The following is a 125592-nucleotide window of genomic DNA, read 5'->3' on the forward strand; positions in this document are numbered from 1 at the left end:
CAGGTTTGCTTACAGCCCACCTGTGCCACGAGGGGTTTCCACCTCTTGGCTTCTTCCGCTCGCTTTGACACAGAGCCAGTCTTCACGGTGGGCTTGGTCTCAAAGACACCTGGTTCTCAGGAGCACGTGTGAAACCATTGTTTCAGAAAGTGCTCTAGAATGCCGTCTCGATGAGATGAAAACCAAGAAGGTTTTGAAACCGGAGCGGCAGGAGTAAAAGAAAAAGTCTTTCCCCGCTATTGCTAAACATTGCAGATCACGAAGAAAAAAGAAGCTTGAAGCACCATGTAAACGTCTACTGGATTAATTTGAGGACATGCCAAGAGGTTGCACAGAAGGCTTACAACTGCTTATCTACAGATAACTGCTTCTACAGATCGGATTTGGTCTCCAAGCAACAGTATTTTTATTTTTTTATCAACAATGGAACAATATAGCAGGATTTGGCCATCAGAAATTCCCCTGAGTCTTTCAAAATTCGTAACAGGTTGGCTGTGTCTATTGGCAAACCCCCAAAAGGGACTGGGAGAATGAAGACACGTTATGACTCTCTGTAGATCCTGTGTTATCTTTCCAGGAATGCCCAATGTTTCCCTGTCGTTTTTATTCTGGTTTTTTCAAGTGTATTTATTTTGAGAGAGAGAGAGCACGCTCAGGGCAGAGAGAAAGGGGGGGGGAGAGAGAGAATCTCAAGCAGGCTGCACACTGTCCGTGCGGAGCCCGACGCGGGGCTCGAACTCACGAACCGTGAGATCATAACCTGAGCTGAGATCAAGAGTCGGACGCTTTACCGACCGAGCCACCCAGGCGCCCCTCCCTGTAGTTTAAACTCAAAAATCCAGCCCCAGTAATGGTAGATACATGTCATTATACATTTGTCCAAACCATAGAGTGCACAACACTCAGAGTGAACCCTCATGTACACTGTGTCACGGCATGTTGACGGGGGGAGGGGGGGAGGCTGTGCATGTGTGGCAGGAAGGGAACAGATGGGAAACGTCTGCGCTGTCCTCTCAGTTTTGCTGTGGACCTAAAACCTCCCTGAAAAAAATTAAGTCTGTAAAACACTGTCCAGCCCCGGGGCACCTGGGTGGCTCAGTCGGTTAAACGTCTGACTTCAGCTCAGGTCACGATCTCGCGGTGTGTGAGTTCCAGCGCCACCTCTGGCTCTTGCTGTCAGTGCAGAACCCGCTTCGGATCCTCTGTCCCCCGCTGTCTCTCTGCCCCCCGCTGTCTCTCTGCCCCTCCCCCGCGCGCGCGCGCTCGCTCTCTCTCGCTCTCTCTCTCTCTCTCAACTAAATAACCATTAAAAAATAATAATAACTAACTCACCTGGAGAAGGGCTAGAGTAAGTGCACAATTACCTGTTCAACTCTGAATTTAAGACTCAGAACTCAAGTCGGCCTGCAGCTGCCACAATGAATTTGATTTTCCAGTCTTCACCCTATCGGTCCAGTTAGCTGATCACAACAATTATAATAGCGTGAACCTTTAACAGCTTTAGTGACACATAACTTCACACGGTAGAATTATCCCACGTGAAATGGACAGTGCCGTGATTTTTAGTAAATCGCTGTGCCACGATGCCCACAAACCAGTTTACGCACGTTCCCATCGTTTCCAAAGCATCCCTGCCACCCATATGCAGTCACCCACCCCCAGCCCCTGGCAACCACTCATCTACTTTCTGCCTCAATAGATTTGCCTTTTCTGGACATTTCGCAGAAATGGAATTGTACAATTGTGTCTTTGTATCTGCCTTCTTTTTTTAAAAAAATATTTTTTTAATGTTTATTTTTGAGAGAGAGAGATAGAGCGTGAGCAGGGGAGGGGCAGAGAGAGGAAGAGGGAGACACAGAATCTGAAGCAGGCTCCCGGCTCCGAGCCGTCGGCATAGAGCCTGACGCGGGGCTCGAACTTACAAGCTGTGACATCATGACCTGAGCCAAAGTTGGATGCTTAACCGACTGAGCTACCCTGGCGCCCCTGTATCTGCCTTCTTTGACCGAGCATAATGATTTTAAGGTTCACCCAGGGCAATGTAATATTTTGCTGCAAGGAATTTTATATCTAATCAATGTTCTTTTTTTTTTTTATTTGGAAGGTTCCCCCCCCCCCGTTTATTTATTATTTATTTTGAGAGAGACAGAGATAGTGCGACTGGGGAAGGGCAGACAGAGGGAGACAGAAAATCCCAAGCAGGCTCCGCACTGTCAGCATAGAGACCAACGCGGGTCTTAGACTCGCGAACCGCGAGATCATGACCTGAGCCAAAATCAAGAGTCAGACGCTCTACAGACTGAGCTATCCGGGTGCCCCCAGTTTATTTTATTTTTTAAAGAGCTTTGCTTTTAAAATGGAAGTCCGTCTTCTTTTTTTTTTAATGTTTTTATTTATTTTTTGAGACAGAGAGAGACAGAGCATGAGCAGGGGAGGGGCAGAGAGAGAGGGAGACCCGGAATCCGAAGCAGGCTCCGGGCTCTGAGCCGTCAGCACAGAGCCCGACGCGGGGCTCGAACTCACAGCCCGTGAGATCATGACCTGAGCTGAAGTCGGGCGCTTAAGTGACTGAGCCACCCAGGTGCCCCGAAATCCGTCTTCTATGGCTATACATTTTATACACCAGCAAAGTGGCGGATCTGGATAATTCTTAGTGTTTCCGGATCCAGCTTTTTGCAGCCTCTCACGACTTAAGGGAACGGGATGCTGGCCAAGTGCGCCTCACCTGGCTTTATTGAAGCCTAGATTGGCTGGGAGGGAAGCTACCGAACATACTTGGAACCTCCTTCAGTCTAAGCAGTTCCAGAGAAAGCATGAATTGCCCTGGTGTTGTCCTGTGGGGAGGGCCAACAGCCAGCCAGTCTAGAAGTCACAGTCAGGAGGACAGTAGAGAGGGCCACCTTGCAATAATGACAGGAGGTATGATTCATCACACACCAGTGTGAGTGTGTGTCTGCAAATGAATCCGGGAGCCACCGAGAGGCACAGAGAGGTGATGTAACTTGCCCAAGGTCAGACAACTGCTTGGGATCCGAACCACGGCAGGTGGCGACGTAGGTCATACGCTCCAAGACTGTACTGTGCTGTTTCTGCATAGCGAAGCCAGGGGGAGGGGTCGAGGCCAGAGGGACCGAAGCCACCACGAAGGACCAGCAGAGGATCAAGGCTCCGAGTGGCAATTTTGAGGACTACTGGGGAGGCAGAGAGGGTCAGGAGAGGCTAAAGGGTCTGTAGCTAAAGCAAGAAGACAATGCCACAGCGAACAGTGCCGTAATTGACTGATTTCTCTTCCAGGAGATTTCAAGAGCCAGGGCCTGGGAGGGAGAGAGGAATGGGGAGGCTGGGCTGAGGTCACGGTCGGCACCTGGGTTTCTCTGGTGGCTAGGGATTGTGTTGATTGGGCCACAGCTTCTCAAACCGGAGTGTGCACTTCAATCACCCGGAGGTCTTTAGTGCAGATTCCCACCCAGTGGGACCTGAGAGGGTGCATTTCTAACAAGCTCCCAGGTGGTGCCCGTGCTGCTGGTCCGTGTACCACACTCCGAGTGGCAAGGGACGAGGCCGATAGGGGCACCAGAGATTTAATATGGCAGCTTATGGCTTCCAAGGCAGTGCTCCGGGGGGAGTCCCCTCCAGGGTCCAAATAGGGAAGAGCCTTGAACAACATGATGATTTGCGGGTGTGGAAATGGAGGGGGACATCCGGAAGAACATGGACAGATTCATGTTTGGGGGAGAATGCCGGAGCCTGCCTCTGGATTTTATGGCCATTCCATTCATATGTGGTTCACACATGCACACGGAGCCAACGTTTCTTGAACGGACTTTAGTGAGCAGTTACTATGTGCAAAGCACGGTTTTCCCAAACTATGTATACAGTCCATACAGATACATCCAAAAATCAACGGTGGCTGTCTCTGGGTCATGAAATTTGGAGCAAAAGGACTCGTGTGACTTTCTCCTTTTGGCAGTTCTGTGTGGTGTGAATAATTAAATATGCCTGCTTTACATACCGAGGGTCAGAATATGCCCTCTGACCTCCGTCAAAAACACCAGGCTTCTCCTGCTTCTGTGCCTTCGGACAAATGCCTCTGTCCACGGTGTTGTTGCTTACTTGGCAAATTCCTCCTCTGGCTTCTGGTCCAGTTCCCATGCTGCCTCCTCCAGGAAGCCCGCTTGGTGAAGTCCCAGGCTGCATCCGCACTGTTTTACGAGAGCCCTTAACTACGGTCCTTTACAAAATTTGGGTATTTCTTTCCAGCTATTCCTTCTGCTGGACAGTGAGCGACGTGAAAACAGAAATTTGTTTTCTTCTTTTCTGTATTTCCAGCTCCCAGTTTAGGGCCTGGCATATAGTAATCACTAATCTATGGTTTTTAAATTAATCATTGCATTGGAGCGCCGGGGTGGCTCCGTCGGTTAAGCGTCCGACCTCGGCTCAGGTCATGATCTCACGGTTGGTGAGTTCGAGCCCCACGTGGGGCTCTGTGCTGACAGCTCGGAGCCTGGAGCCCGCTTCGGATTCTGTGTCTCCCTCTCTCTCTGCCCTTGCTCCACTCACGCTCTGTCTGTCTCTCTCTCGCTCGCTCTCAAAAATAAAAATAAACATTAAGTAGCCCGGCTCAAGTTAAACCAGAAGTAGCTGTTGTAAAGCTGTTGTCACAATTTGTTCGGGCCCTTGCCTTGTCACCGACCTACATTCCTCATCTGTAAGTAATTTACGTTCACCTGGCATTTTGTTTAAAGAAGGGAGCTGAGTCCTGTCCAGGCAGAAGGCCCCAGCCCTCTGCTGGAGAGATCTGTCTCAGGAAATCTCCCCCCACCGAGGGACTAGCTCTCATGCTTTTGAGTTAAGCCACGGGGTAGAGCACCGGCAGGAAGCCCTGTCCCCTGGGCTTTCTCTCTGCACAAAAAGCAGCTTAGGAAGAAAGAAAACACGCGTGTTTGCAGAGGAGGGACCCGCTGAAAGAAAGACGGAGCCGGACAAGCTGGAGCGCACGTGTGGTGATTTAAGTTTAAATTAATTACAATGAAATAAAACAAAATGTTCGGTTCCCGTGTGGCCCTAGCCACACTTCCAGTGCTCAGTGGCCATAGGTGGCTAGAGGCGACCATATCGGACAGCCCAGGTAAAGGACATTCGCGTCGTCGCGGAGACCCGTGTTGTGCAGCGTGTGGCTGACGGTGCTACGGAGTGGTGTTCCCTTCTCTTCACAGACTATGCCCTGGAGCCTTCTTTCTGGAAGCAGGAAGAAGGAATGGGGGACTTGATAAAGAGAGAGGGCCCCTTTTTAAATGTCACTTTTCTGAGAACACAGTTTATACCTTGTGTATGTGTGTGCATGTGCATGCAAAAATTGAAAGTTTTTGTTTCTGGGTTCCCCATAAATACCAAGAAGATACTGGAGACGCTGGTGAGTCAGACGTCAGTGAGAACAAGAATCTAGAGAAGGTCATCCATTTGGAAGCAACTGGTCAGACATACCTGAGTTACTCCAGATCTTAAAGGCCTTAAAATGGCTCAGTTTGGGGCACCTGGGTGGCTCGGTCAGTTAAGCATCTGACTTCGGTTCAGGTCGTGATCTCACAGTTCGTGAGTTCGAGCCTGAGCTCCAGCCCCGCTTTGGGTGAACGTGAGCCCCACTTTGGGTGAGCCCTGCTTCTCCCCACCCCCACCCCCGCCCCTCACTCACTTGTGTCCTTTCTCTCTTCCTAAAACGAAACGAAACAAAAGATGCTTCGGTTTCCCCCAAGTGATCCCCTTTTGGAAAGCCCTACACGGAAACCATCTAGAAAGGCCGCTGACTACAAAGAATCCCCAGTGGACCCCACTTCCCCCTGCCAACAGTCAGCTACATTGTTTTTAAATTACCAGGGATTTCATCGGTAAGTCTACAAAGCACTGCTGTTTTTGGTTTCTTTGCTTATACCTAGCTATCTTCCAAGAATGGATTTAACACAAATATAAATTGTTACATACTTTTTGCACTCATCAACTGCCACAAATTTATCAGTCATTTACAGGTATTTCAACCTCTTATGAGTTGAGTCACATGTACTGATGATGCTTATGCGTTGTGTCAAATGCACTGATTATAAGTGTATTTTAAATGCATCAATTGGAACATGTTGAACCATAGAGATAAGGTTAAATTTAAAAACAAGCGAAGAAACTGGGGAAAAGAAGGCAGAGCAAACTGCTCGACACCCGTGCTGTGGCCACACATTTGGTTCTGAGCTTTCAAGCAGCCAAGACACAAGGAGAAACCGGCAGTTACGTGAGCCAGTGTCCATAAAGCATAAACTAATTCTTTTTTTCAACGTTTTTTTTTTTTTTATTTATTTTTGGGACAGAGAGAGACAGAGCATGAACGGGGGAGGGGCAGAGAGAGAGGGAGACACAGAATCGTAAACAGGCTCCAGGCTCCGAGCCATCAGCCCAGAGCCTGACGCGGGGCTCGAACTCACGGACCGCGAGATCGTGACCTGGCTGAAGTCGGATGCTTAACCGACTGCGCCATCCAGGCGCCCCAAGCATAAACTAATTCTTAGGGAAGGTTCCGTTCGCCCTCCGTCCTAGCACCAGGAACAGTATGAAAGTGAGCAAGGACCTCATCAGTGACCCTGTGACAAAGAGACAAGTTTGACATATTTGTTCTTCTCGGAAGGCCAATGGAAACGTGCAATGCCAAGAGTTCCAAACAGCAACTCTTGGACAGGGATTGGGATCAAAATATTTTTGTCCAGTTAAGATGCTTTCCAATGTATTGTTTAATCCAAGGCTAGATTGGAGGGCTGTGATTCATGCCATAAGTGGGAAAATGAAAAGGCTGTTTGAGTCAACTGGGGAGATTTTTCAAACTACATCTGACTCCTTTCTGGTGCCATCCTTCCTCAAGATTTGATAAGGGGGCGCCTGGGTGGTTCAGTCAGTTAAGCATCCGACTTCGACTCAGGTCATGATCTCACAGTTGGCGAGTTCGAGCCCCACGTCGCGCTCTGTGCTGACAGCTCAGAGCCTCGAGCCTGCTTCGGATTCTGTGTCTCCCTCTCTCTCTGCCCCTCCCCTGTCAAAATATATACTTTTTTTTTTTAAAGGAAGAAAATGTGAGGCACCTGAGTGGCTCAGTCGGTTAAATATCCAACTCCTGATCTCGGCTCAGGTCACGATCTCACGGTTCATGAGTTCGAGCCCCATGTTGGGCTCTGTCCTGGGAATGCAGATCCTGCTTGGAATTATCTCTCTCCTCTCTCTTTCAAAAATAAATAAACATTAAATTTTTTTTTATTTTTTTAAGTTTATTTGTTTTGAGAGAGACAGAGAGAGTGTACAAGCAGGAGAGGGACAGCGAGAGAGAGGGAGACAGAGGATCCAAAGCAGGCTCTGTTCTGACAGCAGAAAGTCTGATGCAGGGGCTCGAACTCATGAACCAAGAGATCATGACCTGAGCTGCAGCCAGACCCTCAACCGACTGAGCTATCCAGGCTCCCCAGCAAATAAACATTTTTAAAGTGAAAAAAAAAAAATTCAAAGACACCTACCAATAAAAATAGCCCTGATTTCTAGTGCAAAATAGTTTTCACTTAAGAAAAAAGATGATTCTCAATTTGATTTTCTGTTTTAGCTGCATAGCTAAGAAATTCCCTGGGATTAGGATGGTGTGTTTTCTTTTTCTTCCTCTGGGGCTTTGTAAGGACACATGAGAACTACATCTTTTGGCTGGGAGGTTATCTCTATTAATATGTGGGATCACTAGAGGTTATTCACAGAGGAGGTAGGAAGCTATGGACTTCATCCTTTCATTCAAAAGGCCTTTTGCTACTTGCAATAAAAATTCCTTTCATGAAAGACGGGTGGAACAATACTCCATCACATTGAACTCCCTATTTCCATTGCAAAGACAATAACCTACGTTTGAGGAAAGAGAGAGTACTTGTGCCTCTAAAGTTCACCCGAAGTCGCTTGAAATTCCTTATTTTTACTACCTTGAAGAGGGATGGGAAGGAAAAAAAGCAGGAGAAATGTAAACACATTGGCATGTTGGCACGCCGTTGCGTTTCATACTTTTGAAAAAGACCTTTAAAAAGACCTATGTTGTGCCCTCGTAATTGATACGGTTCAAGGGACCTGTGACTTCTGCACAACGTCGAACAACTAGCCTCAGGAGGATTTCACATGGTGCCCCGGGGCTAAGATTTCTAATTTTTTAAAAGTATTTTCATGGTAAAAGGAAGGGTATACAGGAAATCACGTAAAGCAGATACATGCCTAAGTGAAGTCTTCTAGGTTGAGCACCCTTGTAACTGTCACCAGGTCAAGAAAGGGTTTTGCTGGCTACCCCAAAGCCCCATCTCCATGCCCGTTCCTGGCCCCTTCCCTCCCTCTCCCCGTAAGTCACCATCACTTTTGATTCTCTAGGAATCACTTCCTTGCAGTTTTTAATCGTTTTATTAGCCAATTACATGTACCTGGATATGACATATAGTCTTGCCCATATTTTAAAATTAAATGTCTCTTTTGGGGGCGCCTGGGCGGCTCAACTGGCGAAGCGTCCAACTTCGGCTCAGGTCATGGTTTCCCAGTTTGTGAGGTCGAGCCCCGCATCAGGCTGTGCGCTGACAGTGCAGAGCCTGCTTGGGATTCTCTCCCCGCCCCCTGCCCCTCCCCCATGCTCGCTCGCTCTCTCTCAAGATAAACTTAAAAATAAATACGTAAAATAAAATTTGACGTCTCTTTCAACTGTAGGTCCCTTGCCCAACTTGCCCAATCCTTTCTTTTGCTTGCAATTTATCTTCCGAAGAGCCCGGACTGTTTGAAGAGTGGCATTTCGCGGCGTGGAGTTTGCTGATCGGGTACTTGCGGTTTCCACCTTTCAGGATGACTTCCGGTGATCCTCCCGTCCTGTGAATCACACACCCGTGTAGTCCACTCCAGCCTGGTATCAGGGTTGGTCTGTGTGACCAACAGAATACAGCCAAACTGATGGCAGGTGGCTTCTGAGGCTTTACCATAAAAGACGTGCTGCTTCTGGTTTTGTCTCTTGGATTACTCAGCGAGAAACGCCAGCCACTACCTCACCGGGACATCGAAGCAGCCTGGGGGAGGCCCGTGTTGGCCTTCCGCCGACAGCGCCGTGGTCGGGCCACCCTGGAAACCGCTACTCTAGCCCCAGTCAAGCCTTCCGATAACTTCAGCCCCCACTGACAGCTTGTCTGTGACCTCATGTGTGAGCCTGAGCCAGAAGCCCCCTGGTAAACCATTGGATTCCTAATCCGCAGAAACTCTGAGGATGATAAGTGTGCATTGTTGCCTTAAGCCGCCAAGCTCTGGGGTCCTTTGTTATGCGGCGGTAGATAACTAACACAACACTCTTGACACAGTTCGGTATGTTTCCTTGTCCTCCGTGTTTCCTGCAGTTCAGCAGTGGGATCCTGAGACTCGTCAGACTTAGGTCAGCTCTGTCTGGCAGGACCACGGGATGGTGATGATTCCCGACCTAGACAGCTCATCATGTCTGGTTGTCTCCCTTTTGATGCTGTTGCCAGCCACTGACGTTTAGTACCTTATATATTTATCGGCGGTTGCAAAATGGTTCTTTTCTAATTTTACCCTTTCTTTTACAGTTACTCGTTGGAATACTCTTGTAGGGAGGGACTTCCTCTCATTTAGTACTTGTCACCCACTGTTACGGTTCGTAGACGAAAGTGGGATAAATCTTTGATTCGCTTCCTTGATCTATTAGTTTTTCCAGACAACAAATTGGTTTCCTGTGCTCATCACCGTTCTAAATACTGTTATAAATTCGTGTATTTAAACATTGGATGGACTGCAGTTATGATCGTCGTCACCTTCTCAGAGCATACGGTCACTGCATACTATATACTCTCCTCCACCCCATTAGCCCTCATTTGGTCTTTCTCAAATATGGTAATCACTAACTACATGTGCTAGTTAAACACTAGAAATGTGAGCCTAAGGAATTGTATTGTAATTTTAAATAACCCTTTGCCTTTGTGCACTTGACCCGTAGCCAGCACAACCGATAAACTGAATGTTGCAATTCGAATTTTAGTTGCCCTCTGTGGCTAGTAGCTACCATATCGGACAGCACAGATGTGGGGGGGGGGAGGGGGGGAGAGAGAGAGATGAACGAATCTGCGAGGGGGGCAAAATAAAAATTAAAGACAAATGAGTTCGTCCCAAAGAACTCCCAGGGGAGTCTGAGCTGGCGCATTAGAAGGCTCGTATAAGCCGGTGCTCAACTCTCTGAAACAATTGACCACCCGCCCCGGGTGGCCCGATCCCACCCCCAGGTACTCTGATTTCATTGGTCCAGGGGGGTTCCAGTTTGCAGCCCAGCCTAAGCGTATAAATAAGTGTGTGAGCCATTCACTCTTTCAACAACCTATAGGGGTCTTACGGTGTGTCAGACACTCTTCTGGTCACTCCTGACTTGATCCCAAACCTGCTTCCACAGCTCAGGGCAGCGAGGCCAGGAATCTGTATACAAAGAACTCAACGCTGTTGCGGAAGAGGATGGGAAACCATTTCAAGCTTCCAGGGTGGTAGTGGCAGGATTTAGGCTGCATTTTAAGAAAAATTCCGCCTGTAGTGATATTGTGATCTGTAATAAGAAATATACATCTTTGGGAGCACCTGGGGGGGCTCAGTCGGTTAAGCGTCCGACTCTTGATCTCGGCTCAGGTCACGATCTTAAGATTCCCGGAGCTCCTAAAACCCTTGGAATTGCCTCAACGTGGAGAGCCTTAGAGGTGTGTTTTGTTGTGTTAACGAGGTACTTTGGGAGAGCACCTAAGGATAGAGGCAACCAGGTGATTCTAGGGCTGGAACTTTCGGTCCCACCCCCTGAGCTCCGAGGAGGGCAGGAGGTTGAATCAATCACCAACAGCCAGCGATTCACTCAATGATGTGGTGGAGCCTCCATAAAAACCCAGGAGGACGGGGGGTGGTGAGTGTGTCTTTGACATTGGGCCATCCCTGAGTTACAAAGGTAAGAGTTACCGACGGAATCTAGGGACGGATCCAGCGGCTGGGGACTTGGTTCACTGGGGGCATAAGGAAATGCAGACGAAGAAGAAAAAGGCAGAATTTTCAACCCCCCGGGTTATTGTTATCTGTAACAGCCAAAATGAAATTACAAGGGTGCTGGTTCAGGCCGCGATGCTGGACCCAGCTTAGATTTCAGTGGGCCTGAGCTTTGGCCCTTAGCCTCGAAGCCACCTAGAAAAGGGGAAACTTCTGCAGGGACAACAACACAAAGCCCCTCTAAGACCTCTGGTCACCAGGAAGGTAGTCGACACGGGGGAAGGGCGAAACCAAGAAACTATCGAAACTGGGGTGCGCGGTGTGAAGCTATCATTTTGGGGACGGGCGGCCTCATTTTTGTGGATCAGTTTCCTAAGCAACCTTTGCTGAAATGGATTATGAAAGCGACTAATCAGGACTGTCTTTGCTTTTGAATGCCGCCGAGGGGAAGTGCGTGTTTGAGTTGATCCAGACCTAAATAGGAGGTTGTTCCTGAAGGAACAGGCAGCCTAGTGGACCGGACAAAAGCCACCGGAGGATCTGTTAACCCTGAGAAGGGGGACTGCCCCCCCCCCCCCCCCCCCCCGTGAATGACTCTGTAGAACACTCCAGGTAAAGCTGCCCAGAAATTTCTATGCAAGCCAGGTGGGACTGGTGACTGCTGTGGTTAAGGGGGAGGGGGGGGGGCTCCCTTCACAGGGGCACCTCATTTAACCTTATTACTGAAAAACGGACAAAACTCAGGGAGCCTTGTCACTTTTGCCGTCCCTGCTTGACCTCCTGTGTCTTACAAATGCTGATAAAAACCTGAGGTTAACGAGAGGATAGGAGTAGGCTGAGGGGAGTCTAGGAAGTCTTGCCCCCCAAGTGGAAACTTGTAAACGGTTACTACGAGATGGTGACTAAGAGACATGTGCTCAGAGGGAAACGAAGACCGAGGAGAGTCCCAGGAAACACCCCCCACCCCCGGCAGGGTCGCCATCTTGAGGTGGCTATTCAGAAATGGATGGGGCACCTGGGTGGCTCAGTCGGTTGGGCCCCTGACTTCGGCTTAGGTCATGATCTCACGGTTGGCCAGTTCCAGCCCTACATTCGGCTCGCTGCTGTCCGTGCAGAGCCCACTTCGGATCCTCCCTCTCTCCCTCTCTCTTTCTCAAAAATAAACAAAAAAATGGGATGCACAAAATGGGTACAGATGAGGTTAAAAGTTTGAATAGGGCAAAGGAACTCCCTGATGGTCCCCAACATTAAACGGCCCCAAATAAGTTCGCTCTGGGTACCCCAGTTGGAAGGAATTAAAGAATTCAGAATCCCCAGGAGGCGGGGGAACCACTTTTTTCCCACATCCCACATTGTCACGTGCAAAGAGGCACGTAATAAATAAAACCGGTCCTTGGTAACCATCGATTTCTAAGGTAATGGCTTTGCTCGCCGTAATCATCTGGGGAGCTATGAAAAGATATCCCCATTCTAGGGCACCTGGGTGGCTCAGCTGGTTAAGCCTCCGACTCTTGATTTCGGCTCCGGTCATGATGTTGCCATTGGTGAGTTCAAGCCCCGTATTGGGCTCCGCACTGACAAGTGTGGAGCCTGCCTTGGGATTCTCTCTGTCCCTCCCCTGCTCACACTCTGTCTCTCATTCTCTCAAAATAAACATTAAAAGTTTTGTTTTTTTTTTTTTAATCCCTCCATTCTGATTTCTTTGGTATGACCTGGGCATCAGAATTCTTTAACTCGACCCAGGGGGTTCTAATAAGTGGCCAGGGGTGAACTGCATTGCTGTAGGGCAGCAGCTCCACCTTACATGTGCTTGCAAATCCCCAGGGGCTTTGGTGAACCTGCAAATTGACTCTGTAAATCTGGGTTGGGACAAGATGCTGCATTAAAAAAAAGAAAATTGGCCGATGGTAGTGTAAATTGGTACAGCTTCTTAGAACAATCGACTATCAAACGAAATACAGCATACCTATATGCTCTGACCGGAATTCTCCAATTAGGTAGTCTTTTTTTTTTTTTTTTTTTTTTTTAATTTTTAAACGTTTATTTTTGAGAGAGACCGAGTGTGAGCAGGGCAGGGGCAGAGAGAAAAGGAGAGACACAGAATCCAAAGCAGGCTCCAGGCTCCGCGCTGTCCGCACAGAGCCCGACGCGGGGCTCGAACTCACAAGCCATGAGATCATGACCTGAGCTGAAGTCGGACGCTTAAGCGACTGAGCCCCCCCAGGCACCCCGTCCAATTAGGTAGTCTCTTATGAACATGTGCACCTATGAGCAAGATGACCCGTGTATGCAAAAATTCCTCACATTGGAGCTCGTGCACTGGCCTAAATGCCCATCGGTAGGGGACCGGGGAGATAAAAGCTAGGGCCTCCGCAAAATGCCATAGAGGACTCCATAGCTCAAGATCCAGTGAGGCCGGCCACATAGGCTAGTGGGATAATCCATAAAACACGCTGTCACATGGAAATAAGGTAGAAATGATAGGAATGTTTACAGACCTATTGCTGTAAATACAGACCATCTAGGGGAGGATATGTGACCCGCTGGGAACCAGGGTTGCCTTCGGGGAGAAGTGGGAGGTGGGGATTGAGCAAAAAACCCAGACTTGATTTAGTCAAACTTCCATGAACAAGCTTGTTTTGATTGATGGGTGGGGACAGAACAATTCAGTGAAGCATTTTTTTTTTTTAATGTTTATTTATTTTGAGAGAGCTGGAGAGAGGAAGGGGCAGAGAGAGAATCCCAAGCAGGCTCTGTGCTGACAGCACAGAGTTTGGGCTTGATCTCCCAAACCATGAGATCATAACCTGAGCCTAAAGCAACAGTCGGATGCTTAACTGAGCCACCTCGGCGCCCCTCAGCTAATCATTTTCAAGGCAAAAAAATGGGAATTTGGAGAGTCTTAATGAAGTCCTGTGGAGAAAGGTTGTTCTTCATAGTAAGCTGCTTCCTGGAGTCCAAAACCTGGGGAGATTTCCTTCTGCTGTTTTCCAGGAGCACCGGACTCAGGTAGAGTTCAATATCCTTGTTGGAGAGAAGGAACGAGGTGTATTTTTTCATGGCAAATCTTTTTGTACCTTTTTTTTTTTTTTTTTGAGAGTGTGCAGGTGCATTGGGGGAGAAGGGCAGAGGAGGAGAGAGCATCCCAAGCAGGCTCCACACTCAGTGCAGGGCTCGACACGCGACTTGACCCTACAGTCCCCGCAGCATGAGTTGAGCCGAAATCAAGAGTTGGATGCTCAACCGACTGAGCCCCCCGGGTGCCCCCTTTTGTACTTTGGAGTTAGGCCCCAAAATAAACTTAAATAGAAAGTTTGAAAATTTTACACGGATGAAAACAAGACCATGAATTTCAGAAACCCCTTTTCTTGCTACGGTTTAGAGTTCTTCCAAAATGGTTCTGGATGTAGAAGGAAGTCTTAGGCCGTGCTTATAGAAACTTGGGTGGAAATGCCGAGAGCTTAGAAATGTTCCCAGGGTTTTGATAACTCAGTTCTGAGTTTCACCCATACAGATAAGCAGGTCAAGCCGGCCTACCCCACCACAGAAATGGCCTCTATCTCTCTCGGGGATCAGTTTCGCAGGCAGGCATTGTATTCCGTTCCCACAAATGTGCTGTTTCCGAACCTCCGCTTGGACAAATGAGAACAGATCCTGAAATGGGAGATGTGCTCTAGCCCACATGTATGCAAAAAAGAAGCAGAGGGACATTCATTTTCTGCTGAAAGGGATTTTGTGAAGCACTGTGTTTCTATGACACTGAGCCCTTGTTAACAGCCGACTGAGGATGATGTGATCGAGTTTGGGAATTTTCTCCACTCCTGGGGTCTGCTCTTTTTTTTTCTTTTGTTTAAGTTTATTAAGTTTTTGAGAGCACAGGAGGGAAGGTCCAAGACTGAATCCTAAGCAGGCTCCACGCTGTCAGCATGGAGCCCAACGTGGGGTTCGAACTCACCAACCGGGAGATCATGACCTGAGCCGAGGTCAAGAGTCAGACGTCGAACTGATGAAGCCACCCAGGTGCCCCTCTGCTCTTTTCCTAGTACACGTTTTTGGCCTCCGCCAGGAGCCTTCTTGGACTCTTCTGTCATCAGCTGTGTCAGAGTTTGGCCTCTTGCTCTACAGGTGTTTCAGACAGTGCTTACGCATCCAAAAACGCGGGCCTTAGCAGGACCCGGGTTGTGCAGCGCATTTGTTCAGTTGATCTGCCTCTTAGCCCCAGAAACCTGATTGTGATTGCCACAGTTGACCCGTTCAATTCCCTTAATAGCTAAAAGGCTTCTTTTGCTAACGATAAAATGACAACAGAAAAGTTAGTCAAAATTAAATCCTCTCTAAGGAAGTGAACTATATATAGCTTCCTAAATAGTTAAGTGTAGCACATGGAGATTTCTCAGGACAAGGCTGGAGACCGACTGCTTGTGACCTCGACTCCCAAGTTCCCTACACGTGGACACGGCTGATGCTAACACAGTAAGGCCCGAGAGAGACCCGGCAGTGCCCTAGGCCAGCCGTCGGCATGTAGCGTGCAGGCCTTCAGCGGCAGGAGTGGAGATCCACCCCGGTTGGGGACTAGTGCCTGTGCTTGGAAATCAGTATCGAGTGCAAGAGGAAACTGAGGCAGCCTGTGGTTGGGAGACACAACTTTCCTCTAATGGTATGCTTAGGCTCCCACACTTCCCAGCAGCTTTGCCAAAACTTGTCCTGAATTATTTTTTTTAACTTAGTTTGAGAGCAAGAGTGCACACGTGAGGCGGGCAGAGGCAGAGAGAGGGGGAGAAAACCCCAAGCAGGCTCTGAACTGTCAGCGCAGAGCCTGACTCAGGGCTTGAACTCACAAGCCGTGAGACCGTGACCTGAGCTGAAACCAAGAGCCGGACAGTTAACCGACTGAGCCACCCAGGCGTCCCCAGATTTTCTGCTTCTGTTTGCTAACTTGATTGCTGGCCTTGGGCCTTCTTGTCTCCTGGCCCCAGGCTGCTGGACGTTTCCTGCCAGCCTTATGAGGAAGGTTACTTTGTTATATTCAGGTGCTCTGTGTTTCCCAGTTCTAGTAAGTCTGAGTCTTGGGTGATTTCTGTTAGTGGAGGATACAGCCTTTGAGGATTGTGTTTTTAAGATTTAGATTCTGATGTCTCCAGCTGTTAGAGCACAGATTTAAGAAATTCCAGCAAGTTGCATTTTTCCTTTGACGGTATAGAATTCTCTGTTGACTTGGGCATGTGGCATCCTGGGCTTTGTCTTTCTAAGTTCGGCTGACTTTTTGAGGGTTAGAGCCATAGGGTTGTTGGTGCAGGAGAGCAACTCCTAGATTGAAAAGGACCCAGAACGTTGCCCTTGGCACAGAAGTCGCCGATAGTTCAGGTGTCTCTCATTCAAATAGACCCACTGACTCTTCCCACTCAACTTCTCGACCCCCATTGTTGGGCTGCACAAATACAGGTCCTGTGCTTTCAGGTACATTGCAGATTATTTTGTTGGAATGGAATTTTGCCACATCGCATATTGAATAATATTAGCGGAAAACAGTTTGAGCTCGAGACTCCCGTTTATTTTGAAGAGGAATCCTCTCTACATAGGAAATGGTAACCGTATTCTCTCCAGGGAGGGATATTGAGTGACGGGAGGACCCAGGCTTAAGTGGGAGGTGGCCTTCTCCCTTGATGCTTCGGAATCTTTCCGATTTCTTTGTACTGAGGAAGTACTATGCTTTTTCTAAGTTTCAAAACAACGAAAAGTGGGGGCGCCTGGGTGGCTCAGTCGGTTGAGCGTCCGACTTCGGCTCAGGTCACGATCTCCCGGCTCGTAAGTTCGAGCCCCGCATCGGGCTCTGTGTTGACAGCTCACAGCCTGGAGCCTGCTTCAGATTCTAGGTCTCCCTCTCTCTCTCTGCCCTGTCCCACTGTCTCTCATGCTCTCTCTGTCTCTCAAAAATGAATAAACATTAAAAAAATTTTTAAAAAAAACAAAAAATGAATTAACTCCTAAAAAGTGACTAGACGATGAAAATGGGATTCTCCTTGGACTATGTGGATACCTTAGCGTTACCTGGTTCATTGAATTCTGTCTGACCTGCTGCTGTCAAAGCTGTATGGTGATAGTCCTGACTGCTTGTCCCCTCCAGTGCCATTCTTTTTTGCAATCACGTAGACTCTGGTTGTCATTTTGCCTTCGTTCATGTGCTCCTGGGAAGAGGAATTAACTGGACCTCCTTTGCTTCCAGTGACGGTCAGCTTTCAGTTAAAGATAGGCCTTTTTTTAATTTATTATTTCTTTGATTTTTTTTTTAAGCTTATTGATTTCTTTTGAGAGAGACAGAGACAGCGTGAGCAGGGGAGTGGCAGAGAGGGAGAGAGAATCCCAAGCAGGCTCTGTGCTCAATCCCATGAACGGGCAAGATCACCACCTGAACCGAGATCAAGAGTTGGAAGCTTAAACGACCGAGCCGCTCAGGCGCCCTAAAGGTAGTCTTTAAAACATTCACGTACATGTATAGGCACAGAAGTACCTCAAAGAGAAAGTGTGTAACATTACAATGTTCTTCCCACTTAAAAACATGAGGGATATTTTACTTTAAGAGCGGGGAGCTGCTAACAGAGGTACAACATTTCTAAACCAACATACGGAAAATATTACAGACCAAGACATGAATGAGTCCTGAATTAGATCCAGGAGATGTCCTGGTTATAATTATAAACACTTAATGAAATCACAGACCCAGAAACGTGGCAATACGAAACCCTCAGCTCTTAGCCAGAGGTGAGCAAAGTCTTTTTTTTTTTTTTAATTCGAAAGCCAATGATTTATAATACTTCAAGTTGAACCTAGCCTTCTCGTTACATTTATTCATGAAAATGATAAATGGGCCATTTCCCGATGAATGAACAGATTTCCTACCATTCGTTGGAAAATATACTACAAAAGGGGGAAAATGTCACTCAGCGAAACCTCTGTTTCTTTACTTTCTGGACAACTGAAACTGACATGAAAAATGAGTGTCTTGTGAATGTTGAAGTTAGACCTCCCATCAGGACTCCCAAGGGTAGGATCTCAGGGATAGCAAAGCATAGAGGCACTAAATTACTATGTCGGACTTTCTTTTAGTTTTTAAATTTTATTTAAGTCCAAGTTAGTTAACATACGGTGTAAAAATGATTTCAGGAGTAGAATTTAGTGATTGCTCGCTTACATGTAACACCCAGTGTTCATCCCAACAAGTGCCCTCCTTAATGACTGTCACCCATTTAGCCCATCCCCCCACCCAACACCCTTCCAGCAACCCTCAGTTTTTTCTCTGTATTTAAGTCTCTTATGGTTTGCCTCCCTCTCTTTCTATCTTACTTTTCCATCCCTTTGCCTATGTTCGTCTGTTTCTTAAATTCCACATGGGAGTGAAATCCTGTATTTGTCTTTCTCTAATTGTGCTTAGCATAATACGCTCCAGTTCCACACTCGAGTAGAATGTATGTGTGTGTGTGTGTGTGTGTGTGTGTGTGTGTGTACACACACACACCACATCTTTATCCACTTGTCAGTCAGTGGACATTTGGGCTCTTTTCTGTAATTTGGCTATTGTTAATAGGGCTGCTATAAACACTGGGGTGTATGTGCCCCATCGATCAGCATTTTTGTATCCTTTGGATAAATGCCTAGTAGTGCAATTCTTGGGTCACAGGGTAGTTCTCTTCTTAATTTTTTGAGGAACTTCCACCCTGTTGTCCAGAGCAGCTGTACCAGTTTGGCATTCCCACCAACAGTGCAAGAGGGTTCCCATTTCTCCACATCCTCACCAACATCTGTTGTTTCCTGAGTTGTTAATTTGAGCCATTCTGACAGGTGTGAGGTGGTATCTCATTGAGGGTTTTGATTTGTATTTCCCTGACGATGAGTGATGTTGAGCATCTTTTCATGTGTCTCTTAGCCCTCTGGATGGCTTCCTTGGAAAAGTGTCTGTTCATGTCTTTTGTCCATTTCTTCACTGGATTATTTGCGTTGAGTTTGAGAAGTTCTTTGTAGATTTTGGATACTAACCCTTGATGTGATATGTCATCTGCAAATATCTCCTCCCATTCTGTTGGCTGCCTTTTAGTTAATTGCTTCCTTTGCTGTGCAGAAGTTTTTGTATCTTGATGAGGTCCCAATAGTTCATTTTTGACTATGTCGAACTTTCTGAACTGAGGCAGAGCAAGGCCTGTGAGGAGAGTATGGAGAGGGTCTGGAATACTACCCCAGACATTGGAATGGAAGAGGCGGTGCCTATAAGCTTGCCGATCCATCGTAACGTAATAGGAAGCAGCTGCTATCAGACCCAAGCGTTGAGCAGGGTTAAAAGCAGTGGGTCTCTGAGTTGCAAGCTGAACTTAGAGTTGGTCCTGGTAAAATGAGTCACCTTTCCAAACCTGCCATTTTTTCTTTCTCCTCAGTGCTGCTTTTGTATTTCAGCTTCGACAATATCTTCTCCCTCACAATGGATTCTTTCCTACAATTCTCAGTCTCAAATTCTCTTCTCCCTCACAATTCTTTCTTTCCCACAATGCCTTTCTCTCCCATGGTGCCCAGGCTCTCCTACAGCTCTCCATAGTTTCCTACAATTTGTTTTCCTTTACAGTTCCATTCTCTGTTCTCCTTTTCTGCCACAATTTCCCATCAGCCCCTGTAATTCTCCCATTTTGTCAGAATTTTTTTTTCAGTCTGTTTACATTCTCTCCGTGCTTCCCACAGGTCTCGCTGACATTCCTACAAGTTTCAATATTACAATTTTTATCTCCATCATTCTAGACTCTAACAATTTTGTTTTTGCTAAAATAACTTTATATCCTTTCCGCCAAGTCTCCGCTGCTCCAAGTCTGTTCTTCCCATAGCTATTTGCATCTCTTATAATTCTCCAATTTCCCACAATTCTTGGTATTCTAATTGTCATCTCCTTCACAATTCCCCATTCTCTCTCAAATTTTATTTTCATTCTGCTAATTCTCCACTAGTCCATTTCTCTTCCACACCCCGCTCCCACACACGATCGCCCCTCGTCTCCTGCAGTCGCCCCTCAATTTTTTTTTATTCTGATAATTCTCCATTCACATTTCTTCTGCCCATCTCTCACCATTCTTTCCCATAAATTTTCTTCTTTCCCACAAGTCCCTGCCATTCCCACAAGTCCCTGTATTTTATTTTATTTACTTATTTTTTAGCATTTTATTTATTTTTTGAGAGACAGAGAGAGACAGAGCATGAGCGGGGGAAGGGCAGAGAGAGAGAGGGAGTCACAGAATCCGAAGCAGGCTCCAGGCTCTGAGCTGTCAGCACAGAGCCCGACGCGGGGCTCGAACTCACGAACCATGAGATCATGACCTGAGCTGAAGTTGGACACCTAACCAGCTGAGCCACCCAGGCACCCCAAGTCCCTGGATTTTAATTCCCGTGCTCTCCCACAATTCCCCATCCTTCCCACAGTTATATGCAGTTCCCACAATTTTCTCTATGATTCCCAGTATTCTAATTTCCACCTCTTAATTCTGCAGTCTTTTTCAGAATTTTAAAAAATGTTTATTTTTTTAAACGTTTATTCTTGAGAGAGAAAGAGAGAGCGAGCCAGCGCACAGGCAGGGAAGGGGCAGAGAGAGAGAGAGAGAGAGGGAGGGAGACACAGAATCTGAAGCAGGCTCCTGAGGCACGAACCCACAGACTCTGAGATCACGACCTGAGCCAATGTCTGACACTTAACCTACTGAGCCACCCAGGTGCATCTCAGAATGTATTTTCATTCTGATAAATCCCCACTCTGCCATTTCTCTTCACAGAGCTTTCCAGTCTTTCCCATAATTCCCCTTCTTCCCACTAGTCTTTGCTTCTCCCACAATATCCTTTCCTTTCGTAAGGATATTCCTTCCTTTGTTCTCCTACAAGTCCCTGTCCTTCCTACACTGAGACGCCTCTCTCCTATTTCTTCATTTTCTCCCACAGTTCTCTTTACAATTCCGAGTAGTCTAATTTCCATCCTTAACTTTGTCTTTTCTCTCACAGTTCCCTTTGCTCTGATAATTGTCCATTTTCTTTCACAGTTCTCCTCTACCCACAACTCTCCGTTTGTTCCCACAGTTCCCTGTCTCCCCACCCCCCAATTCTACATCCACCCCATAGTTGTGTGCAGCCCATAATTCTCCAGTCCCTCCCCCAATTCTGTCTTTACAATTCTCGGGATTGGAATTCCCTGGTTAACGATGCAACCTACCCACAGTTGCCACTTGACGCTGTTCTGTCTGTCAAGGAAAGGAGCTTGTGCCAGAAGGGAAGCCATTTACTTCATCAAGAAAGTTGCTGTGAAAAAGGAAGTCATGCCCCCTGAACACTGCTGAGAAACACGTCAGATTTGCTTTCTAGTCCAAGCTTCTTATCCTGGTTTGGGCTAGTAACTAACGGTTCCTGGCCCTTGAGTAACTCTGCCCTTGACTTAGAGTCTAGGTCCCGTTGTATACAGGAACAGTCGCTGAGTCCGTAAGGAGAGAAAGGAATTAATGAATTTTGAAAAAGACTCATTCGATAGTGCTTAGGGAACATTGGTAACATGCCGGGCCCTGTGTTAAGTGTTGGGAATACAAAAGGGAGCACCCCGGATGAAGTCCCTGCTTGAGGGCCAGGGCCCTCAATCATGGCACAGGACATCTACCTGCTTGCTCAGAAATGTCTCATCCCTGACCACGGCCACCTTCGTGGAGCTCAGTACCAAAGCTAAGGTGTCTGTTGTGGGTCTGCGCACCTGGAAGTCTCCCCTAGGCAAAGTCAAGGAGCCGGTGAAGGTGGCCGCTGATGTAGGCACAGTCTAGGTGAGGATAGCCTATCCGTGTCTATCAAGAGGAAGAATGAGGTGGGAGAAGCCATCCAAGAGAAGGTTGTCAAGCAAGAGGAACTCTTCATCCCTGGCAAGTGAGGACCCACCTTCTTTGAGAGAATCCTAGCAAAAGAGGCCCGTCAGAAGACTTCAAAGGATCTGACGCAGAACTGTTTGGACGTCTGTTTGATTCACTGGTCACCGGGATTGCAGCCTGGGAAGGACTTTTTCTCCAAAGACAGTAAGGCGGTGGCCTCACCAGTAAATTAACGTTCTTGGGAGCCTGGGGGGCCATGGAAGAGCTGGTAGATGAGGGGCTGGTGAGAGCCTTTGCAGTCTTCCACCACTTCCAGATCGAAAGGCTCTTGAACAAACCTGGACTGAAATAGAAGCAAATACCCCACACGAGAAAAAATGGATCTAATACTGCCATTCCAAGGGCATCCCCGTTACAACTGACAGCCTTCTGGGCTCTCCTGAAGGACTCTGGGCCAAGTCCGAGGACTGTTCGCTTCTGGAGGGTCCCAAGATTAAGGTGATTGATGCAGAGCCCAAAAAGCCCACAGCCCAGGGTCTGATTCAGTTCCCCATCCAGGGGAAGAGGGTTGGAATCCCCAAGTCTGCAACAGTGGCATGCATTGTTGAGGACATCAAGGCTTTTGACTTTAAACTGAGTAATGATGAGATGGTGACCATACCTAACTCAGTAGAACTGGAGGGCCGAGCCCTGTGGATTCTAGCTCTCACTTAGAGGATTTATCCCTTTAGTGCAGACTTATTGAAGCTGAATCTCTTGATAAGATTACCTGGCGGGTTCTCTCTCTTGACTGCAGTGTAACTCTCTCTACCCGAGTCCCCTTTTAGCCAAGCCGATCCGAAATCCCAGTGACCCTGGCCTTGCTGTAGGCCAGAAGCTAGGCAGGGTTGTGTCTAGGTCAGTACGGTTAGCTAGGAGCAGATTATCACAGGGAGATCGAACTGATAAACAAATTACCATCTTTTTTCTTTTTTTCAATTATTTGATCCGATCACTGGGGAACACTGTAAGGATTTGAGGATTAAAAAAAAACAAAAGACGAATAATGGCACAAAAAATAAGTCCCTCCTCTTGTGGCATTTATGTCTCAGTAAACAAATTGATCGACTTACGCACAATCCAACACAGAATTTCCAAGTGCGAGAAACGCCGTGAAGAAAATGAAGCAGGTGGTGTGGCAGAGATGGAGGGGTAGTGATGCTCCCCAAGGTGGGGTGTGGGGAAGCCAGGTTGGAGCTCCCGGGAGCTTGTCAGAAAGGCAGAATCGCAGCCTCGCACCCCCAGCCCCTTGAACCACGGAGTCGCAAGTCTGCATTGTAACAGATCGGCCTGCACAGTACAGATTGAGAGCTTTGGATACAGCCTCAGATGTGGTCATCCGGAAAGACTTCTCCAAGGAGGTGACATCTGAGCTGGAACCTGAATGGTGCGAAGGACCCAGCCAAGTAAAGATGAGGACAGAGCGTAGTCCCGACCACGGGATCGGCAAAGGAAAGCCTTCTGCGATGAGGGCGAACAGAGGAAGGTCCGTGGGGCCTGCAGAAAGGGTGGCCTGAATGAATGAAGCCAGCAACCCCCGCCCCTTACAGTTCAGGATTTCTTACTCACCAGGACCCGTCCTCTCTGTCACATCTGTATCAAGGGCCAGGTTATTCTGTTTAATATTTTCAACATTAGGGGCACCTGGGTGGCTCAGTCGGTCAAGCGTCCGACTTCAGCTTGGGTTACGATCCCACGGTTCATGATTTCGAGTCCCGCATCAGGCTCCAAGCTGACAGCGCGGAGCCTGCTTGGGATTCTCTCTCTGCCCCTCCCCCACTTGCATTCTGTGTCCCAAAATAAATAAACTTAAAAAAAAAATCAACATTATAAAAAATTCAGAGGATAGATCAATAAATGATCATTTGAGTCTTTCCTCGAACTCAAAAAAAAAAATTGACTCCCTTGACCATTCAAAGAATGCTCTAAAATGGTGGATGATGGTCTCTTCATTTGGATCAGTCCCCACATCTTATCTGAACCCCAGTTCCATGCTTCCACGTGTACCCAGGACGTCACTTGTTGAATGTTTCTCTTCCAGCTAAACCTGTTCGAGACTCGACTCTGCGTTTCTCCTACCAATGTGACCCTTTTTTAGCTGCTTGCTTTCTCCCCGTGGGAAGGTCATTGGCTCGTTTATATCTGATATCAAATCTTACTGGGTTGTTTTTTCTTGGCTCCTTCGACCTTTTGCCTTCAATCCCTACTGCCAGAATCCTAAAGCCATCATTTTTCCGACAAGGTCTAGGTTCTCCATCCCCATAGATTCCAGTCCCTGCTCTCCATTTCTAGGAATGAACAAGACACTTAAGGGTGAAAGGGTCTGTCCTTTACTCCGGAATTAAGATGCAGGAAGAATTAAAAAAAAAAAAAACAAACACCACAGGTCTAAACTCAGGGTAGCATCTTCATAACATAGAAAGTATGGGCTGCCGTCAAAACCCCTATTTTGGGGCGCCGGGGTGGCTCAGTCGGTGAAGCGTCCGAGTTCGGCTCAGGTCATGACCTCACCGTTCGTGGGTTCGAGCGCCGCATCGGGCTCTGTGCTGACAACTCGGAGCCTGGAACCTGCTTCAGATTCTGTGTCTCCCTCTCTCATTCTGCCCCTCCCCTGCTCACACTCTGTCTGTCTGTCTCTCTCTCTCTCTCTCAAAAATAAACATTAAAAACATAAAAACCCATATTTTATTTCAAACACCAGTCCAGTCTCCATCCGCTCCAAACTCCCAATAATAATAATAAAACATGTTTAAGCTCCCTAAAGTCTAGCACTGTAACCTTCGTGCCATCAGCTTTCTCTCCAAGTAGAGATTCTGGCGACTTAAATGCCAGAGGCTCCTGTTAGCTGCTTTAGGCAGCTCACGTGACTGATTTTGAATGTCAACATGTATAATGCTCAGAGGCTGACATTTGCAGAACCGCTAACTATCTTCTTGGTGTCCTATACCACTGACCACAACATGGGAGTCATTTTAATAGGACTTCCCTTTTTCTTCTACGAGAAGGGCAGAGTGGTTACTACAGTGACAGGCCTCTTGTGACTGAACGGTGGGAAAGGCATTTTGACAGGAAATAAAACACTCTGATCCCCGATGAGGCCCTCACGCTCAAAATGTTTATCACCCAGTTGAAGGTTGGGAGCTTGCACTTGGGATCGACCACGGTGTCCCGGGTTTCAGGACTTTCCACAGATAAATGTCAAATGGTTTGGTGTTTCTCCTGACTTCTTTCTCCAAAAACTCAGACCAAATGGCATGTTGATTCAGTTCAGCTTCGGCTCCCAGAATAGTCTTACGTTGTTTCAAGTTGAGAAAAATGTGCATGTGTGTGTAGAATGGCTTCCTTAAACCTTTGGAAAGCCCTTCTTTCAGTTTGCAATTTAATATTTAGTAAGTTAAAATTTCACCCACAAGTGACTAATGTGGCCCCATTTTTTTCTTTTTTCAGAATTCTTATTTTTTTTTAATTTACATCCAAATTAGCATGTAATGCAACAATGATTTCAGGAGTAGATTCCTTAATGCCCCTTATCCATTTACCTGTCTAGCCCATCCCCTGCTCCCACACCCCCTCTAGTAGCCCTCTGTTCTCCATACTTAAGAGTCTCTTATGTTTTGTTCCCCCTCCCTGTTTGTATGTTATTTTTGTTTCCCTTCCCTTATGTTCATCTGTTTTGTCTCTTAAAGTCCTCATATGAGTGAAGTCATATGAGTTTTGTCTTTCTCTAAATGACTAATTTCACTTAGTATAATACCCTCCAGTTCCATCCACGTAGTTGCAAATGGCAAGATTTCATTCTTTTTGATTGCTGAGTAATACTCCATTGTGTGTGTGTGTGTGTGTGTGTGTGTGTATACACACACACATATGTATGTGTATATATATATATATGTATATATATGTATATACACACATACCACATTTTCTTTATCCATTCATCCATCGATGGACATTTGGGCTCTTTCCATACTTTGGCTATGGTCAATAGGGCTGCTATAAACATGGGGGTGCATGCATCCCTTCAAAACAGCACACCTGTATCCCTTGGATAAATACCTAGTAGTGCCATTGCTGGGTCGTAGGGTCGTTCTACTTTTAATTTTTTGAGGAACCTCCCTACTGTTTTCCAGAGAGGCTGCACCAGCTTGCATTCCCACCAGCGGCGCAAGAAGGATCCTCTTTCTCCGCATCCTCGCCAACATCTGTTGCCGTGGCCCTGTGATTTAACTTCACAGGCGACTTAGGTCTCTCTCAACTCTCAATCCAAGAGTGAGAGACGCATCCTAGCCGTGGACAAAATAGTCTGGAGATCGCACATCAAGGTTGGTCTGCTAAGATGTGGAAATGAGCAATGACAGAAATGAAAGCGTGTGTGAGTGTAGCTGGCTGGGCTCGCCGGGGATCTTCCTTCTACAACAGGGATTGGCAAACTATGGTCTATGGGCCACATCCTCTCCACGGTCTGTTTTTGTCCATTCTGGGAGCTGAGAATGGCTTTTACATTTTTAAATGGTTGAAAAAACATCAAAAGAGTGTTTCTCAACACACAAAAATTACATGAAACTGAAATTTCAAGGTCCATAAATAAAGTTTTATTGGAACATGGCCACATTCGTGCATGTTTGTATCGACCATGACTGCTTTTGCTCTACCCCTGCAGGGTTGAGTAGTTAGGACAAAGACCACATGACCTGCAAACCCTAAATTATTCGTTCTTTGGCCCTTTGCGAACAAGTTTGCCAACCTCTACTCCATAGGACCATCTTTCCATTACTCTTGTCTCTCTCTGAACTCCTGTGGCCAGAGCCCTGGGCTGTCTGCTCCTCAGAAGGTCCAAAAAGCATGCGCCTCTTGGTTAAATTGTATAGATGTGCAGTAGCCTAGGTCTTAAGCAAAAGGAATTCTTTCTTTTTTTTTAATGTTTATTTTGAGAGAGAGCATGTGCACGCGAGTAGTAGAGGGGCAGAGAGGGAGAGAGGGGATCCCAAGGTCCGCCTGGTCAATGCAGAGCCTGATGTGGGGGGCTCCGCCTCACAAACCATGAGATCATGACCTGAGCTGAAATCAAGAATCAGAATCTTGCCCGACCGAGCCACCTGGGTGCCCCAAGAGTTGTTGAGGGTTCTACATATCCTAGACCAGAGTAAGAGCTAGCGCTAGCCAGTGGTGAAGAGACCAGGCGTGGATGTTTGCCGGAGATGCTTAGAGTACCCCACTTCTCCCAGGACACTTGGCAGGGTGAGTGACTGGGGTGGGGTTAGGGCAGTCATGGAAGATCCGGGTTTGGAGATTTCTGATGCTGTTCATCTTTAGGCACAGTCAGTAGCCTAGCTGAGCCCGTGGGTGGTCAACAGAACCTCTCTGGGATCATCTGTATAATTGGGGGGTGGGGTCGAGCCACTGCCCTGGAAAGACCCGTGGGCAGCAGCAGGCTGTGCAACTGTCCCCTTCCGCATTGTGGTGTTAGGCAATACTTGTTGCGGAGCGGGGCCTGTCGGAGGGTGTGTGTATCTGCTTCGCGAGCCCGGATGTGTCTAGATCGTCCAACTTTCAGAGAGAGCTTCGGTTTCCAAGTTACCAAAGCCCTCGGCCCCCTTGGATGGTCGAGTCCTGTCTGACCAGACCCCTTCCCGGTGCGTTGGAGTTGAGGAGGTGTGGAAGAGGTCCACGCACTCCCCCATTTGTCTGGGTTGCAGATGTCTCTCTGACTCATTTGAGCACAGCTTCGGGCTTCCCGCTTGCCTGCCACCTCTTGCCATGTGACTTTCAGATGGAACAGGAAGTTCCTTCCCTTCTCCCACATCTCTGACCCGTCCCGGACAACTCTGTCCCACCTGGGAGCAGACATCAACAGCACTCCACGCACCTGCCCTCGGCCCCCTCGGCACCCTTCACATTTGGGGGCACAGTGCCTCCAGTGTGCGTGCCCCTCTGAGAGCACCCGCGTTTCTTTGTAGGCAGAGCTGCAAAGGGTTCTACTTCTGCCAGCGAAATTTCCAGAACGGGGGTTTCCTCTCTGAAGACCATCATGCTTGTTCACAGGTACTATTTGTTCTTGGGGGTGGGGGGTGGCAGGAAGAAGGCGTGGGAGAAAATAAGGACATAAGACATGGAAGCATAATCCATTTGGATTAAAAAACAAAAGTTCATCTATCAAGAGGAAATGAACACAGGTTACCCTGGGAAGAAAACCGTTGGTGTAGAGAAGTCTCCCCTCCTGCCCATTAATATGCCCCTCTCTCTGATAACCTGAAAAATAACTTCATTTGTATTTACCAGGCTGCCAGGGTTTGATCCTGATTTCTTTGCTTTCCCGCGAGGTGACTTGGGGAAGGTTCTGGATCTCTTCAGACCTCCGTTTCCTAAGGGGGGAACATGGGGGATGCTAAGGGTTCTCCGGTGACAGGCTGGCCTGGTGATTAAACGCAAAGGTGTATGCCAAGTGTTTAGAGAGAGTTTGGCCCATAGTAGGAGCTCATATGGTGGTTCTTGTTCCCCTCCAGTTGTCTTTCTCCTTTCTTTTTTTAAAATAGGCTTCACACCCAGTGTGGGGCCTGACCTCAGGACCCTGAGATCAAAACCTGAGCTCAGATCAAGAGTCAGACACTTAACCGACTGAGCCACCCGGACGCCCCTCTTTCTCCTTTTTTAAACTTATTTACAGACTGACTTGCAACTTGACCGTCACTCTTTCGCAAACCGTAGCCCTTCTTGAACTCAGTGCTACGATAGTAAATGGAATCATCTCGGGGACTTTTAGAGAAACACTGAAAGCCGGAAGCCAGTGATCTACCTCCAGCCAATTGGATCAGAATCTCTAGAGATGAGTCCTAGGGTCTAACTCCTACTTTTGGGAGCGGTCGGCAGATGGTCCTAATGGACGGGCAGGATCCAGGACCTGCTGTAACCATAAGCTGGATTCCTCTCCCTGAGCCCCCCGGAGCTGCACTAGAGAAGCCTTCAGGGGGCCTACCTGCCCAGCCCAACGGCCTTTTTCTCATCATCCTTGATCTCCTTGAATTTGTCCACATACTGGAACACTCCCTCGAAAGTTTCCCTTTCATTTTTATGTTCTCTCCTTCCCCGGTCTTTCCTACTCTGTTTTCTTCAGTACCCTCTTCCTCTCCTGCCCTCCCAGATGGGGCCTTGTGAACACCACTCTGACCTCTGCTGCGAGCCCGTGACTTGTGTCTCTAGCTGCCTGTTAGACACCCTGGCGGGCCCTTCACTTTGGCCCATCTCGTGATCAGAACCTTGGCTTTGCCATTGATCAGCAGGGAGACTTTGGGCCAATCACTTAACCTCTCCATGCCTCAGATCCCTTCCCTGTACGATGGAGGTAACAACAGTGTGTACTTCTAGGGTTGCCAGGAGGAATGAGAATTAAGTTCGTTAATTCGGGTAAAGGGTTTAGACCAGTACCTGGCCCACGGTCGTCCCACAACTGGGATCTGCTGGTTGTATTATTTATGCTATGTTCATTGCTGTGCTTAACCACCTCCCAGCGCCCCGCACCTCCCACCTCAGCACCACCGTCATTATCTGTGAGCCTCACACACGGCAAACTTACTGTGGCGCAAACGTCCTTGAAGGCCGTGCGTTAATTCTCACCACCATCTTGGGAAGTCAGGTAGTGTTATCCTCACTGACCTGGGCACCGGAGAGGTTGAGTAATTTGCCCACGGCCACACAGCTGGTAAGATGCATGACCGAAATTTGAGCCCAAGTTAGATTCCAAAGCCCATACTTTCTCTACTATGATAGGAAGATGATTGAAAATGTCACGTGTTCATCTTCAATATGGCGAGCCTTTTTCGATAACTCAAACCTGGGGTGACCAACCATCCCAGTTTGCCCTGAACTGAGGGTTCTCCTAAGACGGGATTCTCAGCACTAAACCAAAAAGTCCCAGGCAAATGGAGACAAATTGGTCACCCTATATAATCCTACCCAAGCTCTCCCCACCCACCTCCAAAGAAAGTAACCTTGGTCTAAATTACCTACAAAATTGCCTTAACTTTGTCCACAGAGCTGAAACGGTAGTGTGATACTTGTGAGTCATAATAAGAAATATTTATATGGTCTTCCAATGCCGGTTCCTGGCGCGGAGATCCTAAGACCTTTGGAATTTCCTCGGCAATGAGAAGCGTTTTTTTGTTAAGTGAATGGCGTGACTTTGGGGAGGGGTTTAAGGATGGGGGCTAGTTGCCAGGGGAACTGAGCAAGTGCGCGAGGGTTGGAACTTTAACTCCCTTTGGGGGGGGGGGCGAGGGGGAAGGGGCCGGTGATGGAATTCAACCTCCAATAGTCAGTGATGTAATCGATCAAGCCTATGTCACAGAGCCTCCATAAAAACCCAAGAGGACAGGGTTTGGAGAGCTTCTGGGTTAGTGAACACATGTGGTTGCAAGAAGTGACATGCTCAGCATAGAAGCTCCGCGCCCTTTCCCCTCGCCTTGTCCGATGAACTCTTCCATCTGGCTGTGCCACGCTTCTATTCTTTCCTAATACACCGGGTGATCTAGTAAGTAAAATGGTTTTTTGGAGTTCTGGGAGCTGCTCTAGCAAGCGAAACCCAGGGAAGGGATCATTGAAACCTCCAGTCCTATGGCTTGCCGGTCAGAGGCACGGGTGACAACTGGTACTTGGGACTGGTGCCTGAAGTTGGTGGCGGCAGTCTTGGAGGACTGAGCCCTTAACCTGTGGCATCGGATGTTACCTCTGGGTAGACAGTGTCAGAGAATGGAATTGAATCTGTGGGGCACTTGGTCAGTGTCCTCGGAGAACTGAGTGAATCGTTTTGGTGGTATTAGAAAAATAAACACACGTGGGAGCTAGTAGTAAGACTATCAGCTGGGGGCGCCTAGGCGGCTCAGTCAGTTAAGCGTCCGACTCTTGATTTCAGCTCCGGTCGTGATCGCGCGGTTCGTGAGTTCGAGCCCCACATCGGGCTCCGTGCTGACAGTGTGGAGCTTGCTTGGGGTTCTTTCTCTCTCCTTCTCTCTCTGCCGCTCCTGTGCTCGCTTACTGTATCTCTCAGAATAAATAAAATAAACTTTACAAAATTATAAAAATAAAAAAAAATTACCAGCTAGCCATGTGATGTTAGTTGTTTTTAGCCTCTCTGATGAAAAATCAATCTTCTATCTTAACAGTTAATTTTTTAATAGCGCTCCCTAGTCAACATAGATGGTTCCAATATATTCATTTAAAAATTTTTTTAAAGTTTTTTTTTTTTTTTTTTTTTTTTAAATATGGAACGCTTCACGAATTTGCGTGTCATCCTTGCGCAGGGGCCATGCTAATCTTCTCTGTATCGTTCCAATTTTAGTATATGTGCTGCCGAAGCGAGCACTGTTATTTATTTTTGAGAGAAAGAGACAGAGTGTGGGCAGGGGAGGGGCAGAGAGAGAGGGAGACACAAAATCCAAAGCAGGCTCCGGGCTCTGAGCTGTCAGCACAGAGCCTGACGCAGGGCTTGAACTCACAAGCTCTGAGATCATGACCTGAGCCGAAGTCGGGTGCTTAACCGACTGAGCCACCCAGGCACCCCCCAATATATTCGTTTTTTAAAGTTTATTTCTATTTCAGTAAATGTGGGTTGGGGAAGTACTTTATTTTGTTGGGGTTTTTTTAATGTAAAGAATTTTTATTTTCAAGTGTGTGAGCAGGGGAGAGGAATGCCACCCAGGTACCCTTGCTTTATTCAAATTTAAGAACTCTATTACAGAGAAGTAGAAATAAATTGTGATTTAAAACAAAAACAAACTGATGGGCACCTGGGTGGCTCTGTCGGCTGAGCATCTGACTTCAGCTCAGGTCATGATCTCATGATGAGTTTGAGCCCCATGTCAGGCTCTCAGCTGTCAGCACAGAGCCTGCTTCGGATCCTCTGCCCCCCCCCCCCACCTCTCCCCTGCTTGTGCGTTCTCCCAAAAACAAAACATTAAAAAAAATTCAAGGGGCGCCTGGGTGGCTCAGTGGGTTGAGCGTCCGACTTCAGCTCAGGTCATGATCTTGCGGTCCGTGAGTTTGAGCCCCACGTCAGGCTCTGTGCTGACAGCTCAGAGCCTGGAGCCTGTTTCAGATTCTGTGTCTCCCTCTCTCTCTGACCTCCCCCACTCATGCTCTATCTCTCTCTGTCTCAAAAATAAATAAAAACGTTAAAAAAAATTAAAAAAAATTAAAAAAAGAATCTAATTGGTTTGGAAATCACACCTCAGAGTGTCTTAGTTATCAAACCAGTGCCCCGTATATAGAACCAGTATTTTTAAAACCTATTATCTACTCTATCTGGTCATGTGAGATTTCAAATATTTAAGCTGTATTTCGGTTAACTGATTGAAGACTAAAGTGATAGTTTTCGAAAGGTAAAAAAAATCATGGCTCTCCTAAAAATGTAAGACGAACGCATGTTAAAGATTTAACTCATCGCTGTGGGAACTAGGACGACACTACAAGTAGCTCGGGAGAAATCAAAGAACAGACACACGTAGACCAGGAATGTTGACATGAACGTGCCTCCATTTGCAGGACGGTACAGGTCTGTGGATGGTAATGATGACGCGCTGTGACCCGTCGTCTACAACATGTAGTCGAACAGCTCACAGACTCTGAAAAGCTAGAGTCAGGAAACCAGGAAGGGTGCCATCTAAACACACTGCTTTCCACTGGAACACAAATGTTTCTCTGTCCCCACCATATGACAACATTTTTTTGACCGAGATTTCCCCTTGGCGTGGCCGTGAGTGTTGGGGATCTTCTGTAGCCGGAGAATAAAACCTGAGGAGGTTTATTATGGAAAAACAAGGAGGCTTTTTACTAAACTTCTTACAAAGCTTTGACCGAATCCTTGCAATGAATACTGACGTCATATTTGTCATGCTGCAGAAAATTCGGTCTCCCCAGATGCATCCTCTTTGGTATGGTAACCAACGGTACAACTGGGAGATTCAGTCCTAGTTGACCCCCAAACTCCAAAACCCGTGTTGGTTTTGAAGGGGGGGAGGCTGTAGGGTGGTGGTATGGAAGGAGCTTTGGGAGTTCAAAGCCTGGATGCCACTCTAGTTGTGGGCTTGGGACACATCTAAAATAAATTTGGGGCACCTGGGTGGCTCAGTCGGTTAAGCGTCCGACTTCGGCTCAGGTCACGATCTCGCAGTCCATGAGTTCGAGCCCCGCGTCGGGCTCTGGACTGACGGCTCGGAGCCTGGAGCCTGCTTTGGATTCTGTGTCTCCCTCTCTCTCTGCCCCTCCCCTGCTCATGCTCTGTCTCTCTCTGTCTCAAAAATAAATAAATATTAAAAAAAAATTTTTTTTAATAAAATAAAAAAAAACCCATTCCAACTCTGATGACCTCTAACACTAGATGGGTTTTTGCCTTGTACTAGACACCATTCTAAAGTCTGAGTTTGTATTAACTCACTTAACTTCACAATGACCCTGGGAGGTAGCTTCTTCCCGTTTCACAGCTGCAGAAATTAAAAAAACAAGTTGAACTCCCCCCATGTGATACAGCTAGTAACAGGTGGGACTTTAACCTCCATTCTTTAACCCAGATCATTCACGTGGCCCTATCTGGCCCTGATTTTTATGTCATAAAAGCCAAAACAAAACAAAGACGGGTGACACCAGAGAAAAATGGGACCAACTTCTTTAGAAGTTTGTCTTCCAAGACTTGTCTTACAATTCACCATTTCCCGTGTTTGTACTTCGATGAATATGTATGGGAACCAGAGTTCTCAGTTGGCCTGGAATCCGTTTGAGTTGGACAGAACAGTAAAGGCACCAAAAAAGAATCCTTGCATAAATGATTGGGTGGCAGGCTTGGACCCCCCTCCTTCAAAGGTGGCGTCTTCTATCTGTCTGCACTTGCACTTAAATCAGAATACCAACCTTCTAGATGGCTCCTGTCCCCAGAGTATTCCCACGAACCCTTGGAGACTGGTGAAGAAATGCCATCATTGAAAGATCCCAGAATTCGCAGTTTGAGACCGATCGCTTGATTTCTGAGTCTTAGAAGTCCAGCTATATTGGATCTCACAAATACCTGCTTGCAGCCGTCTTGTGACCGGAAAACAGGTCAGGCAAAATTCGGGATGATGAGGCCAGAGCGAGGCTGCACGTCAGTGGTATCGTTAGCATTCAGGTGACACCTGACGGGTTTGGGTCCGGGAATCAGAGATTCTCGGCTTAGCCCCCGAAGCCGGAAGCAAAACTCAGCAATTCACGGCAACTACCAGGCAGGCATTTTCCTCCTTTGACGACGAGGAGGAGGGGGTCCCATGCTGCTTGATTGCTAAGGTTTGCCCTTGTATGTTTCTATCCTTCAGGACTGATACGAAGCGTTAGATGGCTGTCTTGCATGTGTTTCCTATAATTGCTGCCCCTTGCCGTTGTATCCAAAAGAGACCAAATGTTATGCTACTTTAAAAAATGTTTATTCTTTGTTTCTTTGATTTTTTTTTTGATGTTTATTTTTGAGAGAGCGCGCGAGCAGGGGAGGGGCAGAGAGAGAGGGAGACACAGAATCCAAAGCAGGCTCCAGTCTCTGAGCTGTCGGCACAGAGCCCGACGCAGGGCTTGAACTCGCAGACCGCAAGATCATGACCTGAGCCGAAGTCGGATGCTTAACTGACTGAGCCACCCACGTGCCCCTAAAATTTGGTTAAGTGTTAATTTAAAAGATCTGTTGTAGAAAGTAGGTGCGGTTTAAATAAATGGTATGTAAAGCCAAACACAGACCGTTGACTTCACTAAAATCTCCAGTTTTGTTGTTCTGTGACTATAAAGCCAAATTAAGGGCTTTGTATGTAACGGGATGTCCCCGTCCCCTCCCCCCCCCCCCCGCCAAAAAAAAAAAAAAACAACTGAAAGCAAAAGTTCTATTCCTTGCATATTTACCTACTTGTTCATCATCTGTTTTCCCTCATAAGGAAGCTCTCAGAGTAGGAATTTTCTCTTGTTCGGTGCTCTGTTCTACAGATGGGTGCTGGGGAAATCGTTTGCGTGAAAGAGAAAACACAATCAACTTTTCAACAGTCAACTTCAAGCACAAACATTTCCATCAGCCTTATGTTGTATTAGTAATTCCTGAAAATATGCCATCGTCTACAATGTTTTACTAATTAACTTACGTTAATGGAGCCCGGTAGCAAACATGAGGTATCTTATTTTCATAGTATGAAGATTATTTCACATCAAAATTTTAGTACATATTTTTCTGTATTTTTTTTTTTATTTTTTAGGGAGAGTGCACGCAAGCAGGGGAGAGGGGCAGAGGGAGAGACAGAGACTCTTAGGCTCCATTCTCAGTGTGGAGCTGTACATGGGGCTCAATCTCATGACCCTGGGATCATGACCTGAGCTGAAATCAAGAGTCAGACGCTCAACTGACTGAGCCACCCAGGCGCCCCTGTTACATATGTTTCTATTTGGCAAAGAGATCTATGAAATACAAAATAATTGTTATGTTGTGTTTCTACCATAAGCTTCCAATTACATAAATTCTTGTCTCCGGCGTTCAAGTATCAGGAGTTTGACAAAAGAAAAATTCTAGAATTTATAAACATCATAAATCTGTCATTTAGGGAATTAAAAAAAATTTTTTTTAATGTTTATTTTTGAGGGAGAGGGAGAGAGAATCACAAGCAACAGAGAGCCCGGTGCAGGGCTCGAACCCATGAACTGTGAGATCATGATCTGAGCTGAAGTTGCATGCTTACCTGACTGACCCACCCAGGTGCCCCCCTAGGGAATTTATAGTTTAAGTTTACAAGGTGTATTTTCTTCATTTTCATACCATACAAATATTACACCATACCCAAAACACCACATGTTTAAATAAGTTCAGTAAAATGAAAGGTGTGGGGCCAAGCAATAAATTTAGGATTCGATTTATGGGTTTTATCCTCTTATAGTCAGACTAGGATAACAGGTTGTACCAAAATGGCCACTGAAGAAGACCAAAGCACCTCACGGTTCTCAAATTGGCTGTGGGGAACCTCTGAATTCATATATACAATAGAGTTTATGTTAGATGGGCTTCCAAGGAGGGCCCCAAAGCTCAGATGGAAATGTTTCTACTAGAAGATACGTAGGTATCTTGTTTAGGGTTTCCCCAGAGGCAAGGGGGTGAATGCCAGGAGGTTACTTGGAAGGTGATCGTGGGAAGTTTTGGCAAGGGAGTGTGGAAATGAGATGGGTAGGAGAAGAAAGCCAGTAAAGAGTAAATTATCAAGCCAGCGTCCATGCTGGGCGTCTGGTGCTCAGTCCCCCTGGGGAACGCCAGGAGTCCGTGTAGAGCTCTGCCAACCGAGAGGTGAGGTATCTGGGGTGTTGAGTCACCAAATCCCTGTCCATTACTAGTTTAGTTGTCATCAGTGACTACAAAGCCCTTGGATGAAGAGTGGCAAGGGTTCAAGGTAAGCAGCCCTCGGCAATGAACAGAGAATGCCAAAAAGATAGGGGGGAGGCCCTGATAGCATCTGCTATGATAGATTTTACTTTTTCTATTAAAAAAATTTTGTCGATGTTTGTTTATATTTGAGAGAGAGAGAGAGAGAGAGAGGGAGACGCAGAGTCCGATGTAGGCTCCGGGCTCCGATCTGTCAGCCCAGAGCCCGACGCGGGGCCCGAACTCACAGACCGTGAGATCATGACCTGAGCCGAAGTCAGATGCTTAACCGACTGAGCCACCCAGGCGCCCCTGCTGTCATAGATTTTAAAAGGTCGACGGATGAACTGTTTCTTTCAATTCCTCTGTGCATTTCATTTGCCCCATGAGAATAAACTGCGGGGCCAGGAAGAACACTTATCAGGTGACCTCATTCTTTTTATTTATTTATATTTTATTTTAGAGGATGAGCATGGGGAGGGGCAGAGGGAGAGAGAATCTTTTTAAAGTTTATTTATTTTGAGAGAGCGCGCACGAGCAAACGAGGGAGCGGCAGAAAGAGAGGAAGAGAGAGGATCCCAAGCAGGGATGTGGGGCTTGAACTCCCACACCGTAAGATCATGACCTGAGGTGAGGTGAAGAATTCACCTGAGGTGAAGTCAAGGGTCGCTCCGTGGATTGAGCCACCCAGACGCTGAGAGAGAGAGAGAGAGAGAGAGAGAGAGAGAGAGAGAGAGAGAGAGAGAATATATATCTTAAGCAGGCTCTACACTCAGCACAGGGCCCAATGTGGGGCTCGATCCCAGCAGAAATCAAGAGTCAGATACTCCAGCAACTGAGCCATCCAGGTGCCCTCATTCTATCCCCATTTTTATATTTTACTACCTCTAGTAGTAAATACCTCCAACATCTTAAGGCCGACTCCAGGCTGGAGCTCTCTGTACCCATTTTCTTGTCTGTGAAGTGGGAGGTGTGGACCATGTGATCCCACGAATTTCTTCCATCTTAAGATTCTATGTTTGATGCAAATGAATCTCTCCTTTTCTTATTAGAAGAGGTCAGTGCAGGTTGGCCACACTGGGCAAAAGGTAGGAGGTGGAATGTAATAGTGTTTTAGTCCAGATCCTTCTGGATGCGGGAAATAAAAACTCACTCAAACTTGCTCAGGGTCAGAGAACATCTATTAGAAGGATCCAGGGACTCCTAGAGACGGAGAGCTCAAGGAACAGAAGAATCCTAAAACTAACTTGAGATAGAGAGACAGTGATATGATACAGACAGTGATAGAGAGACAGCTAGTTACAGGTATATAGATGGAGTTATAGGAGGTAAATATATAGAGATACTATCATAGACCTAAGGATATCGATAACTACACATATAGAGAGAGAATTATGCATAGAGTGATAGAGGTATAGCAATAGAGTTATGGACATGTAGATACAGATATGGTGTTAGATACTCATGGATACATGGAGAGAAACATACGCAGAGAGGGATAGACATAGAGCCATATAGAAATAGGTGCACGTGGGTGTAGTTGTAGAGATACTGTGATACAGGGTTATATATATGTCGCTAGATATGTAGATTGTGTATACATATCGATATGGATACGGATATAGACATAGATGCAGATAAAATGGATAAGAACCACCTAGTCCCTCAGCATTTGCTCCCTTTCTGCTCAGTGGCCTTGTTACTCCTCTCCCCCGTCAGTCCCCTGCCCTAACTTCGGCTTGGACCTGCCTTGACTTGTCCCATGCCACTCTCCAGTTGACCGACAGACTAATGACCTTAGTGTTCCAATTCCAAAGTCCTGGAGAGGAAAAGCATGGCTTGTATATCCACCCTGGTCCAATCAGCCACGGCCAAGGACTGGTGAGTCACAGGGCACAAACGTGACTACTAAGCCTACTGTGTTTTTAGCACTGAAGGGAACTAGTTTTAAAGTTGACGAAGGAAGGGCACCCGGGTGGCTCCGGGTGTCGAGTGTCTTGACTTCCGCTCAGGTTATGATCTCGACGTCATGAGTCCCTCGCTAAGCTTGGACCCTGCTTGGGATTCTCTTTCTCTCCCTCTGTGTCTCACAGCATGGATGTGCGCTCTCAAAAAAAAAAAAAAAAAAAAAAGTGATGAGGGAGTCATAAGATGTCCAAGCACCCCTTAATTATTCTTAAGGAGTGCTAGAGGCATGGTTCTGCACTTAAAGAGGATGAGGGTGTTTGGGCTGCAAGTGATTCAAAGCAAGTACGTATTTATTTGTTTTCGGAAACTTTTTTTTTTTTTTTTAATGTTTGCTTGTAAGAGAGAGAGTGTGTTTGTGTAAGCAGGGAAGGGGCAGAGAGAGAGGGAGGCAGAGGATCCGAAGCGGAGCCTGCACTGACGGCAGAGAGCCCGAAGTGGGGCTCGAACTCACGAACCGTGAGATCGTGACCTGAGCCGAAGTCGGACGCTTAACCGACTGAGCCACCCAGGCGCCCCGTGATAAGTGTATTCTTAATCTCCTTCACCTATTTTATCTATCCCCCACCCACCTCTCCTCTGGCAATCAGTAATTCGTTCCCTAGCGTGAAAAGTCTGTTTTCATGTTTGTCTCTCTTTCTCTTTGTTCATTTGTTACGAGTGAAATCCTATGCTATTTGTCTTTCTCCGACTTCTTTCACTGAGCATTCTACTCTCTAGATCCATTCATACTGCTGCAAATGGGAAGGATTTATTCTTTTTATGGCCGAGTAATATTCCACTGTATATACATAACACATCTTCTTTATCCATCCATCTATCGCTGGACACTTGGGCTGCTTCCATGATTTGGCGATTGTAAATAATGCTGCAGTGAACATAGGGGTGCGTATATCTTTTCAAATTAGTGTCTTCGTATTCTTTGGGTAAATACCCCACAGCGAAATTACTGGATCTTAGGGCAATTCTGTTTTTAATTTTTTTTTTGTTTACACAGAAACTCTAAGTTCTACACCCATTGTGGGGCTCCAACTCAAAACCCCAAGACCAAGAGTTGGACGCTCTACTGACTGAGCCAGCCAGGCGCCCCTCCATGTTTAACTGCTTGAGAAGCCTCCGTACTGTTTTCCACAGTGGCTGCACCAGTTTGCGTCCCCACCAACGGTGCACGAGGGTTCCTTTTGTTCCACATCCTCGCCAACACTTGTGTCTTGTGTTTTTGATTTTAGCCCTTCTGCTGGCAGGTGTGAGGGGATAGGTCATTGTGGTTTTGATTTGCATTTCAAGGAAAGTATTTTAAAACAGTGGAAAGGCAATACCAAAAGGTACATACATATGCCCATAAAAAACAGCAAAGGAAAAAAAGGCGACACATACCGGACAAGAGGCTACGGGGTTCAGAGAATTATTATTTCTCCTCCTCCTCCTCCTCCTCCTCCTCCTCCTCCTCCTCCTCTTCCTCCTCTTCCTCCTCTTCCTCCTCCTCCTCTTCTTCCTCCTCCTCCTCTTCCCCCTCCTCCTCCTCCTCTTCCTCTTCCTCCTCCTCTTCCTCCTCCTCTTCCTCCTCCTCCTCCTCCTCCTCCTCCTCCTCCTCTTCCTCCTCCTCTTCCTCCTCCTCTTCCTCTTCCTCCTCCTCCTCTTCCTCCTCCTCCTCTTCCTCCTCCTCCTCTTCCTCCTCCTCTTCCTCCTCCTCTTCCTCCTCCTCCTCTTCCTCCTCCTCCTCCTCTTCCCCCTCCTCCTCCTCCTCTTCCTCTTCCTCTTCCTCCTCCTCTTCCTCCTCCTCCTCTTCCTCCTCCTCCTCTTCCTCCTCCTCCTCTTCCTCCTCCTCCTCTTCCTCCTCCTCCTCTTCCTCCTCCTCCTCTTCCCCCTCCTCCTCTTCCTCCTCCTCCTCCTCTTCCTCCTCCTCCTCCTCTTCCTCCTCCTCCTCCTCTTCCTCCTCCTCCTCTTCCTCCTCCTCCTCCTCCTCTTCCCCCTCCTCTTCCTCCTCCTCCTCCTCCTTTTTAGAGTTTATTTTGAGAGAGAGAGAAAGTGCAAGCGGGAGAGAGAGAGAATCGCAAGCAGGCTTCGCACTGTCAGTGCAGAGCCCGATGTGGGGTTCTTGAACTCTCGAACAAGAGATCGTGACCTGAGCCGAAGTCAGACGCTTACCCGACTGAGCCACCCAGGAGCCCTGGGGTCCAGAGAATTTCTTAAGAGAGCTTAGGATGCCGTATCATGCCTCCTGCCCTAACAAAGTGCCTGCCTCCCAGAAGGAGACCCCGGGACTTAAATATGAGTGAAAATGACTTACAGATGATTCAGGACAACAATGGTAAACAAGAGGGTAGGTGAGACAAAGAAGGGAAGGAAGCCATAAGCAGAGTGTGTATTTAGGGAGCTCTCGCTGTGGTCCCCGTCCTGCTAAGCAGTTCTCAATAGCACAGGACCACCCTCATGAGGGCCTAATGGAAATGTATGGTGGGTTTTTAGTAGACGTAATGTCAGTTAATGCTAGACATCCTGAACTATATTACCAACCCCAAGCTCTCTGACACCCAAGTGGCTACTAAATACAGCTTTTCCAAAAAAAAAAATTTAAATGTTTATTATTTTTGAGAAAGCACAAGCCGGGGAGGGGCAGAGAGAGAGGGAGACACAGAATCCGAAGCAGGCTCCAGGCTCCGAGCTGTCAGCACAGAGCCGGATGCGGGACTCGAACCCACGAACCGCGAGATTGTGACCTGAGCTGCAGTCGAACGCTTAACCGACTTGAGCTACCCAGGCACCCCAAGTGGGTACTAAATGAATGACTGTATAAACACACACAACGTGTGGAATAAAAGCCAGAAGCAGAGCAGAGTGAATCTTAGCCACAATGGAAGAGAAACTTCATTTACTCCTTTTGCCATCCATTTATTCATTGAAACAAGATTCCTTGTTTGCTGAAATGAACCCTACTTTTGAGTTTCAAATACGATCTTTTGGGTCATAGTTGTTTTGTCCCCCCACCTTCCTACAAAAGAAAATGTTAGAATCATGGAACTTTGAAGAGAGACACTTAAGGATCCAGAATTCTTTGCAAGCATGATACAGACGTAGTGAGGCCTGAGGACGTGAACTGACTTTGCGCGAGTGGAGGCAATTAGTTGGTAGAACCCTGAACTGAATCCGGATGCTTCCTCTCTCAAAAGGACCGGCACCCCCGTGGGTCAGGACAACGTCGTGGTTTGGGACCAGTTATTATCTGAGCAAAGACAGTTTTCAAGATTCCCTGTTTTGTAAAACCCCCGCCATCTAAAAACTGTTTTATAAAACAATTTATGCAAGTAGGGGATAATACAGGAACAACATCGATGGGCATAGAACCCAAAGCATTTATCTTCTTCCTTCCTTGTTTCCACAGCACGTAAATTACTTCTGTTAGCACTGACACCGTTAATCCTAATGTATTGACACTTCCGTCACCCAAGGCAAGGGATTATCTCTTATTCGTCTTTCCATCCCCGCCGGACACAATGTCCTGCACGTGATTGGTAGGAGTACAATAAATGGGTTAAAGGAATAAGTCTGCAAACCCCATGAGAACTGTTTGCAAATCGGAAGGTATGTATGTGGGGGAAAAAAAAAAAGAACGAAAATATATTGTTTTAGCAAATGTTGCTACTTTCATCCTTAAAAGAGGCATCACAAAGATAGTTCCAATTTAACAGTCCACGGAGCAGCTCTCAGCCAGGCTTTCCCAAGTCAAGTCAGAGCGACTTGGGACAAACGTCTGTACTTTGAAGGCCCATGTAAACGGAGTTGCCCGGGTTGAATTCTCAGAAATCAGCCTGTAGGATTTCTGTAGGGCAAAATAAATAGACTAGCCTTGCCAGGGGTATGCCGAGCTATTATATTCAATCGTGAACAGGAAAGCAGCACAGGATATTTACACATGGAGCAGGAAGGAAGTATATAGGGTGGACTCCAGCTGTACCCACCCCCACCCCGTAAAGACAAAAAGAAAAGCCCTTGGTGACTGAGTGCCATAGGTGGGAAACATGAATTTAGTCAAAGTCAAGGGCGCTAACATTCAGACAGTGAAATTTCATTCATGGGCAAGGAGATCTCTCTAGACAGTAGTGACATTTAAAGCGTCCTAGATCACAGACTCCCTTAAAAATCAGATGAAAGCCGGGGTGCCTGGGTGGCTCAGTCGGTTGAGAGTCCGACTTTGGCTCAGGTCATGATCTCGTGGTCTTTGAGTTCAAGCCCCACGTCGGGCTCTGGGCTGACGGCTCAGAGCCTGGAGCCTGCTTCATATTCTGGGTCTCCCTCTCTCTCTCTCTGCCCTCTCCCGCTCATGGTGTCTCTTTCTGTCTCTCAAAAATAAATAAACACTAAGAAAAAATTTTTTTAAAAAATCAGATGAAAGCCGTGCTGACCCTCACCAGCACATACTCCCCGACATCGAAAATCTTCACTGTTGCTGGTGGTGAACGGGCCTTCCTCCACCACCGCCAGGCCATGAATTCCTACTAGGAAGAAGGAAATCTGGCAGCCAAATTAACCACCAGTGGGGTCTGACTCCCACATCCATGTTCCTTCCATTTTGTCGATGGGTGACCGTGGACGAGACGTAACTGCTCCAGACTTCACGTGGCTCATCCGTAAAACGGTGTGATGGTATCTACCTTATTGCCAAGAGTAAAGAATGACTCTGAAATGTCCAGCATATGATAATCCCTCCACAAATATCAATTTCTCTTCAGTTATCAAGTGGGAGGTCCTAGGAGCGGGCAACATTGGAGGGAAAATGAATCACGGGGTTATTTTTTTCTCTTTCAAGTTGACCTTCGTTTTTTTCCTGCTCCCCAAGAGGTGTGGGTCATGATGTTGAAGAGGGCCAGGTGTTAGCAGGCCATCCCAGGTCCCCAGGGAGGAAAAAGCAGAGCCTGTCCGGCAGACACATTTCTGCCAAGCGGTCCCGACAGGGCCTGGCACTTGGTAGGGTCCAGATAAATGAGCAAGAAGGGAGGGAGAAGACGCAGAGGGAAGGAAGGAGAGGTTGGGGGACCAGGAAGGGAAGGAAGACTGAAAGTGGTTGGGATTTTTCTGCCACCACAGAGCTCCAAGAACAGGGTCCCTGACAGGCACAGGATGAAGCAAAGCTGTGTATACCTGAAGATTCTCCTTGCCATACAGAATTTCACGGAACAAATGAGAAGGTGATGGATATGAAGGAAGGCACTTGCTGGGACGAGCTCTGCGTGTTGTAAGTGATGAATCACTCCATTCCACTCCTGAAACCAATACTGTGCTAAACTAAAACTTTAACATTTAAATAAAACTAAAATTGAAATAGTAATAAAATACAACCAAACAAAGAAATGGAAAGAAAAACAGACTGGGAAAACATCAATTTCTAGAACGTGTCACTACAATTAACATAGAAGACTAAGAATGAAGAGGTGCCATTTTCCTCTTGAGAGGAAGGGTGATCTCGAAAATCTCTTGAAGTTTGAGGGGAGGGCCACGTGATGGAAACCGAGGCAGGACCTCGCCCTGTGTGTGGCCTAGGGCATGGCTCTTCACACAGTGGAGCTGCTTTTCCATTTGTAAAATTTTGGAGTCGGCCCAAACCAATGGTTCTCCATCTTGGTTTGCGCTTAGAACCACCAGGGAAGGTTCTAAGGGTCCCCATGCTCAAGCCATGGTTCATACAGTAGAAACTGTGGAGGTGGGGCAGGGCATTGGCAGTTTCAAAGCTTCCCAGGTGACCTCAATGTGCAGCTGAACTTGAGAACTACTCCTTCGGGTGATCTCCAATTGTTTTTTAAAGTTTTTGATTTTTCTTTATTTTGAGAGAGAGAGAGGGAGACAGAATCCCCAGCAGGCTCTGCTCTGTCCACGCAGAGCCCGACGTGGGGCTTGCACTCAACGAGCCTTGAGATCCTGACCTGAGGGGAAGTCGAGTCCAATGCTCCACCGACTGAGCCACCCGGGCGCCCCCTCCAGGTGATCTCCAGACTCTCACTTCTTGGGACGGCAGCATAGACATCACTTGAGATCTTTTGAGTAATCGAGACTCCGGCCTTATTCCAGAGCTAACACCATCCGAATCTGCATTTGAACAAGACCCCCAGCTAGTGTGTACTGACCTTCGAGTTTAAAAGCTCTGGCCTAGACACTTCCAGCCGTTTGATCTCGCAATGCTTTGCTTCTGGTGCCGCTATTTCAATACAACTTTTGGATCTCAGCACCGGGCACGATGTCAGCGTTCAAAGTTTTATACGTGTGTTCCGTGTGTATATTTCAGAAGGGCACAAGAATATCCCATCACACCTGTACCACGCAGGGGGCTCGGCGAAAATAGATTGGAGGAAAAACAAAAAAACGTGGTAAAAGGTGCGGATGATTTTATGAGATTCTGATCAAAGATTGTTTTTCCTTTGTAGGAGGCAGTGGGGCCCCTTAAAGAGCCGCACTCCTCAACGTCAGCGACGCCAGTGTGGTTATTAGAAACACCTGCCTCTCCACGGCAGTTTGTATCCAATGTCTTCTCACCTGGCAACACATAATTTCCAGGTTCCTTCTCTGTTCATCATGCTACCCGATGGCGCCTTTGTCCGCAGCTCCCCCTAGGAAGTAATAGGTGGGTTGGCAGAAGAGAGTTTGACCACTCTGGAAGGTTCCTGTTATAACGTTCATCACCTCCTTTAAGCAGACAGAAGAGAGGTCTGTTCCGAAAAAAGCAACAATCATAAAACAGCCTCACCTTTAGAACTCAGTTTTGGTATTTTCAGTAAATCTCACCGGTTTTGGTGTGAAGAGTCCAAAGGATTGGGGTCATGGCCTTGAAGCGGTCATCTTACTACCTTATTCACGAGACTCATTTGACATCTGAAGCCACCAAGGATTAAGAAGAGGAGAAAAAGGATTTCTGGAACAGCAGAGCTCGGGGGAGAAGGGCCCTCCTTTCCAATCCCAGCTTCACACTTGTTAGATGTAGGACTTTGGGAAAGTCGCTTAACCTCTCTGGCTGCCTTTCTTGACACTTTAAAAATGGGGGAACCAATGATCACTACGTATAGAGTTGTGGGTGTTGAGTAAGATGATGCATGTAGAGTGTTAGGACAGGCCATCATCTATGAGCAGCTCAATGGCCTGACTGGTTACTGACCAACGATACCGCATCCATTAGGATACCTTCAACCATAAAGCCAAAGATCCAGCTGAACATGGCTTACACCAATAAGGAGATCCATTATGGTCCAAATCAAGAGTCTACCACTTGAATCTTCCCATCTCCGCTTCTCACATTTTGTTGGCTACAGTTAAGGCATATACTCGTTATATAACCATGAATCAGGCATATCAAGACAAACCTCCTCTTTCTCCATTATACTTCTTTTGATTTCTAATACCAGGTCATAGGCTGCGTCCGCGTAACAGAGGGTCACGATGAGCCTTATTAGTTCGTCTGGCATCGCTGACCTTGGCTGAGTTCATTCGTGTATCTGGGGGTTGGATGATACAGGCTAGGCTTGACTGAGTGGCTCTGTTCCTCATTCTCCTTGGCCTATGATGCCGGCTGGGCCATGGTCTTCTCTTGTCCGGGAGAGGGGCTCAGGTGTCTTATGGCGTAGGCTTGGAACTGGCAACTTGGCTAACTTCCGCCCTTATGCCACTGGGCGAGGCAAGTCACAGTCAAGTCCAGAGACAAAAACGTGGGGCCGCAGGTTGTGTCCACCGTGAAGCCAAAGGGAATGGATGTGCAGGGGAGGGGTGGAGGAAGGTCCGAACGTGTTTCTGCCGTTAGATTCTGCGCCGGTTATATTACAGTGTCATCCGATGGTCCCCTAAGTAAGCCGTCGCAGGTGAGCCTGAGAGATCGCTTGTGAAAGGAAGGGTTTGCCCCGGACTTGGTGACCTTCCAGCTCTAGCCGCCCATGATTTACAGTGCGTGGAAGAAAACCTAGCGGAGTATGAAGACCTAAACAAAAGTGGTACAGAAGTGCTCTGAACCAGCATCCTGGGCTCCTGCTTCGACTTCACCGAATTCTGAAACCCGAGCGCAGGTATCCCCGGAATCGGCCCCAAACAGATGGCGCCACGCGGAGACTCTGCCTGGAGACAAGCGCCCTGAGCCCCGGGGGGAAGGTTCTCGTGTGAGCAGAGAGCGCGGCGGATGCGCGGGTCGTGCAGGAGGCGGGTCCCGGCCAGATGTGCACGGCCCGCCCCGCCCTCCCTGGCGCGCCCGGCCCCGCTGCACGGGGACAGGAGCCGCGCGCGCCTCGCCGGGGCGCCTCCACCGCCCGCTGCGACCGCGCCGGGGAGCGGCGGAGGCCCCGAGCGGCCGAGGAGAGCGGAGGCGGCCGGCCCGCAGCGCCCCGGGGCCCGCGCCCTCCCGAGGGGGCGCAGCAGGAGCGGCGGGAGGCGGCGGAGGGAGGCCCCGGCGCCACGATGCCGCGGCCCTGGGCCCTGGCGCTCCCGCTGCTGCTCCCCTGGGTGGCAGGTGGATCGGGGGACGCGGCCAGGTGAGTGGTTATCGCCTGGCCTGAGCTCCCCCGCGCGGCGGCTTCTCTCTCTCTCCTCGGTCCCTCCAGGCACCCCTGCAGCGTAGGGGAGGGGGGGGTGCCAGTGTGCGCGCGCGCTGAGACGGGGTTCCAAAAGGTGCGGGGCCCGGGGCGCCCACGGGCTCTCCAACCCGCGCCCCTTTGGCGAGGCTTGCTCCCCGGCACCCCCGCACCGCCTGCGCCCCACCTGGCGGCGTCGGGCGGGTTTCGGGGGGAGAGAGGCTCTGTGCCCAGCCCGGCGGGTGCACGTTCTGGTTGGTGGTCTGCACACATCTGTGCGGGTGCGAGCGGCGGTGGGTGGGTGGGTTCTGTGCCCGTGGACTTCTGTATCTTCCGTTCTGTCTATAGGGCGCCCACTGATTGTCCGTCGCTAGTTTTGCTGGGGAAGGAGGGGGAGAAACTGAGGCCGAGGGAGTAAGTGTTTGCCGTGCTTGGGCTGAGCCGGGGGGGGGGGGGGGGGGGGGGGGGCGCGCCCCCCCCCCGCCCCTCCTCGCCACTCCTCTGTCTAGGTGCCTTTCTGATTAAGGTTGACGAACCGGAAAGAAAGGGTGTGGGTGTCGGATGAAATTGACTCGTTTTTTCTTGCTGTGGCAATTGAGACTGAAGCCGTTCTCTCTACTGTTGATAAACTGCTCGAAGCCCTTGAAAAACTTCCTTCTCCAGAGATCAGCAAAGCCACTTGGTAAAGACGAACGTAGTTAGGGCTTACTGTCGGCCTGGCCCCGTTCTAAACACTTGAGGACTATTAACCCCATTGAAAGCCCATAAGTGTTGTGGTAATAAGCACTATGATTATAATCCCCATATGGCAGGGAAGAGAAATGAGGCACAGAGCAGTTGAATAACTTGCGCAAAGAGGCACAGCCAGTAAGTGATGGAGCCCGCGTTCAAACCCAGGCAGTCTGGCTCAGATTCCTGCACTCCTCTCCCGCACTAGGGCAGCCTTTTAGGAATCACTCCCTGGACATGCTTTCCCGGTTCTCTGGTTGTGATACCTTGCTTTCTGAGGTGCCCACTAGAGCTGGGTTCCTTTGTTGTAGCGCTGTTGACCTTTGGGGCTGGGCTGGACAATTCTTGGTTGGGGGTGGGTGGAAAGCTGTCCTGTGCGTTACAGACTTTTGAGCAGTATCTGTGGCCTCTGCCCACTAGATGCCAGCAGCAGCCTCTCCAGCTAGAATGTCCCCAGACACGCACCAAGGTGGGGGTGGCGGCGGTGGCTTCCAGAATCCCTGCCCTGTGGAGATTTTTTTGTGTGTCACTAATTCCCAGGGAGAGCAGGCTGAGAGCCTTGGTGTGGAACAGGCTTCTTAAAGGTGAGCCTATCTTTGTTTGACTTACAGGGGGGAAAAAAAATCTTTCATCAGTCAGCCACCGTATTAAGGGATTTTGAAGTTCAAACAGAACAAACCTCAAACCAGGTTCTCAGAACGTATGATCATAAGTTTCAATTTCCTTTCCACAATAAAAATGTAAGCAGATGCAATTTTGCTCATAATCACGTTTTCCTGGAACATTGGGGGGTTCTTGTATGGCTAGAAAGCCTACTTAAGAAAGACCAAATGCTCTTTGGAGATGAGATTAACGGTTCCTCAGCAGCCGGCAAACCGACCTCCAAGAGCTCCACTCGCAAAGAGCCACCAAATTAAAATAAAAGCCGAAAAGCCCTCAAATAAACCAAGGAATAGTAAAACGAAGAATCCATGTCAGGATTCTGCAATTCCTTGGTTTTCGAGATGTGAAATGTGCTTCCTTTACACGGTATCAGGTTCACAAGCTGGTGTGTTTATTACCTGCTCAGCGGGCTTGGGAATGTCAGGTGGTCAGCCCTCCAGGAGCTGCCCAGAAACCACGTTTAATCAACTCCAGCCCGCACGTTACAGACGATATGTTCACCAAAAAGGCAAGGCACTTGCTTGGAGAAGAGTGTGTCTTCCAGTTGTTTCCTGAGGCTTCACAGCCTACAGTAAAATCTGTGACTGCTGCGTAGAGCTTTCTAATAGAAGCACTGTTTTCTTTTGTTTTTAATTAAAATACTGCACCGTGATTTTCGTGATCTAGAAAATGGCATGCCTCCTAAATGGTGCTTAGTGCATAGTACACACTTATCAGTCATCAACTGAATAAATCATTAGCAGCATGCATTTTCCTGATCTTAAGCATCAGTATTTGGCTTGAATCCTATGTATTTTTAAAAAAAAAATCTTTCTAATGTTTTATTTATTTTCAAGAGAGAGACAGAGACAGAGCGTGAGCAGGGGAGGGGCAGAGAGAGAGAGAGACACAGAATCCGAAGCAGGCTCCAGGCTCTGAGCCGTCAGCCCAGAGCCCAATGCAGGGCTCGAACTCATGAACCGCGAGATCATGACCTGAGCCGAAGTCGGACGTTTAACTGTCTGAGCCACCCAGGTGCCCCTGAATCTTATATTTTTTAAATGCTCTCTGGGCATTGGGACTTTTTGCCCGTCTAGGACATTTATTGATCTGAATTCCACCTCCACAGTGTTCCAGGACCTAACACCGGTGTCTTTTGGCCTTGAGCACATGAGATAAATGTTACTGTTGTTAATCTTTTCAAGTTTGGAGCAATTCCCTATTATAACATATATCTGGTAAACGTTTTTTTCTCTGTTGAATTCAAGTGAAAATGTGAGAGGAAGGAATGAGTGGGTTCATGCTGAGGGTCTGTGCTCAGGGAGAGAGATACCTGCTTTCTGTAAATCACGCCTATGTTGAGAACTGATTCTTCTCCGAGCCCTGCTAAGAAAGTGCCCTTGTATGAATTTTCCACACGTTTTGTGGCTTAAAAAATACACAGATTTATTCTCTTAGAGTTCTGGAGATCCACAATCCAAAATGAGTCATAAGGGGCTAAGACGAAGGGGTTCGGAGGGCTGGTTCCTTCTGGAGGCTCCAGGGGAGAATCTGTCCTTGTCTCTTACAGCTTCTGGAAGCTTCCAACAATCCTAGGCTTGCATCCACATCACTTCAGTCCCTTCCTCATCACCTTGCCTTTTTTCTCTTAGTCATCTTCCTCCCTCGAAGAAGCAGCCTGTGATTATATCAGCCCCACCCAGATATTCCAGGATGGTCTCTCTCTCATAAGATCCTTAATTTGATCACATCTGCAAAGTCCTTTTGCCATAAGGTAACATGTACAGGGTCCAAGCCTTAGGACGTGAATATCTTTGGGGAGACCATTTTTCAGCCTTCCACAGGAAGCATGAACTGTGAATCCGTTGTTCTTGGTTTTATGGGCTGGATCTTTTTTTTTTTTTTTTTAATTTTTTTAATGTTTTATTTATTTTTGAAAGATTGAGCCTGAGCATGAGAGGGGTAGAGAGAGAGACAGACAGACAGACACGGAATCCAAAGCAGGCTCCAGGCTCCAAGCTCCAAGCTCCAAGCTCCAAGCTGTCAGCACAGAGCCCTACACGGGGCTCGAACTCATGAACCGTGAGATCACGACCTGAGCCGGAGTCAGACGTTTCACCGACTGAGCCACCCAGGGGCCCCCTGGATCTTGTTTTTAAACACGATTTTAATGATTTGTCAGTGGCTGAGGTATCATGCATCTTTTACATTTCATGGTCACTATTTCCTAGAAGAACTCTGCTCATTGGTTTAGGAGGTTATTAAAATCCTATTTATATGTAATTGATGAGTATAAGCCAAGGTTGCACGAACATTAAAATGAAAATAAATATCTTACCCAGTCTTCATAAATCAGATCAGCATTTAACAAATACTGTTGACACTCTACTGTGTGTCAACGCTTTTCAGTGTGATTTCAATCACTTCTCTCCTCAACCCTAAGAAAGAGATATTGTACCTATTTGACAGACATTGAGATGGACAAGCTTGAAGAGATTTGATAAATTTCCAAGAACCTTATTTGATTGGCTCTTCTGCCTTTAGAGCAGTGACATTCCAATATTCCAAATTTATTCCTCCACCCCCCAAATTGGATACATCGATGCTGACATAATCTCAGAAGCAGATTCTGAGACCAGGATTCGAGTGTATGCGGTTTATTTGTAAGGTGACCCCAGAAAGTTCTAGTAGGGAACGAAATGTTTTCGAAGTAAGTTACCACTGTGATTTCATCCTGCTGGGGAATTCTGGAAGACCGTAGGACACACGGCTCAGAGTTACCCCCCTGAAGGCAAGGGAGCTGGGGTATTTATACTCCCATCAGTCATTGGTTGAGGGCTTCTGAGGGGGGCAGTCTACACTTTCAGCTTACCGTGGGCACAGGCAGAGCTGGCTGCCGCCGACAGAGAAGACCCTTGAACATCACGAAATGAGGCTGGCCACCAGCCACAAGGCACCATTTGTCACTAACCTGATGACACAGGGAAATGCCGCAGGCATTTGTGCTTCTGATGACAAGTTTCAGGACACAAAGTCCTCTGGGGAGACTGGGGGCAGGACATACGGGTGTCCTAAGGTTTTGTGGGCTGAGTTGTGTCCTCCCCTCCCAAATTCACACGTTGAGAATGTGACTCTTGGGGGACATAGTGTCTTTAAAGTGGTAACTAGTTAAAAATGAGGTCATTAGGGTGGCCCTAATCCAGTATGACTGGTGTCTTCGTAAGAAGACATTAGGACACACAGGCTCACCCACGCGCGCACACACACACGTACAACCACAGAAAAAAGACTGGAAAGACCATGTGAAGGTACAGGGAGAAGATGGCTATCTGTAAGCCAAGGAGTGAGGCCTCAGAAGAAACCATCTGTGGCTTGATCTCAGACTTCCAGCCTCCAGAATTGTGAAAAAATAAATTTTGGTCCTGAAGCCACCCAGTTTGGGGTACATTGTCACGAAAGCCCTAGCAAACGAACACACAAGTTAAGCGCACAAAAGGTAGAGACCCTATGGGACGTGATCTTGATTTCCGGTTGAATGCACACTGAAAACTGGGCCTCCCAAGACATGTGACGTTGGGGATTTTAGGTAGGAGATGTCAGAATAGGGTAACTGGCCAGTGAGTATAGCAACATTGCCTTTTGACCCTTTAATATTGGCCACAAGTGAGAGAAAACCCACATAACCTTGGCTTAAACAAATAGAACTGTGTTTCTCACATAGGAGGGGGTAGTTGGGTCAGTCAGGCGCCAAGGCTGCACCATCTAACATCTCTACCAGAAGGTTCCCCCTTCGTAGCCAAAGATGGCTTCTAGAGCTCTGGCGAATCTATCCACATTCCAGCCATAAGAAGAACAGATATTGAGGTCCCTCTTGCGATGTCAGCCATGTGTAAATTACAGATCATGTCTCCAATTTACAGATGAATAAACTGAGTTTCAAAAGACTGAGTGATTAAGTGATTTGCTTAAAATATCATAGCGGAGAGGTAGCAGATTTAAAAGCTGTGGTTGGGGCGCCTGGGTGGCTCGGTCGGTTAAGCGTCCGACTTCAGCTCAGGTCATGATCTCACGGTCCGTGAGTTCGAGCCCCGCGTCGGGCTCTGTGCTGACAGCTCGGAGCCTGGAGCTTGTTTCAGATTCTGTGTCTTCCTCTCTCTCTGCCCCTCCCCTCCTCATGCTCTGTCTCTCTCTGTCTCAAAAATAAATAAATGTAAAAAAAAAAAAATTTAAAAGCTGTGGTTGTCTCCCAAGGATAGTTAGATCACTTTCCATGAGGTGTTCTATCCAGAGTAATCAGTGTACTGGTTTAAATACTAACCTGTTTTAAATCTGAAGGTCTCGGGGCGCCTGGGTGGCTCAGTCGGTTAAGCGGCCGACTTCGGCTCAGGTCATGATCTCGCGGTCCGTGAGTTCGAGCCCCGCGTCGGGCTCTGTGCTGACAGCTCAGAGCCTGGAGCCTGTTTCAGATTCTGTGTCTCCCTCTTTCTGACCCTCCCCCATTCATGCTCTGTCTCTCTCTGTCTCAAAAATAAGTAAACGTTGGGCGCCTGGGTGGCGCAGTCGGTTAAGCGTCCGACTTCAGCCAGGTCACGATCTCGCGGTCCGTGAGTTCGAGCCCCGCGTCAGGCTCTGGGCTGATGGCTCGGAGCCTGGAGCCTGTTTCCGATTCTGTGTCTCCCTCTCTCTCTGCCCCTCCCCCGTTCGTGCTCTGTCTCTCTCTGTCCCAAAAATAAATAAAAAACGTTGGAAAAAAAAAATTTTTTTTTTAAAATAAGTAAACGTTAAAAAAAAAAAAAGAATTAAAAAAAAATCTGAAGGTCTCATTTTTTGTGGGTTTTTTTTTAAGTTTATTTATTTGTTTTGAGAGAGAGAGAGCATGAGCTGGGGAGGGGCAGGTGGAGAGGGGGACAGAGGATCTGAAGCAGGCTCTGTGCTGTCAGCAGTGAGCCCAATGCGGGGCTCGAACCCACAAACGGTGAGATCATGACCTGAGCCGAAGTCGGACACTTAGGCGACTGAGCCACCCAGGCGCCCCGAAGGTCTTGTTTATGAAAACAAATGAACAAAACCCCCCAAAACCCAATGTTCTAAAAGTAGTTAAAACTAATTCACTTCAACTCAACATTAATTGAACAAACGACATGCCCAAACATTCTCCTGGATGCCAGAGATACATATCTCTCTGCCGCCCCCACTGAACAACTTTGTAGGACAGGCAACATCTCTGTCTGTTTTGGTGAATGGGGTGCAGGGTGAGGGTCGTAACTCTAGCTCCTAGCCCCGTGCCCGGCACATAGTAGGTGTTGCATTCCAAAGAATGAATACATATATATTATATTTTTACGTATTACAGTTGACCCTTAACACGCGTTTGAACTACTTGGATTTTTTATGGTACAGTACTGTGGATGCATCCTCTCTTAATAACATTTCATTTTCTCTAGCTTACTTTACTGTAAGAACACCATATTAATACGTATACAGAATACGTGTTAATCAACCTTTGTATGTTATCGGTAAGGCTTCCAGTCAACGGTAGGCTATTAGTTCAATTTGGGGGGAGTCAAAAGTTATACAAGGATTTTTGACTGTGCCGGCGGCCAACACCCCTAACTCCCACGTTGTGCACAGATGAACTGCGTCTGTTTATGTATATATAGACACGTATAAAACTATATACACATTTGTGTGTGTGTGTGTGTGTGTGTGTGTGTGTGTGTGTGTGTGTGTATGGTGGGGGGGAGAGAGCATAGAGAACATAGGAAACATTCCACAGAAACCAGATAGGAGAAATTTAGTCTGCGTGAGTCAGGGAAAGTGGAGGACAGGGGCTGACATTTAAACTGTCCTTGCGGAATGAATATGAGCCCACGTGATAGAAAACAGAGGGCAGAAAGCCAGGATTCCACTGCTTAATTCCCAGTAGATGTTTCATAGGAATAAACGAATGGCTGGCTGGATTGATACATACCTGCAAGAGGAATGTGAAAGGAAGGCATCGGGCCCAGATAGGAAGTGGACTGGCCAGCATCTGGGGTCACGAGCCCAGGGACAGCCAAGAAGGCAAGCTGGAACCAGGCTGCAGGGAGCCTGTGGGTTGGGCCACGGGACATGGGCTCGGTTGTGAGAGCAGAGAGCAAGGGGGGGGGGGGGCCTTGCAGGCCGCGTTCTGTAAAGCTAACCCCATCATGACCAATTCAAGCTCAGAATGATCACACAATTGCACTGAATTATCTTTAAGGCAGTGGACCGTAGTTCAGTTAGACTGGCAGTATTTTTCCTTTCCGGATGTACATATTAGCGTGCTTATGATCCGTGGCGCCTCAGACTTGATGAAAACAAATGCAACATTAAAAATCGTACCAAAGCCCCAAATATCTTTACAAAGACCATCACCTCTGCTCTTCGGGTAGTCCCTTTGCTTGGTTTCTGGGCACCACATGCATTAATTTTCTACTGCCGTTCTACAGAATACTCCAAAGCTCAGAGGTTTCAAACGACATTTCTCATCCCTCACGGTTTCTGTGAGCTGGGAGTTCGGGAGCACGTCAGCTGCACAGGGCTTGGGGCTTTGCACAGGGTTGCAGCCAAGTTGTCGGCCAATGCCGTGGTCCTCAGAAGGCTGGACTCCGGCTGGAGGGTCTGCTTCCAAGATGGCACACTCACCCGACCACAGCAGGAGACTTCGGCTCCTCAGTGGCTGGTGGCAGGAGGTCTTGTGGACCTCTCCATAGAACTGCTCGAGGGTCCTCATGGCATGTCAGCAGACTTCCACATCGCAGGAAATCCGAGAGAGAGAGAGAAGGCGAAGGTTGCTACGCTTTCTGTGTCCTAATCTCGGAAGTGAGCCTCTGTCACGCCCACCATGATCTCTTCGTCTGAAGCCAGGCACGAAGTCCAGTCCCACATAAGGGGTGGGGACGTGGGCTTCACCTTTTGAAAGGAGGACTGGCAAAAAAAAATTGTGGGTATGTTTTAAAACCACCACATCACACTTTCTGGTTTTCCTTCTCCCACGCTGGTTCCTCCTTCTCAGCCTCTTTCATCGGCCTCCATTTGCACAGAGCTTCGTCTCTGACCCGAATTTATTCCTTATCTATACTCCATCCAGGCGATCTTTCCAGTTCTAGCTGTTTCAATGCCATCTATGTGAAGACGGCTTCAAAATGTCAGCATCGAGCCCCAGGTGCTCTCTGCTGTACTCTCGACCTGTCCATTGGGATGTCCCGTGGAGCTTAGGACATCCCGAACTGAGCTCTAGATCGGCTCTCCAGAACTCACTGCCCCCCGCCTCACTCAGTCTCTCTCTTCCAGAACAAACAGTATCCCCACTGGTTCAAGCCCAAAACCTGGGCACCATTCCTGACAACTCACTCTTCTCCCCTCTTCTCTTCAGTCTGGCGTTAAATCCCATTGCAGACCGCGTCCCAAGCCCATCTCCTGGCCTCCCTCTCGCCTGCCACCACCCGGCCACATCACCGTCATCTGTCACCTGAACCCCTACAGTAGCATCCCTTTCCCGCTTCTTGTGTCCCCTCTAGTTCAGTCCCAAAGTGTTCCTCTTAAGACTTAAATCAGATGGTGTTAGCCCTCTCCCTAAAGCCTTTCGGTGGCTTTCCATTGGATTAAGAATAAAATCTGTTCCATCTAAGATGGTGTAGAAGGCCCTGTTTGATCTAGCGTTGCCTAGTTCTCAGACTCCATTTTCTGCCCTTGGCCCCCATGCCTTTCCCTCCTCGACTAACCACTTGTATTCAGACCCTTGTTTCGATCGGCCTCTGGAAGAGCCCAAACTAGGACCACCCCCATGCCCAGTTTCCACGGGCTCCTGAGCTTGGAAGGCAAGCGAGAGAAATGGAGGAAGCCATGGGAGGCACCACGTGTTGCACTACCATTCATGACCCGGGAGACTGGAAGGTAAGGGACACATCCCGGGGGCACACCTGATAGTCCGGGCATTTTTTGATGAGGCTTTTCAGTGCCTACGCATCTGGGAAGGTGAGACGCTTTGGGGCATCCCTGGGCCTGTTGGACTTGGGCTCTGTATATCGAAGATGTGTCGGAAATCAGAATTAATCCTAACCGGTTAGGTACAACGGACCGGCCGTCCTGGGAATTCTGATAAACACAAAAGGAAACAAAGCAAAGAGACCTCATGGCCGGACCTGATGGCCCCTCTCTAGAAACCATTTCGTTCCATTTGTTTGGCCATATATAAACGCGAGCGAAAGAAGTTTTAACTCCTCAATTTGTCTTGTAGAAGGAATAGCCTAAAGTTTCCTGGAACCTGATCATCAGCAAGCAAAGTAAGAACTCTGGCACAGTATATTTTTGCGGAAAATAAGGAATCCCATGAAGACATACTACACTACTTACACAATCCCTGGAATGTTTTTAAATTAACTTCAGCTGTGGAGATGGCGATTCGTGATTAATTCGATCAGTGTAGACAGCAAGCTGTATAATGCGTTAAAGGAGCTGGGGACAGTTTGGCATTTAGCTCAGACTCCCACAGCTCAGAGCCTCCTCTCCACAGACGTTTGCTCATCTACACTGACACGTCCCTGCCTCGGGAACAGGTTCCCTGGGCCTCCGATATGCCAAACGTTGTTCAGCAAGAGAGATCTCAGAGAGACCGCCGCTAGCTGACCAGGCCAGACCTCCCGAGATGGCCGAGGATGTTGCTGGGGTCAGTTCAGCCCACGATCAGGAATTCTCTTTCTAGGTTCGTAAATCCCTTTGGATTGATGACCCCACGTTTATCGGGTCCCAGCAGGTTAGGTAATCCAGCCAAATGCATACAAGCACATTATAGTCTGGCATGCATTAAATTCCAGTGGTTCGTACTGTGCCGGAAGCATGCCTCCTTCGTATCTTGGAATGCACTGCTCCAGTTTCGTACATTTAAAAAATTTTTTTTTACATTTATTTATTTTTGAGAGACAGAGCACAAGTTGGGGAGGGGCAGAGAGAGAGGGAGACACAGAATCCGGCTCAGAATCTGAGCCATCAGCACAGAACCCGACGTGGGGCTCGAACTCATGAACTGCGAGATCACGACCTGAGCCGAAGTTGGACACTTTACCGACTGAGCCACTCAGGCGCCCCGCCAGTTTTGTACATTTTAAGAAATACATGCTGGGGTGCCTGGGTGGCTCAGTCGGTGAAGCGTCCGACTGCAGCTCAAGTCGTGATCTCGCGGTTCGTGAGTTCAAGCCCCACGTTGGGCTCTGTGCTGACAGTTCAGAGCCTGGAGTCTGCTTGGATTCTGTCTCCCTCTCTCTGCTGCTCCCTGCTCGTCTCTGTCTCTCTCTCAAAAATAAACATTAAGAAAATAAATAAAAAATACACGGTTCACTAAACAGGGAACTGAATGCAATTCATGTTGATAGTTTCGTAAGATTTTATTTGTGCAAACAGATGCACGTATGAGAAATAAAAAAATAAAAAACAGATGCGCGTATGAGGAAAACATGTGCACTAGACTTTAAGAAAGGAAATCGCTCTTGAGATACTACTCTGTTGATCAGGGTAGGCTAATTTCTGTATCAAACCATCTCAAGTTTGCAGTGGCTCAACACAGTTAAGTTTATTTCTTCACCTGCCTTGAAGTCCAAGGCATGTTTGAGAGACTTCTGCTACATGTTTTCACACGGGTCCAGGCTCCGGGTCCACAGAGTCCTTTTTGTTCAATGGGCTGTTAGAAATGGAGCGTGTCCGGGATCCCACGGGAGGCTTTGTGAACAGACCTGGGGGTGATCTGCCCGCTTTTGATTGGCCCAAACCAGTCATGGTGACCCCACCTAACTGGCAGGCTGGCGGGCAAGCATAGTGTAGCCCAGGAGACACAGAAGCCGATTTGCCGAGTACCTATAACGTTCTCATCCACGATCGTTAAATCGTAACGCGAAAGTTCAGAAACTTGGCCATTTTGGGGGGCCAGTTTCATCTTGTAAAAATTTCATGTAGTTTAACCTAACAGTGTATGTCCCTCATCCAGAATACAACCAGATATTAAAGTAAAAACGATAATTGAATTAATGGTGGGAAAGTTAGTGATTGGACAGGAATTGGAGCAAAAGACAGGTGGAAGGAGGATGCTAGGGAAGTAATCTGAATAATTCGCTAACATTAACTTGCAATGCCGTGCAAGAACTCTAGATTAAAGAACTATAGATTCAACCTTTTTTTTTTAGCGCTTTTTAAAGGATTTTATAAGCCCATGTGCCCTGCTAGTGTTGTCGAGATGCTTGCCTGTGCTGCGTTCCTTTCTTCCCCTCAATCGTATTGTTTCAACTTAAACAGAAATATTTTAATACTTACTTTTTTATCCATCATTTTAAATAACTGCATATGTGCATTTCAGAAAAAAAAAAAGAAAAACCCGGCAAACATAGAATGTAGAGCCGGATTCTTGGGGTAATAAATCAATTTCCTCTGGCATCTACAAACCAACAAGTAATTATTAGCCATTTTATCCGCCAGAGAGTCCCCCCCCCCCCCCCGCCTTTAAACTAGTTTTCCATTTTCCTGACCAGATGTAGAATCGGATGATTAAACCACTAAAATCCCATTTGTGGCTGTCCCTTTGAATTAAAAGGCATGTTGCTCGTTTGTGGACTTGCGTGGTTCTCTGATGGTTTTTCCTATGCTGTTGTTTCAAGCTGCTCGGTCTTCTTTAGGAAATATGCACAGAACATGTTGCTGCAGCTACAGAGAAGCTGTCGGCTGAACTGGTATTTTCTGATTTCTGTAGTTGCCCAGACATCAGAATCCATTGTATGGTTCTCAATCATAAGTTCATTCTTAACTATTGTTTCCTTTTTTTTTTTTTTTTTTTTTTTTTTTTTTACCAAATGGGAATAAAGCTAGATTTAATAACAAATCTCCGTTATCTTCTAACAAAGCTGTAATGCTAAGATGCATTTGTGGGGAAGGAACTCTTTACAGCGGATAAGAAATCTTACTTGATTAACAAGTCTTTGGTGGCCCAAGAGTGGGTCGTTAACATTTTGGAGAGCTTTTCAAGTGATGCTTTGTTTTTTTTTTTTTTGTTTTTTTTTTTTTTAACATTTTTTTTAATTTATTTTTGGGACAGAGAGAGACAGAGCATGAACGGGGGAGGGGCAGAGAGAGAGGGAGACACAGAATCGGAAACAGGCTCCAGGCTCCGAGCCATCAGCCCAGAGCCTGACGCGGGGCTCGAACTCACGGACCGCGAGATCGTGACCTGGCTGAAGTCGGACGCTTAACCGACTGCGCCACCCAGGCGCCCCTCAAGTGATGCTTTGTACCCAACGTCAAAAATGATGATTTGGGAGAAATCGATACACCTCAGATTTCCCAGCTTCACCTTTTCACCTAAAGACACGCATGGGAAAGCAAGAAAACTCGAGAAGAAGGATTTCTCTGGAGAGTTGCGGTAATGTGCGAGCACTATTCAGACAGAGGACCCTGGACTCTTTCCCCAAAGTTTTTAAATTAGGCTTTTAAAAAAATATCGTGTTTCAACCAATTTCAATTTTTTTGTTGTGATTTTACATCCCAACAGCTTTGGCAATCTTTTTTTTTTTTTTTGAGGTGAAATTGACAGATAATATTAATTACAGGTGTACAACATAATGACTTAATATTTGTATCTATTGCAAAATGATCACCATTAGGTCAAGTTACTGTCTGTCACCATGCATAGCTGCAATTTTTTTTCTTGTAACAACTTTTAAGACTTTTTCTCTTAGCAACTTTCAAATATGCAAAATAGTATTATTAACCATCTGTATATTACATCCCTATGACTTACGTATTTTATAACTAGAAGTTTATACCTTTTGACCCCCTTTACCCATTTCACATTTAACCCCACCTCCCTGCCTTTGGCAACCACCCATCTCTTCTCTGTATTTATGAGCTTGTGTTTTTTTTTGTTGTTGTTTGTTATTTATATTACACGTAGAAGTGAGCTCATATGCTTTTGTCTTTTTCTGTCTGACTTATTTCACTTAGCATAACGTCCTCACGGTCCATCCATGTTTTCACATATGGCAAAATTTCACACTTTTTTTTATGACTGAATAATACTCCATTGTGTATATATACCACATTTCTTTCTTAACTTCTTTCTTTCTTTCTTTCTTTCTTTCTTTCTTTCTTTCTTTCTTTCTTTCTTTCTTTCTTTCTTTTTTAATATTTATTTTCGAGAGAGAAAGCACAAGTAGGGAAGGGGCAGAGAGAAAGGGGGACAGAGAATCCGAAGCGGGCTCTGCACTGACAGTAGTGAGCCTGATGCGGGGCTTGAACCCACGAACCGTGGGATCATGACCTAAACTGAAGTCGGACACTCAACCGACGGAGCCACCCAGGCGCCCCATATACCACATTTTCTTTATCCATTCATCCGTCAATGGACACTTAGGTTGTTTCCAGATCTTGGCTATTGTAAATAATGCTGCAGTGAACATGGGGCGTGTGTGTATCTTTTCAAGCTGGTGGTTTCATTTTCTTTGGATAAATACTCAGAAGTGGAACTGCTAGGTCATATGGTAGTTTTCTTTTTAATTTTTTGAGGAACTTCCATACTGTTTTCCATACTGTTTTCCAATTCACATTCCCATCAGCGGTGCACAGGGGCTCCCTTTTCTCCCCATCCTCGCCAACACTTATTTCTTGCCTTTTCAATAACAGCCATTCTAACTGGTATGAGGTGATTTATCCTTGTGGTTTCGATTTGCGTTTCCTTGATGACGAGTGACATTGAGCATCTTTTCATATACCTGTTGGCCATCTGGCTGTCTTTGCAAAAATGTTTATTCAGATCTGCCTTTTTTTTTTTTTTTTTTAATCAGGTTGGTCTTGTTGTTATTGAGTTGTATGGGCTCTTTATATATTTCGGGTATTAACCCCTTACCGGATATATGATTTGCAAATATTTTCTCCCATTCAGTAGGTTGCCTTTTCATTTTGTTGACGGTTTCCTTTGCTGTGCAGAAGCTTTTTAGTTTGAAGTCATCCCACGGAAGCTGCTCTGTCTTGCAAAATCCTGGATATTTCCAAACTGCTTGAAATCCTTCTGTAACTCTCCAGAGCCTTCAGGATGGACAAAATGTTTTGCACGGTCATGGGCCTTTTCTTTCTGGCCCCTGCTTATCTCTCTGCTCCCTTCTGCTCCCCATACCCTCCCCACTTCCCTTCCCACTCCCTGCTCTGAACACACACCCCTATCTGAGCTCTAGTTGATAGGCCACCAATCCTCGTGTTCTTAGTGGCTCCCTCCTTGGCACAGGCTATTTTCTTTGCCTGGAACATCTTCCCCACCAAACAGCCTCCTTTCGTGTTACCCGGGTAGGTCCCATCAGTCACCAGAATTCGCATCAGGCCCCCATTTCATCCAGAAAACCCCTCCCCTGCCCACCTGAACCTAACGATTCTTGTATCTTCTCTGAGCTCCTGAGAACTTACTCCTTGGATAAGATTTGTCATGTTGGAGTGTAATTATCTGTTCACTTGCCTCTCTTCATGCCTAGATTATAAGTTCTTTGTGGGCAGGAGCTGTTCCTTATATATGTCTAGAGTCTCAGCGCCACTACAGTGCCTAACATGTGTAGTTACTGAATAAATTTGGGGTGAACAAATGGAAAGATGGATGAATGAATAGCGCAGGAGGGTGGAATTATTTTCCCTCTACCGTTCGAGGTTCTTGACTGAGTTCTCCCTGTAATAAAAGATTAATAGAAAACCAAGCAGAAGTGCAATAACGTATCTACTTGCTGCGCACATGGGGGAGACCCAGGAAAACCAAATAACTCCCCCAAATGGAGTTATTTAAGGAACATCTCCAGCTAAAGACCAAAGGTGATGTTGGGGGGGGGGGGCGGGGAGCAGGTTATGAGAGGTTACCAGGCAAGGCACTGTAAACAAGGGTAAGGCTGTTACACAGATTTAAGTCCTGGCCTTCTCCATTGATAACAGTTTCTTGAGATTTAAAGTCATCATTGGGGTACCTGGGTGGCTCAGTCAGTTAAGCGTCTGACTTCCACTCAGGTCATGATCTTGTGGTCCGTGGGTTCGAGCGAGCCCCACATTGGGCTCTGCACTGTCAGTGCGGAGCCTGTCTGGGATTCTCTCTCCATTTCTCTCTGCCCTTCCCCTGTTTGTGTGTGTGCTCTCTCTCTCTCTCTCTCTCTCTCTCTCAAAATAAATAACTTAAAAAAAATAATAAAGCCATTATCCCCTTCCTGGTACAGAGAGGGGGACACCCTTACAGATGGAGATTTCTCTTCTTCTCAGGTTTTCAGAGCTTCTCCTATGTCTGCTGTTTCTTAAAAATAATCAGCCCCAAATAGCCCTTATGCCAAAGAAGCATATTTTGAGGTGAAAACTCTGTTCCCCTTCCATACTTTGGTGAAGTGTGTTCCCCTCTGACTTTTGATACAATGTAAAGTCCCCCGGTCTTTTTCTTGGCCCTGGTTTCTTCAGGTGTAAAATGATAGGGTAGAACGGGGCTGATGCCTAAGGTTACTTTCTTCAAGGTAAAATTCTATAATAACCTCCCCTTACAGTGGAAATTGATTCGTAGGTACGTTAACAAGTCCATTCGCGTGGAAACTGTGGCAACCACAAGAATGTGCCTTGCAGACTTCCAACTGCCGGGGGTGTAATTGACCCAGGGCCCCGACTACTCTGCTCTTAGAAATCCATCACCACATTTGGGGTGCCTGTGTGGCTCAGTGGGTTATGTGTCCGCCTTTGGCTCGGGTCATGAATCTCACAGACCGTGAGTTCAGGCCCCTCGTCGGGCTCCGTGCTGACAGCTCAGGGCCTGGAGCCTGCTTCCGATTCTGTGTCTCTGTCTCTCTCTGCCCCTCCGCTGCTCGTGCTCTCTCTCTCTCTCTCTCTCTCTCTCTCTCTCTCTCTCTCTCTCTCTCTCTCAAAAATAAATAAACATTTAAAAAAAAAAAAGAAAAATCCATCTTTTTTTTAAAAAAAAAGAAAAAGCAAAATCCTTGCTCATTTGAGCAAGGCCACGCCTCCCACGGGCTGCTCCCTCCAGGCCGCCTTCCAGGCTGAACATGGCAGGGATACTAAGGCAGGAGCTTTTGTGGGCAATGGCACTCTCCTCTGAAGGTCAGCTTGGGCTCCAGGAGTCCCCTCGGTTTTGCCAAACCTTCCTTAGACTACGCGGCAGCCTCGGATGCTTCCGCTCGACTTTTTTCCCCGTTCCCTCCGCTCAGAGTCAGACGTCCGTGGGGCTCCAACAGATGTCCCAGCCTTCCCTGGCTCCCGTCCAATTTCTCTCACAGGTGTTTCCTGTAATGACATCCTTGCACGTTCAGTCCCCTTATGGGTTCTGCTTCTCAGGGGACTCGGACTGAAGCAGAGACCTAGTTCAAACTGAGATTCTTTTCGTTGATTATGAGTCAGTGGCAGTTTTAAACCTTATACCCTCTTCAACACATCTAATAATAATCCTACGCTACTGAGAGCGATCAGGAAGAGGGCATTTACCGTGTCAGTCACTGTTCTAAGCCCTTTACGTATATGTATTCAATCATCTCGTTGTCACGGAAACCCTTACAGTAAATACCCTTTTTATCCTCATTTTACAAATGAGATCAGTTGAGACATAGAGAGGTGAAGTAACGTGCTGAAAGTCACAGGTATATAGTAGAGCCAAGATTCCAACTCAGGAAGGAGACCATAGTCCTAACCGTCATATTTTATAACCACTCAGCATCAGCTGATCCTGCTTTTTCTAGAAACACTCTCTGCATTTGGCTTTCCTGACACTGTACTAACCTGGTGTTCCTTTTACCTTTCTGAGCATTGTTTGGGTCTCTTTCTGGACCTTTCCCCTCCCTCCTTGGCCCACCTTCACGTGCTAGTTTCCCTGGGGCTGTGCCCCGAGCCTTCTTTTCTTCTTACACTACATGCATTCCCATGGACTCAGTAATCAAGTACCTCCAGAAGACTCCGGAATGCAGTCCTGCTTCCTGGACTTCTGGCCTCAATCTCCAGCTTCCTACTCAACATCCTGTCTGATGAGCCCTTACAATTATCATGTCCCAAAGACAGCTCCTCATTTACCCTGCTCCTGGATGTGGTCCTCCATCCATGCTCCCCATTCCAGAAACAACACCCTGCCATCTTCCCAATTTGGCATCCCTCTCACACTCCACGTCTGATTGACCAGAATACGACCTCCGTGAGGCTGAGAGCTGACGTTCCTCATGATCGCTGCTGAGCTTCTGGAGACTAACCCAATGCCTGGTACATGGTAGGTTCTCAGTAAATACTGAATGTTTCAATGAATGAATGAATGAATGAATGAAGATTCGTCCATTACCAAGTCTTTTGGTGCCACCTTGAACCATTCACTTTTCCCCACTGCCCCTGCTACTGCTCCAGTCCAAAAGACCAGCATCTTCCAAGCCAACTGGCATCCCTATTTCCATGTTGCCTCCATCTTGTCCACTTTCCAGACCGCTGCCACGATAATAGTTTTCTAAAGGAAAATGTTATCAAATAACCTCCCTACTTCAAACCCTTCCGTGCTGCCCTATGACCATTCAGTTATGAGGCCCCGTAGCCCTAGCTTGGCTAACATGGCACTCTGCGTTGTAACCCACTCTCCTCCGTTCCCTCCGATCCTCTCATCTTCTTTTGGTTCCTCGAGCCCCAGCACGGTGTCTCTTAGCTCTTACCCTGCGCTCGTGCTGTGACTTCTGCCCGTAATATTCTTTCCCTCACTCCATGCGGTTGACTTCTGTTCATCTTCCATTTCACTGAAAGGTTGCGCCCTCAGAGGGAGCATCTTGGAACTCTTCAACCAGAGTGTGTCTCTTTGCTTGAAGCTTCTAGAGCTGATGGAGTATGTTTAGCACCTCCGTTACCCTCACCCTCTTGTCTGAAAGCTCATAGTCAGGGACCATGTTCATCTCTGTATCCCCAGTCCCCAGCTCAGCGCTCAATACGTATTCACGTCCTATTGAATAAGCTGAGCTTGGGGCGTCAGGAAATAGGTAAGGCCCTCCCTTGCAAACCTATAGGCAAGAAGTTGGCCACGGTCATCGCCAAGGTTTTAGTTGATAGATTGAAATCTAATTAAATGCATCCCTGTCTTCCTGTTTGTCATGTTTTCTCTTTGATTTTTATTATTTTTTAAATGTTTTGTGTTTTTTGGAGCGAGCATGAGCTGGGAAGGGGCGGGGGGGGGGGGGGGGGAGGGAGAGAGAATCCCAAGCAGGCTCCGCACTGTCAGCACAGAGCCTGACACGGGGCTTGGGCTCGCGAACCGTGAGATCATGACCTGAGCCAAAATCAAGAATCAGACACCTAACCAGCCGAGCCACCCAGGCACCTCTGTCATGTTTTCTTTTCAAATCCAACCCCAGTGTCAACATCCCCTGTGACACCTTCCTCTTCTTTCCCAGGCAGAGTTACTTCCTCTGTCTGCTCTGCTCCCCAAACATCAGCTCCAGGTTGTTAAAGGAGAAGGCAGATGTGCGTGCTTTGTCAATGTTTATGAGAGGCATGTGTAGTGAAGAAACTGACTCTTGAGGGGGCGCCTGCGTGGCTTCGACCTAGGTCATGACCTCACCACCCCTGAGTTCGAGCCCCAAGTCACTCTCTGTGCTGACAGTTCAGAGCCTGGGGCCTGTTTCGGATTCTGTGTCTCCCTCTCTCTCTCTCTCTCTCTCTGTCCCTCCCCTGCTCATGCGTGCACTCGCTCGCTCTCTCTCAAAAATAAACTTGAAAAATAAGAAAAAGAGACTAACTAACTCTGAAGTTCTAGGGGGAAGAGTTTTCTGCAGGGTGAGACAAAGTTACATTACCTTATTCACCAAGGTTTGGGGATAGCTGTTTTTACCGACTACTTTCAATCTTTGTGTTCACATCTTAAGGACATCGAGACAAATAATCCAATTTAAAAATGGGCAAAGGACCCGAATAGATCTTTCTCCAAGGAAGGTACACAAATAGCCAATAAACACGTGAAAGATGCCCAACACCATTAGCCAGCAGGGAGATGCAAACCAAAACTACAGTAAGATGCCACTTCTCACCCACTAGAATGGCTGTAATGAAAAAAAAAATGGACAATAACAAGTTCTGGTGAGAATGGAGAAATCAGGGGGGCGCCTGGGTGGCTCAGTCGGTTCAGCGTCCGACTTCAGCTCAGGTCATGATCTCACAGTTCATGGGTTCGACCCCCGCGTCGGGCTCTGTGCTGATAGCTCGGAGCCTGGAGCCTGCTTCGGATTCTGTGTCTCCCTCTCTCTCTGCCCCTCCCCGGCTCACGGTCTGTCTCTCTCTGTCTCTCAAAGATGAATAAACGTTAAAAGAAAAATTTAAAAAAAAAAAAAAAAGAATGGAGAAATCAGCAGGCTTGTCCGTGGCTGGAAGGAATGTAAAATGATGCGGCCATCTTGGAAAACATTCTGGCAGTTCCTCAGAAAGTTCAACATGGTTACCATGTGACCTAGCAGTTCCACTCCTAGAAGTGAAAACATGTCCATGCAAAAAGTCGTACATCAATGTTCACAGCAGCATTATTCGTGATAGCCCAAATGTAGTAACAACCGAAATGTCCATCAGCTGCTGAATGGATGAACATATGTGGTGTATCCATACAATGGAAGATTAGTCAGCCATAGAAAGGAATGAGGTCCTGTTACGTGCCACAGCACAGATGAGCCTTTTGCATATTAAGTGGAAGAAGCCAAACTCAAAAGATCACATAGCACGTGATTACATTTATGTGAAACGTCCGAACTAGGCAAATCCCGAAGCAAGGAGTAGATTTGTGGTTGTCAGAGGATAGAAGGGGGGCGATTGGAACTACTAATGGGTGTGGCTTTGGGGTTTTTTTCGTTGTTTTTTTTTTTTTTGGAGGGATGAAACTGTTCTGGAATTCAGTAATGGTGATGGTTTCCCAACAGCGAATACGAAAACATACTGTGTTTTATTATGTCAACTTTAACAATTTTTAAAATACTAAACCAAGATTCTGAAGTGCATCATGATGTGTGTACTGACACACATAACACTTTATGTTCCATGGTCTGCTTTCTTGTTTGGGAATTGTTAGTAACGTGCAGACTGGGTCGAGATTATTTTGGGCAACTGGATACTTCAGCCGTTAAGCGTCCGACTCTTGATTTCGGCACAGGTCATGATCTCATGGTTTGTGAGATCGAGCCCCATGTCGGGCTCTGCGCCTGACAGCGTGGAGCCTGCTTGGGATTCTCTCTCTCTCTCTCTCTCTCTCTCGCTCTCGCTCTCGCTCTCTCTCTCTCTGTCCCTCCCCCTCCCCCAAAATAAGTAAGTGAACTTTAAAAGTTTTTTCTTTCATTAAAAAAAAAAAGTTTGTGGGATCCCTTGAAGAATTGTTAGTAATATCCATATCAGATTATGACAGGTGACTGTGTCATTTCTCGGTCAGAGCTCTGAAAGCATCGCAAAGGACACTTACCATGCTGTCCTCGACTGCAATATATCTGTTTACAATAGATTGGGAATTTAAGAGAGAAAATAGTGGGTCTATTTTCATCACTCTACGTGTCTAAGACAGTGCTTGCAATATCGCAAGTTCTGAGTAAAGGTTTCACTTGCAGGGGGACAGTCTTGTCCCCAGGGGACGTGTGGCAATGTGTGGAGACACTTTCGCCTGCCACACCTGGAGAGGTGGGATGTTGCACAGGACAGCCTCCAGCGGCAAAGATGTATCTGGCCCAAAGCGTCCGCCACGTGGAGGTTGAAAAACCCAGTTCTAAATGGTCGAGCGAATGACTTATAAATCCCACAAATTAACTTAGAGAGAAGATGAAAGAAAGTCCCCTTGAAGAAAAATTAAACACTGAAAGCATCCTGGCGTTCGGTGTTCTCGGTTAACGAAATGTCCCAGACCGTATCTTTGTGGCTCTTGACGGAAGAACCAGGCTGGTGGGAGAGGCAGACCGCAAGGGAAAACCGCAAGGCTGTGCAACTTCCCGACCTTGAGTAAGGTGTTATTGCATAGATTCAGTCGTGCAGCAGAAAGCAGGTGGTAACGCGTGCGTTCCTTGGCTGTTAAAGAGCCCGGGAAACGTTTTACGTTGTATTTGACACGCGGGAGGAAACCATCCCAGCCCTCCACAGAATACACAGCTCCGGTCTTTTCTTCCAGAAGCTGGTAGCAACCCTGTCCGACACTAGGTCAGCAGGCAAGTAAATGTGGGCGAGCTTCACTCGTGGCCCAGAATGCTGAGGGGCGCTTGATGGCCGGGCTCGCTCTTTCCGGTCTCCGGATCAGGGGTCGGCAAGTTCCAGCCCGCGGGCCAGCAGTGGTTTGCATCTTTTTAAGTGGTTAAAGCTAAACCAAAGGAAGACTACCGTTCCATGGCGCGCAAAAAGTGTATTAAATTCAAGTTTGGGTGTCCATAAAGAAAGTTTCTTGAACCCAGTTATGCGCACCTGTGTGCTATTGCCTACTGTTGTCCGTCTGGCTGCTTTTGTGCCTGTTCAGAGACCGTGTGACCGTATTTATGACAAAGCCTAGGATATTTACCATCTGACCCTTTATGAGAAACATTTGCCACTCCCTGCTCCACAGTTAAGGAGTGTAGCAAATGGTGTTTCTGGGAGGCGGTCTGGACCGAGAACCCGCTCCGGGCTGGATTCCCCGACACCCGGCTCTGCTGGGCACATGACTGTCCCCCCCCCCCCCCCACCGGGCTGGAGTGTCCTCATCTGTGACATGAGAGGGCTTTGCCAAAGGGTCTCTGGAGCCCTTCCAGTTCTTAACTGCCTGTGGCGTGTGGAGATTCCAGTTTGTCTAGTGGTTCCCAGGTGGCCAGTGGGGTGAATGCAGCACTCTTGTCTGGGACAAAGCAGCGGGGCCGGGGAGTCACATTACCGCCCTCGGCAGCGAAACAGACACAGACCTGGATCGCCACCGTGTCTATGCGGAATTGGAGGGGAAAATTGGCACCGCGGAGTGTCCGGAGACCGACTTTGGGCCCCTCTCATTCTCCCTCGTTTTATAGATTATGTCACTCACTCCTTTTAACCCTGGAGAAGAAAGAAATGGACGGCGCTTATGATCGGGGAAGGCTGGTAAGGGATGGTGGCAGAGGCTGGCAACCTGAAATTGACGTTTTCAGAATCTAATTTAGCCCTTAGGGCGGGTTTATTGAAACTCACCAGGTGCTTGTCATCTCTCCTGCTCATTGACTAGCAGGAAAGGGTCTCTGTTGCCCTTTCTGTTTTCTCAGTACTAACGGGTGGCTCTTGACCCACAGTGCAAAGGATCGTGGGCTGTCAACGTCCACACCGCAGCCCGGGCTCTGTCGCTACGGAACTAAGCTGGCCTGCTGCTATGGCTGGAGAAGGAACAGCAGGGGAGCCTGTGAAGGTAATTTTATAAAAACTCAGACCACCTTGTGCTCGAGTATGAGGCCAGTGTCCTTAGGTTTTTACCTGTGACACTGTAAATTGTCGCCAACTTGTCAGTGGGTTCCCCAGCAGAGGGACGAAAAAAACTATACCCAAGGTCCGGGTTCCTGTGAGATGTTTTCCCATTCAAAATGTGGCTGCTACCTTCATTCTAGACAGGATTTGCTTTAGGAGAGGGGTCTTGTGAGTTACTTCTGTCAGTCTCAGGCCGGTATACTTCCTTCTAGTTATAATTGTTCCAATTGATTGCTAATGAAATCGACTTGTTAATTATGAATCATCCAACCAGTAGGCTCCAATTACACACCAGAAAGTAAGCCATTTACTTCATGGTTTGGTTACTCACATTTTTAAAGTCCATTATGCCTGTTTCTAGATATTTCAAGAGATGGGTGCGTATAGGTAAACACTTTAAGTACTTTTCTGATTCTTTTGTCTGGATTTCAATCTAAGGAACCGTAATTTGCTTTGGATACGGTTTCTCAGACCATGTGTGGGGAACTCCCAAGAGAGGCCTCTGATCATTTTCAGGAGGGCTAGGGAGGACGACGATTTGCATACTTTTGTGTCACTTTCTTTTTTTCATAAAATTTTTTTTATGTTTGTTTATTTTTGAGAGAGAGCATGAGCAGGGGGAGGGGCGGAGAGCGGGACACAGAATCCAAACCTGGCTCCAGACCCCGAGCTGTCAGCACAGAGCCCGACGCGGGTTCGGACCCATGAACCGCGAGATCATGACCTGAGCCAAAGTCGGACGCTCAACCGACTGAGCCACCCAGACGCCCCTCTTTGTTTTGTATGACTGTCTATGAGAACCCACAGTCACAGTGAAGAAGAATCCGATCCACATTCCTCCTAGCTGGCTGTCTGACCGGGAGTACATTCCTTCAGGGCAGGAATCTGGTCTCATGGTCCCCATGTCCCTAGCAGGTGGCTATACCTGAACCCAAAGCCCTTAATCTCTTCAGTAGGATAAACACACAACTGGATTATAAACAGTGAGGCGCAAAACTGTTAGCTTTTTTTAACAGTACTACCTTCTTTCTGTCTCTGCCCTAAACTCTTCCTCTCTAGCTGGTTAAGAAATAGCCGGATAGACCACAGGTGAAGACAGAACTTGATAATAACTGAGATCTATAAAACCCTGGAAGGCACTGATAATGCTCCTACCTGCTCATTATTATGCAACATCTCTCACCATCAGCCTCCTTGTGCCAAGATGATAAGAGTATAAAGATACCAGAAAAATAGTTGAGGTCGTTCTTGCCCACCTCGGTAAAGTTAGAACATTCTCCTGGGGCTTTGTCAATTAAAAAAAAAAAGAGGGTGGGGCCTCACACTGACAGGATTTATAGTGTCCCGATCAAGGACATTGTCCTGAGAACTCAGAATGCTGTCTGTGACCTTGGGCAAGGTGGGTAAGCCGGCTGAGGCTCTCCTTCCTCCGTGTGGAGAGATTACGCCCTGCTTCAGAGGACGAGGAGAGTAAGCGTTGAAGGATATGCTCGTTCCCTGGCACGCGTAGAAAATACCTCATAAATCACCCTTGATTCGGAAAGGACCAGTAACTCTCCTGTCCCCGAAAGCACCAGGTGATGCAGGAATGAAACGTTGCTGTATTCTTTTTCGAGACACAGCACATTTTTATTTGAAGCCAGTCAGGTGGAAAGGGGCAAAAACCACGTGGAGGGCATGGTCTGGAATCTCTCACAGTTGCACAAACCCCAGCACCTACTGCCATAAAACTGACACGTCTCTGGTGAATAAATGAGGGCGGTAGGGTGTGTTCTGTACCTAAATCAGAGCAGTTTGGCCATGGCATAGCCAGCCGGTCACGTTCTCGATGTTTTTGTGGACAATGTACTACCACAGGCAGGAGAGGCTTTAAAGCAAGATGTTAGAAGAGCACGTGCACAGGGTTCGAGCGAAATGCTCTCTGTGTGTGTTTGGCAAGCCGGGGGGACCATCGCCCCACCTCCTACCCCCGCTGCCCGAGCCCAAGGTTCAGGTATTGCATTGCGATGATTTCTGGATCTGAAATCCGTGTTGTATCACGTCCAATTTGCATGGTCCTTCTTGACGGTAAAGTCATCTCCTTGAAGCACCAAATAACAGCGTGATTAGCCCCCGACTGCCAGACCTCTGATTCCCAAGCCAGAGTGTGGGATGAATGGTAATGAGGCGAGAACGGACGTCCTGAACAAGCCGAATCACACCCCAGACCTGGGAGGTCACTTCCATCTGTCTGTTCCTTCCTCCAGAGGCCCTGACTCCACGCTGGCACTTTCTAGCTCTTGGCGGGATGGCTCAGCTCGACATCATTACCCTTCAAATGTACGGCACTTAGCGCGATGAGATACGGAGCTGAGAGCTGTCCGTGAACGCATTCCCACCGAGAATCTGGAGGAATCTAGGGAGGATGAACAAGAACTTTAGCTGGAGGACACTTAAACCTCAGGCCATTGTAGACATAAACCAAACTTCCCTGTGCTGGACCCTGGCTGATCGAATCACAGATCCAAAGTGACTGTAAATGGAAAACATCTTGCTGGAGCTTTGACCTCAGAGCAGCGGGGATATTATTCACCATTTCTCTCATGTTCTATTTGGCACTGGGCCTGGCTTTCCTCTCTGGCCGACATTGAAAATAACTTTCGAGGGAGCCATCGGAGGTATTCAAGGCTCAAAAAAGTAACAGATTTCTTTTCCTAACATCTGAACTTAAGGCTGCCTCTCCAAGAACACATCCATAACAAAATAGACACTGGAAAGCAGAATTCTCTTTTGTCTCCAGAAGTGAAAGCAATTTGCCGGGAAGCATTTTTTCCTGACCTTCTCACTTGTGATTTGTTCAGAGCCATAAAAGGTTGCCCTGGTCAGAGTTCTGCACCTTTTATTTTACTTACGACTCAGAACTGTTTGCGTGTCTGACACGTTCACGACACCGCTAAGCGCAGCGGGAGGAACAACGATGAATGTTTAAGTCTGTGTTCTGAAGGCACTGGGATCAGATAGTAGATGCAAGTCAAGGATAGAAAGCAAATATATGTCTAATTATTTAATAAGATGGTACCTGATCAGCTTCATGGGAGAGGCCCGCCAGAGGTCTGTGGAATTCTCAAGTTCACACATGGCCAGAGAAACCCCGGAAGGCTTCTGGAAGCAGAGGTCATGCAAAGTAGTCTTTGAAGGATCAGGAGGATATTAACCATTGGAGGGTGAAAAAGGGGTGCCCGTGGGTGAGAAGAGGCCGAAAGGGTAGATTTATTATTTTAAAAAATATTTTAATGTTTTTATTCTTGAGAGAGAGAGAGAGAGAGAGCATGAACGGGGCAGGGGCAGAGCGAGAGAGGGACACAGAATCCAAAGCAGGCTCTGTTCTCTGAGCTGTCAGCACAGAGCCCAACGCGGGGCTCAAACTCACAAGCTGTGAGACCGTGACCTGAGCTGAAGTCGGACCCTCAACCGACTGAGCCACCCAGACGCCCCACATTTATTAATTTTTAAACGTTTATTTATTTATTTTGAGAACAAGAGAGATTGCGAGCACGTGTGCACTAGCAGGGGCGGGGCGGAGAGAAAGAATCCTGAGCAGGCTTTGCACTGTCAGCACAGAGCCCGACACGGGATTCAAACTCATGAACCGCAAGATCATGACCTGGGCCGAAATCAGAGAGTCACTTAACTGACTCAGCCACCCAGGCGCCCCAGAAAAGGGTAGATTTAGAGAAGAGTAGGCAATCTAGTTTGACCACAGGGTTGCCTATGTCTAGGGAACAGAGTAGGCCAAGGGAATGAACGAAGATGAAGCCAGGCCATGGTGATGGTACCTATACTGTATTCTAGAGGCAGTTCATAATATCTGGTGACTTCTGCGCAAGGCCTGGCATGATCAGAGCTGTGCTTCTGGAATATCGGCTTAATGTCGTATCTGACATCAGATTTCCTAGGAGCAGAGCCTGTAAGGGGGCTTCCTGGACAGACAGTCTGTTGAGAGGTGCTCTCCGGAGAGATCTGTAAGGGAGCTGGGAAGCAGGGAAAGAAGCCAGGCAAAGATGTGGTTTCAAGAGAAGTCTGCCTTTGGCTTGATTCCCCGGGCAGCTTGAGTTTTAACCCCACTACCAAGTTTGTCCTGCCCCCAAAGCAGGGGCTAAGCTGTGAGACCCCATGCCAGTCAAGCACTTGGTCACAGGGCTGTGGCGGGGAGAAGCGGGAGACAGACGGGTGCAGGGTAATGTCCCAGACATCTGTGGGCAGCGTGGTTCCCTTTAGGTAGATAAAGACCTGTTTGAGGAATGACTTGGTGGAAAAGGAGGGATAGGATGTTGCAACGGATTGGTTTGGGGACAAGAGATAATAGCGATGACTGGCATTTTGAGTCCGGGTAACTGGGAGATAAATGTGGACATTAACAAAGAATAGGGTCTGTGGTGGAGGGGGAGGAGGCTGGGGTCTTTGGGAACAGGCGTGCTTAGAGGTAGACCTACCGGAGCCGGGAAATCAACGAGAGGGGAGGTAGGTGGCCTTCCTGGGCAATGGCCGAGTCAGCCGTTCAGGGCCTGGCTGCTTCCTGGGCTCCTACTAGATCCAGAAGCTGCTAAGGCCTCTCTACTCCTTACCTACCTCCTTTCTCGTTCATTATCCCTTTGGCCTCTTCCTCTCTTTGGGTTTTTTCATTTTCCTTTTTTTCTGATCTACTTCGTCTCCCTGTCTCCTTCCTATGAGCCGGACTCAAACTTCCCACCGTCGTTGACTCTTTTTGCTTGCCCCCAACCCAGACAGATGCTCTAGCCTCGCTCTTTCTCCTGCCACTTCTTTCATCAAACAAATATTTAGCGAGGGCCTCATTTGTGTCAGGCGACTGGGTGCAAACATCAAAACAAAACAAAATAATGAAACAGAAAAAGCATATCCTGCCTCACGCCATCATCACCATCACCATCCTTAGGCTGATCTTTTTGACTGATAATGTACAGCTTTCAAAATAGAGTTTGCTGGGTGGCTCAGTCGGTCGAGCGTCCGACTGTGGCTCAGGTCATGGTCTCGCGGCTCGTGAGTTCGAGCCCCACGTCGGGCTCTGTGCTGATGGCTCAGAGCCCGGAGCCTGCTTCGCATTCTGTCTGTGTCTCTCTCTGCCCCTCTCCCACTTGCACGCACGTGCACACGCACTGTCTCTCTCTCTCTCAAAATATAAATAAACATTATAAAGAAATTAGGGTTTGCTAATTCCAAAGACAAACAGGAGAAACAATATGCAAGAGAAAAGAGAGGTGAGTGACACAAAGGAGGAGGACCTTGACCTAGAATTACTCTGGACTCTCTTCCAGCTCCCACGTTATACTTCTTTTATTAAATGTTTTTGTGTTTAGATGCAAACCTATCTGGCCGTGGTCTGGGAGGCTTTGTTGATCTTGGAATGCCACTTGGAGGCCTGGCGGGGCTAAGCAAAGTGAGGATAAACTTGGAAAAGCTTGCGTTCATGGGGGTGCGGGACGGGGCGAGTGCTCTCGTTCGCAGGCAGAGGGCTCCCCAGCATCCCGAAGGGGAAAACAGACCCGAGAGGGAGCAGCACATCATCCTTTCTACGGCCCCCCCGGATTTCTGTGCCGTACAGAAGGCTGCTGAGTGTCACACATGTGCATTTCTCTGTACAATCTCCTGCTCAAAACGCCTTTCCTTTCCACAGCTTTGTGTGAACCCGGATGCAAGTTCGGGGAGTGCGTGGGACCGAACAAATGTAGATGCTTCCCGGGATACACCGGAAAGACGTGCAGTCAAGGTCAGTACCACAAGCCAGGGTCCCAGTACCAACCTTTCCCCGGGGCTTTCAGAAGCAATGCAATCATTGGCGGGGGGGGGGGGGGGGGGGGGGGGGGGGTCTCTGTGATACAGGACAGCGCCCGGGATTTTGTAGACTTAACCCGAGTCTTAGAATGAAAAGGGTTTCAGGACTAGACTTTTCAATCCATCTCTTCTAGAAAAATGTAAAAGTCTTTCTGATCTTTTTGTTAAGATGCCAGACAAAAGGCCTTTTTTTTTTTTTTTTTGGCCTTTTTTGGCCTCTAGAATATTTTTTTTTCTAAACAATTTTTCTTTTCTGAAACAGTTTTCATTGTGGGGCACCTGGGTGGCTCAGTCGGTTGAGCGTCCGACTTCAGCTCAGGTGACGATCTCGTGATCTGTAAGTTCGAGCCCTGCGTCGGGCTCTGTGCTGACAGCTCAGAGCCTGGAGCCTGCTTCAGGTTCTGTGTGTGTCTCTCTCTCTACCCCTCCCCTGCTCATGCTCTGTCTCTCTCTCTCTCTCTCTCTCTCTCTCTCTCTCGAAAATAAACGTTTAAAACAATGGTTAAAAAAATAAATGAAATAAATACATAAAACAATTTTCATTGTGTTTTTATGCTACCAAATGCATATTTTTATTGGAAAAAAAAAAAAAGCAAAACAACCCAACGATGCAAAAGGATATAAATGAAAAAGTGGGAGTGGGGCGCCTGGGTGGCTCAATCCCTTGGGCATTGGACTTCGACTCAGGTCGTTCTCTTGCAGCTTGTGAGTTCAAGCCCCACATCGTGAGCCCTCTCTCACTGCCTCTGTCTCCCTCTCTCACTGCCCCTCCCCCGTGCACACTCCCCTCTCACTCTCTCAAAAATTAAAATTAAAAACACATTTTTTTAAGTGGGAGTGCCCATCCCCGGTCCCTCCTCTAACCAGCATTAACAGTTTGTCCTCGATGCCACAGCGCTGCCGAACTGAGCACCTGTGATCTGTTTCTGTGATGGTGCAGACAGGGATGTTTCTCGTGGGCCGGTTTGCGTGTTAGTGCATACAGAGCTAGCTCGTGCTTTTTAAGGCTGTATCCTAGGCCCCGATGCGAATGCTTTTATCATTTGTGTAAAAAAAAAACATTTTTATCATCTATCATAAGAGATTAGCTACATTTATCATTTTACCTGCTCTCATTTACCTTGTCTCTGATTCCTCACCATTACAAGCGATACTAAATTGGATGTCAGTCTCTGCATATCCTTGTACCCTTGAGTATTTTTATAGGAAAAATGTCTGAAAATAGAATTGTCGGGGTGAATGACGTGCACATTTTTTTAACTTTATGTATTTTGAGAGACGCAGAGAGCACGCGGGAGGGGAAGAGACAGAATCCCAAGCAGGCCCTGCGCTGTCGACACAGAACCCAACGTGGGGCTCGAACTCACAAACCGCGAGCTCATGACCTGACCCAAAATCAAGAGTCAGATGCTTAACTAACTGAGCCACCGAGGTGCCCCGACATGCATATCTTTAATTATAATTAGCGTATTCAAAAAGATACTTTGTGACTTGTCATAAGCTATTTGAGGATATTAAAGAGTATTTATAATAATGAGAACAGTGGTTCTCAATTTGGGCAATCTTGTTCCCCAGAAAGAGTTGCCAGATAAAATAGAGATCTCAAGTTAGATTTAAATTTCAGATAAACAACAGATAATATTATAGTGTATGAACGTTTTAAATACTGCACAAGACATAGGTATACTAAAAAAGTATTAGTCAGGGTGCCTGGGTGGCTCAGTCAGTTAAATGTCTGACTTTGGCTCAAGTCATGATCTCAACGTTCATGAATTTGAGCCCTGCATCGGGCTCTGTGCTGATGGCTCAGAGCCCGGAGCCTGCTTCGGATCCTGTGTCTCCCTCTCTCTCTGCCCCTCCCCCTTCACGCTCTGTCTTTCTCTCTCTCTCCCAAAAATAAATAAACATTAACAATATTTCAAAAAATAAAAATAAAATTAAAAAGTATTAGTCAGTTATCTAAAATTCAAACTTAGGGCGCCTGGGTGGCTCAGCCATTGAGCATCTGACTTTGGCTCAGGTCGTGATCTCCTGATTTGTGAGTTCAAGTCCCTCGTCTGGTGAGCTCGAGCCCCACTTTGGGTGAGCCCTGCTTCTCTCTCTCTCTCTCAAAATAAAATAAAATAAAATAATAAAAAAAAATAAAATTCAACTTTAACTGAGCATCCCATATTTTTACTTGCTAAATCTGGGAAGCTCCCCCTCGAGGACATCTGGCAGTGTCTGAAGGCATTTTGGGGGGTGCTACTGGCGTCTGGTGGGTAGAGACCAGCAATGCTACCGATCATGTTCCAGTGCACAGGGCAGACCCCACACAAAGAATGCTCTGACCCAAGTGTCGACAGTGCTGCGGCTGAGAGACCCTGGCCTGAAGAAAGTGTCCCCAGCCCTATGAGCAGTTGAGCAAAGAGCCGCAGATCACGTTGAGCTGCCCTTCAGGCCGCCGGGATTCCAGATGGACAGGTGGGATCCCAGAGAAGGGCAGGCACACTCCACTCCGCCATCCCCAGGCCTTGCTGTTAAGCCCAGAGATTAGCTACGTAGGCCGAGGGGACTGCTGGGCCTGCGGCCTCTGCGGGGACCTCTGAGCCTCTTCCATCCCACCACCAGCACAGAGGCCGGTGCCCTACGGTGCTTACCCCCCATGTCCACCTGCTGGAGAGACGTGAGTCACAGATCGTGCTCTTCTAAGTCGTCATGCAGCAGTGTCCCTCACCGGAGGGGCTCGCGCCAGAAAAGCTGTTTCTCCCTCGTGTCTTGGATTCTGTATCGAAATGGCTCCACCAGAGATTTGGAATAGAGAAGAGATCTTTCCTGCTGGTTTTCGATTCCCAGTAAAATATCAGTGTCGAGGGAGTGGTCTAGTCGGCTCAGGTCTGGAACTGTCTGTCTCCCCCCCACAGCCTTTCTGCCCCCCAGGGTGGCCTGATCAAAGCCCGGATGTATCCATTAATGGTGACAGGCCTCAGCCCTCCGCTATGCCGTCTTTCCCCCAAATGCTTCTTCCAAGCGACGCGTGAGTTACCTCTGAGTTAAGGCCAAGTGATGGGGCGTTTCTGGGTTTCCCATTATGTCTCATCAGCTTTCTCCAATTTCCACTTCTTTATTTTCAAGGATACGCTTTGCCTGTTGCCCTGCTGAATTTTGGTGTTACGTACAACTTGGTTCTTTTCTCCTTTCTGTGTCTTCCTTCAAGGAGTTAAGTTATGAGGGACCCACGTGACCACATTTCCAAAGATAAGCTCCTCTCCTCGTGATCGTTTTATTTCCCTCCTGTATCGTTTTTATTTTATTTATTTATGTTTTAGTTTTTTAAAAAAATTTTTAATGTTTTATTTCTTTTTGAGAGAGCGAGAGAGAATGAGTGGGGGAGGGGCAGAGAGGGAGACAGAATCCAAAGCAGGCTCCGGGCCCTGAGCTGTCAGCACAGAGCCCGACGCGGGGCTCGAACTCACGAACCGTGAGATCATGACCAGAGTTGAAGTCGGATGCTTTACCGACTGAGCCACCCAGGTGCCCCTAAAGATTTTATTTTTAAGTAATCTCTACACCCAATGTAGGGATCGAATGCACACCCCAAGGTCAAGAGTCGCTGGCTCTAATGACAGAAACAGCCAGGCGCCCCTTGCCTGATTTTTAATGTACTCGTTTGTCTCATAGCTTCTTCCACTCGCTCTCACGTCTGTGAGCTTCATCCATTGTGTTTGTAGCTGTACTCTGTCCAGTCTCATTGCCATATAGTGTTCCTTCTGTTGGGACATGTTTGGATGTCGATGGTTGGGGCGATTAAGAATAGCATTATTGTCAGGGCGCCTGCGTGGCTCAGTTGGTTAAGCGCCCCACTTTGGCTCAGGTCATGATCTCACCGTTGATGAGTTCAAGCCCTGTATATATCAGCCTCTGTGCTGTCATCATTTTAGCACATGTTTTCTTGGTGGGCACATATCCATGTTGCCGTTGGGGATCTCCCCAGGGGAGGCACTGCTAGGTCCTTGGGTAAATCTGTATCTAGCTTCGGTAGATTCTGCCCAACAGTTGTCCAAAGTGGTTGTGCGCGTCTGCCTCCCCTCCGATGGTGCGTGATCATCCTGTTCGCTCCGCACGCTCATTCGTCCTTCAGGATGGAGTTTTCATGATGACTGGAGAAGAGGCGACTCACTGCCCCTTGTACCCACCCCCACCGGTGGGGGCCAGGGAGGCCAACCCAATCCTACATCTTGATGTTGCCCAATCCGGTTAACCTTTCTCCCTTTTCCCCCTGCCCCGTGCAGACGTGAATGAGTGTGGACTAAAACCCCGGCCGTGCCAACACAGATGTGTGAACACACACGGGAGCTACAGGTGCTTTTGCCTGAGCAGCCACGTGCTCATGCCGGATGCCACGTGTGCGAGTAAGTTTCAACAGCCAGGCTGCTCTCCGTCATCCTTTGAGACTAGATTCTTGCCATCTGAGCAGTTGGGGGGTGGGGGGGGGGGAAGGTGGTAAAACAAGTAAACGTGAAATTCACCATTTTAACCGTCACCACATCCGCATCACCCCAAAAGGAAACCCTGTGTCTATCAGCAATCACTGCCCACTCCTCCTCCCCCAGCTCCCCCCCAGTCCCTACCCTGCTTTCTGTCTCTCTGGATTTGCCTATTCTGGACACTGGCTTTTTAAAGAAAACAGCTAACTGGGAAGAAAAAGAACTTACATATCTCTATATGCAGGGTTGTATGGGGTTTCTTCCTGAAAATGAGCATATTGCCTTGGGAAGGTGATACATTGAAATTCCATCTTGGGACATCTTCTTTCCACCCACTTCCCATCTTCTTCCCACCAACTGCCTTTCTCACGCCCCTTGCCCCATGCCCAAAGATTAGTGACTCTTGTTGGGAATAAGTTCCGATTCACATTCCTGAAAAGAAAAGCCCTTCTTTGATAAAGAGAAACCCATGTCCCGTGGGAGACTGAGGGTATATCTATTCATTTATTCAGAGGGAAGGTTTTTTCGGTTTAATGTTACAACCGACAGGCAAACCCATCCTCCCTGCCTGCCTGCCCTCCTCCCCTCTCCCCCTCCTCCCTTCTTCCCCTCCTCCCCTCTCCCATCTCTCTTTGCTCTGTCCTGCTGTCCCCAGCAAACCTGGAGCTTAGGTGTTCTGCCAGCTCCCTGTGGTTACAGAGTCTTAGGACTCCCTAGCCCATCCGGGGCTTTGCCACAGTGTCACAGTCCTGGCTAGTGCGTGGCTTGCTGCTCTCCTGACGGGTCCTTGTGCTTTCGGTTCTTGGCAAAGCGCCCAATACCACCAGTCACCTAGATCCTCTGTTGGCAAGCAAGCTTAAGAGATAAAGCAGACATTCAAAGTCTTTTTTTTTTTTTAATCCTTAGTATTACAAATTAAACCCACCAAAGACAAGTATGTATGTGTGTGTGTGTATGTGTATATACATATCTCCATATATATACATATATCTCCATATATATATATCTCCATATATATGTATCCATCTATATATATATATATATATATATATATATATATATATCCATATGATATTATATTTTATATTATATGTAGCTTCATGAATTCTCATAAGGCGAGAATAACCCTGTAACACCTACCAAACAGAACTTTGTCAGAACCTCCCTCCCTACCCCATCATGGGAATTACCATCTAGGCTTTTACAGTGATCACTTAACACTTTTAAATAGATATATACTAATGGATGTTTCTGAAACATTCCTCGAAAAGCCTAACCAGTGCCAAGAAAGGTATCTTTTCCCAAACGGAAAGATAGAATTAGGTAAATGTTGAAGACTAATCTTAAGAGGCGACTCAAGAGGAAAAGAGTATAAACTAGAAATGTTACCATTGGTGGGTGTTTGTTACATTACCTTGACCTGTGTATGTATCCTTTACCCTCTTTGTCTATTTCTGTATATGGAAGCTGTTGCCTGTGCCTCCCTGTTTATAGCCCAGAGTGTCCAGGGAGCCCTGGACATCTTTCCTAATTTTATTTCACCTGGTTCCTAGCAGTCTCTCTTGTCCTGCTGAGTGATGGGCATGTTACGGATGCCCATGGTGGATAAAGGGAGTATATTCACCATACTTGCCTATAGTAGACACGCGTGATCCCTACATAGTAGGCCTGTGCTAGGGAAATGCATTTATGGGAGACAAGTTACGTGTAGCAACAAGTAACCGGAAAATCCACCTAAATTATCTCAGGTACTGAAAAAACGGGAGACCCACAGTTCTAGAACAGCTCGGCAAGGACCCCCATCTCTGCCATCCTCAGGGTATGGATTTTATGCTCATGCTTGTGACCTCATAGTCACAGGATGGCTGCCCCAGCTCCAGGTATCACACACGCGTTTGAGGCGTGCTAGACAAAGGCGAGTGATGTCAATGAGTGAATGACTCTTTCGTCCTTGTCCCTTTTTGTCATGCAGCAGCATGTTTGGGGAAGCCTCACTCCCTCCAGGAGACTTCTCTGTATATCTCTTTGGCCACGGCTGGGTCCTATGGCCACCCTTTGTTGCTGCAGAGGAAGCCGGGGTGAAGACACGTAACTGGCTTTCCAGCCTCCACGACGGTAGTGGCGAGGGGAAAAGGCGTCCAGGATGACTTTCGGGCAGCCGATCGGTCCTATTTGCTGCATGTTTTAATACAGCCATGTGAACGACTGGTTACTTGCTAACTTAAACAGTGTACAAGGGATAGATTTTTGTTTGCCCTAATTACTCAGACTGATCATCTCCATCGGAAGTTGCATTTCAGCGTAGCGACGCCAGCCGGGTGACATAAAGAGTGATTTGAATGTGCAAGAGGAGGGGCGCCTGGGGGGGCTCAGTCGGTTGAGCGTCCGACTTCAGCTCAGGTCATGATCTCGCGGTTCGTGGGTTCGAGCCCCGCGTCGGGCTCTGTGCTGACAGCTCGGAGTCTGGAGCCTGCTTCGGATTCCGTGTCTCCGGCTCTCTCTCTCTGTCAAAAATAAATAAACATTTTTTTTAAAATGACTTTAGAATGTGCGAGAGGAGAGGAAGATGCAGTCTCTGGTAACTGCCGGGGACGTGCCGACCTAAAGATGATCAAATTCAATACACCGGCCCGCAGAACAGACCGTGGGGGCCACCAAGAGGCCACCCTTGCCCAGATTCCATTTGGGTCTCAGACAGTGATGTTTATCCTATAATACATTGCAGGTGTCCCACCGAATGTCCTAGAATGCAGAGATGGTTCCTCAGTAAGTGCTTTTTATCACCTCGGCTAATCCTTGCCTACGTTTTCAGACTCGAGGACATGTGCCATGACAAGCTGCCAGTACAGCTGCGAAGACACAGAGGAAGGGCCTCGCTGTCTGTGTCCGTCCTCGGGGCTCCGCCTGGCGCCTAATGGAAGAGTTTGTACAGGTAGCCCAGCAGGAGGGCCGGCCTCCACTCCTCCTCCTTTCCCCTTTACTGACCTCCTTCTCTCTCACTCATCACAAGTCTGCTTGTTGACTGGACCGAAAGTTCCTGAAAGTACAGATTTATGCCCATATCTGAGACCATCAGCCACATATACTCTAGACACCCGTTAGGACGCTGGAAAGCACACTTCTCTATTATTTGGGGGTTGTCTAATGTCATAGTGGGAAAAAGGATACAGGTCATCTTACTTTAGTACATTTACCCTGTATGTTTCAGTTCGATCACCATCCCACAGAAACCTGCTACTTACTGCCATTCAGTGGATAAAATCCCAAGGGCCACTGGACTCCCTTTTGGGTTCTAACTAATATTTTCCTACAAAAAAGTGTTTACTGGGGCGCCTGGGTGGCTCAGTCGGTTAAGCGGCCGACTTCGGCTCAGGTCACAATCTCGCGGTCCGTGAGTTCGAGCCCCGCGTCGGGCTCTGCGCTGACAGCACGGAGCCTGAAGCCTGCTTCAGATTCTGTGTCTCCCTCTCTCTCTGCCCCTCCCCTACTCATGCTCTGTCTCTATCAAAAATAAATAATAAAATGTTAAAAAAAATTGTTTTTAATGTATTTACTTATTTTTTTTTTTTAGATCTAAAACTGTTGAGAGTAGTCTATCCCTTGTACACTGTTTAAGTTAGCAAGTAACCAATTTGTCGTGGTCTTTAAAGGTTGCTCTAAATTATGTGAACTAAGTATCCCAAAATCATTTCCACTTGGAGGGGTGAACAAATTAAATCCATAATATTAGAGGGCGAGAGACAGCCATCATTTATAACTTTGAATTTAGTCAAGTCACTGGATTAGAACTTTGGGCTCTTACTCTCTCTGGTCTTATTTTGTGTCTTAGTCTTGGGTCCCCAAAACCTGACCCCAAGCAAGTAGCTGATCTGGGAGGTGATCTCAGGGAATGCTGGTTGAGGAGGGGAGAAGGGAAGGGAAGACCCTAGCACAGGGTGAGTTCAATGAGCCGGTTAAACATCTGTGCCCTTCCAGGAGGCTGGGAGAGCTGCCTCCGCATTTTCCTTCCTTCCAGAGCAAGTTGGGGGGGGGGGCGGATTTATGCGTCAAGTTTATTGATGGGGGAGTGGCTCCAGAACACTGACTGGAGGACATGCCCAGCCCAGCCCAGCCCAGACCGGGTCATTGCAGAACGTCGCAGGTCCGGCCTTAGGCAGGTAGCTGAGTGCTGAGGGGCGATGGGTGGGGCACCCACAGGGCACCGTCAGTGACTGATGCAACACTTTCTGCCTTAGCTCCCTTGTGGATTTGTATTCTGTTCAATAACCAAACTGTATATCCTCCTGGATCTGTACTTACATTGCACTAAAGATACACGGTATTTAGAGCAAGTGAGCACATAGCATTAATAAGGGATCTCAAACCAAATCAGAATATTGAAAGAGTTCTTAATGTTTTTTTTATTTAAATTTTTTTTTACATTTATTTTTTTTTTAATTTTTTTTAACGTTTATTTATTTTTGAGACAGAGAGAGACAGAGCATGAATGGGGGAGGGTCAGAGAGAGGGAGACACAGAATCTGAAACAGGCTCCGGGCTCTGAGCTGTCAGCACAGGGGCCCGACGCGGGGCTCGAACTCACGGACCGCGAGATCGTGACCTGAGCCGAAGTCGGCGCTCAACCGACTGAGCCACCCAGGCGCCCCTACATTTATTTATTTTTGAGAGACACAGAGAGACCGTGAGCAGGGAAGGGGCAGAGAGAGAGGGAGACACAATCTGAAGCAGGCTCCAGGCTCTGAGCCATCAGCACAGAGCCCCACGCAGGGCCCAAACCCACCAACCGTGAGATCGTGACCTGAGCCGAAGTCGGACGCTTAACTGACTGAGCCACCCAGGTGCCCCTTTGTTTTATTTAAATAAGCATATTCTTACTTGTTGACTGCAGTAGAAATACTTTTCAGTCAAGGTGTTGGACGTTTATTCTAAATGTACCTAACTTGATAAGCTGCATTTAGAAAGTTCCGCCAAACAGGCTACCTAAAGCAGTTACATCTTTTTTTAAAAATCCCCGTAAAATTACAATCTTGGCTCTGTTCTTTGAGAGTAATCCGATTTAGTTACATTCACCGGGTTTAACGTTCTTTGGTGAACTGATGGTGTATGGTGAACATACAACTTTGGTGAACAAGATGTATATGACAAGGCTAATTCTTGACCAAACTGAAGGCAATTTTCACCACCTCTGACTTGTCGGGTGCCTTTTTTATTGAAGGGAAAGCTGATCTGCACAAAAGTGGTCACTGAGAAATGAGTTTTGATCAGTCCGACACTTCTTTAGTATTTTAAGGACGCACCACAGGTCCAAATGAACAACATACACCATCTGCTCGATCTGATAGTGAACGCAAAGCCGGAGTCTGGCTATTTTGCTCAGCGTTGCCGCCGGCCCCTCGGTGACCTGACTCACAAGGAAAGGAGGGAACCCTGTTGTCTGCTGAAGTTGCGTCATCACACAATTTCTGTTTAGGTGCAGTTTCAGGAAACCACATCTTGGGCACTTGGGTGGCTCCGTCGGTTAAGCGTCCCACTTCGGCTCAGGTCATGACCTCGCTACACGGTCTATATACCTGGAAAGGTAGTAATTCAGCCACCGAGCCTGTAGTGTATATGTCCCCAGGGCCAGGCATCTCCCAGCCCCAGAAGAGCCTGGGCCTACCAGGACAGATGCGAATATAAGTCTAAGACGGGGTGCACCACGTGATGGAAACACGTAAGAGGAAGAGCCGTGAGTGTGCTGAGAACACCTCCCGAGGGTATGATGCTGGCAGAATAATCAGAGAGACTGCTGTGCGTGTGGGCTCACGTGCGTGCGTGCGGGTGTGATTTGGAGGGAAAGTGCCGTTCTGGCTATCGCCGACACCTTCTGGTTCTGCGTCCTAGATATCGACGAATGTGCCTCTGGGAAAGCTGTCTGCCCTTACAATCGAAGATGTGTGAACACATTTGGAAGCTACTACTGCAAATGTCACGTTGGTTTTGAACTGAAATATGTCCGTGGCCGCTATGACTGTGTAGGTAAGAGCAGGTCGCACCGTTTCCCTTTTTGTTCTCCCCGCCCAAACCTATAGCCGTCGTCTGCGGATATTTTGAGGTCGATTCCGTCTATTAGTTGAACAGTCTGTTGTACTGACCAGTTTAACAATACAGAAGAAGTCACATTCTTTTGTTTCTGGCTTTTAGGAAAAGTCTGATGAGATGAATTAGAAGAAGCCAGGTCAGTCAAGGTCAAAAGTAAGGGACCTCAGCGGGTATCGTTTGTTCTGGGGGCAAATATCTTAAGATGGTTTTTGTGCGTTTTTTAAAAATTTGGCTGGTTTTCTTTCTAATTTTTGACTTTCCAGCTACATACCTAAAAATGGAAACAATATAGCACAAAAGGAAGCCTAAAAAGGCCTGTTTGAGCTTGATCTCCGTGATCTGTTCATAACAGTTCCCTCTGGGGGTGGCATTAGACAAAGGTGCAAAGAAGATGAAGGCCCCTTTCATGGTTCAGGCTCCAAATGGCCTAAGATGTTCCCTTTCCAGGTCACCGAAGCCACTCTCTGATAAGATTCTGGTCTCAGTTGGCTATTGGACTGATCTGTGTGAAAGAAGATATTTGGGCCCTTAGTGAAGGGATTCCGAGTCCGAACGAGCAAGTAAAGTACGGTGTTTGGGGACCTTGGGTGCATCCGCACTGCCCTTGATGTAATGGGGGACGGGGCCCGCCCTTCGGTGAAGGGAGATCCGGGCTCCCTGTAGATGCCTATTCGTGTAACACGTGGAGCCGATGTGTGCGCGACAGGAAAGCTCACAGTTGGGGGAAAGTGGGATTTCTTTCAACCCCACATGCAGAGCTTCCCAGGTTGTGTCCTGTGTGACCGCACCGTGGCCACCGTTGGTTCCAGCATTTTGAACCGTCTTAGGAAGACCCCCCAGCTCTTTACTCAGATCTTTTCAAACACAAAGGCCATTCTTCACCGGCTCGTCACAGCCATGTTGCTCGGGGGCTTGGACCCCATGTCCCGCCGCAGACCCATCCAGCTGTGTAACCCAGTGGTGCTGTGTCCCTGAGAAGTAGCCCGTTCCTGGATCCCTAGCCGGTTCCACTGGACAGGGTGGGAATTCCCATGGAGAGCTTCCAGAAGAAACCCATCTTGTGATTTTAAGGGATTAAGATTGGCATCTGGGCTCCTTTGGTGACTGACTTAAAAACAATGGGCTATTTTGTGTGCATAGGTCTCCCAAAGGGTGGATAGCAAGTCAGATGCAGAAGAGAGCTAATGAACTTCTCACTTGGGTGGGATTCGGCCAACTTTCCTGGTCTCGGTCCAGCAGACGAGCTCCGACCAGCCCAGCCCTGCTCCTGGCAGCCTTGGAACAAAATGCCTAGGAGTGTAGATGATGTCAGTGGTTCATAACCCCCCTTCTCCTTTGTTGGTTAGGAGTTCTGAGCCCTTCCACATGTAGAATTTATTTTTTGATGCCGTTATTTAGTTTGGAATTAGATAGATGAAAACGTGCAGAAAAAGACATAAACATCTTCCAGCTTTCAGTAGTTGTGATAAGCAGTCGAGGTTGCTGGGGGTGTGGGGGGCTGCGGGGGGCCCCCCAGTTCCCTGTGTACCGGCGTCAGGCAAAAGCCAGGCATTGGGAGATTTGACGGCATCCTGGATCTCAGGCCCCACGTGGTTTGTTGGCAGGTGTTGAGGCGTCAGCCCTGGAGTTGCTCAAGTGTAAGGGATAGTCGGGCTTTTAGCAAAGCCCAGCAGCCGCAGAGTTGTTCACGGGAACGTTCACATTTTTTAGATACAAATGAATGTGCTGGGAATACCCATCCGTGCAGCCTCTATGCCAACTGCCTCAATACCCAAGGATCCTTCAAGTGTAAATGCAAGCAGGGATACAGAGGCAATGGCCTTCAGTGTTCCGGTAAGTAGGATTTGCTCATGGCGTCTTAGCTATTCTCAGTAAAGCATTCTCTCCTTCTCTTTTGTCTCCCTTCGTCTCTGTCTCTCTCTCTCTCTCTCTCTCTCTCTCTCTCTGCACGTATGATAACGTGTGCATGCAATATTTGGAAACTCTAACTCAGCCTTGACTTCTCTGCTAACTGGACCACATCTTCACTACTCACTGAAGTCGTAGCCACTAAAGCTTACAGAGCAGCAAAGGGCCTGGATTTCTGTCTGGTCACAACGCACTCTGAACGACCGAAAAGAAGATTTAAGGACAAATGGCGCTGGGCCCATGTTATCTGCCGAGAGAGGGCAGGTTATGGCACGGTAGGAAGCAATCCTCACACGTCAGGGGCTTAGAACCACAAGCTTGTTGACCACAGGAATCAGAACTTCTTCCAGAATACACCACCAAAAGCAAGTCGGACAAAGCTGACGGCACGTTATCGGTCATCCTCAAACCTAGATTCACACGTTTAGCAACGAGTCCCATTGTTCTTGCTGGTGAATTCCTTACTGCGTAGGTGGTAACATCTCCAATTGACAAACCACACGTAGAACCATGAAATGTGACACTCACTGCTCTTGGCGGTGTATTCTCTCGGACGTTTCTTCTCCATGTGGTCCCTCAGGGAGCCACGCTGATAGAGTCCCCAGCGTCCTGTGATACCACATTGGAGCCCTTAGGGTTTGTCAAGACAGGGAAAGAAGCATGGACAATCGCACACCAGCTCTTCGTTCATTCAACTTGGGAGTAGGGGCAAAATATACATAGTCTTGCTGTGTGTCTGGCAAACTAGAAATGACCATAAGAACCCGGAACATCTACCAAGACAGGCCGGTGGTGATTACATTGCAGTCACCGTCCTGGCGAAAGTGTCTCATAATGTTTGAGGTCCCTTAGGTTTATCCCTCGGGTCTTGTCCCTTTTATTTCTCTATTTTTAAAAAAAATTCTTTTTCATGTTTATTTATTTTTGAGAGAGAGACAGAGTGCCAGTGGGGAGGGGCAGAGAGGGAGGGAGACACAGAATCCGAAGCAGGCTCCAGGCTCCGAGCTGTCGGCACAGAACTTGACGCGGGGCTTGAACCTACATGCTGTGAGATCGTGACCCAAGCTGAAGTCGGACACCCGACCGTCAAGCCACCCGGGCACCCCTGGTCTGGTCCATTTTAGCACTGGCCCATCATGTGCCTCAATCTGTTCACTGCCCTGACTCCACTGTCCTGTATACCCCTTAGCATGGTTCTCACGTCTTCCAACACGTACGGCTTCAAGTTCTGCCTTGACCTGTCCCGTGTCCTTATATGGCCAGTGCTCCTGGTGACACAGCGGAGTGGCCACTCCGTGGTGGCCAAAAGCAAAGTGTCTGCACCGTGATAGACACTGAGCCCCACAGCCATAAAAGTTCACAGTACCCCGGTGGGCCGTGGTTGAGTGCCACTGGACGAGAGTGTGTGCCAAAGAATATGGTCAAGGAGGATGAGTCTAGAAATCAAATTCTCTGCAGAACCGCCAGAAGAACTGGGCAGCATTTCGTCTGGAACAAAGAGTATGGAAAAGTATACGTGGTGCCCGTAGGTATTTAAGGAATGTGAAATAAAAGTGACTTCCTAAAGCGGACTGGGAGCGCCGGGTGGAGGCCATGTTCTGTCTTCCAGATGATGGCCAGGTGTCTGGGAGTGGAGCCGGGAGCCCTGCCCAGCGCGTGTTCCGCCACTCAGGCTTCCAGGCCCGGCTCTCCGAGGGATTCCTGCACGGGGCTGGAGGTGGGATTACACAGCCCCTGGGTCTCCAACCACACAATGCTCGGGTCTTGATCCCGTGCACATGTGCTCGTGATCTCCTTCTGGAACTTTCTCAAAGACAGAGAGAGAGAGAGAGATCGACGGCCCGTGTAGGACGTGCACGGGTGGATCAGGAGGAGGGATGCCATACCCTGGAGAGGCCCCCAGAGAAGAAGTGGAGTAGATCAGCTTTTTGTGTTGCATCGTGGTCAAGGGCTCCTTCGTGCCACCAAATCTGAACGCTTGTCTTCCAGCCTCACCTGTTGTGGGCCATTTGGTGTAATGGGCAACAGCTGAGGTTCAGGACCTAGGAAAGCCTGCATCTCACTCTGAGCTCTGCCCCATACTGGCTATGACCTTCGATAAAGTTTTTTCAACCTCTCCAAACTCCCATTTCCTCCTGTCCAGCTTGTGACCAGCTAGGCCCCAGTCCCTTGTTGCTCCCTGATTTCAACACGGCAGGGTGGACAGTTCCACGCAGATCTTCAGCCCCAGGGCAGTGGGCTCTCTGCCTGTGGCCACGCGTCTTCTCTAGAGTGCCACTCAGCCCCTTTGTAAGGACAGCCCACAACCAGGAGCCAGGAGTCTGGATAAATACCCCTAAATTGTCGCAGGATGGGACAGTTCTGAGGTGTGTTCCACATTGTTTTCCTCCTTCCCCTCACTTCTGCCTCCAGGGATCACCTCTCAAATAAACCCCCTGCCCCCAAATCCTTGTTTCAGGGCTGGCTCGGTCAGTAGAGCACGTGACCCTTGATCTCAGGGTCATGATTTCAAGCCCCACGTGGGGTATGGCGCCTACTTAAAAAAATATATATTAAAATATCAAGCAGTAGGGCCTCCTGTGGGTTGATTCTGGAAGCATTCATTTACTGTACTTCACTCCATTTTTCATGAGTGACCTAATTGTCAGCCAATGTGAAACTTCCCACCTGTTGTTATTGTAGTGATCCCTGAAAATTCTGTGAAGGAAGCCCTCACGGCCCCTGGTACCATCAAAGACAGAATCAAGAAGTTGCTGGCTCACAAAAACAGCATGAAAAAGAAGATAAAAATCAAAAATGTCATCACAGAACCTTCTGGAACTCCTGCCCCTGAGGTTAACCTGCAGTCCCTCAACTCTGAAGAGAGTGTTTCCAGAGGTAGGAACTCTGATGGAGGAAAAAACCGAAATGAAGAGAGAAAGAAAGAGGGGCTCGAGGAAAAGAAGAGAAAGGAGAAAACCCTGAAGAACCACGTGGAGCGGGAGCAAAGCCTTCGAGGAGATGTGTTTTGTGAGTAACACTTTGGTTATTTTACACATTTTATCAAAAGCGAATGGTGATTTCTCCTGGCAGGGAAAGAGGGAAACACGGCTTCGTGCCTGCCGTAACACTAAGGTTCGGTACTGATTCCAAAGAAGCAGGGTTCTCTGTAAGTTCTGGAAATGAACATCCCCTGCAGATCCCAAATCGTATTTGCTGCTGTGGGAAACAAGGAGGTTAAGTCCTTTCCCCTTCCCTGGGGGGTTTCCTGTTTGATGCAGACCTTCTTTCCGCTCCCAGCCAAGTAAGCACGCTTGCCCTGGCTGTCCATGCTGCACACCCCCAGACCAGAGAGACCTTGGATCCAGCTGGATCTGCCAAGCTCTGCCTTTTTACTTCTCGAAGGCACTTTCGACCTGCCCGCTCGATGCAAGGGGAATTTCGCAGCTGTGAGGTTACAGGTTAAAAAGCCAGAATGACAATTGTAGAGGGGAACATTCTAGAGAGGAGCTTAAATTTTCTCCCTGAACTGGATAACTGCCCTTTTCACCCATTGCTGTGCAGAGCCCACAACTAAGTCTCAGCCCCTCCAGGACAGTTTCCGTATTAACCCCCTCTCCCCCACATCCCCAGGCGGAAACTTGGTGTTTCATTTTCACCAGGCATTTGTTACTGCCCCTATTTTTTTTTTTTTTTTTGCCTTGTCTGCCCTTGGCTCCATGGCTGTTGGATTTAACCAAATGGAAAGCAGACCCAGGCCCACTTATCCAAGAACTAGCATAACGATGGCATTGTCTCCTCGAATAGAGAGCGAAAATCTCAAGAGTGTATTTCCAAACCCGGGTGAGAAGAGGCACGTTACTAGTGTAGATGCTTAGGTCATCTTTGGAAAACGATGTTTTAGACACAGAAACTGGAACCAGTGTGAATGCTTTGGGAATGTTCAGGAAAGTCTGCTCTAACATAGTCTGTACTCAGAATAACAGGATAAACCTCTGCTCGGTCGTTCACTCACACCTCCTTAGCATGCGAGGGTTCAGGGCTTTTCTTAACTGACCAAGTGTTCTTAATTAGTCCCGAAGGTGAACGCAGCGGGTGAATTGGGTCTGGTTCTGGTCCAGAGAAAAGCTGTCACATCCAGGCTGGAACACAAAGGTAACTGATACCTTCATTTATGAATCACTGCTTCATTCCTAAGCCCCCGAGGGAAAAATCGTTACATCTGGACACAGTGCCAGTAGGAAGAGTAGGTCCTTACGGGGTCAGTACCAATGACGACAGTATAGGAAGGCTGTCTTCCCTCCACCACGCCCGCCTGACACCAAGAATGACACATGGTATATATGTGAAGATAGATGAAAATGACCCCTTTGCTTCAACTTCAACACCCGAGGGCCCACAGCCTGAAAATGACCATGCACTGAATTCTGGATGATAGTGCTGTGTCATAGACAACCCCAGACCTTCGGTCGCCTACAGCCACTGTTTATTTTTGCTTATGAGTCTGTCAACCGGCTGAGTGGTTCTGCTGATCCGAGCTGGTCTGGGGGGGCTCACCCACGGGTCCGCAGTCAGCTTTGGTCCCACTCGGTGACTTGGCCGATCTTAGCTGTGCTCCGGGCCTCAGTTGGGACAACAGAGCTGTCTCAGCTCTGCTCCATGTGGTGACTCATCCTCCAGCGGGCCAGCCAGGCTTGTTCTCGTGAAGCAGTGGCAGGGTTCCAAGAGAGAGTGGAAGCACACAGGCCTTGTGAGGGCTAGGTTCAGAGCGGCCACAGCATCACTTTCACCGTATTCTGTTGGCCAAGGCAAGTCCCAAGGCCGGCCGGGACTTGAGAGTTGGGGAAGGCACTACAACGTCATATTGCAAAGAGGGTGGAGACAGGGAGGGGTAAAAATTGGGACTGTTCTTGTGATCAGGCTAACAGAGCCTCATCGTCAGGAATCTCGTAGGCGTGATCCCGGGTTCCTCTGAGTCCATTTAGCACTTTGACTACCTGTGACAAATTATATGTGGCATCTCTACACAGACACCAGGGGAAAGCCTATTTCTGTATTTATCCCTTTATTTGGCATAAATATTCATGCGTCGATCTTCCCTCCCCTTTGCAAACTCTCTTTTACTTACTGCTGTGCATGTCCTAAGCTTGTGCTAATTTGACCGCCTTTTGTGTTTACCCCATGAGTACATTCTCCAGTTCGGTCCCTTTGGTTTATAGGAATCTCCACCATGAAGGTAGAGCCTCTCTGGTTCAGTCCTCCAAACTTAATCTGAGAAGCTTCTACTAAAACCTCTCCAAAGGCTAGTGACCCAGCTCCTACAGGCATCTTGTTTTCTTCCATATTTCCCCTAAATGTTCTGTTTTCAATTTTATTTTATTTTTAATTTAATTTATTTATTCTGGGGGCGCCTGGGTGGCGCAGTCGGTTAAGCGTCCGACTTCAGCCAGGTCACGATCTCGCGGTCCGTGAGTTCGAGCCCCACGTCAGGCTCTGGGCTGATGGCTCGGAGCCTGGAGCCTGTTTCAGATTCTGTGTCTCCCTCTCTCTCTGCCCCTCCCCCGTTCATGCTCTGTCTCTCTCTGTCCCAAAAATAAATAAAAAACGTTGAAAAAAAAAATTAATTTATTTATTCTGAGCAAGAGAGGCAGAGAGAAGGGGAGAGAGAATCCCAAGCAGGCTCCATGCTGTCAGCACGGGGCCCGATGCGGGGCTCGATCTCACAGACCATGAGATCATGACCTGAGCCAAAACAAGAGTTGGACGCTTAACCAGCTGAGCCACCCAGGCGCCCCTCAATGTTCTTTTTTTTTTTTTTCTTAAGTTTCTCTGCATCAAACATCTTATTATCCATTTTCCTGGTTAGGAAGAAAATGTTTCATAGCTCAGGGAATTAGCTACATTCTCCAGGTGCTTAGAACTGCTTCTGCTCGGCTCTCCACTTGCTAAGTGACATTACTAAATTGGCCCCTTTTGGATCCCCAGAATGACCAGGTCTCTTTTTTTACCTTTTCTTCCATGATCCTTAATGAAACACATAAAGTTTACTCAACTGTCAAAGGTCCTTGAGTAAGGTCCCTTGGAACACTCAGTCTCAATTAGAAGACTCGGTGGGCTCCCCAGCTCTTCAACTTGCTATCTGTTGGAGTAAAAGCACCACTCTTGTCTAAGGTGCTGTCTTAGGCTGGATTCCCCAGAAACAGAATTTGTGTGCAAGTGGTTTACGTGGGACGCGGTCCCAGGAAAGAATGCTTGGGGAGTGGGGGCGAGAAGGAGGCAATCAATAGTGCGTTATTAAGAACTTTTCACTGGGGGCAACTGGAGCCTAGTCCCATTGGGGAATTCAATCCCATTGGAGCTCAATCCCATTGCGGAACTCAATCCCATTGGAGCCCAATCCCATTGGGGAACTCAATCTCATTGGAGCTCAATCCCATTGGGGAACTCAGTCCCATTGGGGAACTCAATCCCATTGGAGCTCAATCCCATTGGAGCTCAATCCCATTGGGGAACTCAATCCCATTGGAGCTCAATCCCATTGGGGAACTCAGTCCCCTTGAAGCTCAATCCCATTAGGGAACTCTGAAATCCAGTGTAGAACACACAGCTCAGAGTTGTCCTATTGGAGGACAAGAGAGCTGGGTATTCATACACCATCTCCCATCTGACAATGATTAATGGCCGCTCCCGGGAGGGTGTTAATTCCCTGGTACTCCTGGCTTGCCATAAAAGCAGGGAAGGGCACCACTGTGGCCACTGGACCTCCATCCCAGTTGGACCCTCTGCAAGACCAGAGAGAGCCTGGATTCCAATCTGACTTCAGGTCCATGTTCAATTCCAGGGACTTATGGTCTTACCCAAAGGCAAGAAAATTGCGGTATCTGTCCACCAACACCTGTCCATCAGTGGTTGAGGGTTTTCCTGGGGAAATAGCTTCCTGGTATTCTGGTCTGCCTGGCTTGATCCGAGCATGCTCCAGCAAGAGAATACCCTCACACAGAGAAATTGAGCATTCCGCAGATTGTCCCGAAGGATCTGACAAGGTCTGCACTAGGTCGTTTGGGTAGGAGAGAGTTTCTGGCCCAAGTTTTACAAACTCTTGCCTATATTCTCTGTCTCACTTTGCTCACAGGGCTCTTGCCCATTACTTTTTTTTTTTTTAAGTTTTTGGTTTTGCTTCTCCTTTATTTAAGATCACAACAGAATTTGGCCAGAAGGACTTCACAGGTTTAAATTGAAGCAGTATCTGGTTTGACACTGTCCTTAAGGCCATTTCAGTGGCCGTGATCTGTACTCCATGCAGCTGTTATGATTTTGTTAAATTAATATTTGTCAGGCAGAGCTCCCCGGGTGCCAGATGGCTCAACAAAAGACCCCAAGAGAAATTGAGATAGAGAAGTTTATTACTCGCAGGTCCTGTAGGAGCATGGCACACCTCGAGGGCCACACAGGGAAGTTGAGGCAGGGTGCTTAGAGAGAGAGGCGGGACCTAGAGCACAGGTCTTTATGAGTGGATTGGTCCGTTCAAACCAGAAAGATCTGGGTCTTGGTGAGTCCCAAGGGAGTCTTATCTACAAGGGCTGTTGGGAAGTCATGTTAGGAACTTAATTAGCTTGTGACTCAGCAGGCTGTTCTCTAGGGCTCGCACCTGCATGAGGGTTAAAAATCCGTTTTAGGACCCCGTAGGCTGTTTGGCCAAACCAGATGGTTGCGGACGCAGCAATACCGTGGAGTAGCTTAGCTCGATGCTCAACAGCTGAAAATACGGCATTTCCTTCCAAAGCTCCAAATGTCAGACGTGCTTCTAATACTCTTCGTGATTATACAATGTACCCTTTTTCTTAGCAGATTTAAATATCTCAGTTGACTGCAGCTTTGAGCACGGGGTCTGTGACTGGAAACAGGATATAGAAGATGACTTTGACTGGAATCCTGCTGATCGAGATAATGGTATTTGGATTTTACTGTTTCGTGTTCTCTGCTGTGTGCTCTGTCCTCCGTACAGGTAAAGAAGGCTCTCCAGTGACGGAGGGTTATTATTCCTATCTCTCGTTAGCTCAGCGTTTGTCACCTTTGGAAACTTCTAGACCTTCCGAAGTCTGCCCTGATGAATGGCTCCATTGGTTCAGTATCTGTGTCCCGCCTTATCCCTCTTACCCCCACCCACCCACATACAGGATGTTCTAGCGAAACTTTTCCATAGTCACTCCTGCTGCCGAGAGACAGATGTTAGAACTCGTGAACATTTTTGACTTATAAAGAAAAAAACCCTATTTTTTAAGTAATCTCTGTGCCCAATGTAGTGCTCAAACTCATGACCCCAAGCTCAAGAGCCACATGCTCTACCAAGTGAGGCAGCCAGGGCCCAAGAATTCATGTACATTTTAAGAGTATTGGGGGAAGGGTAGAAGGAAGCTGTTCTTTTCCCCAGTTTGGCAGCTCATGGTGCTCTGTAGTTTTTGTTTTGCTTTTTGTGGGGAAATAAATCTGGAAAGGAAATATGACCTCTGCCTAAACCTGAAGTTTTAGTAAAGCCACCCCTCAAAGTAGCAACACCATGATGAGCATCGGGTCAGCAACCTGAACTTCTGGACTGAATGTTCCCCTCTGTCGCTTGCAGATTCCTTTCTGGCCGCTCACACTGGGATTTTTCTCGACTTCAGCTCTGAGCTGTGGAATTCGAGCACTTTCCACTTCTTGCTTAAACACTATTGACGGGCCCTAGCTTTCCCCTTGGGTAGAGCATTTTGGCTGATACAACCCACTTGGAGCATAAATCGAGGCCCTGTCTCCTGAGGCTGACAGGTAGAGGTGTAGGTAGAGACATCTCTGGGGACTCGACTTTCTTACCAATCCATTTATTTATTTGGGAATCTACAAGTTCAGCCCTCAGTTACAAGATCCTTCTCCTGGATCCTTCCTCTAGACTAGTTCCTCCCTTAGACCTTGCCTTTCAAGCCTTCACACGCAACCAGGAAACCTGGATATCCCCCAACAAAAATTCCTTGCAAAACTTGAGGTTAGGGTAGAGGGGGTACATCTCACGCGGCAAGTTGTGTGAGTGGAACTATCGCCGAAGATTCAAGGCAGGTTTAACCAGTCCCAAGACCATATATCTTGGGAGAGCCTGTCTGGTCAATAGCTAACTTGCATTTCTCCTTTCTTCCATCATGACATCTCCAAGTTTCTATCCGCCAGAGCCACATCATACAGGGAGCCCGTAGGTTATTCCAGAATCTTGACAACTCACACAGTCAGCAGGGTCTTCATGTGGAGTTTTCCAGCAATGGAAAGTCCCCTGTTGACAAACGCGATTCACAAATGGCCTCAGGTTTCCCAGCCTTTGTGTCACTCAAATCGTACGTTCTTCCCCCCTGCGCCCCGTTCAGATCTCTAGGTGGGTTCGTCTTTCCCTGAGGAAACGTGGGATGAATCAGCATTTCTAGAAGGATAAAATCTCAAGGACAAATCAAAATGGGCTTTAGGTGAGAGAGTAGGGAAATCTGCCCCGGTGGGTCACAGAAGAGAGGGTGTCACTGGTGGAGTGGCAGTGGCTAAAGTGTAGGATGCCTACGTTTCAGATTAGCAGGAGAATACTTTTTAGTACATCTCAGACAGGTCGTTTATCTGAAATTCAAGCTCTCCTGAGCATCCTGTATCTCTATTTGCTGAATCAGGCAACCTGAGCAGCTGGGGAAAAGACCAGACAGTCTCTGAGTCCAGTGAAAACTAAGGCAAGGTCAACCTGGGTCCTTCAAGTGACGCTGGGAATATACTAGCAGAAGACTCCGGGCCCCCACCCCCTACCCCCAATGCATTCCTCCTGGCTTCCGTACGAATGCTTTCTTTTCGTCAACTTCTTTAGACCCCCATTCCCTGAGAGTTTTTTGCCCAGGTTCTTCAAAGCCACAAGCAGAGGACTGAAGATGAGCTATACTTAGGACATGGATCTTAGAAATAGAAGGAGGTGTGTTCCATTCCTCAATCGGAACTCGGACTGATACGTTACAGGCGGTAGTTGAGCTCCATGAAACCATTAGGACAAATTCATGTATGTTGTGGATTAAATACCACCCTACCTAAGGAGCTGGCCGTCATACATCTCATTGACTCTGTGGGAAAATGCAGTCCAAGGTTCAAACAACCAAGGTGGAAAGTTCTGGAACACGAGTTCTCCATCAGCTGCCAAAAGACTATTTCATTAGATTCTCACCCCGTCTCTGCTTACCACCGCGCTTTGTGTGTGTGGACAGATTCCGCCGTTTGTCTAGCCTTCGCTTTCCCTTTCCATACCACAAAGGATTTCAGCTCTGTGATCCCTAAAATCCATTTTAGCATGAAATTGTTTTTCCTGTGTTGGAAATGAGAGAGACTTCAGCTTTCCCTTCAGGAGACTATCATTCATTTTTTTTTTCATTTTGTTTTTTATAAAAAATGGTTTTTTGTTTTTTTAATGTTTATTTCTTTTTGAGAGAGCGAGAGAGACAGAGCAGGAGCAGGGGAGGGGCAGAGAGAGAGAGGGAGACACAGAATCTGAAGCAGGCTCCCGGCTCCGAGCTGTCAGCACAGAGCCCGAGGCGGGGCTCGAACCCACGCACCGCAAGATCGTGACTTGAGCCGGAGTCAGACGCTTAACTAACTGAGCCACTCAGGCGCCCCCTATGTGTTTTTTTAAGATTTTGAATCCGGTTATCATTCATCTTCTGTGCTATTCTATACCCCGAAGCCAGACCCTTTACAATGGCCTCATTAACTGCGCATTTTTCTTCTCTTGAAGCGGTTGGCTACTATATGGCGGTTCCGGCCCTGGCAGGCCGTAAGAAGGACATCGGCCGCCTGAAACTCCTGCTCCCGGACCTGCAGCCCCAGAGCAACTTCTGTTTGCTCTTTGATTACCGGCTGGCCGGAGACAAAGTCGGGAAACTTCGAGTGTTTGTGAAAAGCAGTAACAACGCCCTGGCATGGGAGGAGACCAGGAGCAAGGACGAAAGGTGGAAGACGGGGAAAATTCAGTTGGAGCAAGGGATCAGCGCTACCAAAAGTGTAAGTGGAAAACCAGTGTCACATGGGATACTGACATTCTCTTGCAGTGACTCAACAAACAGAGGGGCGGTGGGGCCCTAAAGACGAGCGAGACTTTTTCCCTATACTTCGAGAGTTTATGTTCTGGAGCAAAATAGGCCAGGCGGCTAAGCAGCACAGCTCGCGATAACACCCGTCAGGTGCATGCACCTCACGTGTCATGGAAATGACACACGTTTGTGTGTCCGGCTCCTCACCAGCGTCCTCCCAAACCAGACTCTAATTTTACATGTATAACTTAATATGTAAAAGAATGTCTTGCTCATTCATTCTGTGCCCAGCACTGATCACGATGAGTGGAAGCTGCAGGGTCAGTTTTTTTAAGTGTTTGTCTTGTTATTTTTATTTTACTTATTTTTTTTTTTTTTAATGTTCATTCACTTTTGAGAGAGAGAGAGAGAGACAGAGTGTGAGCGGGGCAGGGGCAGAGAGAGGGGGAGACACAGAATCCGAAGCAGGCTCCAGGCCGTGAGCTGTCAGCACAGAGCCCGGCGCGGGGCTTGAACCCACCAACCGGGAGATCGTGACCTGAGACGAAGTCGGACGCTTCGCCGACGGAGCCACCCAGGCGCCCCAAGCGTCTGACTCTTGATTTCGTCTCAGGTCATGATCTTATGGTTCACGAGTTCGAGCCCTGCGTCAGGCTCCATGCTGACGGTGCCGAGCCTGCTTGGGATTCTCTCTCTCCCCCTGCCTCTCTCTCTCTTTTTGTTTCCCTCGTGCGCACGCTCTTTCTCAAAATAAATAAAACTTCAAAAGAGCTGACCTATTTACAATCATACCAAAAATAACAAAATGCCTAGAAATAAGCTTAGCCAAGGAGGTGAAAGGCCTGTACTCTGAAAACTATAATTCATTGAGAAAAGAAAGTGGAAGATGACACAAACAGATGGAAAGATATTCCACTCTCATGGACTGGGAGAACAAATACTGTTAGAATGTCCCTCCTGCCCAAAGCAATCCACAGATTTAATGCACTCCTCACCAGGATACCAATACCATTTTTCACAAAACTAGAGCATATCATCTTAAAATTTGTATGTACAGATTTGAGGTCTTTGTACAAAAGACCTCAAATAGACCAGGTGATCTTGAAAACGAGGAACAAAGCTGGAGGTATTATAATCCCAGGGCTCAAGATATACTACTGCTGTCACATAGCAACACAGGATGATAGACACATAGATCAACGGAACAGAATAGAGAGCCCAGAAATAAGCCCACACTTACGTGGTCAATTCATCTATGACAAAGGAGACAAGAATATACAATGGAGAAAAGATAGTCTCTTAATGGTGTTGGGGGAAACTGGACAGCTGTATGCAAAAGAATTAAACTGGACCAGGGCACCTGGGTGGCTCAGTCGGTTAAGCATCTAACTCTTGGTTTCAGCTCATGGTTTGTGAGATCGAGCCCTGCGTCGGGCTCTGCCCTGACCACGCAGAACCTGCTTAGGATTCTCTCTCTCCCTCTTTCCCTCTGCCTCTCTCTCTCTCTCTCTCTCTCTCTCTCTTTCTCTCTTTCTGTCTCTCTCAAAGTAAATAAATAAACTAAAAAAAAAAAAAGATTTGGGGCCCCTGGGTGGCTCAGTCGGTCAAGCGTCCGACTTTGGCTCAGGTCATGATCTCGCAGTTTGTGGGTTCAAGCCCCATGTCGGGCTCTGTGCCGACAGCTCGGAGCCTGGAGCCTGCTTCGAATTCTGTGTCTCCCTCTCTCTCTGCCCCTTCCCTGCTCATACTCTGTCTCTCTCTGTCTCTCAAAAATAAATAAATGTTAAAAAAAATCTTTATTTAAAAAAAAAAGAATTCAACTGGATCACTTTCTTACACCATACACAAAAATAAACTCAGAGTGATCTAAAAACCCAAATGTGAGACCTGAAACCAAAAAGTCCTAGAAGAGAGCACAAGCAGTAATTTCTCTGACATCGGCCATAGCGACATTTTTCTCGATATGCCTCCTAAGGCAAAGGAAACAAAAGCAAATATATACTATTGGGACTACATTAAGATAAAAAGTTTCTGCACAGCAAAGGAAATAATAATCAACAAAAAAGTAAAAGACAACCTACTAGATGGGAGAAGATGTTTGCAGACGACATCCAGTAAAGTGTTAGTACCCAAAATATATAACGAACTTCTAAAACTCCACACCAAAAAAATCCCCAAATAATCCAATTAAAAAATGGGTAAAAGACGTGAAAAGACATTTCTCCAAAGAAAACCTACAGATGGCCAACGGACACATGAAAAGATGTTCGGCATCACCCATCAGGGAAAAATGCAGGTCAAAACCACAATGAGACACCGCCCCACACCCGTCACAATGGCTAAAATCAAAAAGTATTTGTGAGGATGCAGAGAGAAAGGAACCTTTGTGCCGTGTTGGTGGGAAGGCAAACCGGTGGCAGTGTGGAAAACGGTGTGGAGATTCCTGAAACAATTGAAAACAGAGTTCCCATATATGATCCAGTAATTTCACACCCAGGTATTTACCCGAAGAAAACAAAAAAATACTAATTTGGAAAGATATATGCAGCCTCGGTTTATTGCAGGATTACTTATGACAGCCAAGATCTGTTTTAAAAAGTTGTGGTAACGGGCAAAAAAGAAAAACTATCAGTCAGCTGTCATTTATTTTCATAATATTTCTTTGTAAATATTGTTGGACGAATGAATATAAAATAGTGACTGTCTGTCTTTCATTTTGTTCAGTGAGTCGCTCCTGTCAGTTTTTGTCCAGTTTAGAGACAAATTTTTTTTAGTATTTCTACAACATAAGGAAGTTTGCTTCTCTTTTGATTAATAGATAATAGATATTTAATTTGATCTACTTTATCATAGGTGAAAATGATTATAGCCTATTAGCAAACATTTTTCAACATTTGAAAACAACGACATTCCCAATAATTTCCAATATTAAAGCCAATGTTTTCGGAAAAATAACCATACTACTACACACTCCCAAAATCTGAATATATCAAAATAATTCTCTTTCAACTGTTCGGTTTTACATTAGGTGTTCACAGGGAATGTTAAATTTCTTCTAGCCTGGTTTTGGAAAAGAAAACCACATGATTTTTTTATTTTTGCTTTTTATTTTCTTAAAAAAAATTTTTTTTTAACGTTTATTTATTTTTGAGACAGAGAGAGACAGAGCGTGAACAGGGGGGAGGGGCAGAGAGAGAGGGAGACACAGAATCCGAAACAGGCTCCAGGCTCCGAGCTGTCAGCACAGAGCCTGACGCAGGGCTCGAACTCACAGACTGTGAGATCATGACCTGAGCCGAAGTCGGACGCTTAACCGACTGAGCCACCCAGGCGCCCCTCTTTTTATTTTCTTTAAATGGGAATTCCAAAATTTCCTCTTCAACCATACCCTTCTCCGCTTTTCAGGGCTGTCCAGATTCTTTTAGGTGGTGCAGTGACTCAGTTTTCTCTGACTATAACCCGCTCAGTGTAGATACTGGCATCTGGAAAATACATTACTATGCATGCAATGTCAAAGCCTGTTCCTATGCAATAGGGCTGATGAGTTCAGTCCTTTTATTGTTAAGTAATCTCTGTGCCCAAGGTGAGGCTCGAACTCACAACCCAAGATCAGACGTCTCATGCTCGACCGACTACGTCAGCCAGGCTCCCGAGTTCAAGCCTCTTTAATAGCTATTAAATAGTTTGAGTATATCTTTGACTTGGAAGCTGAAAGTAATTATTTTATATCTTCTCCGTTATTAGATCATTTTTGAAGCAGAACGTGGCAGGGGAAAAGCCGGAGAAATTGCAGTGGATGGCGTCTTTCTGGTTTCAGGCTTATGTCCAGATCGCCTTTTATCTGTGAATGGTTGAATGTGACCGTGGTCTTTTGCGTCTTTATATTCGGCTTTTTATGTCAGTTCTCTGTTTTCTGATATTACACCAGAGATTCCCCCACTTTAGAAATACAAACTGAAAAGTTGTAATGTACCAACAGAAACGTTATTGTCACACGCCTTTCTTGTATAAGACGTGCCAAGAGTTGCTTTAAATGTAGTGCCACTGTGCTTTTAGAAGTATAAAAACAAACAACAACAACAAAGACTACAGGGAATTGTTTCTTTGTTTGACTTTCCTGGCACTCCTTGGAAACTGTGACGTCACAGATAGGTTTTTACCTAAGCGGCTTAGCCTGATCTTTTACAGCCAAGCTTGTACATTTAAATTCTTTGTAATGACGTTCAAATAATTACCTTGTGTCATGGTTTAAGTTTTCCTAAGGAAGAAAATGAGTTTTTGATGCTGTGTTTCATTACGTGTATAATTATTTGCTTTCCTGGAAAATGGGGGTTTTATTCATTTTCGTTGGAAATACTTTGCATTCTTAAAAATTCATAAAATTACTTCCTTTTCTGGGAGCACACGACTGCTTTATTAGGCCTCATAAGTGCAATGCACATTAGTTTCCGTTCTTGAACGTAAGGCCTCAGAGAAATCCCTAAAATGAAATCACGCAAATACCAGGATACAGAAGAAAGACCAGTGCCTTCTTTTCTGTTTCTCTTTTCTTCCAAATTCAAGAACAGCTTTGTGTGGTAATGAATCCTGAGTAAATTCCCCTGAGGATGAACGTATATTATGTTTTTAGATTCTGGGTCCAGGACAGCTCCCAAACAGAGGGTTCCCCAGATATTTGTTACCCCCTAAAGCAATGAAGGCATTGAGCCGTAGGATGAAGGAAAGAGAGAAAATGGCCTCCTTACTAATCTTTAATGTTTATAGCCTCACTCTTAAAGTTTATTTTTATTTTTAATTTTAATGTTTATTGTATTTTTGAGAGAGAGAGACAGACCGTGAGCAGGGAAAGGGCAGAGAGAGAGGGAGACGCAAAACCCGAAGCAGGCTCCAGGCTCTGAGCTGTCAGCACAGAGCCCGGCGCGGGGCTCGAACCCACGAACCACGAGATCGTGACCTGAGCCGAAGTCGGCGCTTAGCCAAATGAGCCACCCAGGCGCCCCAAAGTTTTTTTAAACTGAAACTTGTAGTGATCCTTTTTCTTCCCCCCAAATTTAGTAACCTTTTCCCAACAGTGTTCTCTTTAATACAACCAACACATACAACCTTTTAAGATGGTAGAGGAAAGCGTTGTTTTCCTTTAGTGTGAAGGGATTTTGGCATATAGTCTCCAAGGGCTGTGGTTGTATCTGTTAGGATAACTGCTAGGTATGAAAACCCCCAAAATAAGTGTTTCTAGTGAGACCAGATGAAGAGGTTTCTAGCTAAGTCACATCAGCCGGCAGAACTGTGAGACATAATAAGATGGTTGTTTTCAGATGCTAAGATTTGGGGTTGTTTGTTACACAGCAAGAGCTAACGGATACAGGTGGTTTCTAATACTGTGGTAGAACTTGAAAAAGAACCCCTGTTTCTTCAATGACCAAGGAAGTTGGAGAGCATAGTTATGGCTTAGAATAAAGGAAGATAGAAGGGAGAACTTGCCGTGAAGGACCAGTGCCCCGGTGATCCAGGTTAAAGGAAGAGATGTTGAACCCGAAACAAAATAGGGAAGCCTGGGAATCATGTTCTCTACAGGTAGAGAATCATTGCCCAAGGCCGAGTTAAGTTGAATTAAATAATAGCGTTTCATGTCTCTCTAGGAGCTGTTGCAGAGACTTAAAGTTGCCTACCCAATATCCATTTTCGAATTTCGCCTTACAAGTATAAGCATATAAATATATATGTATATACAGCCTCTCTTTAAGGTGGGAGAGCCTGCTGAAGTCACTGGTGGGGCTTCGAGGAAGAGTCATTAAAGAGGGCTATCAGTTGGAAGCCCCTCTCGCCATTCCTCTTCCGCCTCCTTCCTTCCTGCAATGTGGTCGTGAGGGCAGGAGCTCTGTGAGCTACCTTGTGATCATGAGGTCCAGGACTGTACCTTGTGGAGGAGCGCATAGCTGGAAGACGCCTGGGTCCCTGATGACACTGTGGCATCTCTATCCCTGTCCCAAACCAGTCACGGTCCAACATTTTATTAAGTGAGAGAAAACTGAACCCTCTCTTGGCCTATCTGGGATTTCAAACAAAGCACAATCCAGATTCTGGTGACTACTCTTCCCTGACCCCTGGGGGCTACCCCTGCCATTTCCACCACAAGACCATCATCTTGGGGGACTAACTTTTTGGATCCTGAAATAGCAAAATATTGTTTTGAATTCCGGCCAACAGGCTATGGTGTCCTCTATCTCCCCGGGCTGCCTCTCCCCTTGCAGCCTTATCCAGTGAGCCCTGCTCATCGTCCTACACTGCCCACATGCAGGGTCCAGTGGAAGGTGGCATCCGGTTGATCCCCTCTTGTTCACAATCTCTCATTTCTCTGCTTCCGTGTAAAAACCACCGATCCTTAAGGGTCCAGTTAAATCGCTCTACAGCCCTCTCTGGCCTCCCTTGCTATTGCCATCAACCAGCGTGGCAGCATCTATGCAGATGACCCGTCCAGTGTCCCAGCCTCACCGTTCGTGGGCCTCTGTTCCACTTACCGTCATCTCCCCGGTCACTGCACCGTGGCTGCCCCGTTGGACTTGATCATCACCTCTGAACTTGAACTCCAACATCACACTCTCTAGTTTACCTGGTTTTTAATCATCCCCCCACTTACCCTTTGGACTCTTTGAAAGCCCCATTCCCTTGAGATCTTCATTTTCTGCCCCTCTCTTGGCTTCCTCGTATCTTGACTCTCCTCTCTAATAAAACATAACCTAGACCCTAAGGCGCACCATCCCTTCAAAGACCCTCTTGCCAACGCTCCCCAAGGCCCATGCTCTTGTCTCCTTCCACCTCAGCCACCACGCGGAGTCCCAGTGCGCATCAACCCACAGCCTTTCGTCTATCCTGTCACCGGGCTTGCTAAGCAGTGTTACAAAGAATGACACATTGTGCAGGCTGGTTCTTCAGCGAAACCAGGACCTTCAACGTTTCGCGGATCCTGAGCGCTGCCCGAGTGACCACCGAACGGTGCTTGCCTGCTTGCTGGCTCGGGCTGAGTAACATTCACCAGGACGTCCCACATCCTCCAGTCTCGGGGCTTCCTATTAACACATTGAAATAACAGTGGCGCCGGTCCCCATTTCTGCCTCCTCTCTGAGGCTCAATGTCCATGACTGACTAAAACACCAAGTTGACTTTGAGAACACGGCGGGGCCTTTGCCGTACGCAGGGAGGGGTACTGAATGACACTGGGGTTTTCTGCTCTAGGGGTTGAGAAAAGCCTCCTTGTGGCCAGAAGGTTTGCCCTCCAAGGGGGTGTTGGTGGAGGGGCGAAGCCCGACGGGGGACATCTGGAGGCCCGGTCATTCTGTTTCTTGATGCTTTTTGGTTGGCCACGCTTTGTGAAAATCATTGAGCAGTGCACTTACGACCTGGGCACCGGCATTTCTACGTATGGGTTCTACTTCAATAAAAACGTACCTTAGAAAATGAAAGTGTCACCCCTCTCCCGGTGAAGATGAACCCCATCTATCTGTGCCGGTTGACTTGGGACACCCGAGTGAATTCACCTCTCAACACCAGGTGGGCTATAACTAAAGTCCCACAGGCTCGTGTATAGTCCAGCCACCGGTGCCTCTTACGTTGGGGATGTCCCCCGGCTTGCCACTCAGGATACCCACGGACGCTGGACACCAAACTGGTTGCTGAAGGTAAACTGTATTGGAGTTTCGAGGCGGATGAGGCCGGAGATGTGCCTGCTGCTCAGAAAGCCAGGAACCCCTCACCTCTCCCACATGAGTTGGTCCTTCTGGACGCCCGTGAAAGCTTCTACATCCCCCTTTCCCAGTCCTGTCACTGTCCTTCTAAAATCTTTTCCCTCGTGGGCCCAAGCTGCAGTCACACGGCTCTCCTGCTGGATAGGAGACACTTCTTGCCAGCGTTCGTTTTTCGGATCCTTCTCCGAGTTCTGGCAGCGCCCTCTCGTGGCAGCCGGGGGTGACCGTGTGTGTGTGTGTGTGTGTGTGTGTGTGTGGCCACCGCGGGGGCAAACCGCAAAGAGGGCCGTCTTCAGTATCTCCTGCTGCCTCTCTGCTCCATTTCTCCCCTCCCCGGTGTCTTGCGAACCCGTGCCTCTTTCTGGGGGCCTAGAACCTTCCAGTCCGGTCACCCCTGAGATCTTGAAGAAGCCAATCTTGCAGACCTTTCATTCTTTCCCATCTCACCCCTGTGTACTTGTCCTGCCCCAGGCTGCTGGTCTCTGCCTATGCTTTGATACAAGGGACGAGGAATAAGGCAGTTTCAGCATCATCTGCTGTCAGGTGGTTAGGTGGCCCTCAAGTCACACGGCTGCATTAAGGGGAGTTACGGCAAGGAGACAGGAGCGTGCAGGCGCGTGGGAAAACCAGCAATCCAACTTTGGAAATGGGCTTCAAGGCCGGAAGCAGAGCTATGGGAAAAAAGCCCTTGCTGATCAGCCTGCCCACATCACTGTCACCGCACTGGTCTCCACATTACTCAGAATTCACATTCCAGGCGCGCCTGGATGGCTCACATCTGGCCCGATGTGTCTCTGCCTGAAGATTCAGAAGACCTGGAATAAGCATGTTATCCTTTATATTGTCGCGGGGTTTTTTTAATTTCAAGTTTATTGGGGGGGGAGGGTGGGCGCAGAAAGAGAGGGAGAGAGAGAGAATCCCAAGCAGGCTCCACACTGTCAGCACAGAGCCCTGATGTGGGGCTCAGACCCACATACCGTGAGATCACGACCTGAGCCGAGGCCGGAGGCTTAACCAACTGAGCCACCCAGGCGCTCCAAGAGACCTCCCTTTAAATGAAAAAACCTGAGAGCCAAAGCGAGGCGAGGCACTTCACAGAGCCGTCCAAACATCAGGATCGCGGACTGTATTCCTTCGGGCAACAAGCAACTCTGACAGAATGAAATCCCAGGTGGCGGGCTCAGATTTCTTAGCAGAAATGCCAAAGGCAGTTGAGCAGGCAGGCAGAGGTCTTTGCGTAGCATTAGCATCCTTTCTTCCCATTTTTTTTTTGTACCTTATCTATATTTTCCTGATTAAATGGAATTTTGAGGCGTCCCTAGTAACAAAGTAGTATAAAATGTTTCTTTGCCTCTGAATTTCCATCCTGTGATATGCACCACCAAGTGATTGAAGCCATACGCACTGGTCTTTCGTTTCCCTGCTAATCTGTTGTCACAAATCTATGGTAGAATAATTCTAGAAAAATGGGCAAAATGGACAAATGGCGTGGAGAAGAATAAGTGATATGGAAACGACCTACAGATTATGACAGGTGCAAGGGGATGTTAATCGAGACTTTTCTTGACTCAGAGTTTTGCCCAGGGCCCCAAAGCTGCGCATCGTGTGTAAGTGCCCTCTGGTTCTAAAGAGACATGGTAGGGGTGCCGGGGTGGCTCAGTCGATTAAGCGTCTGACTTCGGATCAGGTCATGATCTCACGGTTTGTGGGTTCAAGTCCCGCATCAGGCTCTGTGCTGACAGCTCAGAGCCTGGAGCCTGCTTTGGATTCTGTGTCTCCCTCTCTCTGCCCCTCCCTCGCTCACACTCTGTCTCTCTCTCTCTCTCTCTAGAAAAATAAACATTAAAAATAATAATAATAAAATAAAGAGACACGTTAGACCATCTGCGCGGGGCTCACCGAATGGAGAGCCCAACACTACTTTCTGCCCCCCGTGGTCCGTCACCCCTCTTCAGCTTTAAGGCAAGAGTGGAAGACAGCTGTTAGAATTCCAGAAGCTTATCTTATTTTTATTTTTTATTTTTCTTTATTTTTTAATTCTTAAAAAAATTTTAAATGTTTATTATTGAGAGAGAGAGAGTGGGGGAGGGGCAGAGAGAGAGAGGGAGACAGAATCTGAAGCAGGCTCTAGGCTCTTGAGCTGTCAGCACAGAGCCCGATGCAGGGCTCAAACCCACAAACCGTGAGATCATGACCTGAGCCGAAGTCAGACGCCAACTGACTGAGCCACCCAGGCACCCCCTTATCTTATTTTTAGATGGTTAGAAAGTCCAGCCTAAGCTAATATTGAAACTTCAGGCACTCATCCAATTCCAAGCTCTGGCCCTTGCTTGGCTCAAGTGTAGTCTCCAGATCCTACAAAGCCCCCCTTTTTTTGCCAAGTAAGGTTGCATTCACAGGGTTCGGGGGTTAGGAGGTAAACATATCTATCTTGGTCGGGGTGGTTGGGGGGGGGGAATATTATTCAACCCACAACACTGATCAGATTGTTTCTTTATACCTGAAAGTGACTGAAAAAGCTGTGGGATTTGCTCAAACCTCAAGCTCCAGCCCAGGAGCAGCCAAGGGGCGGGAGAGAGAGAGTGAACAGAGCTGGTTTCAAAGCAATGGTGAGAAAAAATAGGTTTCTTCTTATACCCTATGGAGCCCAGCCTACTCAATAAATTAGATGTATAGGTGTCTCACTTTGTTCTTGTAATAGAAACAATCTTAGAGCGCCAGCCCTTTGAAACTAAAGTCTCTAGTTTTACCATCACTTTGATTTTATTGGACCCTTGCAGGGAAAGAATGTGTACAGGTGAGAAGTGCAGGATACACCCACGGCTGCTTAATGAACGTTTACTACTTTCATATCAACTGATGTATGCTAGAGGGTGCAATAAATACTTGTATTAATTACTGCATTAAATAAATCGCACGTTTGGCCAAAGTTCTGTGAACATTTAGCTCAGCAATGCCTTGAATGGAAGCGGAAAGCGTGCGTTGCAGAGCAGTTCAGCCAACGTTGCTGCTGAAAAACATCACTGGGGCTCGTTTCTTTCAATCCAGGCCCCGCTACCCCACAGTCGCCCAGGCAAATCAGCCCTCCGGCAGGGGGCGGGGGGCGCGGCTTCACAGCCGCGCGTCGCTCTGCGCAGGCGCCATTCACCTAGCACGCAGGCGCTAGGGTTAGGGGCGGTGTTCTCTAAGTCTGCGAGCTTGGATTGGTTGAGCTTTGGTGGTCCCGCCCGCGTACCGGAAGCTCTGGGCGCGGAGGTGTGCGGTAGCCGTCTCTGGGCGCGGAGGTGTCCGGAATTTCACGGTTTCTCGGTGAGCAAAGCTCTAGGTTCGCCGGGGTGTCTGCACGCCGGTGCTCAGAGAAGCCGGCGACTGCTCGGGGTGGGGGTGGGCCCTCGGTGCGTTCTGGGTCGGGTAGGCCCTATCCTGTCCTCTCCTCCCCCTCCCCCCCGAAGTCGCCGGGGTGGGCAGATCTCTCGGGGCCGCCGCCGCTTCTGTGCTGGGTGCCAGGCTGGCACACTGGGACGGCTTGCAGCCGGCTTTGCTTGTCGCCCCGCTCCACCCCCCCCGGACCCCGAACCCGGGCCACAGCGGGCCTTCGGGCTGGTCCCTTCCCCTCGCTGCACCCGTGCTAGGGATCATCCCAACGTGATAAAGGGCGCTAGCGCAGTGTTGAGTGGCTGTTCCGAAACTGCGACGCCCCTACCGAATATTTGGCTTCAGTTCTCTCCATAGAGGAAGGGGCTCCCTGTGTATGTGGAGAGGTGTATGTGGGTTATGGCTAGAAACAGAATTCTTCTCTAGATGTTAGGTCTAAAGACTTAAACAGAATTGAGTTCCTGCTGATTTGTTACCTACCGGCTTTTAGAAATTTGTCTTTAATCTCCCCTCACCTCGGGGTTTAGGCCAGAAATGTGCACATGTGGGCACCTTGCCCATGTAAATGTTAGTTAACATTTACAAGCTTTTTTATGCACGTAGTCAACAGATGTATGGGACCAACTATTGGCCGGCCCTATATAAACTCTTATCGATACGTATTCAGAAGGTAGGAGTTATAGGTGTGTATGTAGGCATTATCTATATTAGCATATGCTCCAGAGCTGTGTTGTTCACTATGGTTGCCACTAGCTACATAGGATAATGAGCACTTGATATGTTCCCAGTCCTAATTGAGATGTGTGGTAGTGTAAAACAACGAATTTGGGAGAGCTAGTATGAAAAAGAATTAAAATATCCATCATTTGTTTTTACCAATTACATGTTGAAATGGCAGTGTTTTTGGATACCCTGGTGAGGCAAAATGTTATTAATTTCATCTGTGTATTTAAAAAAATTTTTTTAAGGTTTATTTTAGAGAGAGACAGAGTTCGAGTGGGGGAGGGGCAGAGACAGAGGGATTCACAGAATCCTAAGCAGGCTCCAGGCAGTCAGCACAGAACCCAATGTGGGGCTCCAACTCACAGACCCAGAGATCATGACCTGAGCCGAAGTCGGACACTTAACCGACTGAGCCACCCAGGTGCCCCTATTTTGTAGTTTTAATTATTTTGTGTAACCACTTTAAAAAATAGATGAGGAGCACCTGTTTATTTTTTAAAGTGGTTACTAGAGGGGCGCCTGGGTGGCTCAGTCGGTTAAGCGTCCGACTTCAGCTCAGGTCACGATCTCGCGGTCCGTGAGTTCGAGCCCCGCGTCGGGCTCTGGGCTGATGGCTCAGAGCCTGGAGCCTGCTTCCGATTCTGTGTCTCCCTCTCTCTCTGCCCCTCCCCCGTTCATGCTCTGTCTCTCTCTGTCTCAAAAATAAATAAACATTAAAAAAAAAATTTTTTTTTTTTAAAAAATAAAGTGGTTACTAGAAAATTTTAAATTCTATCTGTGGCTTGCATTATATTCCTATCGGACAGTACTGCTTTAGAAAGGGGTCAGCAAACTGTGGCCTGCAGCTAAATCCAGCCTGCCTATCTTTGAAAAAAAAGATTTGTTGGAGCAAAGCCTTACTCATTCTTTTATGTATTGTCTGCCGCAGAGTTGAGGAGTTCATACAGAGATTGGATGGCCTGCACAGCCTAAAGTATTTCCTATCTGGCCTTTTACAGAAAAAGATTTGCTGACCCCTTGCTGCAAAACAATGCCTGCTATGGTAGATACATGTCATGTGAGCTTTTTAATTGGAGTCCTGTGTTAATTGTCAGGCCTACTGTGTGACAGGCACGGTTCTAAGGACTTTATAAGGACCATGTCATTTATTTCCCGTATTAATCCTAGGATGTGGGATTTCCTTGATTTTGTAGATGAGGAAATCGCACAAAATCGTCAAGAGACATGCCAGATGTGCTCAACACCCCTCCCTTCTGGAAATTGCACCCTCCTGACCCTCCTTATCCCCAAATGCTTGACACCGGGAGTCTATTCAATTAGCCCCTAGTGGGCACCGTGCTGCTGCGTTTTGTTTTTTTTCTTTTATATGACTTTTTAAACTAGAATTGAGGTGACGTTGGGTATCCTGTGGAAGCAGCTGAGAGGCACTGGGCTTGGGGGAAGTGGGTACAAGCAAGCGGTTCCATAGAAGGGAGCGCGCAAGCAGAGAGGAGAGGGCGCAGCCTGGGTGCTCTTTTCTCCTTTAATAAAAACCCTATTTGTTGAGAAATAGTAAAGCACTGGCCAAGTGTTTTCCAGGCATTCTCCGTGAATGAAACAGACATCATTCTTTTATGGTCTTGTGGGCAAGGCAGACAATAAACCATTTTTTCAGTGCGATACACACCATGAAAAACCACTGCCAATATTTGCAGTTTTTGAACAGGTCTCACTCATCTGTAAGATGGAGATAAGCCGCATGCTTGTCTCGGGGTTGTCGTGAGGCTTGAGATGACGGGAGCGCGTACGGCACGTAGAGTTGTTCAGTAACCCTCCTGGGTGCCTTCTGCCGTGGAGAGGTAAGGGAGGGAATGAGTATGGGCAGTCGGGGGCATCGTGACACTTGCAACATCGCAACCGCCGTGCCCGGCAAGTGTTTTTAACACGTCCTGAGGGGGCTCGTCCAGCAAAACCCAAAACCAGAGCGGTTCTGTACATTCAGTCCAGGAACAGGACAGGAGCTGTCTTTGGGCTGATGGCAGTGGAACTGAGCCGGTCCCATTGAGGGAGGGCCCTGTGCCCATGTACAGAGCAGTGGCAGCAGCTCAGAGTCCCGTGGATGGCTGGGAAAGCACCTAGGCCTACCCTCAGGGATCCTGATCCAGTGTGCCTGGGACAGGGCCCTGGCCTCGGTTTTGTTTTTGCTAATTTCTCCAGATGACTCCGGTTTATAGGCAGGACTGAGAAGCGCTCGCGGTGTGGATCAGGCTAGGCTCAGGGAGCTACGGAGGTGAAGCACAGAGTTGTGAAATAGGCGGGGCCTGTGAATGGTTCTGAGGTCTCAGAGGAGGCTGCTGGGGGGGGGGGGGGGCAGGGGGCTTTTTATCGCCTGGCGGGGGACCTCGGGCTCCGTCCTGAAGGCAGAGGGAAACCTCTGGAGGGCCGGGAACATGAGGGAATGTCTTGGAGAGATCCGTAGTATTTCATTTCTACCCCCACCGTGCGGCTCAAACACAAAACCCCGAGATCAAGAGTCTCATGGTCTACTGACAGAGCCAGCCAGGTGCCCCTGTGATAAATATTTATTAAATGAGCTCCGTGGAACTCTAAACTGGACCCACAGCTTACTTTGTCTCCTTGTGGCACCTCTCAAAATTTTATATCTTGGTTGCTTTCACAGTATACCATCCTAGGGCAGTAAATGCTTTATATCCGCATCATTGTCCCACAGAGGGTATAGAAAGTTTGACAGGATGTAAATGCTGTTAAAAATATAGAGGAGAATGGAAAACAGTATGGCGGTTCCTCGAAAAATTGGAAATAGAATTCCCATATGACCCAGCAATCGCACTCCTGGGTATTTACCCAAAAGCATTAAAAGCAGGGTCTTGAAGAGAGATTTGTACATCCAGGTTCCCGGCAGCGTTAGTCACACTGGCCAAAAGGTAGAAGCAGCCCATGTGTCCACTGGCAGATGAGCAGATAAGTAAAATGCGCTTTATGCATACAATGGAATATGATTCAGTCTTAATAAGGTGCCATTGCACGTATAGACCACACGTGCCAGGACACGTGCTACCGTGCAGGTGAGCCTTGAGGACGTTATGCTAAGTGAAATGAGCCAGACACAAGAGGCCACCTGCTGTATGATTCCAGTTCAATGCGGCCTGTAGTCACATTCAGAGACAGTAGGGTGATGGTGGCCAAGGGCCACGCAGGGGGAAGGAATGGGCAGTTGTTTAATGGGTACAAAGTTTGTTTTGCAAGACGCAAAGAACTCTGGGCGCTGGTTGCACAACAACATGAACGTACTTACTGTCACTTCACTGTTCGCTGAAAAATGGCTAAGATGCTAAGTCTTGGGGTATGTGTGTTTTTTCACAATCAAAACTGAAAAAGAAGGAAATGAGAGGTAAATAAAAGCACATGCATTCCTTCAGAATCTCCTGGAGACTCTGACCCTTGGTTGAGAAATTCTGGCCTGAGTTAAATATTGTCCAGCCTCCACATGGGCACTGTAGGCCTGTCTGTTATTAACCACCTTGCTGACATGTGGCAAACTTCAATCCCGATCCCTTTGGTAGCGATGCATATAAACTAAATGTGGAATGCAGGCCAGGTGAGTGTTCTTTCTTTGTCGGGCAACTTGCCAACAAGCTGGTGGGAGGGTTCAAGTGTATTAAGCAGCTTGAGACCTTATCGTGATGTGGGCTGCTAGGCATCCTCCAGATCCCAGGATCTCAGGCAGACGGTTCGGAGAAATGTTCAGCCATTGAAGGCAAGTATTTTTTTTATTTTTCTGTGTTATCTTGCCTTTTCTTTGTGCACTGAGCCTTTTTCTTTTCTTTTCTTTTCTTTTTTGACACAGAGAGGGAGAAAGAGAGAGATTGCACACGTGCACTAGGTGGGGAGGACAGAGGAAGAGGGAGAGAGAGAATTCCAAGGAGGCTGCAGGCTATCAGCGCCGTCCGCGCAGAACGCGACACAGGCCTGAGTCCCGTGAGCCGCTAGATGATGACCTCAGCCGAAATCCAGAGTGGAACGCTCAACCGCTTAACCAACTGAGCCAGCCAGGTGCCCCAGTGAGCCTTTGATTCTCAGGAAGACCTCTTTCACTGTTTCCAGTGTTTCAAAGTGGAATTTTAAAAAGGTAAAACAATGATCTTGAAGTACTGATTCTTGCTAACGAGAAATATAGCCACTTAAGATCCTGAATTGCTGGCCCACTGAGTCTTAAATAAAAAAAAAAAAAAAAAAAAAAGACCACCCATGTTGCCTTCATTCCAACTCCCTCCCATGGCAAAAATGCCAGACTCGCAATCTTGGTCATTCTTGAGCTGGCCCCACAGGGAGAACTTGAGTAGGAACATCATAGCTGTGACCAAGGGTACGTAACCGTTCGTATTTGAGGGGAGATTCATCTGGTTTAGACTCAGTAATAGACTTCGTTCTGACTGCTGGTCTGAAGGCAAAGCCACAGGTCCTGTAACACCTGTATGATACTCTGATTCCAAGAGAAGGTAGAAGACTGATCCGCCGACCGTGTCCAATTTGCAAATATTACAAATACATGTTTACCATGAAATTATATTGGACTAGCCACTTTTCTGGCTGTGAAAATAATACATACTCATACAAAATACAGGAAGGAGTAAAAGAACGAACAAAAGTCACCTAAAATCTTACCATTCAGAAAATGTCACTGTCTAAAATTTTGTGTATTTATTTTCAACCTTTTCTCTTCACATGTGATTTTTAGTGTTCGAGGGGAAGATGGCGGCGTAGGAGGACGCTGGGCTCAGCTCGTCCTGCTGATCACTTAGATTCCACCCACATCCGCCTAATTTACCCAGAAAACCGCCAGAAGACTAGCAGAACGGACTCTCTGGAGCCAAGCGTAGACGAGGGGCCCCTCCCGGAGCAGACCACCAAAGGCAAGGCGAGCTGAGCCTGCCCCTCCCGCCCCCGTGCACCTTGCGGATCCACCCCGGCTAATACGCCAGATCCCATCGAAGCAGCGCCACGAGCCTGGCAGTGTGCAAGCAGCCCAGACAGAGGCCACCCCACTCCACGGTGAGTCCTGCCCCTGGGAGAGGGGAAGAGGAGGCAGACACCAGTCTGACTGTGGCCCCAGCGGTGGGCTGGGGGCAGACATCGGGTCTGACTGCGGCCCCGCCCACCAACGCAAGTTACTCCTGACAGCACAGGGGAAGAGCCCTGCAGTACCGCGCCACCCCAGGGACTATCCAAGATGACGAAACGGAAGAATTCTCCTCAAAAGAAACTCCAGGAAGTAGCGACAGCTAATGAACTAATCAAAAACGATTTAAGCAATATAACGGCGCAAGAATTTAAAATAATATTTATAAAATTAATCGCTGGGCTTGAGAAACGTATAGAGGACAGCAGAGAATCTATTAGTACAGAGATTAAGGGACTAAGAAAGGGTCAGGAGGAGCTAAAAAATGCTATAAATGAGCTGCAAAATAAAATGGAGGCAACCACAGCTCGGATTGAAAAGGCAGGGGAGAGAATAGGTGAATCAGAAGATAAAATTATGGAAAAAGAGAAAGCTGAGAAAAAGAGAGATAAAAAAATCCAGGAGCGTGAGGGGAGAATTAGAGAACCAAGTGATGCAATGAAACACAACAATATCCGTATAATAGGGATTCCAGAGGAGGAAGAGAGAGGGAAAGGTGCTGAAGGGGTACTTGAAGAAATAATAGCTGAGAACTTCCCGGATCTGGGGAAGGAAAAAGGCATTGAAATCCAAGAGGCACAGAGAACTCCCTTCAGACGTAACTTGAATCGATCTTCTCCTCGACATATCATAGTGAAACTGGCAAAATACAAGGATAAAGAGAGAATTCTGAAAGCAGCTAGGGATAAACGTGCTCTAACATATAAAGGGAGGCCGATAAGACTCGTGACGGATCAGTCTACTGAAACTTGGCAGGCCAGAAAGGAAAGGCAGGAGATCTTCAATATGATGAACAGAAAAAAAATGCAGCCGAGAATCCTTTATCCAACAAGTCTGTCATTTAGACTAGAAGGAGAGATAAAGGTCTTCCCAAACAAACATGTGATTTTTAAATAAAATTTGGATCAGACTCTATATACTGTTTTTAAATAACTTTATTCAGGGGGTGCCTGGGTGGATCACTTAGTTAAACGTCCAATTTTGGCTCAGGTCATGATCGTGTGGTTCATGAATTCGAGCCCCATATCGGGCTCTGTGCTAATAGCTCGGAGCCTGGAGCCTGCTTCCGATTCTGTGTCTCCCTCTCTCCCTCTCTGCCGCTCCCTACTCACATTCTGTCTCACTCTCTCTCTCAAAAATAAAAAAAATAAGGGCACCTGGGTGGTTCAGTCAGTTAAGCATTTGACTTCAGCCCAGGTCATGATTTCATGGTTCATGGGTTTGAACCCCGCATTGGGCTCTGTGCTGACAGCACAGAGCCTGGAGCCTGCTTCGGATTCTGTGTCTCCCTCTCTTTCTGCCCCTCCTCTGCTCATGCTCTCAATCTCTCTCTCTCTCTTTCTCTCTCTTTCCTTCTCTCAAAAATAAACATTAAAAAAAATTTTTTTTAATGTAAAAACCATCTGTAAAAAAATTTTTTTAAATTTTTTTTTAACGTTTATTTATTTTTGAGACAGAGAAAGACAGAGCATGAACAGGGGAGGAGCAGAGAGAGAGGGAGACACAGAATCCGAAACAGGCTCCAGGCTCTGAGCTGTCAGCACAGAGCCCGACGCGGGGCTCGAACTCCCAGACCATGAGATCATGACCTGAGCCGAAGTCGGACACTTAACCAACCAAGCCACCCAGGCGCCCCCAAAAAATTTAAAAATAAACATTAAAAATGTTAAATAACTTTATTCAGATATAATTTATGCACCATACAGTTAACCTCCTTAAAGTGTATACACTTCAGTGGTTTTAAGTGTATTTTCTACTGTGTAGTTCATCATCACAGTCCACTTTAGAGAAGATTTTCCACTTTCCCCAAGAAAAACTACACCCATTGGTAGCCACCCCCTTTCATTCTACCCCACTGGGTCCCCCCCCCCGCCCCATCCGTCCACTCCAGCCCTAGTCAACCACTAATCCATTTTCTGTCTCTAGATTTGCCTATTCTGGGCATTTCATATAAATGGAATCGTGCAATCTGTGGTCTTCTGTGTTTTTAACCCAGCATAGTGTTTGTAAGGCTCATGCATGTTGTATATGTCAGAATTTCATATTTCTATTGCCACATACCACTCCATTGTATGGATATGCTACGTTTTGCTTATCCATCAGTTGGCAGGCATTTGGGTTGTTTCCAATTGGGGGTTATTAAGAATAGTGCTGCTGTGAACATCTGCATGCAACTTTAACCATTTGAGACCTTCTAGTTTGTCTGAAGTTTGACAACATTCTTACATACACACCTTCCCCATCTCTCATTTCCCTAATGTAAACTTGCAGAAGTCGAATCACTGACAAGGACGTTGCATTTTACAGAACTTGTCAGATGGTTTCTAAGAAGACTGCATGGATTCTCTCTGCACTCTAGTGTCAGCCTGTGTGCTTAGTGATGGGCATTTAATATCAGGTCCTGTGAAATGGAAGCCCGTGAGTTTCTTATGAGACAGGTCCCTACCATCAAGATGCATATGTCTACGTGTAGACATGATGGGCAGACGTAGGTCCAAAGGTATTAGGTAGCAAGGTTATGTACCTTACGTGGAGAGAAAAATGGACTGGTTGGATAAAGGAAACATTTGCCTGCCCAGGATGAGGTTCACGCAGATACAATCATCAAACAACTTTTTGCACCTCGAAGTTACAAAATTAATGGAACCAAACTGGCCTGGGGACTGGTTTGGTCCAAAGTCATCACTTGTCCAGATTGCTTAGTCTGAACCCTTACCCTGTTGTTCAGAAGACTCAGTTGTCAGCACAGTGCCTTTTGACCCTTGGGGTCCACCAGGCCTGTCTGCGGCTGCCTCCCAACCTGTGCTATCTCACGATTTCTTCAGATGTCCTTGGGACGTCTAAACAGCATCCCCTTATTGTTCTGTTTCTCATTCTTTCATATTCAGAACAGTACCACTTAAAGATGATAAAATCAGCAAGTAGTTCAGCGGTGTGGCTGAAGAGGGGGGGAAATGGTCCCGCCTTGCCCAGACTTCCTTGTTGATGCTGACACTGGCATGATTTCATGCCCAACAGGACCGCCAAATCCCATCCAAAGCAGTTGGCCAATCTGGATCCGGAAAGATCACGGATTTGTCCAACTTGAGATGGACAAAGTTCTAGAGTTCTTCCAGCAAGCTTCTTTTAAGTGACTGGGAATGCAGAAGCTGGTTGCATTGCTGCTTTTTTTTTTCCCCTGCTACGGGGACTCAGACTTTTGAAACTGCAACGATAGCACATTGCAGATGCCGTTTTCTAACATGTCACACCCCTTTTTGTTACATAACTCTTTCAGAAAACACACAGGTAACTGGCAGAAAGTGCTGTGCTGCTATTAGGTCGCTGCGATTGGCAAGCACAAGCCTAAAAAAAAGGGAACCTTCTTTTTTCTTTGCCGCTGTAAAGATGTCTGACGAGAACCACAGCTTCCCTTATTGAGCATTTGATGTCTAGAAGGAATTTTGAGGATCTTGGCAACCACCTTACTGAGCCAGAAACTCTTCGTGTGACTCAAGAGCACCTCCAGGGGACCGTTGTGGTCAGGGTCGTGTACGGAGTCCTCAGAAATTGCCCCACGGTGGCTTGGAAAAAGAAAGCCAAGCGTCTATTGTCAGAATGGAAAGCTGTCTATAAGGACCTCCGCTTCAACGGACAGCCCGAAATCATTCCCTACGGGGGGAAATGAAGAAAAGCCAGGACTTTCTCATGACCCAAGTCAGGGTAAGATACGGGGTGGGTCCGGTTCTCATTCATCATGCCACGATGTTGCAGAAGCCATTGAAATGATTGCGCCTGAAAACAGCACTAGTCCAGTGGAACCTGAGAAAAAGCATTTCACGGGCGGTGCCCCTCAATCCGCTGATGAGCGATCCAGTGAGTTGCCGGATCCCACAGTACCTGTGAGAGCTAAAGGCACAGAGCTTCTTTATGAAGCTTTAACGAGTTCTTCCACGGACCAGCAGCCCAAAGCCGATATGTGGCACAACTTCGCAAGAGACATTCTTACCCCCTATTTAAAGAACCTCAAAAAATACAAAACTTGTGTTAGAAGCAAAGTCACCAATCTGAAGAACCCCCCCCCCAAATTCTCACTTACAACAAAGCTTGCTCTCTGGGACCATGTCGCCGAGAGAATTTGCCGAAACGACTGTCGTGGAAATGGCACACGAGGACCTGAAGCAGTTGAGAGCTGCATACACGGAATCTCGCATCCAGGAACACCACTTTCCCTGAGTGGTGGGGGGCGCACAGACAAAATAAAATGCGGAAGCTGTGAGAAGTTCAATTGCAAGGTCACCATAATCACCAGAGGAGCACTTTTCCTTCCAGGCTGGGTGCGGAACTCAAATCCAGACGAAGACACAATGACCACCGTGATCTGTAACGAGTGTGGGGAGCAGTGGTACCACAGCAGGTGGGTGTGCCTGTAATTGCAAATAAATGTTCTCTTCACAAAGAGCCGGAGTGATGCCTTTTTTTTTTTTTTTTTGGTGCCACCCTTTTATGCTTGGTCTTAAAATCTTGTACACACTATTCTCAAAACAACCCTAAGAAGAAGGAAGGAAAGTCATTTCGTTGAGGCTCACACCACCGTCACTAAAAGTTGACAGTTTGGGAAGAGAGTGGATGACTGTTGGCCTTGTGCTTTGTGGCCACTTAGTACTTTGCTGGACTCAAGAGCGTGGTTGAGAGCAACTCAGCACACCCTAGAGCCTGTTAGAAATGCAGAGTCCTAGGCCTCGTGCTGTTGAGTCTGACTCTGCATTTCGGCAGGATCCCGGAGCGGTCCTGTTCAAGGTAGTTTGAGAAGTGCTGCTTTTGCAGTAGGCGTATAGTTCTCGGCAGTGGCTGCATAGGAGAATCATCTGGGGAGTTTTGAAAACCCACTGGTGCTCAGGGCCCTCCCTAGAACAATGAAATCTGAATGCATGGGATCTGACCCAGGCATCAGCATTTCTTTTAAAATTTTTTTTTAACATTTTCATCTATTTTTGAGAGAGTGCAAGCGGGGGAGGGGCAGAGAGAGAGGGAGACCCAGAATCTGAAACAGGCCCCAGGCTCTGAGCTGTCAGCACAGAGCCCGATGCGGGGCTCAAACCCACGAACCGTGAGATCATGAGCTGAGCCGAAGTTGGACGCTCAACTGACTGAGCCACCCAGGTGCCCCATTAGTATTTCTTTTTTAATTCCTCAAGTTATTTTAAGATGCAGAGTTGAGAACTATTCACACACAGGCTCTCACTTGATTGTCTCACGGCTCTCAGGAAAGAATGTCACTATACACTTTACAGATGAAGAAACAGGTCCACGGAGGTGCTGTGACTTGGCCGAGCCATGCAACCTTAACTAGCCCAACTCAAACTGCTCCCACATTGGTCTTCCAAATTCACTGTCCAAGACCGTCTCACCATTAACTTCTGAGAAATGTATTCCTGGAGATGTGTCTTTAGGCCCTAACATTGGACAGCTAGAGCTTTGTTACTGTTCCCTGTCTTTTCTCACATTACTGGTCTCTCCCTTGAACCATGAAAGTTCTCCTGTAACTAATCCCACAGTTAGAATTTTGTTTCAAGTCCTCTTGCTTAGAGGTGTGTGTGTGTGTGTGTGTGTGTGTGTGTGTGTGTTTTGTTTTTTTTTTTTGGGGGGGGGGTTTGCCCAAGTTCTCAAGAGTCTATAAACCATTTATAAAATTTGGTTTCTGTTGTTAGAGAGCCTTCATGTTCTCAAGGGCGTGTGAGTTTAGATCTGGAGGAGCTGGAGGCGCCTGGGTGGCTCAGTCAGTTAAGCGTCCAACTCTTGATCCCAGCTCAGGTCTTGATCTCAGGTTTGTGAGTTGGGTTCCGTGCTGGGCATGAAGCCTACTGGGGAAAAAAAAAAAAAAAGATCTGTAGGGAGGAAAAAAGCTCCCATAGGCTGTATAGGTGGGACTCTGCAAATTAGCATGACCAAAGACAGATTAACGAGAAAAACAGCTTATTAACATGTGCAGCGAAATACATGCAGGAGAAACTCAGTGATGAAGAACTCAAAGGGGTGGTTAGAACTTGGGCTTGTATAGTAGAACCTTAAAGAAGTGTACGTTTGTAGAGAAATGAGACAAAGGAAAAGGGCTTTAGGCTTTTAGGGGCAGCAAACTATGGGAGGGTAAAATACGGGGGTGCTGATGGAAGATAATGTTTATTTAGGAAGGTTTGTGTAGACTCTTCTCCGTGCCCTCCCATCTCCAGCGATAAGATTGTTACCTCCTTCCTGGTGCAGGATTCACAAGGGGGTTTTATGTTGTACTTTCAGGCAGGTAGGTGGAAGGCGGAGAGCTCATTCCGTGTCTGCCTTTTCTCTTTTGCTCTCAGCACAGGATGATCCTTATGCCAGCGTGGCGTATCTGGGGACCACATATTTTGAACCCTGTTAGGTCTGAAATTCCAATTCTGCTTATGTAAAAACAGGCCTTCATCTGTCAGAGGCGGTCCATTGCCTCAGCCTTTGGATCTACCAATATTTCTCGAATGAATGAATCATGAAGAGGAAGTCAGTTCTTTAAGGCTTTTTTTGCAGTGTTTAACCAGTCTGTGCAATCCTTTCAGCACAACCTGCCTTCCGTATGATTACAGCTGGTTGTGTTCTCTTTTAAGAACTTAGAGGGCATTAATGGTTACAGTTTTTTTTCTTGAGAGAGAGAGAGAGAGAGAACGAATCCCAAGCAGGCTCCACGCTGTCAGTGCAGAGCCCTCAGCAGGGCTCGAACTCAGAAACTGTGAGATCATGACCTGAGCCAAAACCAAGAGTCAGACGCTTAACCAACTGAGCCACCCAGGCGCCCCAATGGTTACATTTTTAATAAGTTCACTTGTAAGTTCTCTCCAAGCCTACGTATTTTCACCAGTTCTTTCCCCCACCGCTCCTAACTTCTGAACCAGAGCTTTGAAGGCCTAACCACACATACAGCTTACCTGCCTCCTGCCCGAATTCCCCCAAATGTGCATAAAACTCAAATATGTTTGTGTCTTCAAATGGCTTGAGGCCACCACGTAGGAATTCTATTTTGATATCTTTTCTCCCTGTGGCTACCCAGGAATGCTCGTTGAGATGTAACATGCTAGTCTTGTAAAGAGAAACTTGCAGAGTCACCCAAAATTTCAAGTTTCACAAACTGGTTTCATGTGACTTGGAGTGATCTTAAAAACTATTCAGCGGTTATAAAAGAGCACATCACATGAAAACCAAGTGTTCGTGCCGTGTTTGTTTTGTGTGTGCGGTTTTTTGGGGTTTTTTTTGTACTGGAATTGTGCAAACTTAATTTGCAGACAGAAGCATTTGAAATGGCAATTCCTTTACTCCCCTAACATGTAAAAATCTGGGTAGTCTTTCTCATTTCCTATCAACTTTGTAATGTAATGTGGGTTTTTTTCTTTTAGCCAATGAGACAGCATTACATTTTAAAGTATAATCATTCCTTCACATTCTCTGCCTTAGCCGCTAAAAAAAAAAAAAAAAAAAAAAAAAAAAAAAAAAGGTGTTTTTCTTTAAAATTGCTCGTGGGAGAAAGGAGCTTTCATTTATTTTTTTATGTTTATTTTTGAGCAAGAGAGAGTGCATGGGGGAAGGGCAGAGAGGGAGGGGGAGACGAGACTCCCGAGCTGGTTCCGCACTGTCAGCACGGAGCTTGAACTCAGGAACCGTGAGATCATTACCTGTGCTGAAATCAAACATCGGACACTTAAGTGACTGAGCCACGCAGGCACCCCAAGGAGCTTTCATTTAATTTGAAGTCGTGTTTACAGGAACCGCAAGTGCAGGGGCCCCGAGGTGGGGGGCAGCTGACACAGACCAGGTAGAGCAGGAGTCCACCGGGGCCAAGGAGCCGTGGCAAGAGGAAGAAGGATGAGAGGTGACGTCTAAGAGCCATTGGGTTCGTTAAGGCCCTTGTCAATCACGACAAGGACTTTGGGCTTTTTTCCCCAGCCCAATGGGAAGCCACTGAGGCCAGGGAGCTGGTAGTGACACCGTTTGAATGGCCTCTGGGAAAGGTCCCTGTGCCTCGTCAAGTTAGGTGGGTGGGGGGGAAGCAAGAAGGGATGCAGACCACCCAGTTAGGTGGCCATAGCAATGGTCCAAATGTCATGTAACTGGTTTCAAACACCAAGGCTGGTCTCCCTGCATCTTTATAGTGGACTAAGTCCTTGGTGACAGGGTTCGGGACGCAATACTCCAAAATATGGCACCTTGGCGCATTGAATAAGCTGAAGGAATCCGAGTGACCCTCTGCCCCTCCCTTCTCCCCTGAGGCAGGTCCCAAGACCCTCCAGGGAGAGGTGCCCTCCCGGTTCAGCGGGCAAGAGGGGAGGCGGGGACACGGAGGGGAATCCGAACGAAGAGGCCTTTCTAGGTTTCCCCCTTAGCTCGTGCCCTTCTGTCCTATCCCGTTTCTCCGTGATGCTTCACTCTTCCTCAGGCCGAGTATAAAAGCACACCAAAAAAAACCAAAAACAAAAACCCAGAAGACAAATCCCACCGGCTTAACTGCGTCTTGGGGGTTCCTTTCCTTCCAAAGGCTCCTGTGTCCCGTTAAAATTTAACTTACATACACGTGACCGCTTTCTTTCCTCTCCTTAATCTGCCTTTTGTCACAGAGCCCCAGCCGAGAGCCTAGATGGGGGTAGAAGAAAAAAGATCCCTCTTCCTTCCTTATGTTGGCAGTTTGGCAAATGGACGTTTCATCAGCTCCAACCCACCCCACATCCCCTCGCTGCGAGGGCCCGCAATACAAATCAGCTAACAGCACGGAAACGCAGCCCCAGGCGCGTGGAGCCTGGATCTCGTTGCCGCGGTTCCGGGAGTCCCTGCAAAGGGCCCGAAGCATCAGCTGTTACACCTGAATGCGGAAGGGCTCTTTGGGACTTGGCCCACATCACTCTCCTTTTGTCCCTGTTACTTTTTTTAGATAAAAAAAAAGTTGGATACAATTGCGGCTCTGTGTCTTTCCCCAGCACTTCCCCGGCTGAGAGGCCCCTTTCACGCGCTATTACCATTTCTAAACACCAGCCAGGAAGCCGCAGCTGGCAGCTGCCTTCGCCGCCTGGGCCCCGCTTCATCTCTCAGGTCAGATCGCTTTCTTTATGACTTCCCAGTAGATGCAAAAGAGTTTACAAAAATACTTTCCTACCTCGCCGGGGTATTTATTGTATGTACCTACATTATAGCAGGCGTTCGTCTTGCTTTCAGCACAGCGCACAAATCAAAAGGAGAGGGGAGGACAGCTTCGTGCAATCCCCTTGGCGTGATTCTTGAAAATGAGGTTTGCAGAGATGTTGCTGTACGTTATCGGAAACGCTGTGCGGTAGTGATTGCACAGGGCTGCGTTGCCGGGTGCTGGGGGCAATGAGACGATCAGGAGCCAACCCGGGGCTCGGGGATCCACAGCGTGATGTAGCTGGCTATCATTTTCCAGTTGCAGAGCCACGAGCGAGGCATGGACTGACGGACGGACGGACCCGGCAGGGCTGCAGGGTACCCGGAAGAATCAGGGAGGGCTTCGTGGAGGCTGTGACCCTTAGGGTAAATCTGGAGATGCAGTTAGCCAGGCAGAGGAAGAGGGAA

The 125592-nt window shown here is 47.5% G+C and overlaps 2 protein-coding genes, 1 long non-coding RNA gene, 1 other non-coding gene and 1 pseudogene across 11 annotated transcripts; 4 read left to right on the forward strand and 1 right to left on the reverse strand.

Moving 5' to 3' along the window:
• The first annotated feature begins 21656 nt into the window (after window positions 1-21656).
• LOC131503003 (aldo-keto reductase family 1 member B10-like) lies at window positions 21657-22622 on the forward strand (annotated as a pseudogene).
• An 8573-nt stretch (window positions 22623-31195) lies between these two features.
• LOC131503384 (U6 spliceosomal RNA) lies at window positions 31196-31302 on the reverse strand. The gene has a single exon (XR_009257449.1). It is a non-coding gene; the product is annotated as a U6 spliceosomal RNA (small nuclear RNA).
• Window positions 31303-46441: 15139 nt separating this feature from the next.
• EGFL6 (EGF like domain multiple 6) lies at window positions 46442-103288 on the forward strand. Of its 8 annotated transcripts, none has more exons than XM_058712459.1 (12): window positions 46477-46805; window positions 69491-69603; window positions 75331-75423; window positions 79760-79879; window positions 82767-82886; window positions 85838-85972; window positions 87746-87868; window positions 90626-90952; window positions 91997-92077; window positions 95768-95872; window positions 98700-98965; window positions 102739-103288. In XM_058712459.1, the coding sequence occupies exons 1-12, from the start codon at window positions 46492-46494 to the stop codon at window positions 102847-102849; spliced, it is 1908 nt and encodes a 635-aa protein (XP_058568442.1). In that variant the 5' UTR covers window positions 46477-46491; the 3' UTR covers window positions 102850-103288. The 8 variants fall into 8 exon arrangements, with proteins under 8 accessions (XP_058568444.1, XP_058568442.1, XP_058568443.1 ...); XM_058712460.1 differs by having other exon boundaries at window positions 95771-95872; XM_058712465.1 differs by lacking the exon at window positions 46477-46805 and adding an exon at window positions 69044-69305.
• A 6666-nt stretch (window positions 103289-109954) lies between these two features.
• LOC131502002 (uncharacterized) lies at window positions 109955-115720 on the forward strand. The gene is made up of 3 exons (XR_009256952.1): window positions 109955-110045; window positions 114686-114963; window positions 115573-115720. It is a non-coding gene; the product is annotated as an uncharacterized LOC131502002 (long non-coding RNA).
• A 3382-nt stretch (window positions 115721-119102) lies between these two features.
• On the forward strand, window positions 119103-120453 carry TCEANC (transcription elongation factor A N-terminal and central domain containing). Its single transcript, XM_058714301.1, is given in 5 exon segments — window positions 119103-119128; window positions 119401-119631; window positions 119633-120068; window positions 120070-120238; window positions 120241-120453. Coding segments are annotated over 5 exon segments (1047 nt in total). The 3' UTR covers window positions 120426-120453.
• The last annotated feature ends 5139 nt before the right edge of the window (window positions 120454-125592 follow it).

Source organism: Neofelis nebulosa, chromosome X (assembly GCF_028018385.1).
Source record: "Neofelis nebulosa isolate mNeoNeb1 chromosome X, mNeoNeb1.pri, whole genome shotgun sequence".
NCBI classification, from domain to species: domain Eukaryota; kingdom Metazoa; phylum Chordata; class Mammalia; order Carnivora; family Felidae; genus Neofelis; species Neofelis nebulosa.

Bases quoted from the DNA above. Each gene is read 5' to 3' on its own strand.
- EGFL6 (XM_058712459.1), top strand. From the start codon at position 46,492: ATGTGCACGGCCCGCCCCGCCCTCCCTGGCGCGCCCGGCCCCGCTGCA. The intron at 69,604-75,330 runs GTAATTTTATAA...TCCTTTCCACAG, and splicing joins CAGCAGGGGAGCCTGTGAAG to CTTTGTGTGAACCCGGATGC. The intron at 85,973-87,745 runs GTAAGAGCAGGT...CACATTTTTTAG, and splicing joins TGGCCGCTATGACTGTGTAG to ATACAAATGAATGTGCTGGG.